Source organism: Arvicola amphibius, chromosome 13 (genome assembly GCF_903992535.2).
Source record: "Arvicola amphibius chromosome 13, mArvAmp1.2, whole genome shotgun sequence".
NCBI classification, from domain to species: Eukaryota; Metazoa; Chordata; class Mammalia; order Rodentia; family Cricetidae; genus Arvicola; species Arvicola amphibius.
In genome coordinates this window covers 47,571,559-47,686,358 of record NC_052059.1, presented here as the reverse complement: position 1 = coordinate 47,686,358, position 114,800 = coordinate 47,571,559, and the positions used below count along the sequence as shown (strand labels likewise).

The window sequence follows — 114,800 nt, the reverse complement described above, 5'->3', positions numbered from 1 at the left end:
CAGACATGCTGATCTTTCCTGGTAAGCCACCACCTTGTGGTGCTACACAGATTACTAAAATATGGGTTAATCAAGATGTGAGAGTTAGCCAGTAAGAACGCTAGAGCTAATGGGCCAAGCAGTGTTTAAATGAATACAGTTTTGTGTGTTGTTATTTCTGGGTGTAAAGCTAGCCGTTGCAGGAGCCGGGCAGGATGAAAAGCAGACCTGCTCGCCTCATCACCACACTTAGCTTCTGGGATCAGACAAGATCAGGCACATTAAGGGGTGGTAGAATCTTTTAACACACACAAATCAAAACATCACTCTATATTCATTGAATAGATATAATTAGCAATTGTCATTAAAAGAAATAAAGACTTTAAAAAGAAGGGTCAAAAGAAGGGGAAGGGAAGGAGGAGCCAGAGGAGAGGGGAAGGGAAGGACTAAAAAAAAATAGGTAATTTCAATGTGCAGCTGAGTACCAACAAGTAGGCCATCTTCTCCAGAAACAAGGCTTTCAGATTCTGCCCATGCCCCTCCCCATCGTGTCTTTAAAAGGGTCTGTACTGAACATTTGCAGGGGAAGGTGAGTGCCCTGGCTGAAGTTCTTACAAACACAGATATCAGTCTTGTAAGGGGGAGGGGGTATTCCCATTCCAATCTATCTCCAAATACCAGAGGGCAGTCATCTCACCCTACGGAAATAATGAACATAGCACTAAGGATGCAGCTCTTTGTTTTGTTTTATTTCTTCATTTGCTTAGTTTTTTTTTTGTGTGTGTGTGTTTTGTTTGTTTGTTTTGTTTTGTTTTTTCATGGCTGGGGCTGGCACTGGACTGGTTTGAGGAGCTCTTGGAACTTGCGCCCCAGGAATGTTCCTTCCACGTGGAAGACCTGAGAACTGCAGGCTGTAAAATACCGTTTACATTCATCTGCATGGCTCCTGGTGGTGAAGAAGATGGCAGTTGTCCAGCTCTGCTTTCCTGAGCAGGTGCTGGGGAAGGCTCGGCTGCTCAAGGGTGAGCTGGGAGCTCACTGCAGTCATTCAGTGTCTAAGAGAGCATTAGCCTGCAACGCTGTGCTACAAATCAAAAGTAAATTAAATATCCCCCAGTCAACGATAGTCCAGGGCTGATGACGATATCGTTGCAGACTATTAAGGGTGAATTTTTAAAATGGTAGTTACTACATCAGGCTTAAGAATAGGAAATCTTCACTGTCACCCCATCCTCTATAGCCTGCCTCAGGTTCTCATGTGTAAAAATGGCGCGGTTTTCCTTAAAATTCACACAGAGCCTGGAGGGTTTATTCTGAATTTTCTCAGTACATGAAGCATGGAATACAAATAGACTTTTTTTTTATTACTGACCTCGCTCCCGTTGTTGCATTTTCGTGAGATGTATTTGATTATGGTTGCATAGCTGACTAACTGTGGGAGCAGACAGTTTTTTTCTAGAAGGTGTCACGGCAATCCCTGGCTTGGTGATGTGGCTTCCTGCTATGATTTGCAGAAGGGCTCAATTCTTCTCTAGAATTTCTCCAGTGCCCCATCTGTCTGTCTGGGTCTCTTGGATTCCCAGCATGCTCTGCTCTGCTTAAGCTGTTTCCTGCTTGTGGCTCCACCCATTCCTTCACAGCAATGCCCAGACTGGTCTGTGGTCATGCTGCTTTCTTAGCAGGATCACCTCTCTCTCTCCTGTTCCTGGGGAAAAAAATGCAATCATTTTAAAGCTTCTGTGGTTCCTGAAGCCTCCTCCACCTGCTCTGGACCACAATGATCTTACCGGCATGAGATCAAGTCTCTTGGTTCTTGGGGCCTTGAATTCATATGAGAAAAACTGAGCAGCTTGCTTAGGGCAGATCCTAAGACCAAAGGAACCAGCTCATTATTACCAGTCATGTCTGTTCATCCCCTCATTGCCACCTACATCCATGGCTTTAAACAACCACAGGTTAAAAATGTCCTGAAAGAGACCACACCTGTACCAAACAATTCATGATCTTTTTGTTTCCCTAAATAATAAAATTATTTTATTCATTGAATTAGTATTTATTTATCCCCTAAACCATAACAGCTATTTATGTAATATAGTATTTGCTTGTTATTCGTAATCTAGAGTTAATTTAAGGTAGGCAGAAAGATGTGCATCTGTTAAGGTACCATTAGATTCATGAGATGAACACCTGTAGATTTGGTTATATCCTTCAGGAAATCTTAGAGTTAATTCTGGAGGTGACCATACACTTCCAACATACACTTCCAACTTATTGGTGCTATTTTCCTGGAAAATCCAGCTTCACATAGCCCTGTAGGGGCATCAGGTCTTGCCCCCAGGTGGAAGGAGATTCCTAAGCAGCTTTGTAAAGGCCTGAGATGTGCCTGGGTGGTCAGCTGGCCTTTCTGCGACCCTGCTCAATCATCAGAAATATATAACTTGGATTTACTGCTCCTTGAAGACTAATCTGTATTTAAGATTCTGTGATGGATTTTCTCATTACTCACTAGATAGACTTTTGCCTGTTGATTTAACTCCATGCCAGCATCATCAAATGCAATAAAAAAAAAACCCAGGTTAGCCCGTGCTCTGCCTCCCTTTCTTTACATGAGCCCATCCCTGAGTTCTATGATCTGTCCATAAATGGCATCCATGTTTACTTGAAGAATAGTCTACTGCGGACCGGAGCAAACAGACCAGGCAGTTTCTATCCCGGCCCGCGATGGGTCTGTTGGGCGGGGCATCCGGTGTGTGGGAGGGACCAATGTCACTCATCACCCTTTTCCCTCTCTGGATTGGAAGTGGCCTTAGACAGATGGGGCCGCCTTCTCCTGCTGAAGCAGCAACCTGTCAGGTCTGTCATGGTGCCATGAGGTCGGTAGGACCATAGCCATCATGCCTGTTATGACTGTTTCATGTCCAAACCAATCTGGTCTCTCAAGGTTACAGCCTAAAGACTGAGCATGTTTCCGTCTGCACTCTTCCATGCTGGACTCCATGCCACCAGGGCGGCTCAGCATGAAGGAAGAAAGAATTTGTCTTTCAAAAACAACATATTTTATTTTTTTGATTTCAAATTGTGTATGTGCTTATACAAGCGCATGCAGGTGCCCACAGAGGCCAGAGATCTGGGATCCCTTTGGAGCTAGAATTATAGGTGGTTGTGAGCCATCCAACGTGGGTGCTATAACAGATCGTAGGTCCTCTGCAAGAGCTACTGTAAGAAACCTTAGCTGCTGGGTTGTCTCTCCAGTTCTAGAAAGAAATTTTCAATTCTAGCTGAACATTAAAGTCACCCCGGGACCTTTATAAGAGCAACTTCTTCAACTATTGGTCATATACTGTGTCACCCACCACCTAAAGCATCCAGTTTCATGTTTGTAGTGTTTTCAGAGTCATGCAGCCATCACCCCAATTTTAGAATATGTTTGTAGCCACACACACACACACACACACACACACACACACACACACACAGTAGCCATTAGCCAGTACTCACTAACTCACTCTGCTCATACCTTCCACCCCTGGACCATCATCAGTCAGCTCTGACTCTACACATCCATCTGTTGGCTGTGCACATCTGTTCTGCTTCTTTCATGCAGATGGTCTTGTCTGATGAGCAGCTCACATAACTGACTCCCTTGGTCTAGGAAGATTTTTTCCAAAGTCCATCCATGTCTCAGTACTTCATTATTATAGCTGAGTAATATTCAGTGTATGGAGGGACCCTGTTGCATTAATCCACCAGTTGATGGCCGTATTGGGTTTATTCATTTTGCTATTGTAGCCTATGCTTTTTTGAACGTCCTTATATAACTTGTAGATAGACACCTGCACTCATTCCTGTGTCTATACCTTTAGTGGTATAAATCACTCTATGTGTACTTTCTTTAGCAGTGGCTACATTGTGTTGGTGATGGTAGTGGGCTTTATTTTGAGACAGTCTCATGCAGCCGAAGCCTGCATCTAACTCACCAGATAGCTGAGAATGACCTCAAACTTCTGATGTCCTGCCTTCACTTCCTAAGTGCTCGATTACATCTGTGCACCAGTACACATGGTTTCAAGCAATGCTAGAGGTCAAATCCAGTGTTCTGTGTCTGCTTGGGCAAGCACTCTACCAACTAAATCACACCCCCAACTCTAGATTTCTGTTACTGAAGGTTCTGATTTCTCTGTATTCTCACCCATGCTTAGTCTCTTACCCTTTATTTAAAAAATCAAATTTTAAAAATTAAAATTTTCACACAGGATATATTATAAATATATCATAACAACTATACAGGTAACAAAAAGAAAAAGGGTTGCACATTAAACCAAAGATATCTCCGTGCTCAACAATGACTGTCTACTGCATAAAATGTCAACTGGAAAGGGTTCCAAGTGGAACAGGGTAACAGAGAGCTCTCTGTGAGTATGCCTTCTGGGCTTCCTGCTGGCCTTGACTGGGAAGCTGTGAAGGTATGGAAAAGTGTCATAGACACACATTGGGGTGACATCTCTCAGGGTACAACCTCGATGGGGTTCCCATGTTCCAGGGTAGGGGTGTGTGGATTAGAAAAAGTAGGTAGGAGGGACAGAGATGAGAAAGAAATAGAGACATAGGATAGAACTGGGAGGGCTATCCAGTAAATACTTAATGCACCCAGGTTTATTTTCAATATGCTTATCTACCGCAATCCAAAAAGGGAGGAAGAATGCAAAAGATTGCTTTAACGTGACACAAAGGACAAACTGAACAATTACTTGCTTCAATACTTAAAATGTCAAGCTGCTATTTAAGCATTCTGATGTTTTAGGCAGAACATATCACAATTATACCTTAGACCAAGTATCCTGTAGGCAGCCATTCCCTGGCTCAAACCACATGTCCTATCCTTGAAGGAGCAGGAATAGGCTTGAATTCTCTAACCTTTTGTCAAGATGAAAAGCATCTACCTCTATGGGCCATCTTAATATCCAAAGCACCAGGTAATCACACCCTAGACCAGAATCTCTTACTTGTAGTGACACCTTAAGTCAGATTTCTTGTCAATGACTTTGAAAGAGCAAGAGTGGTAGGCTTAAGGTCTCTGACCTTCAGTCAAGGTGGAGTGGACCCACTTCTACGGGCCCCCAAAGAAAATGGCATGAATGGTGAGCCAGGAGTCCACTGTCACTTGAGATGTTTTATGTCTTGAATGAGCGGTTAATGATTTGTGGCACCAGGTGCTCAGATGTAGACTTTGGACAGAAATTGCTTCAAATACAAAACTGTTTGAACTTCATGATAAACTGAAGCTTCTAGCCACCCTGGCAAGTAGGAAGCTTCTCATTCTGTTTTGATCCACATTTTCTGAATGGGTTATGATGCCAGGATTTTGTTCTTGTTGTTGTTTAGCCATCCGAAGTGTTTATGTTACTGGTGTGCATGACTATGCCAGGCCAGGATGCATTCCTTCCTAAGGAAATGAATTACATATTTCACTTACATATCCTCTATCAGATTTATTATTTGAAACATTCTCTGTTATTCTAGAGGCATATGAGCTTTTTTAATTAAATTTTTTTCATACAATATAGTTTAATCATGTTTTCCCCTCCCCCATCTCCTCCCAGATCCTCCCCACCTCCCTACCCAGGCAACTTTATGTAATTCTGGGCCCAAGCCACTTGTGTTTCTCCAGTGTATAGCAGACAAGCACAGAACTGTTGGATTAGGACAGTTATTATTACCTGTGCATCCTAGATCTTTGGCCTCAGTGCAGTGCACCCACACACACACACCTGCAATGATGACCCCGATGGGCCACTCCTCATTTGTACATAGAAATCACTGAGTCCAGAAGGCCCTTTTGTTATATGACAAATGAGACCTCCCTCATCCTTCAGATACCCCACGCTTGCTCAGTCTCTTTCAGTCTGTAATTTTTCTGCTGTTTTAGTCCAGGTGATAGTGTGGCTTTGAGAGCTACCCCTCCCCCACTGATGCTTGGTTTTTAGTTGAGGTTACATGAGTGGAAGGGGCAGTGTTGTAAAAAGGCTGCTTGTTGGTTTCAGGCTGCTCAGCCTGAAATAATCACACAGAAACTGTATTATTTAAATCACTGCTTGGTCCATTAGCTCTAGCTTCTTATTGGCTAACTCTTACATCTTAATTTAACCCATCTCCATTAATCTGTGCATCACCACAAAGTCATGGCTTACCAGCAAAGTTTTAGAGCATCTGTCTCCTGCGGCAGCTCCATGGCTTCTTTCTGACTCCTCCTCCTTCCTCCCAGCATTCTGTTTAGTTTTCCCCACCCAGCTCTGTTCCCCTATAGCTCTGCTATAGGCCCAAAGCAGTTCCTTTATTAACCAATGATATTCACAGCATACAGAGGGGAATCCCACCACATCAGGACAGTAAACAACAATAACAAAAAAATCCACAGCGCTGCAAAAAGTCGTCTGTGCCATGAGGAAAAGTATAAGAAGGCAATGAGGTTGACAGCCCTAGACAGAGTGGAAGGGGTAGAAGGCTGTATGTCCTTCATACAGGAGTGTGGAGACCTAGAGTGTGAGATGCCTTGTGAAAGGCATTCAGTACCTAGAGAAGCAAAGAAATTCTTTGGATCTCAATTCCACTCTCTCCACACAAGCTACATCCCATCGGTCTACCTGCGTTAGGGTAAATAATGTACTTAGAGTTCAGGTATTTGAAGCCCTAACCCCCAATGGAACCTGTGAAGAGGTAGTTAAAAGAACCTAACATACTAGTGGAATTAGAGTCTTTGTAAGAAAAGGCTAGAGCCAGTGTCATGGCTCCATAGTTAAGGGAGCCTACTCTAAGCCTAGTGACCTGAGTTCCATCCCCAAGGACCTTTATAGTGGAAAGAGGGAACTAACTCCTGCAAGCTGCCCTCTGAACCTAACAAACACGCCATACACATATGCACCCCCAAACAAATAAACACTTTTGTCTTTCAGATAAGAGCAAGGAAAGCAGTCTGCCATTTTCAGGGAGCTGTCCTTCCTGAGGCCAGCCATTGTCAGTGGGCTCACATCCTCAGACACAGCCTTCACAGATGATGTCTTCAAGTAATTCACTGACTTAGCCTTGCCTCTCACAGCAGCTACCGGCATCCAAGCCTTGTAAACATCTCCGAAGAGATTTAAACAGCTCTCGACTGTTGTCTTGCTCTTTGGGCACAAGCAGAATATGATGGTGGGGGAGGGGTGACCAGGGAGACTGGCTGCTGTTCTCAGCTGCCTGGAATCTATCAGCTTCCCTGGGCAGCTCACTCTGTGCAGGAGCAGCGAAGTGTGGGCTTTATCCACAAAGCCGTACACCCATGCACATTAACCCAATTATTTTATTAAATGGATTGCAGAAAACTTCTCTTACCTGCTGCTCTAAGAATCCCTACCCCCAAAATATTGATATTTAAAGCATGGGCTTTGGGGGTAGGGAGATGGAGAAGATTGTATTAGAATTCAATGTATTCCCTGTTAGTAAAAGGTAACTGTCTTTCAATGTGCTGTTTAGGCCATGGGAAATGTGAGGAAGGATGTGTTCAGTTCTCTGCTAATTGCTGAGTGAGCTGCATGAGACCCTCAAAAAACATCCAAAGGCCATATGATTCCAAGAGGTACAGATGATATGAACACACACATACAGAGGAGAGGAAGGAAAAACCAGTGCCACACTCACATGCAAGTTTTCACACGTGTGAGGTAGTGATTAAGCACTGAACCATCCCTCCAGGCCCTGTTTAATGTAGTCTCAAAGTACACACACCGTACACTACGAGCTAAAAAGCCAACATTTGGCAAACCTTCTTTAGAGAGGACAAGCAGAAAGGCATTAAAATCACCGTGTTGTATAGCAAGAGGAGAAGATACCATGTTCCAATGCAGAGTTACCCAAAGCAGGGAATTTTTAAGGAAATTGTGTCATCTTTGTTAACAGTTTAAAGCAGCAATGTGGCTATGAGACATCGACTATAGAAGACGCGGTGTGTTGTTGACACTGAGCAGATGCCGTACACGATCTCACTCAACACAGATGAGAAACCCAGCAATAATCTACAAGCCAAAAGAAATGATTGGAACAAATAGATGAATTAAGATGTGAAAAAGCAGGCTAAAGCTGGGCAAGGCTGGCATGCCTGTGTTTCAGCATTAAGGACGTGGAGCAAGAGGGAAAAGATTTATATTATATTACATTATATTATATTATATTGCCTAAATATATAATTAAAATTTAAATGTCATTAGCACAAACTTCTCTGCATCAGAAACTTATACCAAAATAGGTACAGTGAAATCTGCTCCAAAGATGAAAGGAAAATAACAGAAATGACACCAGGAAGTCCTCAAATATGGCATGTCCCTGGTCCATGACAAACAGATGTACAGAATATGAATGACTTAATTATTATTTATGACACACTGCCATCTAACCATAAAATCATCTTCTTTTCCGAGCATATAAAAGTTATTGGCACACTTTCTAGCACCATGTTAGTGCATAATAACAAACTCCAAAAAGAATACAGTAGAAACTGTCCAAATGGTGGTCCCCTGACCAATGCAGTAAAATTAAACTTAGTAGCAAAAAATAGAGAGAAAAGTATCTTCAAACTCCTGGATAATGTCCCAAATGGCTCTGGGATCAAAACAAAGATCAACATATGGCCTACATAGATGGGCTCCTTGGTGATTAAGAGCTTGTACTGGTCTTGCAGAGGACCAGAGTTCGACTCCAAGCACCCACCTTGGGTGACTCACAGCCAACTGTTAGTCAAGTTCCAGGAAATCTGACCCCCTCTTCTGGCCTCCACAGACACTGCACTATTGTGCACATATAAATACACAAACACAAACACACATGTACAATTAAAAACAAAAAGAAATCTTAAAAAGCTAAGAGAGAGATAAATGCAATGTCAGAGACTGTTGGGATTAGAAGATACACATATTTATAAACTATTAAGTTTACATACAAATGCCTGTTCAGAACTTCACAGCACAAAATATTATTGTGGGATATAAACAACGACAGAGCATAACACAGGAATGCCTCAGTCTATGGCCTTTCCCTATTTGTCTTAGGAAGCTAACGGACTTTGATATCCAATCCTGAAAATGGTACCTTTAGAAAGACTACAGGAAACATGGTAAGGTGGCTTAAAGTATAGCAGATGATGATCAAGCAAAACCTATCTGAAGACAAGAAAACGGACTTTATATTTGGAAATCTATTCACAAGAATCACATCACCAAAGCAAAGAGAAAATATATGTGGTGATCTAAAAGTTTCAATAAACGTATTTAAATGGCGAAGCAATAGTTACTACAAAAAAAATATTTACAAACTAGTAATCAGTATCATCCTTTTATTAATGTACTGCAAAAAACACTTGGCATTTTTAAGAGATATAAAAAACAATTTAAATAATGAACTGTATAGCTTCTGAGATTGCTTTCTGTGTCTGACTTTATACAATAGCAGTGTAAGGGCAAGTTGTTCATTGCTGTGTCCTTATATTACTGTGAAGGGTTAAAGACTTCAGACTGTGCACGGTTGTTTTGTAAACACCTCACAGAATTCTCAGGGGTTATTGGTGCCTGTGTTGTACTTTGCCCTGTGTGTTCAACCAGCGAACTTACTGTCCCAACCTCATCATAGCTAATTCCTTGCATAGGTCCACATTTTGTTACCATAATGAAGTGCCTGGGGTTGGAGACCTTCAAAGAAGAGAGGTTGCATAGCTCGCTCTCTGGTAAGCTAAAAATTCAGTCAGTGTGGTGCTGGTTCTGGTGAGGACCCCCAGGGCTGCTCTACATCATGGTGAACTGTACCATGATGAGAGGTTTGGTGGCAGGGGAAGCCAGCACACAGCAGATAGGAAACCAAACAATATCATCAAAGAGGAGCACAGCCAGCTCACCACTCCTGGTGTTCTCTCAATCCCCTTCAAAGGAAGTGCACACCCATTGTGAGGGTTTGAACAAGAATGGCCTTCCTAGATCCAAATGCTTAAAGGCATAGTCACCAGGGAGTGGCACCATTTAAAAGCAGGAAAATTTGTGGCCTTATAGGAGGAAGTGTGTCACCATGACCCTGTTTTGAGATTTCAAAAGCCCACGCTTTCCCTGATGCCTTCAGATCTGGATGTAGAACTCTCAGCTACCATGGCTACCTGCATGCTGCCATGCATCCCACCATGAGGATAAAGGACTAAACCTCTGAAACTGTAAGCCAACCCCAATTAAATGCTTTCCTCTGTAAGAGTCAGCATGGTCATGGTGACTCTTCACAGCAATAGAACGCTGACCAAAACAAAAGATTACTTAATGTTTTTATTTTAAGAAGTAGCTAAATATTATTGCTAGAGATGACCATGACATAAAATGTATTAAATGAGACGCTTGAAGAGCCCAATTGTCCCTCTCAGTTCGCATAATGTCTGGAACAGACAAGATTGGTAAATAACACACCAAGTGGGAGACTTGGAATCTGAGATCATCACAGCATTGACTTACTTTTAGCCCCACTGTTAGAGAAGTCAGCATTTGCTAGACTGTGATGAACAGCACTGATAACATTAATCACTACCTACCAATTCCCTGTACTGATCCAAGGCAAGAGCTAAATTACATATCTGGTGAGCATAGAAATCCACATACAGAATATTAAAGGTTAAGAATGGTGAGGGGGTCAGCACAGGAAGAAAGAAGATGAGTCAGCAGGGAAAATGGGCACTAAAGATGAGGCTAGAGATTTAAAAATGGATGCTCAATGCAACACACTGCATAGGATTGGAATATAACACAGGGGTGTATAGCTTCACTATATGCTGTTCTGTAAAAGACAAACTATGAAGACAAAAGTCTAGTGGTTGCCAGGGTCTGGAGAGAAAGAGAAACCTGTAGGTGGAGCTTCAGGGATGCTTAGTCCTGGTAAAGTCCTCTATTGACCCTGCCATAATGAATGGTTGTCATTACACTTTGGCTCAGACCAATAGAGCACACAACACCAGACTTACCCCGATGGTAGCTCCAGACTTTAAGAGTGAGATATCTACAAGCTGGGAAGACAGCTCAGTCAATCCTATGTGAGCACAGGAACCTGAGTTCAACCCCCAACACTCATGTAGAAAAGCTAGGCACAGCGCACACATCTGTGGTCTTAGCACTAGGGAACAGAGACAGCAGGGTTCGTGGGGGGGGAGGGGCGCTGGCAAGCTAGTTTAGCTGAATCACTGATCCCTGGGTTAAATGAGAGACCCTGCTTCAAAAATACCATAAAGAATTTAAAAGACCCAATATATATACAAATGTGCATGGTCATGTGAATACATACACAAAAAATTATAAAAGTAAATAAAAATGTAAAAGAATGACAGATCTCACTAATTCAAACTATTAGAGGTACATGGGAAGCATGCCAGAAAGATGCACAGAGCATGAGAGAATCCCAAATGAGAGTTTAATGCAGATTTGATGGAGCTGAATTCAGGCACAGAGTCCAGGAAGGCACTGCAGTTCATGAAGAGTTAGGTATGAGACCCCAAGACGCTGACATGACACCCTAAGGCAAAGAGAGCTTTGCACAGCCTAGCGAGTGTCCTCTTCCTCCCACTGCTGTAAAGATAGCTATGCAGTCCTCTTCAATGTGCCTGGGATGTGAGAATTAGCGTTACCATGATCACAAAACATTTGAGGCCCTGGATTCTCTCTAGCATGGAAGACTGTCCCTCACTGATAGCAGATGCCAGTGCTGACCCACAGAGTCTTAGTGCAGACAAAGTTTGACTCCAGCAATGGTGTTCGTTGGTTTCTTCTTTGCTGTGACCACGTCTAACAAAGCAACTTAAGAGATAGACTTATTCTGTTTTGGAAGATTTCAGGCATGGTCTACTGGCCCTTTTATTATGGCAGAGTATCTTGCTGGAGTCAAATGTTCACCCCGTGGCTACTGGGAAGCAGGGAAGTTCTGGCAGGAAGGGGTGCAGACAAGACAAACCCTCCTGAGGTATACCCTATGCTCCTTGTCCTCTAGCCTGGTCTCACCTCTAAGTTTCTAACCCCTCCTAATAACAACATAAGCTTATAGCTCTATCAAGAGATTAATCCACCCTGGATTCAAAATCTAAATGGACCATGAGGAGAAAGGGGAACTGGGGACTGGGAAAGATGTGGCCTAGCTGGGGAGGAAGTCTCTAGGTGATGTGTCTTTGAGGGCTGTGCCTTCCCCCTGTTTCCTTTCCATCACTCCTCTTTGCTTTCCAATGCTACAGGGTGAGCATCTCCCCTCTACCACACCTTCCCATAGTGACATCTGTGTCTCCTGGAAGCAACTGAGCTGCTTTCTTGGATTGAAATCTCTGAAAGTGTGAGCTTAGATAAACCTTTCCCACCTTGTTTTGACCAGGTGTCTTGTCATAGCAATGACAGGAAGGAGAAATGGCTAAACAGGAGTGACCCGTACTTAGCTTTTGGCTTCTCAAAGTCTGCTCCCAGTGATATAGTTTTTCCAGCATGGCCATACCTCCTAAATCTACCAAAACAGAGTCACCAACTGGGGACCAAGTATTTGAATGCCTGAGAATGGGCGGCACCTCATTCAGACCAACACCTCTTTTGACAAAAAGAAGGGAACAAGAATCACACTCTCAAGCTAGTTAAAAATTCCAGCACCAGGGTTAAAGTGACAGCTCAGGGGCCAAGAGCACTCACTGCTCTGGTGGAGGACAGGAGCTCATTTCTCAGCACCCACACCAGCCCGTTCACAACTACCTGTAACTCCAGCTCCTGAGGGACCCATATCGTCTTCTGGAACACACACATACACACATACATGCACACACATGCGCACACCATATACACATACACACATGTGCGTACATACACACATGTACACACCACACACATACATAATTTTTAAAATTTCATCATGAGAGGCCCCCACTCTCAGCTAAGGAGCTATTGGTCTTTGAGAGAAAATACGGCCACTGACATGTTGCTCATGATCCAGTGAATAACCCCACATTTAAGCAGCTTATGAATAGCGCTCACATGGCGGCAAATGCCAGAATCTGAACACTTCACACTGCACTGTAAATAGCATTGGCATAGGGCACTCTGACGAGACATCCCAGAAGAAGCAGACGATTCCAAATGGTTTGATCAATGTTTAGATAAAGTCCCCCTCCCCAATCCTCAGCTTGTTCTTGTTCTTCAATAACATTAAAAAAAAGTCATAATCATTCTCTAAATTACCCTCAAGAAGTGAATTAAAAGTTATAGTTTTGTGATGGAAAAAGCATAGCTGGATGTTTTTAAGAATTCCCCTGGGATCGAAGGAACTAGAAGCCTGTATTTAATAAAATAGAAACTCCTTAAAATGATATTGCGGGTTTAATACTCCCATTAAATTCCTCCCCATTCTGCAAGGGAAACATTTTCTTTCTGTCTCCATGTGCATTTACCAGCCATGACCCTCTGCAGCCCCGTCTGGCTCTCTGACCAATTGTGACTCCCAAGCCTGGGGACAGGAGCTTGTTGCTTTGAGTCATCGTTGTCTGAGTCAAAGAGGTCGGTTCTGTTCTGTTTGCTTCTTACTTAGAGCAAAGTTACTGGAGACAGCACTCTGTAGTGTTTATAAACCAGTTGGATGCAGCCCGGCATTGTGCCTGTGAGGAGGAGGAGTTCAATGGTGTTTATAACCCAACCGGATGCAGCCCAGCCTTGCACCTGTACAGAGGACAAGGAGACAGGCTGACTGCTATGTGTCACCCAAATTATATTTTCTTCAATAAGTTAATGTTTTATTTTTTAAAAGGTGAAAATGTGTGTATGTGTGTATGCATGCCTGTGTGTGCAGGTGTATGTGTGATACACACATGTATAAGCGTGTGGAAGCCTGAGGTCAACCTTGGAACTTATTTCTCAAGAGCCATCCACCTTATATTTTTGAGACAAATCTGGAACTGGTCGCAAACCGGCCAAATAGGATGTGTGTGTGTGTGTGTGTGTGTGTGTTTGTGTGTGTGTGTTGTGTGTGTTTGTGTGTGTGTGTTTTGTGTGTGTTGTGTGTGTGTTGTGTGTGTTGTGTGTGTTGTGTGTGTTTTGTGTGTGTTTTGTGTGTGTGTTGTGTGTGTGTTGTGTGTGTTGTGTGTGTTTTTTATGTGTGTTTTGTGTGTTTTGTGTGTGTGTTTTGTGTGTGTTGTGTGTGTTTTGTGTGTGTTTTGTGTTTGTGTATGTGTTTTGTGTGTTTTGTGTGTGTGTTTTGTGTGTGTTGTGTGTGTTTTGTGTGTGTATGTGTTTTGTGTGTTGTGTGTGTATGTGTGTGTTGTGTGTGTTTTGTGTGTGTGTGTGTGTCCATGCATGCGCTGATAATCCACACCCAGACTTTTTATGAGGGTGTTGGTATCAAACTGTGTGTTTGTGTGTGTGTGTGTGTGTGTGTCCATGCATGCACTGATAATCCACACCCAGACTTTTTTATGAGGGTTCTGGGTATCAAACTCAGGTCCTCAAGCTTGCTCAGGAAGCACTTTAAGGCCCCGAATATTTCTCAAATGCAAGGCATTAATTTTTATTTTATTTAGTATTTTTTTGTGAACAAGTGCTTTGTCTGCTTGTATGTCTGTGTACTGTGTGCAGAGCTGATACTCTCAGAGGCTAGGAGAGGGCATTGGGTCCCCTGGAGCTGGAGTTACAGATGACTGTGAGACACCATGTAGGTGCTGGGACCCCGACCCAGGTCTTCTAGAAAAACAGTGGGTGCTCTTAACCACTGAGCCATCGCTCCAGCCCCAGGCCTAGTTTCTACTAAGAGAAAGCTTTAAAGCACAACCATCCAATGCAATGTGTGGGCATCAACAACTGTTTCAAGCTACAAGCTGGAAATATTTTTGTAGAGAACTAGGGAAATTCAACTACAGACTGGACATAGACCAATATAAAAGGGTTACTGTCGTATTTGTTGTGATAATGATACTGTGTTTATCTCAGCAAATGTAGCTACTTTCCAGAAGAGTGTGTTGTTGGGGGCTACTAGTTTATTCCCTGACTACCTTGACGCTAATTAATCACACAGAAACTATATTATTTGCAATACTGTTTGGCCAATAGCTTAAGCGTATTTCTAGCTAGCTCTTATATCCTAAACTAACCCATATCCATTAATCTGTGCATCACCACCAGGTTGTGGCCTACCGGCAAAGTTTCCAGCTGGCGACTTGCATCTTTCTCCTCTGGCAGCTACATGGCTTCTCTCTGACTCCGCCTTCTTTCTCCCAGCATTCAGTTTAGTCCATCCCCGCCCCCTTAGCTCAATTCTGCTAAGTCACTGGCCAAAACAGCTTTATTCATTAACCTATAGAAGCAACACATATGCAAAAGAACTCCCCACACCATTAGTGCTTTAAGGCATTTAGCAAGGTGAATGTCAAGACATGCATGTTTTTCTTTTAAATTAGTCAAAAATTAGACAATGCAGACAAAGCAAGATGTAAATTTGTATATTTACAGTACAGATGACAGATTTTGGGTTGATACATGGATGTCATTCTCCCAATTGTTTCTTTACTTCCTTTTTTCTTTTTATTTTTTTCTTTTTTTTTTCTTTTTTTTACAAAAGTCTCTCACTGAATCTGCAGTTCACCATTTTTGGCCTCCAGGATTCACCCGTTTCTTCTCCCTCACCTTCTACTCTGGGACTGTAAAGCACGCTATAGCACCTAGAGTGCTGAGCATCAAAGTCAGGTTCCCGTGCTTGCAAAGCAGCTACTTTCCCTATTTTCCCCTTTCCCCAGGAGCCAAAGAATAGGCATTCCAATAACGATGCAGAAATTGCCGTTTCCAGTCATAGGCACGTTCTCCAAGGATACATAATGGGTTGGTGGAAGAATTCAATGGAGCAGCAAGGCCTCCTCTCCTGACAGCTTTCATTCTCAGCTCTGCAGCTGCGGTCTACCACTTAGAATAGGCCCCGCCCACCACTGACTTGAGACTAACCTAACGTGGCTGCCCCCCCCCCCCCGCAGAGCTGTCAACTCCACTTCTTTCCTGCCACCTGCTGTAGTCTCAGGCATCCCCACCAGGGTTGCTCTTGCTGCTGCCACTGTACAGGGACGGAAGTACCACTATCTCTGCGTCCACCTTAGGTCCTGCCCCTAGTAGCAGCTCTCCAGCGGTACAGCTAGTTCAGCCCTCTCTTTCCTATAAACCCCGGACTGCTTCCTTCTTGGATCACCAAAGTTCTACCAGAGTCAAGGGAGTGTTCCTTGTCATTTTTAGTAAGGCAAAATTCCTCCAAAATTGCTTTATTCCCATGAGGATGTGAAAACTGAGCCAACTTTGCAATTCTCTAATAAGTGATCCTGCTATGTGGGGGGAGGGGATATGCATCTTCAAAATGCATTAGCCCTGAGCAGGAAGGAGATTCCCGAGATTAAATGTGTTGTTTCCTCAGCAGGAAGACCTTGCTAAGACAAGCTGGGGAATTTCAAAATATCTAAAATTGTAAAACAAAACCAAAAGTGGTCACAGAGGTGACACTGATGAAGACATTTTATTTGAGGGGGTGTATGCATCGGCCCACGCATGTGTGTGGAGGTTAGAGATCAACCGGTAAGCAGGAGTTCTTCCCTTTCCCCATGTGGGCTCTGGGGTGGGGGATTGTAGTGATGAGCTGCAGGCCTGCTTTTCATCCCACCCGGATCCCACACGGCTAGGTTTACACCCGAAATAACAACACACAAACTGTATTCATTTAAACACTGCCTGGCCCATTAGTTCCAGCCTCTTATTGTCTAATTCTCACATCTTGATTAACCCATTTCTAATAATCTATGTAGCACCACGCAGTGGTGTCTTACCGGGAAAGATTCAGCATGTCTGACCTGGTGGCTGGCTTCATGGCGACTGTCCCAGAGAGGAGAGGCATGGCGATTGTCTGAGCCATCTACCTCACTTCCTTCTTCCTGTTCTGTCTACTCCACCCACCTAAGGGCTGGCCTATTAAATGGGCCAAGGCAGTTTCTTTATTAACAAATGAAATCAACACAAACAGAAGACTCTCCCACATCATTTCCCCTTTTTCTGTTTAAACAAAAAAAGGCTTTAACTTTAACATAGCAAAAATACATATAACAAAACAGTTATCAAGAATTACAGTTACACTAGAAACTACAGGGAAACCCTGTCTCAAAAAACCAAAAAATAAAAAAAGAATTACAGTTACAGTATTTATATCTACTTTATCTTTTATCATAACTAAGGGAAACTATAACTATCTATCTATTCTTCAAACTCCATCAAAGACTCCAAAAGGACACAATATTACCTAGGTGAACAAGAAGTAAGCTACTTCCAAAACTCTAGAAATAACAGAGACATCTCACTGCTGGACAGTCACCCAAAGTTCTTTTGTACTGTTGGGGCATCCATCTTCGGCCTACAGGCCCATAGTTTCCAGCAGACATTTCCATGAAGCAGGAAATTTCAAAGGCAGTCCAGTCAGTATCTGCTGTGTCCTGCAGAATGTCTCGCAGACTCTTTCACGAATCAGGAACCCCGAAAGATCATCTTACCTTTAGGCAAGTTCAGCAGTCCTCTCTCTGAGGGTTCTCTGTGTCCAGTTTATGCTACAGTCCAGGCAAGAGCAGTTTCTTGCCCAAATGGCTATCAAACTCCATAAGGAGCCTCTTCGATGCCCATCTTCCTCTTGAAGTAGATTGGTGCTGCCAGGAGCAGATGTGTCTCATTGTCATGAAAAGCCCTAAGTTATTAAAACATTTGATGCTATATTTTGTAGTCTTTGGAAGATATGAAGAATGCCTATCTAACTGAAATATATCTCTATATATCTAGAAAATCTAACTAACATGACTACAGGTTTGACTATTATTGATGACTATCCATTAACAACCTATATTTCCTAATTATACATTACAATTTTAAATGAACTATACAGTCACAATACCTTAATCAATATCAGAAATATATATATACATATAACAAAATTGATCTTAAAATCCACACCAATGCAATTATTCATATCTATATCAGGGGATGAAACTCAGGGAGTTGGCTTGGCAGCAAGTGTTCCTCCCACCTGCAAATCGTCTCACTTGTCCAGGTAAAGAAAACTCAATTTTCGTATGCTACTCTAGATTTAATATATTATTATTAAAACCTTGATTCCACCCCCTCTTCCCTTCTTCCTTTTTTGTTTTTGGTTTAGCCCTGGTTTAGTTTATAACTGTGAAGTGAAAATAGTGTGTTCTGACACAGTCAGCAGTGAGAGGACTGCTCCAGTCAGGGAAATTAGCCCATTTACCATCTTGTGGAGTCGCGCGCTCTTTGCTTTCCTCGCTGCAAACTTTCAGCACATAATGTAAGATCGTGAACTACCGCTCAGTCTCAGACCCCAGCTTTTCCAACCTGTGCTACGAAAACTATTTCTGCTTTGACCTTTACCTCCCCTTTACACGTCTATGAGGAGCCTTGCTTTATCAAAAGATAAAGCAAAATGCTTTACTCCATGAAGGAGGGAGGTGGAAGGAAAGAGAGCAAAACCCCCTAAATCCCCATATGCCTACAAAGGACTTCCTGCTGCTGCTTTCACCTGCCTGTTTCATATTCTGTTAGGAAACTTTAGTTTCCTTGCCTTCACTGATAATTAGTTTCTGCTGTTAGAGAATCAAAGGGCTCATGAAAGCAAATGCAGAGCCAGCCTGAGCCTCCTGCAGAAGCCCAGGAGGAGCCAGGCCTGGGACAAATGATCTCTCCTATTGAGGGTCAGTAATACCAACTCAAAACTGCTGGGCACATTGATTTCTAGAGATTTTCTTTGAGATATGTCCTTCTATGTATATCACCTTCAGCATTGCAATGAAAACACTCCAGGAGAGTCTCCCTGCTGAAGATGTCAACCTACAAGAACATTTGCCATTTACCAGCAAGCAGGTGTCCTGTTCCTGTTGTCCCTGGTACCTGGTACTCTGGTAGACTGGAGTTCTGCAAAACAATCTAAAAAAGAACAAAAACACAATTATTTTAGCCTTTATGGCTTCCAAACATCTCAGTTGTGTATTCTTTGTTGGGCAAGTGTTGCTTGCTGGTTTTATAAACTTGAAAAATATATAAAACATCCTTAGTTGGAGGATCATAAAAATATCAGATGGTACGTGAGTCCAGGAAGAGACTCTGCACCCCACTTATGATCATCTCTGTACTGGTAACAGTAGCCATGGAGGGAACCAGCAGATGGCATCAACAAATACACAGGTAAGAAACTACAAAACCGTAGTAATCTAGACCCAGTGGATTTTAAATTGCTGGGAAGAAATACAGAACCATGGCATTTGCAGGAAAACGGGTGGTTACGTTAGGTGAAAGAAGGCAGATTCAAAATCACAAATTTTACATTTTTTCTCATTTTTTGACATAGAGTTCAAATGTGTGCTTGTTTCTACGTATGGGTGGGGGTCATGGCACTAGAAAAGGGATCCTGAGAGGGAGGAAGAGCTTTGAACCTGGGGAGAAGAGGATAATGGAACACAAAAGATATGAAAACCAAAGGGAGGTTATTGAGGGGAGGAAGGGAGTTGGGAGTGGGGGGGGGGGCTAGAGAGCATGGGAGAGGGCAGTGGGGGAGGGGAGTGCATTCCTGTAGAGTATGATGTCACATATGCCTGGAAACACTGTGGCGAAACTTGCCACTTTATATATAAAGAATTGGCAAGGAGGCTCAGGGGACAGAGGCGCTTACCAACAAACCTGACTACCTGAACATGGTCTCTGGCACCCATGGTAGAAGGAGAGAACTGATTTCAAACAAATTGTCTCCCAACTCCACACATGTGCAGTGGCACACACACACACACACACACATACACACACACACACGTACAAAATAAACGAACAAATCAATAGATGTAGACATTCAAAAATAATTAAAAGAACAAGCAGCAAGGGGGTCATATTTTGTCCATGAAAGATAGCTTACCGATTCCCAGGCAATGTCAAATCGGCTGCTAGAAAATGGCATTGTTCTCTCCATTTGATGATGCAGGCAACACAGCAAGAATTTCATCTTATTTTGGACATTTTCGTGTGGAAAAGAGTAAGTAGATTAGTCTCCAAAAATCTGTCTGTCTCTGAGTCACTGTGTGAGTCAGCCCTCAACTCATATGATTTCTCTAAGCTTTGGTTACCTTGTCTTAAAGATTTTTAAATTTATTTTTATCTTATATGTGTGAGTGTTCCGCCTGCAGGTATGTACGGGCAGCACCTGCATGCAGTGCCCTAGAGATCAGGAGAAGGCACTGGGTCTTTCGGAACTGGAGTTACAGTGGTTGTTAGCACTCATGTGGGTGCTGGGAATGAAACCCTGGCCCTCTGCAGGAGCAGCAGGTGCTCTTAATCACAGAGCCGGCTCTCCAGGTCCCAGTTATTTTGCCTTAAAAAAAAATTGAGGACTCCGAATGTGGTACACTCCTTTAATCCCAGCACTCAGGAGGCAGAGGCAGGTGGATCTCTGTGAGTTTAAGGCCAGTATGATCTACAGAGCAAGTTCCAGGACAGTCAGGGCTGTTGTACAAAGAAACCCCATCTCAAAAAAAAAGAGAAGCTTTATTATTTTTTAAAATGCAAATAAATAGAAATATCACACACCAAAATTAACCAGGCCTGCAGTCTATACACTCAGTGAACTTCTATGTAGTTAGAATTGTCTTTAAGCCTTGATCCATCGAGCCTTAGTGAAGGAATGTAAAAATCCTTTACCAACTCTGAACTGTACATAAACCCTTGCTTTGGGGACTGTGAATGTCACTGAACTCTAAGACGATATTAATTCTCAGAAGACATCATGGATTAGTCCATGTGGGTATGGTTCCAGTGATAGTGTGGGAAAATCCTAAAGAAATATTGGTTTGAATCATAAATTATTAGTAAGCTCCGAGCTTTTCTTAGAAACTGAGATTTTGTTTATATGGGAAACTACTTTGTCGGGTGGGGGGAGGGTTGTGGTTTCTTGATTTTTCTCATTCAATGGACTAAAAACCACAAAAGAAAAATTATTTTTCTAAAAGAATATTTTGAGAAGTCAATTAGAAATGCCAAAGATTTTGTCCTCCTAAAAATAAAATGACTGAAGACTCATTTCTTGAGAAAAATTTAGATCTTGCTGATAATTAGGATAGTATACCCCAGTAAAGAAAAAAGTTACATGCAAATGAATAAAAGCTGTAACTGTAACACTTCCCAGCCCAATGCATTTAAACAGTATTAAAAGCACTCAACTGCTGCCGCTGACAAAAACCGACTTTATAGTCCTCCTCCAACCCTCTAAAGGTGCACTGATGCCAGAGGAAAGCCATTTATAAAATATGCATTAGAAACCATCTCCAGCTCTACACTTGGTCTTTTTATCTTTAATATACTTCAGCATTATTTATATGTAGCATTTAATACCCATAGCTTTAAAAAAACAACAACTTGATATTTTGAAACTTGATTCTTCCAGTTTCTTTGCTCCCTGGTCCTCTGTGTGCCCCCAAAGGCATGAAAACTCTCCAGGCTGCTCTCTTGTCCCCAAACATTCTTCTCATTAAAAGTGAAAAATAGCTTACACACACACACAGCACAGCACTGTCTGATGACCAGAACTGCAGTGCCAACCTGCCAGGCAACATGGGTACATTGGTGCAATAGTGGCCTTAAAGGGAAGATAAGAGAAAGACTAGAAATGGTAATGGAAGAGGGGATATAGTCAAGACAATATATACATATATATATATATATATGCATATGAAATTGTGAAGAAATAATAATAAAAACAAGTGAAATAAATACAAGGGAAACTAAGAATGCAGTTTCAAGAAAATGGACGGGACTATTGATAACAAGATGCATCCTAACCAAGCAGATAGAGATCAAAGAGAAAATGCTAAAACCAGAACTGAAACACAATCTCCTGCCTCCAAGTGATGGACATTTGACAGACTCTCCCAGGACAACAGTGTCCAGAAAAACAAGAGAAGATACACATTCTTAAAAAAAAATACAATAGTTTGTTAAAAGATTTCTCTCCCAGTTAAAGTTGTAATTCAACACTGCCACTTTCTTCCTTTTATTATAATGAAATGTTGGCTATTAATGTGGCTCAAGTCACATTGATATTTTTTAAAAGTTCTGGGTTTTTAGTGTTTATTTACTGTGTGTGTGTGTGTGTGTGTGTGTGTGTGTGCGCGCGCGCGCGCACATGCCACAGCCTGTGTGTGGAGGGCAGAGGGCAACTTGCAGAAGCCAGTTTCTTCTTCCACCATGAGAGTTCTAGGGATCCAGCTCTGGTCACCAGACTTGGCAGCAAGCACCTGTGCTGCTGAACCACCTCACCAGTTCTGCTTTTGATGTCATGTTAAAAGCATCTCCCTAGTCCCAATTATCCAAAATCTCAAGTGCGGCCAATAGGCCTTTTACCACCTTCTCCCGGGAAGCCCTTCTGGGTCCAATCTACTCCCTGCAGCATCCAGATCCACATGAAGTAATAAACTGACTTAATTCACCTTTGCTTCTAATGACCAACAACCATTATTGGACACTTTAGACTCTCACGCACTGACTTATCATAATGAATAATTTGATTATCCATCCATCTTGCTATTCTCACTATAGACCACTGTTAGCTGCAGAATTTTTGGAGACGGGAACTAAGAAACAAATCTTATAGGAGAGCAGATTGATATCTAACCTTGAAGCTGGATAAAAAGATGAATACATTGTTTTAATTTAAACCTTATGTATTTGGTGTGGTCACCTCCAGAAGGTTTATGATCAACCCCCACCATGTTAATCTAAAATAGCATTTAACTTACGTCATTAGAAATTGACTGAAAAATTGCAAATAAATGCTGAGGAGTCCCTGTTTCCAAGACCTCATTTCATTTGTTTCTCTCAGCTGATTACGTAACCCTCCTCCTTGGTTACTTTTCTATAGTGATGGCAGGACACCCCTAAGGCCATTATAGAAGAAAAAGTATGCGTGGGGCCGACAGATCCAGTGGGTTTTTGGTGACTTCCTAGTTACTGTTGGTGTGATAATCAGATCAGCCAACTTTTAACCTTTCATTTTTTTTCCTTTTTCCCCTCTCTTAAGCGTATTAGAGTTCTCTCCGTTGGGGCCATTGATTGCTCCTATTGAGTGCAGTAATGATAAAGGCCATTTCAGAACTTTTTTTTTAAGTAGTACAATTTGTTGTTCCTTGATTTTTGCTGATATGAGGAACAAGACCATCTTACCAATTTATGTCTCGTGACTTCTAGAAGGGCTGCATCGTTGGCAGTTAAATTAACAAGACTGGATAGAGGTCTGGGTATTGATCCAGAGGGCAAGCTTAGCTTTCAATAAAAAGCACAAATCCTCTCCTGTTTCAAGTCTTCAGATGACGTCATCCTTTTGCTGAGCTGAAGTTAGCAGGAACTAAGAATCATCTCTGTCCCAGAGCTCTGCAGGGTCTTCATTTCAGAAAGACTTCCAAAAATATTTTAGGGACGTATATGTGTTCAACTGGGCAATGGTGGTGCACGCCTTTTACCCCAGCATTAGAGAAGCAGAAGTTGGCAGATCTTTGACTTTGAGGCCAGTCTGGTCTACAGAGCAAGTTCCAGGACAGCCAGGGCTATACAGAGAAGCCCTGTCTTGGGATGAAAAAAAAATGTGTGCATTCTTATATAAATGTGTGTGTGTGTGTGTGTGTAGGTTAGAGGTCCCTCAGTCACCATCCCCCTTGTTTGTTGGGAAGGGGGTTCCTCACTGTCCTGGAGTTCACTGGTTCTGCTAAGCTGTCTGTCTGTCAGTCTATCTCTAGGGATCCTCCAGTCGCTCCTCTCCTCTTCAGTGCTGGAATTACAAACATGTGTCACCACACCCAGTTCCTTCTGGCTCCGGGAATTGAACGCAGACCTTGGCTCTTGCGCAGCAAGCACTTCGCTGACTGGGCTATCTCTCCTATCCCCCAGAGAGTCTTCAAAATTAGTATTACTTCACATCTGGTTCACATGACTTAATACAGGTCCTAAAATAAGCCTTAAACATGGAAGGGAAGTTGAAAGAGTCAATAGGATGAGGGTGAGTTCTTCCATGAGATCGCCCTTCCTATCACAGAAGGAAAATCTCATAAACTCCTGTAACGTGCATGAAACACAGAGAGATGCAACTTTCTGGTGACCTAGGCGCACGCATGACACTTTGTGATGGCTACGGGATAACTAGCATGCAGAGTCTCTCCGTGTAAACAGATCTATGATATGTTTCTTTAAAGGCCTGTGACAAGAGGAACTATCGAATCTCACAAAAGCTCATTTTGTGCATTAATTTTCACTCCTCCAAGAAGCAGAGAAGAGAGCAGGATTCAGCGGAGACGTAACTCAGGAAATGATTGTGATGGGAAACGGGGGATGACAACGGAGAAGGCAGGGAGTTCCAAATCCAGCCACAGAGTGGAGAGGACTGAAGATGGGTGGTTAGTGGTGTGTCCGACATGCTCAGCGCTAGCAGGCTTGAGGCAGGGACCATTTGATCCAGGGACCAAGAGCCCTTGACTGACATGGCTCAAGTCAGATGCGCTCTACAAGAGCAAGGTTGCCTGGGCAGCAACGGGCTGACTGGACTCCATGTGCCCGCTGTGCGTTCTGCAAGACGAAGATGGCAGGCTGAGTAGGTTGTTTCCCCGGGGTTGCTGTGGTTTGGGGCAATGATGGCCAAGACAGAATTATGATCTCAGGAAGCTTCCTCCCACAGTGTCTGGGCGCTGTGTGGTTTGCATGGCTTGTCAGAGGACTGGAACATAACACTCATTTGGGGAATTGTGATTTGTTGCTTCGTCCACAGCCTTCTGAGCAATGCTTTTCATTTCCCTCCCGCTTTAACTTGCTAAGCCTTAAGGGAATTGATGGATAAGGCTGGGTCGCTATGGTGGTTGCTAAGGTGAAGCCATCTACTCCGTCATTTCAAAACATAAATCCCAGAAAATAGCCCTAATTCCATTGTGCATTGTTTTAAGGAGCAGGCTGATGGATCGCCTTTTTTTTTTTTTTAACCTCCAAACCTCACTTGTTGTTAACACAATCCTAGCAGCCAAAGGTGTCAGATATTGCTGATTGGCCAGTCCTTCTTTAATCAGAATGCTTCTTCTAATGCTACTGAATGTTTGAACACACACACATACACACACACACACACAAACACACACACACACACACGCCCCCCTTATGACTCAGCTCTGTTCAGCTGTTTTTCGCATCTCTGTCTATCAACCGAATCTGGCTTCTCCTGCAATCCTTGGGTCAAGTGGTATCACGCGGAAGCTTTCCCAGAATCTCTCCATCAATGGCATTCCTCCACCTCCGCCACACCTGCTCACGCATACTTCAGAATGAAGCCAGAGGAGCCTCTCCTCCAGCGGGGGTTTCTGGATTACAGGGCTCAGGTCTGACTCCCCGCGGTTCCAGACTTCTCCTTGATAGAAAGGGTCCAAGAAACTAAAGCCTTATGCCTTATTGGCACCCAGACCTGTCTCCATGCTCTCTGGACAGACACCACAGGTTTGTACTTGTCAAGATCCACTGCCAACAGGGGGGCTCTCAGAATGCCTGGGCTAAGGGGTTCCCATGCAGGAGAGAAGAAGAGCAGGTCCAAGTCTGACATCCCCATTTTCCCAAGTGAATTCTCAAGCTGAGCATCCATGTCCTATGTTAGGTTCAATGCATATTTCAAATGAAAGTAATCCAAAATGTACAGGAAAAATTCATAAGATAATTCATCATAAGATTAGTGATAAGAGTCAATCAGGACCACAAGCAACATTCTCCAGAGAACTAATTTCATTTGACGTCACCCTCAACCCTGCTGGGTTTCACTGTTCCCTTTAAAAATTAAGAAACCAAGACCCAGAAAATCCTCACAGGAGGTGGGGCTTGCTCCTTGGGTCTCCACGGCCACGATCTCTTCTACATAGCTTCCAGGAGTCTGTCATTGATGTTAGCCACACATTACACAGTGGCCAAAGAAACTGTGCAGTGTGTACACAATGGAGTTTGATTCATCCATGAAGAGCAAAATTATGTCATTTTCAAGGAATATATGGAGCTAGCAACCATCATGTTAAGCTAGACCCTGAAAGGCAAACACTGTATATTTTCTTTCATGTGTGGCAATTGTTCTATACATATATGAGTGTAATATATGTAAATATAATATATGACAGGAGCGTAGAATGGGAACTATTTGAGAAGATTTGGGGGAACTAGCGGGAGAAGGCAATGAGTGAATATCGTCAAAGTACATGACATATTTGAATAAAAATGTCATTTTAGAACTATCATTTGTATAATAAATATGAGTTGATTTTTAAAAAAAAAACTAGGAGTAAGTGGTTTCCCATTCACGAATTGGTGGCTAGCAACCAGAAGGCTTGTGCTCAGAGTCTGTTTTGTAAAGATTGACATTTAAAAGCTGCAACCTACTTGGTTGCAGGGAGTGGCTGTTGGGTTGGGCTATAGCTTGTGGCTGGAATGGGTGTGCTCCCATTTGTCGGGCTGAGAGGTTTAAGAATTCCCTAGATCTTCATTCATTTTTTTCCTTCAGAGCTTGTTTTCTTGCAGAAAAAATCATTTCCCTTCTTTACCACTGAACGAATATTAAAGAGAATGATGGCTCATGATGTAGGGCAAGAAGAATACAAAGCTCAACAATCTCCCTCTAGGGGGCGAGATTCCCAAAGAAGAACTCTTCCCCATTTATTTGATAGGGAGTGAGTCTCAGGGGTTGTAGAGCAGCCTCCTCCAAATGGGTGGGGATCTTAGAAAGCGTGTACCCTAGCTACTAATAGACAATAGTTAAAAGGGTCGAATTTCTGGTCTGCGCATCCACAAGACTTCTTCTAGACTCAAAGATTCAGTTTGTGAAGCAAGCCATTTTACACACACTTTAAATGCTATATGAAAGTCAAATCGAATCAAATGTGGTAGGCCGTGGGTAAATGTCTCTAGACATGAGCTTGGGGAGATTTTATGTACAAAGGGAAACAAAATCTAAGTACAGGTCTTCAGTATAGAGGACCTCAGAACTCAACCCATGGCTGTGTCTCTGCACACAGTGACATGCTGCTATTTTAAAAAGTCCTCAGCATCTCTGTTTTGGAACATGAACACAGTTTTTGCTCAGGAGAAGGGAGTAGAAGCACAGCGCTCTAGTGGTCTAACCCAGAGTTTCAAACAGGCTTGCAGAGACTAGCTGCTACACACAGCTGAGCCCTGCGTCCTCCTAAGGTCACTTCGGCATCCCCACACTGCAGGGATTCTAGTAAGCACTTCAAAAAAATTATGTCCTGTCGGAGTCAATAACAAAGAAAGAAGATGACATCGGAAACGGGTTCTAAACTGGGAAAACTCTTGTGGGTTCTTAATATTCTAAGTTCTAAGTTAAGCAGACCATGGAATTTGTCAGAATAGATTAAGTAAATAAGACTGTGTTGTGGCTTGCCACTCAAATAATTAAAAAAAAAGGAAGAGAGGAAGTTCTCCTCTGAGGATACATTTTCTTTTGAGAATTGGAAACAGATACTCTTAAAGATACTACATTGTAGCAGAAACTGCCTTGAGAACATTTAATTTTAAAAACTTTCTCCAACCAAATGAAAGTGGATCATATTTTAGTAGACTTTATTTTCCTGAAACTATTACAATCAAATCTAGGGAATCTTATCTGGTCTTGTGTACTTTTTAAACATCTGCAAATACTGCCATGCACTTACACATTCTTCACCCCCAGCCATGCACTTTCGGACTTAAACAAACCCGGGCCATCAGTTGGTCTAATTTTTAAAAGTAACCTTTGGGGAATTTCTGTAAACACATTATCTATTCAATAAAAACTTGGAAGGGTGTCTGTTTTTGTTTGTTTGTTTTTTAATATATATAATGAGTCCATTGGTGGGTGTAGACCCAGAGAAGGGAATGAGGGAGAGGAATTGAGACTGAAGAGAGGGAGGAGAGAAAATGAGAAGGGGGAGGGGGAAGAGAGACAGAGCGGGACAGAGAAATGGAGAGGGGCGAGATGAACCCACATCTAGCTAGGCAGGAAGGAGAAAAACGCTAACCGCTGAGTTTTATGAGATTGTGCGGGTTGCCGCAGAGGAATACTGGTAACAGCTGGAGATTACGGTACTCTCTGGGCTACCGCCTGTACTACGTCAACCAGAGCCGCAAAGTTTCCTCGGCCGCTCTTTTCTAGTGTCCAGGAACTGATATCAAACCGGGATCGTGGAGTTATTGGCTTGCTGTACCTGCCTTTTCTTTTCTTGATATTACTCTTCATTTTTAAAAAGATCTAGGAGAAGCAGAAGCGAGCCCGGAGGTTTGAGGTGCTTGGCAGTGGTGGGGTGAGTCAGCAGGGTGCTAAGGACTGGGACTCGGTCTTTGGAGACCGCCCCTCTCCTCGCTGCAGAGAAGCAGCCGGGGCTGCGAGGACTGAAGGTCCGCTCTTCCCCAGGCCAGGACCTCCGCAGCCGCGCAAGCAGGTGAGTAGCACGGCGGGTGCTGGGCGCAGGGATCCCGCAGGGCCGGTGGGGGTGAGCAAGGTGGTGCCCGGCCTCCAGCTGACGCTGGACCTCCTCTTAGCCCCGCGTCTCCGCTTTGGGACCCGCTTTGATACCAACGCCCCAAGCCACTGCGTTTTTCCCGATTTGCCACGAGAAAGTTACCTTCTAGTTAACAAGTGTCATTTTAACCCAGTTACAGACCCGGGTGTGAGGAAGCGGGTTCCGCAGTGGCCGTGATTTGGGTATAGCCTGTGAAGGCTTGAACTTATGATTTTCACAGTAGCCTTCACCTGAGATCCCTGCTTTGGGGCTTAACCCCAAAAGACAAAGTGTGCATGTCCCCAAGCTCCGCACTCCTGATACACGTTTCCTGGTGTGTGTCATTGTAAAAATCGAGTTATTTAGGTAGATCATAACCCCTAGCCCAGAAAACCTCAGGCATCCCGACTGCTGGCATACGGATTTGCTTTTCTTCTTTTTTAGACCCTTAGGGAATCCGCAGGTGACTGCCACTCACAAAGCCTGGTCCGAGGAGTGATTGCGCTCCTACCTAGCTCCCCAGAAGGCTCGGGTGTGGCTAGAGGTTGAAATCCCTAGGGCGGGGCACCCCTTCGAGATCCTGCATGAATCTATCAGGGCCCTGTTTCCGTCCTGGGGGATCGGTCTTTGCTGGGAACCTGGCTCTCTCTCGGAGGTGGCTTGACGGACTCGCGCGCTCTCGCTGCTCCCACGAGCGCCAATTCCGCGGGAGTGAGCGTGCGCGTTGGCCCTGCGGTTCCGTGCTCTCTGAGGTTCGCTCTCCCAGGCTGCCCTCTCCAGGTGACTGTGGTGCAACCTGTTCAGAAGGCGACTCGGAGGATCCCCCAGATTCCGCCGACTTGCCTCGGTGCGACAAACCCGCAACGGCAGTCGAGCATGCTGAGCTGGGGGTGGTGGTGCAGGGAGGGGGCGTTTGGGGAGTTTTATTTTCTCCGTTCTGGCTCTCGAAATCCAGCTTTCAGCTACTGTAGCTTGGGGTTTTGTTGCCATTATTGAGGTGGGAAGGTTGTTTTGATTTATTTAATTTATTATTATTGGGGTGGTGGTGTGGTTTTGTTTGGGGTATTGAAATTGGCCAGTGAGGGGAGGTGTAGCACTCGAAAGGCGGCTCCCAGAGGGGAGGACTGGGGAGGATTGTGGAGGGGGACAGAATACACGATCTTAAACCCTCCAGTGCTCCCCTCGCCGCCTGTGTCAAGGCCGCACAAAGCCACTCCCGGACTGCAGAGCAGCGGGCTCCCAGCAGGAGTCTGGTTACTGGGCGAGCTCAGCAGGGCCTGACTGTCTAGGGCGCCTGGCTCACTGTCCGCCTTTTTCTTTGTACTTTTGTATTTTTCAGTTGGATTCAGATAAACCGAAGTTCCAGGGCCACTTCGGTCTCAAGCAACATTTCAGACCCATGTCACCTCGCCAGAGGCAGGCGGCCAAGCTAAGAGTATCTACCGGCCAGTGGCAGCGCCCAGATGCCCAGGGTCCCTGCCTTTGAGCTTCCACGGCTGAACCACACTTAATTACTCTTTCGGCAAAGACTGGCAATAGACTTGTGAATTTCTAATTTACATTCGAATGCACAGGATGGATCAGACAGCGCAGAAAAGCGAACTCCTGTAGTCTCTGATACTGCAATCTCAGCATGTCCCCTTGAACCTGGTTGCAAGCCTCGGGTAGGGAAAGTGGTCCCCAGCAGCCCAGAGAGCTCTGGCCATGTCACCCGTTAATGCTCTGTGACTCAGTGTGGCCCTCTTGAGGGTTCCCAGGGCTGCCCAGGGTGGTTTCCAACAGGTGTGTTCTCTCGCTCCCCCAGCCCAACCCAGCTGGCAGGATTCCCCCAAGCTGAGGTTGTTTGACTTGCTTCCTCACTCCCACCTCCACCCCTCCCCCCACCAAGAGTGGCCCGTCCAGAGCCGGACCTTGCCCCCCTCCCTGGGACCATGGTGCTTCTCGCTGAAAATGTTTCCGAAGGCTCCAACTGCACCCACCCACCAGCACCAGTGAACATTTCTAAGGCCATTCTGCTCGGGGTGATCTTCGGGGGACTCATCATATTCGGGGGTGTTGGGGAAACATCTTAGTGATTCCTCTCAGTGGCCTGTCAATCGGCATCTGCACTCAGTGACTCACTACTACATTGTCAACTTGGCCGTGGCAGACCTTCTCCTCACCTCCACAGTGCTGCCCTTCTCGGCCATCTTTGAGATCCTGGGCTACTGGGGCCTTTGGCAGGGTCTTCTGCAACATCTGGGCGGCGGTGGACGTCCTATGTTGCACAGCGTCCATCATGGGCCTCTGCATCATCTCCATCGACCGATACATTGGTGTGAGCTACCCGCTGCGCTATCCCCACCATCGTCACCCAGAGGAGGGGCGTCAGGGCTCTGCTCTGTGTCTGGGCTCTTTCCCTGGTCATCTCCATCGGACCCTTGTTCGGCTGGAGGCAGCCTGCGCTGAGGATGAGACCATCTGTCAGATCAACGAGGAGCCCGGCTACGTGCTGTTCTCCGCGCTGGGCTCTTTCTACGTGCCGCTGGCCATCATCCTGGTTATGTAACTGTCGAGTCTACGTGGTGGCTAAGAGGGAAAGCCGAGGCCTCAAGTCCGGCCTCAAGACCGACAAAGTCGGACTCGGAGCAAGTGACGCTCCGCATCCACCGGAAAAAATGTCCCAGCAGGAGGCAGGCGGGGGTGCACCAGTGCCAAGAATAAGACTCACTTCTCAGTGAGGCTGCTCAAGTTTTTCCCGAGAAAAGAAAGCGGCCAAGACTCTGGGCATCGTGGTGGGCTGCTTCGTCCTCTGCTGGCTGCCTTTTCTTCCTAGTGATGCCCATCGGTGAGTGTTCTCAGCGCCACTGTTAAACACTTACGGGGGGGAGGGGCAGTCTCCGTGGGAGACTGGGGAGGAAGGGGCTGGTCTGCATCTCAAAGCGCACAGAAGGACTCCGTCCTGGGAATTACAGAGTTTTCCCCTCTTTCTACTCCAGTGTCCCTTTGCAATGGGTGCTAGGTCACTTTATCAGCTGCAGTAAAGAAGGCTCCTGGATGCTACAGATTCACTGGTCTCTTTAGCAAGAATGTCAACTTTTCTTAATGCCTTTAAGCCTGTTTAATTTAAATTCACTCATTCCTTTAGAGTCCCCAAAGCAGACTGCTTGTGCTCCGCTATGAGTGTGGGAGAAAGTCCTATTGGCTTGAAAATTACCACTGACTGTGCTTACTCTGGACAGATGTGTGGCAGCAGGATTCGGTTAGGTGGTTCATTCCACGGTGTTAGTTATAGTTAGTTATGGTGTCTGCTTAGGCTCTGGCTGCTCATTTTGTCTTCTGACTTCATTGTGGAAGAATATGGTGAGCCACCATGGCAACAGAATTGGTGGTCGTTATTGTTGTTTTATACCCAAACACAATTTAAAACCTTAAAGAACCCCCCCATAACACCTCAGTGAGCAAACACTCTTTCATTTTTACCAGCAAGTTTGAAAACAGATCTCCCTCTTCTCCAGAATCATCCCGGAAGTGGCGGATGGCAGCTTGAAAGCAGGATGATAATGCTGCAAATCCAATTTTTGCAGATGCAAAATTAACTGTTGTCGAAATTAATTAGCCCATCCTAAGTATCAATAACCCGACCCACTCGGAACAGTCCCCTGTCTCCGAAAGGCCTTCGATGCAATCCCAAAGCACTCCTTTGCTATTTTTAGTTCGTAAGCTAAAACACAGACTCACAGTCTGGTTACCATGAACTCTCACAAACACAAAATCATAGCGAATAATGATAATAACACAATCCCTCTGAAGTTCCTTGGAGGCCTGTATCAATTACAGCACCATATATTGCAACACTGTGGGAGAATACTAGGTCTAGTTTTTGAGTTTCAACTGTGCCCCAGATACTGATCAGACTTTTCAGCAACTATCACCTTGCCCCAACAAGTGGAAGAAAGATGCTTTTCAAGTTCTATCTAGTGATATAGCCACCAGCCATGTACAGCTGTTTGAATGTGGATTGATATTAAATTATCCCCAGTTTCTGTCTCTCAGTCCCACTAGCCACTTCTCAAGCGCTCAACAACCAGCCAGGACCAGTAGCTACAGTTTGAGACGGTGGGGATACTGGATTTCTGTTGTCGTGGGATTCAGTAGAACAGGGCTACAGGGGAGGCTAACTCACCATATGGCCTTTGTGCCTGCCTGTCACTGTTCCTGACTTTTCTCCTGGAAGGATGCTGGAGCTTTGAGTTTATTGGAGGACACTCTTTAGCTTCTCTGCTTACTTCTCTTCCCACGTGCCTCCTCCTTCAGTCTCCTTGAGAATACACTATTATAGCGGTACCTGCTTACTCTACAAATGCTTGCTGAATGCTTGTTTTAGCCGTTAAGGGTGAGCAAGGCAGAAAGTCCTTGCCCATGAAATAGATGTGTGCAAATATGCCCTAAGAAGTTAAGGATTAACAAGTGCTGTCAGAGAGTTAGCATAAGGAGGATGGAACAGGTAGTTTGGGAAGTTTTATGCAGTGTAGGGATATTGAAGCAGAGCGCTGACTCAGCTAAGCTTGTGAAATCAGAAAGGAAGAACGGGTTGGCAGAGGGAACAGTGGGTACAAAGATGAGAAAACCTCATCTGCTCAAGCAAGGGCAAGAGGCAAGCGCAAAAAGAGGCTGAGAACAGATGAGGTCACATCATGTGGGGTCTTTATGCTCAAGTAAAAGTTGCATGCTTGTGTGCTTGTGGTTGGAAGCCATTGGACAGGTTTTAGCAACTGAGTGGCTCATCTTTATCATTTGTAATGATTATGGTGGTGGCTGGCTGAAGAATGGCCGATTGCAAGGGAGTGTGGAAAAGAGGAGACCAGCTAGGAGGCTTTAGAAAGGTCTAGGAGAGAGGTGGTGAGGCCTGGGAGTCTGGGACTCTGGTGTACTGTACAAGTAGAGGAAGTGAGGTAGTGAGCACACTGGGCACTTCATTCAAAAGAGGAGCTGACAAATTTGAACATGTGGAAGAGGAAAAAAAAGAGAAATCAAGTGTGATTTCTAGGCTCAGAACCTGAATAGCTGGGTAAATGGTAATGTATTTGACAGAGACAGGAGAGAGAGAGAGAGAGAGAGAGAGAGAGAGAGAGAGAGAGAGAGAGAGAGAGAGAGAGAGAGAGAGCGCAGGGAGGGGCTAGAGAAAGGGGAATATCAGAACCTTGCTTTCCCGCTATGCTGGGGATGTCTATTAGACACCCGAGTCTCTGCCAGGTTGCCAGGTGGCTAGTGGACATGTGAACTTGGAGCTTTGAGGGGAGATGGGCTAAAAGTAAAAACTTGGACACATGCGTAGGTAAGAGGCACAGGGAGAGCTGCCAGAGATGAGGCATCCAGAGAAAAGACAGAGAAGAACTGAGCCTCAGAGGTGCCAGGCAGGGAGGAAAGCAGACAGAAGAGAGGTTGAGTATAGCATATGAGGTAGGAGGAAAATTAGGAGAATGTGGAACCCCCAAGGCAGAAGATGAATATTTAAAAACAAAAATAACCTGGTCTACAGAGTGAGTTCCAGGATGGCCGGGGCTGTTGCAGAGAAACTATCCCCCCCCAACAACAACAAGAAAAAACAAACAACAACAACAAAAGCAAGAAGAGTTGATTGTGTCACACATAGCTCCTGGTTAGAGGACACATATACACAAGTGGTAGCCTTGGTGATGAGGTGGTCCTAAATGAGGGACAGTGGTCAGGTGAGGCTGATAGCTTCTGTAAGGTGATGGGAACAAAAGCCCAGCTGTGCATCTTCGAGGAAGAATGGAAGTTGGAGTGGGACGAGGAAAAAATAGACAACTCTTAGTAAGAGCTTTGCTAGAGTGGAACTGGGGAAGGGTGTTGCTTGAGAGATCCAGAGGCAATTCTCAAAGGTGGAAAATAGGCTATGGTGTTGATATTCTGATGGGAACGATCGGATAGAGCAGGACACCAAAGGCATAGACAAGAGCAGAAAGTGTCCAAGAGAAGGAAATGACAAAGAAGCCCAGGGACATGAGCACCCTAGCAAGAAGGAGTGAAGGAGAGCATTAGAGATCTCTTTGGCACGCTTCCATGGCCCCAGTGAGCCTAAGCAGTGAGAAAAAGGAATAAGGAATGTGTCTGTTGAGAAGCAAAGAAGAGACATGAAATACCTCAGGGATGAGAGTCGGTATATTATAAAAATCTAGTCAAGACACTAAAGTCCCAAGGGCCTATTTGAAATTTATGATCATGAATATGAAACAGAGCAGGGAAGAAGGCTACACAATCTCTCCCAGAGCTAAGTGGCTGGAGGCTACAGGAGTGTGGCTGGGGATCGATATGAGTTCTAGAGAACAGGGTAAAAAGGGCGCATCTGCAAGGGATGAACATGGACTCCGTCAGATCACAGACCACACAGAGTGGATGGGGGAGAGAGTCAGCGATGATGGATACCTGGATCCTCAGGTTTGTGTTGGTAATCGGGGCTCTGAAGGAGATGGGGCGTAATGACCTGGGCTCCGGTGGATGCCTGGGACTTAGAAGAGTCTCCTCCTGGGCTCCGCGTTCTCAAGGAGTTGGGACTGCTTGGATAAAGATGTTAGGACAGAAGGACTCATGATTTTAAGAAAATGAAAAATGAAAAGACAGCAGAGTCAAGAGGAAAATTGAGAACCTATAGCTAACAGTGTGTCAGAAGGCAGCTCAGTGAGGTAGGAGACCTAAACTCACCAATATGTGATTGGCAATTTCCTCTTAACACCAAAGGATCGTGAGGATGTTTCTACCAGGAGATATGAACGCGTGATAAGTCCCAAATACCAAAGCAAAGAAAGCTGCATATAGCACGCCCTTGCTTTCCATAGCCTGGTAAGCTAGCTAAAGAAACGAACTGAGTAATTGACATGGGCCTGAGCAGCTGGTGCTCAAACAGTATTAGGACCCTGTGCTGAGGGATATAGCGTTGAATTCAGCTGGAAATCACTGCAGAAGCTTCTAGAATACCACCGCTGATGGAGCAGGTTCTTAAGACAGCGCCATTTCAGCTGGGCCATCAGTGAGATGTTATTTTTGTTTTCATTAGCAGCCTTAAGTGCATTTTTCACACAAGATGCGAACAGAAAAATAAATATGCCACTATGTTATCAAACCCCAAGAGAAGAGAGCACCCATCTGCACCAGGCAACTCGAGAGTGAAAAGACTAGAAACAAAACTGAAGCCCGGAGGGAAGGGGGCATGCCCATCTGAGAAGTGAAGCACCTGCGTGCAAACTGTCTAAAGAAAAACAAAAGAGCGGATTCTGTTTCACCACCAGAGGCTCCTTACCACTCAGGTGTGATGGCCCATACCTGTGGTCTTAGCACTTGGCAGGGGGTAGCCGGAAGACCAAGAGTTCAAGGTCATCCTCCACTCGACTCCACTCCAACTACAGTGACTTAGAGAACAGCCTGGACTATGTAGAGACCCTGTCTTTCCAAAGTCCCCCTAGAGACCAGGAGGAGGCTTTGTCACTCTGGCTTCTCCCCGCCCAGCCTGGGATGCATGCTGGAATAAATAGTGTAACGGCACATGAGAATCCAACTGAACTGCTTTCAAACATATTAAGTCTTTTTTGCCCTGTGTCTTTTTTTTTTTTTTTTTTTTTTTTTTTTTTTTTTTTTTTTTTTTTTTTTTTTTTTTTTTTTTTTTTGCAAATAAGTTGCTTGGTTGAAACTCGGCTGAGGGAGGTCACGCTGGAGGCTGCTATCAGCCATTCTGACACCGCAGCGGCAACTGGTAAAAAGTGAGTGTGTGAGTGTTGAAGAGAGATGAGTGGAGAGGCTAGGGAGGTGTCCGCCTTCAGCTGTGGAAAGGAAGGACGTCTGGAGCCTGTCCTCTAGGAAAGATCCAGCAGCTGCGTGATATCGTCTTCGGTACTTGACCCCTCCCCTGCTGCTTCCTGAGACCTGAGACTTAGCTCCCTTTTCCATAAAACAGTGGACGCCATACAAGCCAGCTTTCCCTGTAGTGCCTAGCACAGAGCAAATGGCAACAATTGCTGCTCTTATTAGGATTTGTACGAACTATCATCATGGATGTGTTGACATATGGCTGTTGCCATGGGGGTATGTCTGTTGCCATGGATGGTGGATGTCCCTGGAGCTATGAGAAGGAGAGAACACTGGAAAGCAAGAGGGGGCACCATTTATCAAACATATAGTTATCAAACATGTAGTTACATGTCTGGATTCTGTGTATAGCACCGTATTTCAATACAATGCCTGGCGTTGCCTTTGGACCGACACCGTTGCTTCTGCATTAAAGGGAACAATAAATGGGTTGGGTTTTGATTTCCATGGGCAGAGGGCATTTGAGAATTGTGCTCCCCAGAAGACAGAAATCATGCAGCGGCAGTGATGCAGATGTATGTTCTACGCTGGGATGCTGGGGTGAAGGAAGAGCTGGCAAAAACAATTTGTTTACTCGATAAAATTTCATAGACGATCTGCTATGTTTTAGGTGACTGGAGAATCGCTGGAGATAATGATAATAAATCCCTGGAAATCAGAACAATTAAATATGTAGCAAAAGCTTCAGACAGCTAAAAATACAGCAAAGAGAAAGCGCACTGATGCGTAGCAGGGCTCCTAATTGTCGCATAATGACTGGTTCCTCAACAGGTGCCCAGGGAAGAGGTGTCAATCATTGCTTCCCTGTAGGTAATGTGGGGCCAGGCCCCTGGTTATTACAGAAAAGGTTGAAGTCTTAGAGACAGCAGTATGAATCTTGTATCATAGAGCAATCTAATCCTGCTCTATGATACAAGAGCAGTATTTCAGGTATTCCTATTATATCACAAACCACCCCAGCGCACAGTGGCACAGGGCAGCAGTAACTGTATGTTACTGTACGTAACTGCATATGAGTCTGTGATGTGAGTCATAACCCGGCTTGGCTGGTGGTCAGAACTGGCTGACCTTCATGGTGGCCTCCCTTCCTCCAACATTCTAAATCGAGTGTCTCACAGTGGGACTGTCTGTCTCCATGATGGTACATTACCCACCAGGCCTCTGTGGAACACAAGATGCATCCACCTCGGGCCCAGCACCACTGGTCCTCTTTCTGGATCAAAGCAAGTGAGGAGACCCGACCCACCTTAGTCCAGAGGAGAGAGAAGCAGATGGGTGTCTTGGTATGGGAGTAGTGACTCCATACAGGGATGGAGGAGTATGGGGGTCTTCTGGCAAAGTACCGATCATGCGTGTGCCAAGTAGCCTCCCTCTTTTATCTATCACAAGAATTTCTCACGCGCTGTGCTTTGTATGACACTCAAGGTCCTCTTTGTTTCTTCCTGCAAGTTTCCAGCTTCCAGAATGAGACAGACACACGAACAACCCCAGACTGTATAGTGTGCTAGAAAGTGACTGTAGATGATACCTTCAGTACCCAGTGGACTAGGGTGCTCCTAAGCATCGAGGACTGAAATCCTCTCGCAGAATGACCCACCTTTGAGCCAAGATCCATATAATTGGCTGAGCATTCGTGGTTAAATGTGAGCGGGAGAGCTGGGTATGCGGCTCCAGTGGTAGCGTGCGTACATAGTGTGAATCAACCAGGCATGTGGGGCCCACCTGGAATCGCAGCACTCAGAGGTGCAGGCAGGATGTTCAGGAGGTTCAGCAGTTCAAGTCCCCTCTATAATGAGTTCAAGGGCCAGCCTGGGCCACGTGATACCTTATCTCAAACAAACAAACAGAACGTGCAAAGAATCTGGTAGGCCCAGCCCAATGCCTGCAGGGATTTTCTGGATGCTTGCTGTGGGTATCAGATGAAGCTGCAGAGAGAAGTACCAGACCAGGCAAAGTTCGAGAGCCATTTCACAAGTTGTTTTTAATCCAGTGACAGCCAGGGCACAAAGATGACAAGCTCACATTTCAGCATCTCACAGACTTGATGAAAGCAAGATTGTGGATAGACCAGTTGGGAGACCTTTGCATCAGACAGGCCGAGCTATCTCCTGCCAAGTAGGATGTGGATCACGTGTTCTTCCTGGGAGCCTTTGCGCGCGTGGCTCTTGGGTGCCTCTTTGGTCAGCGCCTTCTGAGCTCTGATTTACAAGAAAACCTGTCTCATCATCACAAATAGTATATCCACCGTTGGCTTTAAATTAACTTCGGCTCCCTCCAGAAGACAAATCTGTCTTGAAGATATATACCGTCATATTCAGAAGAATGTACTGCTGGCTCGGGAGCTATTGGCCGTGACTCCTGCAGGGCTTTGAACAATAGATGACTCTTTCAAAGCAGGCCCAAGCCTGACAAGGTCTTAGCCCAAGGAAGCCTGACTCTGTAGGCACCATGTAAAAAACACACATCTATGGCCTTACTTCAGAGTTTTAGGTGGGAAAGAAGACATTTTCAGAGGCATTTTCTTTGTCTAATGAGTTTCTCTTCTTTCCACCCTATTATTTAGCTTGCCAGTATGATGCTCACATAGTGGCCTTTCAGTTTTTAGTAGCGGATTTCTCTGCTATCTGAACATATCTTTTCACGTTTGTGTTGGTTGCTTATATATATTTTTTCTTTGATGAAATTGCTTGTCTGTGCTTAGACGGCCCTTTTCTGTTTCTTTATCATCTTCCATTCGTGGAAGATGGGAAGATGATAATCACTCATAGCTACTGACTTGTCTGCCTTCTGCAGATCTCATATGGGTTGAGGACATGGAGCTGCTTTATTTTCATTTCCACAGCAACGCACACACATGCACACACAGACACGCACACACATGCACACACATGCACACATATAGACACACACACATGCATGCACACACACGTACTCACGTGCACACACACATGCACACACAGATACATACACACATGCACACACACCTACACACACACACACACACACACACACACACAGAGCCACTCACACTTTCAATAGCATCCCAAATTAGGTCCTTCATCCTACCTGCCCTGTCTCCTTCACCTGACTTGGTGCCTTGGTCCACTCTGATGCCATTCTACACCAGGTAATTTTTAAATAACAGAAACTCACTTCCCAAAGCTCTGATGCTGGTAGAGTCAAGATCAAGGCACCAGCAGACTGGGTTTATAGCGAGCTCCTGTGTTCTGGTTCATATGTTGTTCTAGCAGTCATGGTGGAAGAAGCAAGCGTTGGGGGCCTCTTCCCACAACCCGTCGCAAAGCCCCTACCTCCTAACACCATTCCATTAAAGGCTGAGATGTCAACATGCACACTTGGGAGGACATGAGCCCTCAGAGCACAGGACTTGGCCTTACAGAACTTTTCTCAGATGCACTGATGATGCCAGGTTCTTGTAGAACTCCAGGGCTGTCAGGGACGCGAAATAAGAGCTTCTGTTGGACAGCTTCCCATCACTATAAGGCAGTGGTTCTCAACCTTCCTAACGTTGTGGTGCTTTAATACGGTTCCTCATGTTGTAACCCCCCAACCAAAAAATTAATCCATTGCTACTTCATAACTGTGATTTTGCTACTGTTTTGAATAACAATGTAAATAGCTGTGTTTTCTGATGGTCTTAGGCTACCCCTGTGAAGCCATCATTCAACCCCAAAGGGGTCTTGACCCACAGGTTGAGCCCCACTGATGTAATATATTCCCCAAGAAAATTAATTTACAAAGGGACATGTTTGGGTTCATGACTCAGCAGACTGCAGCCCAAGGTCCAGTGGCCTCATTGCTTTGGTCTTCTGGTAAAGACAGTGCACCATGATTGGAGACTACAGCAGAGCCAGTACTTAGCTCCATGAGCCAGAAAATCAACCAAGATAGGAGATAACAGAAATCCCCTATCCACCTTGGAGCTCACTCTCAGTGACATAAGGACGTCCTGCAAGTCCCCACCTCCTAAAGGTCCACGATGTCACCCAAAACTGCCAGGTGTGAGAGCAAGCCTTAATGGAACCCACTATAAGATGTTTAGTGTACAGACTATGACCCAAAGGCCATCTTATTAGTTTGTGGTTTTTTTAGTGTCCTGCAGAGAGAGGTCAGTTAGCCCAGTGGTTGGCCCTTGGACATCTAGTCTCGGACTCCCACACCGGAGGAAACTCAGACTGATTGATCCCTCACAAACCATTGCTCACCTGGTGAGCCAGCCACACCCTACCCTCCCTATAATTATAGACTTGCACATCTGACTGATCTCATAGGCCCTGTCTAGAGTCTACTTGCTCTATTGGCAAGGGGCAGGGAGTCACTCTGTCCCAAGCATCCCCTTGCCTACCTCTGATAACTCTCTAGCCAATCGTCAGTAGTCTTTCCATTCTGGTCCCAGCACGGAGAGGTCTCTGGGCCCCTTGCACATGTGTGCTGCCCCCGACTTGCTCTCAGTCTCTAATCAGCTGCATAGCCCTCGGCGCTAGACTGCCTTCCACACACGGGAAAGCAGAGTTTGAGAAACTTCCTCTGGCCTCTGACCAACCTTGTCTTCGGATCATTTTAATGGCTCCTCCAGCCCTGTTGAGGGAGCACAGAATAAGTGACTACGTGCCCCTTTCCACCATCTCCTTCCCTTCCCTTCCCTTCCCTTCATAGTGCCTCAGAAGAGACAGGGCTGAGGACTCTTCCTTTGGCAAATAATGGTCCTCTGCTTTGAATCTTGCCCCCCCCCACTTCCCAGGGTGGCACCTAGCTGCTGTAGAATACCCATAGCTAGTGGACTACTGAGAGACAAAAAGAGGTTTCTAAAGAAGAATGGCGATATAGTTATATAATCCATACACGGTGACCATTTTATTTGCATTTTTATGGGGCTTATTTTTTTTTCAGTCTTGTAGACACAGAAAATAGTTATGCCTTCAAACATTTCAATCCATTTCTTCATGGAATGTGTCCTCTGGGGATACTTGGAGGCACATCCCCAGTGTGAGTCAGATAGCCTGTTTCTTCCAAAGCATGGCGTATGTTCAATCTGGAAGTTTTTGTTTGTATCTTGGTAGAAGACTCATAACTATGTTAATTTAGAAATGGTTTTAGATCTGTCCCCATAGATGTATTGACTAATCTATCAGATCCTAGCATACTTTGAAAGTGCTGTTGGTCATATTAAAAGGGAGCTTTAATCTTTGATTTCTCTCCCGCTCATCTCTCTCTGTACTTCAGTGTTGGTGCACACTAACTGAATCGCTGGGCCTTTCTAACACTTTATTTGCATTTGTTCCTCCCCAGCTCCCTGCACATTTGCAAGGGACTGTGGTCAGTTTAAGGCCTTCTGGCTTAACACCCAAGTGAATATTCCTTTTCAAAATCATCCCATGCATTTTTGGCTGTCCACTTTTCCCAGAAACCTCCTGGCTCTTGGTGCTGCTGTGATTCTGGACCCACCTTTGAACTGTTGCAGTCCCTCTGCCTGGGTCACACGTCTCCCAAAACCTATTTGTAACAATGGCATTAAGAGATTCTGCCTTGACATTTTAAACACACACACACACACACCCCACACACACGCACGCACACACACGAACGTGACTCTGACTGTTGGTTATGGATCAGTACCCCTCATCAAATTGAGGGCGGACCTTTCCCTACTTTATAGAACTTATTCAGGTCCAGTTTAAAGTACATTTTAATTTATTTCCATTTTTGGTACACTGTTTCATCAAAGCTGGATGGATCTACAGTTTCGTCAAACACAGATTCTCTATTCAATCTTTTTGGTGATATTGACATAGTCCATTTTGTCCCATTCCGTTGTCCTATCTTACATCTTTGGGTTAGATGTTGACTGACTAGGAAGCTGCCCCGCTAAACATTTCCTTCAAGTTGTGTTCCTGCTTCCACACGGAGTCAGTCTGTCATCTTTGCCACTTTTGGGTACCAGATTTATAAAGCAAATTGTGACACTTTGCATTTTTTTTCCGACCACCAGTAACAGTTGAACTAGCGTAAGAATTATGTGTGCCCTGAAGCTTTGAAAACTTTGCTCCATAAAACACTTGGGCTCGGCTCCTTTTATGGATATAGTCCTTGAGACGCGTTTCTATTCCTTCCATGGATACTGATCTATGCTGATTGTCAGGTTTGATAAGTTTTATTTTATTTTCCATTTTCCTTCTCCTTACAGTTGAACGTTTCAGTTTGGATTTATGTATGACATTCTATAATTTTTAGTCTCTTGGACATCTTTTTTCCCTCCCTCTTTGGACACCAGCAGCCTCTTCCTGTAACACTGTTCCTGTTCACTGTGAGAAACTGGAAGACTGTCGGTTTTATTAGTTTTTTTTTCTAGTTATCTATCAACAAATTCAGGTCCAGGGTTTATTATCTTCATCTGTTTTCCAATTAATTAATTTAGTCTCTAGCAATTTCTCTCTTTCATTTCCTGGTTACAGTTTTGTTTTTCAATATTAGCTTGACCACAATGTTTGTGTGTTTGATCCTCTCTTACTGAAGGTTGAAAATAAACAAAGCTACTCATCTTCCTCTAAGCAAATTCTCATTTCTTCCCCTAATGTCTCACCCTCCACTTTTCTCATCTGCTTGGCATGTATTTCTAATTCTGCTTTTTCTTTTGTTCTGTGTAGACATCAAAGGAGTCCTTTGGTAGTGGTTAATTTGAAAATAATTGGTATTTTATTGCCTAGTTTCTTAAAATTAATTTCAATTTACCGCATTCTAGTCGGCAAATGTAAACTCGGTAATTTTTAGCTAGGGGAGTAATTGAGGCTTTTAGAATTAATAGATGATCAATAGTTCATATGCTTCAGAGATTTACTGTTTAATAGATGTATGTTGATGATTCATTTCTTGCGTTTGCACCGTTATCCATTTTCTAGTGTCTCAAATGTTCCGAGGGCTGGCGAACTCCCACTGCTCCTGAGCGGCGTGTGGGCACTTCCATATAGCATGATAGGAAGTTGTCTTTGTCAGCCTGGGGCTGCCGGAGCAGAGCGGAGCAGATTAGTGGCTTAAACAGCATCATTTGGTCCTCACAGCTCTGGAGGCTGTGATGAGTCCTGGCTCTGGCTCAGCCTCAGGGGGAGGGAGGCATGACCAGTTTCCAGACTCACAGACAGTCTTTCACCTTCCCTGTGACTTCACGTGGCAAAAGAATTTAACCCTCTTCTCCTTAAAAGGACACCAGTCCCCTCTCAAAAGTCTCCACCCTCAGGACCTCATTGAATTCTAATTACTTCCCATCTGCCCATATCCCACCATCCTGAAGACTGGATCGCCAACATACCAGTGGGGAGCATGCGCACTGTGTCCTTCTTCGCCACTGGTGTGTGTACGTCACTTACAGCATCAATTCAGTTCTTAGACTTCAGGATGGAAGCTGCAACACTGATGTAAAGCGAGGAAACTGAGGCCCAGCTGGGAGTCAGTGACTTCTTGCTGGCCCTGGGTGGCTGTCTACCCAGGAGCAGTGCAAAGGCCTCACTGTCCACCCCAAGCTCTCTGCTCTCACTCACAGGACGCTGACTGCGCTCTGCCTGCTTATCCAAGGGGCTGTTGCATTAGGCTGGCGGCTTTCAAACCAAGTTTCAGAATGCCGTGCAAAGTATGCTCAAGATCCAAACTGGATAAAAGAGGTGCCTTGCTGGTGACAGCAGACTGGAAAGCCCAAGTCCCAGGGCACTAAGTTCTACATGCCACCCGCCTCCCGCCCCCCTTCCTGCTGGCAGCCCTGCCAGAGGAGCAGGACACAGGCTGCTCTTCACCAAGGGTGTCAAATTCCAGACTCAGTAAACGGCCTGAGAGGATTGCTGCAAGGAGAGCAGCCTGCCTTTTCCCGAAGGAAGGGGACGAAGCCGACCTGGGCGCCCAGGCTGTCCTCATGCTGGAATGCCTGCAGAGCAGTAGTAGCCTTTGCCCAAAAAGGGTTTGAGACGGGAACAGATCGCACTCACTTTCTTTTTATGCGCTATTCGCATGGAGCTTCTTGCCAGGCATCTAGCTGTGGGTTAGAAACCTGCTCTTCATAAGCCTACTGTGTAGACCCGTCCCTCATTATGAAGTATCCCTGCGGTCTGCAGTGGTGCTGGCTTGTCTTCTCTCCCGATTTCACTACCACTGGCCAATTGCTAGTAGGCAGTCTTAGAAATAGAAAATTTTTGAGCCGTATTTCATGCATACCAGGCTGACCTCAACCTCCTTATGGAGTGGAGGATGACCTTGAACTTCTGATCCTCCTGTTTCCACGTCCCAAGGGCTAGGATGATGGGCATGGACTACCATAGCCTACTGGGCTTCCCATATCTTAAATAATTTTTTAGAACACCCAGATTCCTGAAGGTTTTTAAAAAGTCTTCCTATCACTCTGTGTCTGTCTGTCTGTCTGTCTATCTGTCTGACTGATTGACTGTCTGCTTAATTTTGGCTATTCACATGACATACAAATTTGCCATTTTAACGATTTTAAAGTGTCAGGTCAATGGCATTTGACAGCACACCGAGTATTGTGCATCCATCGCCACTAATTGGCTCTTTTCCATCACCCCACTTGAAACTGTATCCTGTAGCAGTGATTCCTCTCTTGCTCCTGGCAGTCATCCGTCCTTCTGTGTCTGTATGATTGCTCTGCCCTTAGTCCCAGATCCATAAGGAATCACACAATGTGTAGCCTTCTGTATGTCTTTCCTTTAGCCTGCTCTTCTGAGAAGTCACCCATGTTGTGACCGGCTAATATTTCATTGTGTGGCTATGCTCCATGTTACTTACCTGTCTGTCCCTGCCTTTGGGCTAGTTTTGAACATTTGCAGAGATGAATATTGGTGTTTCAGTCTTTGTTTGAGTGTCTGTTGCAGTTCCTTTGGATACATCCTCAGAAGTGGACTTGCTGAGTCATCTGAGACTTCTATGTTTCGTTTACAGAGGGTCTGCCAAACGTTTCCCACAGTGGCTGCCCCAGTTTCTGCCGACACCTAGCGCACCAGGGCCCCATTTGGTCACCACAGCCATCACTTCTTATTCCCTTGCCTGTAACCGTTGCAGCCGTGGACACTGAGCATGCAGCAGTTCTCAGCTGCTTGTCATTTCCTAATGACCCTGATGTCCTGGACCTTCTTGTGTGCTTATGGCACGTTTGTTTATCCTCTTCAGAGTAGTAGCTGCCTGCTTGAGTCTCTTGTCCACTTCTGTGTGCCACCCGTGGCTGAGCCTTAAGAGTGATTGGTCTCAGATACTAGATCTGTATCAGCTTTGTGAGTTCGCAGATATTTTTATTCTTTAGACTGTTCTTTCCCTTCCTCCTACCTTCTTCTCTTTGTTCCTTCTTCCTCACTTCATATATATATATATATATATATATACATATACATATATATGAATATTATATATATACATATATATAACCTATGCTGACATCAGATTCGCGATTGTTCTGCCTCAGCCTTCCGACTGCTAGAATTTCAGGGATCTATCAACTGCTATAATTTCAGGCACCTATCACATCTGTCTCGATTTTTTATGCAATCTCCTTTTCTCTTGTTGTTTGTGTTGGATTGCCATATATTGGAACCATTGCCTAATCCAAAGGAAGTTTTTTTTTTCCTATGTTGACTTCTAGGAATTTCATGGCGTTGGCTCTTAGAGTTAGCTGTGAATTAATTTTTGTATTTGGTGTGAGGCAAGGCTCCAGCCTTTTTCTTCAGCCTGGAGAGATTCAGCTGTTTCAGCACTATCTCTGAAGTGATGCTCTCTTCCCCACTGAACAGCCCTGGCTGCTGGACACATTGTTACTATGCACATAGGGAGGCCTGAGGGTAACTTTCGCTGTGTTCTCAACTGCTCTCCGCCACCTTCTCCTACTCGCAGGAAAAGCACAGCTCACCACTTTACTTGGCAGCTGTGTCTGCCTCTGCCCCACTAGTGCTGTTACAGCCATGAGACACGGCTCCCGGCTTTTTGTTGTTGTGGTTTTTTTGCTAACGTCAGTGCCTGAGATCAGAACTCGGATCCTCATGCTTGTTTGGCAGCAACTTTACTGACTGAGCCATCTCGTGGGCTCCCATCCAACTACGTGGAATCCATTGCGCATATGTTTTCTTTACGTTAACAACACACTGTTTTGACTACTGTAGCTTTGTGGTAAGTTGTTGAAATTGCTACCCACTTTTTTTTTTACATCTCTGGATGCTAATTGGAAACTTTCAAAATCGTTGCTTCTTACGGAAAATCGTGTAGTGTGGTACAGAAATACTTCTCTTTGGAATGTCTAGTTTCAAAACCTACCAAGACACAAGGTTCAATATTAATAAGCTGTGGTGCTGACAAACTATTTCCAAACTTTCCAAGAGATGAAAAAGCTAGCTTTCCTGATAGGATCACTCAGTGTCTCCACATCGTAAGCTATCAAGAGGCACCTCCCAAATAGCTACAATTAAAATAATAATAGAGACCATAGCCTGGCCTGATGAGCACTCTCTTGGCAGAGTGTGTAATCTGCATACATGAACCCATTTGCTGGCTTTAAACTCACGCAAGCATTGCTTCACAAATGCTCATGTTTTATTTGGGCACCAGAAACATTACACCATAATCACTATACAACTCCTTGCCTTTATGAAAATCTACATTCCAAACTACATTTAGCTCCAAAGATTCGGGGAAACAGTTACCTCACAGGGCTCAGAGCTCTGATGATTTCCAGTCTCGGCTTAGAAATACCCCGGGATGATTAACAGTCGCATTTGTTTTATGCAACTGGCATTGGTGGCACCACTGAGCCCTGCAGGCCAAAGCACCATGTACGTCTATGTTATCCGCTGTGCTTCCAGACAATTCTCCTCCTTCTGCTTCACTTACAGTCCTTCACATTTGTACCTTATTCGGTCTCTCTGATTGAGCTTCCCCCTTCTGGGTTATCCTTTCAGATGCCAATGCCCAGGCAATCCCTAAGGTGTGTATATTCTGCCTTGAGCATAACCATTCCAACATCGTAACTAATTTTATTCATCCTGTAGTTTGTCCGCAAGACTTTAAGACGGTATTTTTCATCACATTTTCTGCTCCCATAAATAGGATTATAAATTCTCCATTAATTCATAGAGAATTAATAATTTAGCTGATGCTACCAAGCATTATTGCGTGACAGAAGCTCTGCCGGTGTTTCTCTTCTGTGTCATGTTAATTTTCTTTGGCAAATGCAGCATTAACGGTGGCCATCCCTTCAGGAGAAAACAGACAACTCCACACTTTCTGCTCCACCCCCGATATTAACTGTTCTTCTTGTCCCCTGCATGAAGAGGAGAAAACAAAAGCCACTAGGAGCAAGCAGGGGGTCGGGCAAGCAGAGAGCAAATGATTAACTCTGTGGTCTAATGTCCACTGAGTTCTCTAGTGGGTTCATATCCAGCGCTAACCCTGAACCCGCTGGTTAATCAAGAAAGGTTTCTGGTGTTTCTGAAGCACTGGGGCATTTAGTGGATCCTCAGTCCTAAGCCGAGTCTCGTGGGGTACTTGGAAGAAGACTCACTGCCCACGTTGAGAGGAAAGGTTCCGCAAACCGAACAACAGTCATTGGGATGAAATTATGTGTATTAGGAATGGTCTAGAAGCTCAGAGATACGATGTAGCAGGGAGGGGGAACTTAGGTAGTCACAGGATCGTCCTTGAGAAAAGGAGGTTTCAATGGGATCTTGGAAGGAAGGATTGGAAAAGCTGGTTGGATGCCAAGGTCAGGACTGAGATAATCAGTGGTTTGTGTCTGTGCATGTGTGTGTGTGTGTGTGTGTGTGTGTGTGTGTGTGTGTGCATGTATAAGGGAGGTGTTGTATAGACTGTAAGAATTGTGGAGTAAACAATGATCAGAGACACTGTCCCTAAGGTCGTTTTGAAAACCAGATAAAAATTTGATTCTTGAACTAAGAGGAAGCGAGAAGCCACTGAGAGTTTGCAAACAGCTAACTAACATAGAGAAATGGGGCTAGAATAAGTTCAGATGCATGCGTGAGGATGAGATGTTCAGGCTGCTTCTCAGATTTTAAGGTCAGGAGTAGGGCAGGGGAGAGAGTAGAAACATTTCAAGGTGGGTCAGTGGGAGTGAGAGGCCACACAAGTGTGGGAGAATCAGAGTGGAGTTTCCGAGGGTTCAAGTGTGGAGGAGGGCCATGCGGAGGACTGCATAGGCAGAGGTGATGGGCAAGCAGGTGGCCCCAGAGGCCTAGAGTTTTGATAATATTCAGCCTGAAATTATGGCGTAGAAGTGAAAGTCTTTGCAATTGTGCTACCCTACAAGATGCCCCGAACACACAGTCACTGATTCAGAACTTCCCCAGAGTCGTGCAAGTTAAACTCGAATCAGATAAAGATAAAAATCAGAGTCCCCACACTTCAGGTGTTCCATCTGCACATGGAGCTGGTGGCACCCATATTGGACACAGCAGAGATGAATAGTCTGCCTCCTCAAGGTATTCTTTTGGAAGGATTTTTTTTTTCGGAAGGATACATTTTTGATGTAGAAGGGGCTAGTGCACTATGGGCAGCGCCAACCCTACAAGGGTGTAGTGGCATTTCAGTTGGTATTTCAATAAATAAAGCCTGCCTGAAGATCTGAAAAACGAAACAGCCAACCATTGGCTTTTAACCTCAACCTCAGTGCGAAATAGCGATCCTGCCTTCAGGAATCTCAGAATGAGACTGTGTTGAGAGCTTTTCCTCCCATTTTATAATCCTCCCTAGGGCTGAGATTAAAGGCGTGCATCACTGTGATGAAAGGCGTGCACGGGCTACTGATTTCTATGGCAACTAGCAAGGCTACTGGGATTAAAGGTGTGTGTTACCACTGCCTGGTTTATAAGTCTGACCAGTGGGGCTGTTTCACTCTCTGATCCTCAGGAAAGTTTTATTTATTATAATACAAGTAAAAGACCACTACGAAAGGTTCTTCGGTTGTATAAGAAAGCAGGGCTGAGCAAGCAATGAGGAGCAAGCCAGTAAGCAAAGTCCTTTCATGGCTTCTGTTTCTGTCCCTGCCCTGACTCTCCTCAGAAGACCTGTAACATCGTAGTTACAAGACGAAACAAACCTTTCCTTCCCCAAGTTGTTTTCGGTCCTGGTGTTTTGTCGCAGCAGTAGAAATGAACTAAGACAGCGTCTTAAGTAAGCAAGGGTTTTACTCTGGGTCACAGTTTGAGGTTACAGTCCCTCATCGTCGGGATGCCATGGTGGCAGGGACATGAGGCAGCTGGTCACTTTGTGCCTGCTGTCAGGAGGCAGAGAGAGAAGAATGTTCACATTTGTGCCCTCCTTTTCATTCATTCCACAACCCCATCCCTCGAAACGGTGCCCCCCACACATTCCGTGTGGGTCTTCTCACCTCAGTTATCCAAATCTAGAAACTTCCTATATGCACACAGAGTTTTGTCTCTTCCGTAGTGGCAAGGTGACACAATCAGTATTGGCCATCACAGCATCCACAGGAACGGCCGCCTTCTTATTTAGATAGATGAGAAAGGGAAGGAGGGGAGGGTTGAGCTTGGGATCTCCGGGGAAAGGAGCCACAGGTGGACCGGAAGACAACATCTCAGAGTGTCTAATCCCGTTCGTTTTCCTGTCTTCCCCGGGATTCTTCCCTTTAATTGGCTTCCTCGTAGACCTTAGTTGACTGCAGTAGATACACAATGGTTTATGCACATTCACTCATGTAATCCTGGAAGACATTTAGAGCAATAAGCATTATGGTTCTCATTTCGAAAAAGAAAGTGTGGCAGAGTGTGATGAAGTAACTTGCCCAGGGTCATGCAAGGAGCGTGTGGCGGAGCGAGCACTGGAGTGCATCTCCCTGGTGCCAAGTCTCATGCCCTTAATGTCCTCCGTGCCCTCCAGACAAGCACGCTGCAGAGGCCAGTCTACTCCTGCTATGGTGAGCGGCATGTCCACAGCTGTGCCCATGCCCACATAAGGATTCGTTTGCTCCCTTCAGCCGTAATTCTGCCTTGTTACTGAGAGGTGGAAAAATGGGTGTGGGAACTAACACAAATAACAGCTCCCCGTGTCAACCCGGCCTCCACCAGGGACAAAAGTGCTTTAGCGGCTCTTCCAAAGTAACTAAGGCCAAGCTTGACCTTTGAGCAGTTTCCCCATTTAGAGTTGAATTTGTCTTCAAACAAATATAGTTTGAGTAAATCAAGACCTCCTGCTTCAGCTATGTAACTGGGAAGGTGATATTTCCAATCCGATTTAAAACTCTTCCTTTGCCAAATTCCGCAGGACAACATATTTTAAAAAGAAAGAATGCCAATGTTCAAAATAAAACAGAAATACCCCAAGAAGTGCATTGTTACAAGCCATCTCTATAGTCATTATAAATATCCCTTATACTTTCCAAACCCGAGTCTGGGGTTTTCACGGTAACTGCCTTTTTCCTGGGTGGTATAAATCAGGCCATTGGCAAGAGTTGGTTGTGTGTCAAAGATCAGGTGTCAATATCAAGTGGATCTTCTGGGACAAACATCAGTCAGAAAGAAAAGTCCTGTGCACAATACCATCTCCCACCCAGTCACTGCCTCTCTACATTCTGCTACCGTGTGGACCACATCCTTAGTGCTACCCAGAATCCCTGCCTGCCTGTATCCCACTGAGAGCATCTCTACAGTCCAGTTGTGCTTCTTAGAAGGGAGTTTCAGCCACAGGCTCTTAGTTTACTAATGCCAACTTTATCTGAGTGTTCTTGAGTAATAGTGTTTCACAAGGGTCAGGATGGAGATTTGACATCACGAGCCAAGCACAGACTTGAGAAACTGCATATTGCCTTCCTGTAATTCACCAAGACAGGCAGATGGCGGTGAAGTCCAAGGTCAGTGTGCAGCTCCATGCAGAGGTGTCTCATATGGAGAACATATGGCAGGAGGTAGTGCCAAGGGCCTGCTCTCTCTTGACCTTGACCAACTTAGCGCCTGACCCTCCAGTCATGGGGGAGTCATGAAATTAATTTGTGTGTTTTCTCCCCTGACCTCAAGGCCTTCTCTTTCTTCTTTGAATTTCTAGTCTCTGGGAAGAACTGAGAAGATACCTGCCCTTTTCACCACATCAGTTCTCTCTCTTAAAGTGAACCTGAGTGTTCCTCTTCTGGAGAGCTAGCCCAGACTGGACTAGGGTCTCAGAATAGCTTTAAGAAACCCTAGTGAATGCCAGACTCCAAAAAAATCTCTGCCTTCACAGCTGGCCTGTGACCAAGCTCAGCACAGGGCTCTGACAGTCACACAGGTATTGTCAAAGGAGGTCAGGATGTCACTCTAGGCTCAGAATCTATCACCTTCTGAGACAATTAGCAGACATTTGTGTGTGTGTGTGTGTCCATGTGTATGAACACGCTTATGGAGACAAGAGGCAGATGTTGGGTGTCTTTCTTAATCACCATCTTATGTTTTGAGACAGGGTCCCTCACTGAACCTGGAGCTCACTGATGCAGCTAGCCTAGCTGACACACGAGCCCCATGGACCCTCTTGTCTTTGCCTCCCTAGTACTGAGATTACAGGCACATGCCACCGTGCCCAGCTTTCTATGTGGATACTGGGAATCCAGACTCAGGTCTTATTGCTTGTGTGGTAAGCCCTTTGTCAAATGAGCCCTCTCTCTGACCCACATCTTTGTTTTGTCTGCTTAGTGGGAGCTATGGGTGTGGCTGTGGGGGGAAGAGGGAGTTATGGAAGCCAGGCGTCAGTCTGGGGTGTTGTTACCGTGTTGTTCATCTTATGCTTTGAGACAAGGTTTTCCTCCGGCCCAATGCTCACCAAATGGGTTAAAGCTGGCTGGCCATGGAACCCTCGAGATCTGCCAGTCTCTGCCTCTCTAGTGCTGAGGTTATAAATGCTTACCCACACACCTGGCTTTGTTTAAAACAGATTCTGAGGCTCAAACTCAGGTCCTTGTCCTTAGATGTCAGGTTCTGTGTTGACTGGGCCATCTCCCCAGCCCTGTGTCACGTACTTCAGACCCCCCCCCCCGCATTCGTACATAACCAGACTCGCTCTGTCCTTTCCTAACCGACCTTGTGCAAGAAAAAGTCTTTACTAGTTTGAGTTCACTATCTAACCTACCCAGAATAGAATACAGTCGGGGCCATAGTGAACTTTACTCTGCTTCTAAATCTGAGGAGATCAGTTGGAGGAGAGAGAGGCAGCTTAGCTCTGAGAGGAAGTGGCCCTGTACCGTGTGGAGATGTGGTGTGCAGAGAAGGGATGGAAGATTCCCTGAGCCCTAGGGCTCCAGGGATGTGCCTTGGGCTTGTATTTTAGCTGTGGTTGCTTTTGTTAGTTTGTTTCCCTTGTAGTAATGCAATCCAAGGCGGTCCTGAGTTCAAACATTTAAATTGCCCAAGCTCTCCCTCCCTCTGTGCCCTGGGGAAGCTCCCTTATCTCCAGGCTGGCCTCTGCTCCATCAGCAGGACAGCTGGGTTGGCTTAGAGATCAGCACTTAAGCCACAGAGGATATTCTAGGGGCCTAGCCTGGATCTGTCTTAATCATATCTGAATTCTCAATACCTACTAGGCCTGCTGAGTAAATGCTGAATAAATATTTATTGAATTAAATTAAAGAGAATCAAAGTCTTGTGGTATTTTATTGGCGAGCACCTGGCCAGCTGTGGTTTGTTTAGCAGAAGGAGCTTCAGTTTTCTGCCTTGTCACCTAGACGCCAAAGGTGGCCTTAGCGATTTGATCTTTAAGTAGATCCAAGCCGGCTTCTTAAGATGTAGATTCAGACAAGTCCTGGGTTTGGGTCACATGATGTTGAATACATAAATACACACAGGGAAAACAATTTGGATATCCAAGGTGCTTAAATATGGTCTATACACTTAAAAATGTACGCTAGCAGCTGTTGATGTCTGTAGGGAGAGCATGGTGTGGAACATCTGTATGATTCACTGCCTGCCTGGTTTGTACTCAATTACTCAGCTTAACTTTACACAACTTGGAGAAGCAAGAGTCTTGTGATTGGTGTAGACAGCCAACTGGAACAACTCAAGCCAGGAACAACAAAAAAAAAAAGCTGAATTGTCCTGCTTGTGTGTCCCGCTTACAAGTTGATCAATCCTAATTCCTTGCCTTCTGCGGTACTTCTGAAAGACTAAAGTAATACAGAAGGACAGACATCAAGGTCATTAAAGGTCACTGGGGGTATGGCTCATTTGGCAAATGTGTGCCTTACAATTGTGAGGCCTTCAGCTCCGTCCCCAGAAGTCATGTGAAAAATCCCATCCCAGGGGAGGCAGAGACAGAAACATCCTTGGGCTTTCTGGTCAGACAGCGTAGACTACTTGGCAAGTTCCAGGCCAGTAAAAGAGCTGCCCTCTCCACCCCCCCCCAACCCACATAAAAAGGACAGTGCTGAAGAATAACACCTGAGGTTGTTCTCTGGCCTCCACATGCACACGTGCATGCATACATGCACCCCACACACATACACAGAGTGGGAGGAGCCACTAAAGCTGGGATCACATAGAATCACATGTCCAGCCACAGAGCCCTCTGCAAACAGGCCAGATCACGAGTTTAGGCATCTGAACAGCCCCCACAAAGCAGTCTCTTCCATCCACGCTGGTGTGGCTGGGCTGCACCACATCTCCAGGGCCTTCAGATTGCTGTTCCCTTGCCTATTAGAGACCTTGGTATTAATCTCCTTACTTCTCCTTTTATCACTTTGTGTATGAATTTTTAAATGTAAAATCTGTTCTCCTCCTGAAGCTGTTTCCATCGTACATGGGATGAAAACTCATAGAAAGAATAACTTGACGATCTCTTTGGATGGGGCAGAAGCAGTGTAAGCAGAAGAAGATGAAGTCCATGAGAATTAGAGTTCCCAAAGTCGGCTGTTTCTTGGTGCCTCTGTGTTAGTCAAGTTCCTTTCCTCATTGTTTACTACTAATAAGTCTTGGGCACAGCAGATACAGATTCATCAGTTAGGGAGTGGCTGGGCTGGGATCTACCCAGGACCTCCAGTATCTAGGGTAAGCGCCTTTCCCAGCTGTTTGGCTCCCCTGGTCTGCTATGGGCCTCTGTTCTCTCCTCTGCCCTTTGGAACCTCCTGTGCTTAGCCTAGTGTGACTTTAATTTAACCTTGACTCACCACCCACATGGTCCCTGGGACCGAACATAGGGAGAGCACACCTGCAGAACACAAGGGAGCACACCTGCAGAACACAAGGAAGCACACCCAAAGAACACGGGGAAGCACACCTGAAGAACACAGGGGAGCACACCTGCAGAACATGGGGAAAACACCTGCATAACATGGGAAGCACTCCTGCATAACACATGGGAACACCCCTTCTGAACAACCACCTGTGCTTTGCTTGAAAGTTCTGAAATCTGTTTGTGGTTTGCAATTTGGCATATGAGAGCTACTGGTTTTTCTCATACATGCTTATGCAGGCAGATACTAAATCCACAAAAATGCTTTGTTTATGGTTGTTACTGACCTCTCTCTCTCTCTCTCTCTCTCTCTCTCTCTCTCTCTCTCTCTCTCTCTCTCTCTCTCTGTCTCTCTCTCTCTCTCTCTCTCTCTCTCTCTCTCTCTTTCTCTCATTTTGTGTTTATTGAAAGGGGGTTCTTCTATAGCCCAGGCTGGCCTTAAACTCGTGATCCTCCTGTCTCAGCTTTCCAAGCCCTAGGATTGCAGGCAGGCACCACCATACCCAGCCACATCTGTGTTCTTAGTCTTTAGTAAGTCTTTAGTAACTTAGCAACAATGTGATATAGTCTACTGTTTCTGAAATACACCTGCTTTCTAACTGACAGGTTATTTGCCACTTCTTCTTACAAAGACTCCGTGTGAGCCTTGGCATTGGCCCCAGGAAAGGGGCTTTGGCACACTGGCACTTACGACCATGTATCCAGCCGGCAGCCAGTTCTGCTCACTGGGTGGTAGAGTAGAGACCCCAGTCCTTTGCCTCATACTTGACTCTATTAAAAACCCAGGATCATGAAGGAGAACACTACGGAACACATTCTATCTTAGAATACGTGGTGAAGTATCTCTCTAAGCACCCACAAAAAGGGCTTTGTAACAAGTTCCTCATGGAGCTCAGAGTTGGATTCTTGGTGACTCAAAAAGAGAAGTGATTTGTATACCATAGACAATGAAGCATTATGGATATATAAGACAGTATTGCAGAGATCACGACGCATGAAGGTCTGCCCACTCCAAAGAAAGTCAGGTTCTTTCTGATGAGTCAGTGAGGGCCGCCTAAGAAAGCTAAGTGTTTGGAGACATTGATGGCAACAATAAGACCAACTTTCTGTCTGCTGCTGAACATAAGAATCAGCAGCTGCTTTTCTTGTTTCTCTCCTTCACTTCGTTTTTTTGCCATGATTTCTCTTTCATTGTAACGAGCACCTGATGGGTTTGAAAATGCTGGCTGTCCACACAAAGGAGGTGGCCATTACCACCACGTGAGGCCTCAGAAGTCTGGCAGACACATTAAAAATTAAAACGGGGATCTATGCCTTTCACCCATGAGGCACGAGGCCCACAGGAAGTGGGAAGCATCCAGTGTTCCAGCTGGATGGGCCCCTTCTCTGCCAGATGTTTGTTGTCATGGAGACCCAGCCACAGGATGTGCTCTGAGCTACAGGCTTTCTCCATGACACTAACAGACACAGGTCCAAATTGTAGGCCTGCGCTACTCTGTCTAAGATAATGCCTGGGGAGTTCAGGGACGGGGGCTCTCCTGGGCTGGTGGACTGGGGTAGAGAAAGCCCCTGTGTAATATAATACCTATAAGAACACACAGTTGCCTGAGGAGACAATGCTGATTCCTGTGCCTAGACATGTTAGCTGGGTAATTGAGAGAATGCTTGATAGGGTTTTTATTACAAGTGTTTATAAATGTGCACAACTTTATTTTCATTTAGTGTGTGTGTGTGTGTGTGTGAACTGTGCATGCCATGGTGCATATATGAAGGTCAGGTGAAAACTTTGTGGCTCTTGCTCTCTCCTTTTACCTTTAAGGCTGCTCTGGAACTAAACACATTATCTAGCTTCATAGCTGACACTTGTACCCACTGCACCATCTTGCCCACCTGTGTGCAACTGTAAAATACATTTAAAATCTAACTAGTCAACATTCATTCCCTGCTCAGTCTCATTTTGTCTTTTTATCCACACTGACTCCTCCAGGCGAAATTAAGAACGCTTTTGTCCAATGTCCATGATCTGGAATTCTGTTCACTAATATATTCAAATGGATAAAATGATATATTCACAGTATAACGTGTCCCTCTGAAGAAAGTGACAGTTTCCTATAAGTCAATCCATTTGTGCCCCTTTCCTTGTTAGTCATGCTGAACCTCTTTGCTCAGTGTATCCCTAGGTGTTTCACGTTTTTTTTTTTTCTACTAACATGAATGGAATTTGGTTGTGTCATTACTAAATAAAGTCACAGGTTTTTAGGCCTTTATTGGTTAGCCAGTATATGCCTTCTTTCTTACTATTCTGCCAATTACTTCCAGCTAATCCCCATGGGTTATAAATGCAATCCTAACTTACCAGCTGCCTCTTCTTCTTACCAGCACTCATAATTGGGCTTTCTTTTGGCTGGCTGCGTTGGCTATTATTTCTAGAACAGCCCTGTCTTAATCTCTTTCCCTGTTGCTCTAATAAAATTCCCCCGACAGAAGCAACTTAAGGAAGATCGGACTTATTCTGGCTCATGGTTCAAGGAGCACCCTACCACAGTGGGGAAATCAAGGCAGCAGGAGCTTGAAGCTCACTGGTTGGTCATCTCACATCCACAGCCAAGAAACTGCGTGGAGCAAGGGATGCTTGTTAGTGCTCAGCTTGCTTTCTCTATTTTATGTGGTCTAGGATCCCCTGCCCGGAGAATGGTGCCACCCACAATGGGTGGGTCTTTCCACCTATTAAGGCAATCAAAATAATCTCTCATATGCATGCCTTGAAGCTTGTCTCCTGGGGGGCTCTAGATTCTCTCAAGGTGTCAATATCACAAGCAAGTAGATGAAAATACCCAGTTAGAATATAACAATCTTCTGAACTATTCCTTCCATGTCAGAAGCAACAGATTACTCTGAGGTTGTGGGAGAGCCTCCTCTTCACCTTCATCCTCCCTCCAACACTTGCTAATAAAAGCAGCCTCGCACTGAACAGCAATCTTGGGAGGAACTAATGTTGAATACATCATGTCTACTTGCTTTGGTGATGCAGTTGGGGGGAAAGTGTCTAGCGATGCGGCCCTTCCATTTTTACAGCATCTTAATGAGTCTCAAGAGGAGAGAGCCTGAGTCACACTGGGCTGCTTGTTCAGGGCAGAAGCAGAGCAAGAACCTTCAGTTTTTTCAGTACTCTGAGTCACTCCCTGCCTAAGGCAGACAGTGGGGTGTCTCCTTAGGGTCTTTACTCTGTGTTTTATTCTCGGCGCCAGTATGAATCCATATTCAAGGTACTCCAGACAAGTCAAAGGGAGATAAAAATTTATCCCTTGGTTCTATTTTCATCCCTTTCAAAAATAGAAAGCAGTGAGTTCTCAGGAACTGGTATGCACTCAAACAGGAGGGCGAGCACCTGCTGCCACTGTGACAGGGTCAGAGGGAACCATCAGTCCTGAGACAGAACCAGAGCAGCAGTACCCAGGGCCTTGTCTGTCTCTCTTTGAAAAAAGAGTCCTGCTGGCCTTAGAATGATTTGGCATATTTTACAAATCCAGAATTAAAGAGCTTTCTTCTGCTTACTTTTTCTTAGAGTCGCACAGATCTACACAGCCTGTACCCATGCCCCAAGCGCTGTGATGAGCCATCGGCCTGGCCACATCCACTCCAATGTGTGTGGATGATTGACAACAGGTAGCTGAGTGTCTGCCCTAATGGCTGCCCTCTGTGGGTGGGAGCTACCTCCTTCCTTGGAGGAGAAATCCCAGTGGTTAATCCATGTCCTCATTGGATACCCATGTCCAGAGGGATGCTGCCTTTCTTATAGCTGCTATGATGAAACACCAGAACCAAAAGCAAACTGGGGAGGAGAGGGTTTATTTCACCCCCAGATCCATGTACACTTCATTATCAAAAACAGTGAGGGCAGGAACCCAAGCAAGACAGGGATCTGGGGAGAGGCAGGGGCTGATGCAAAGGCCGTGGAGGAGTGCTGCTTACTGCCTTGCTCATCGTCACTTGCTCAGCCTGCTTTCTTATAAAACCCAGGACCAACAGTCCAGAAACAGCCGACCGTGGGCTGGGCCCTCTCCCATTAATCACTAATTAAGAAAATGACTTACAGCTGGATCATCTGGAGGCCTTTTCTCAATTTAGGTTCCCTCCTTTTCCAGATAATTCTAGCTGTGTCAAGATGACTTAAAACTAGCCCAAACTGTCCATTCTCCAGAGATGGGCTAAGGCCTCTGTCCTGGCTTTGCTGTAGCCCCATTCTTCTTTATACTTCATTCTGCTTGCCTTGCTCCCCACAGGAATAATACTGGGGACAGGTTCAATAAGCTGAGTGAAGGGCCGTGTCCAACTCAGCCTCCTCCCTTAACCTACACAGTCTGTTTGGCATCGTTTTGTGCATACATGTGTATATTCATGCACATTCCCCTGTGTGTGTGTGTGTGTGTGTGTGTGTGTGTGTGTGCAGGTGTGTATGCACAAGTGTATGAAGGCCAGAAGTCACCCTCTGTTGTCTTTCTTCAAATGACATATATCTTGGTCTTTTTAAAGACAGTGTCTGGAACTTACCAAGTAGGCTAGGCTACCATGCCAGTGAGCTCAAGGGTATGTGTCACTCTGACTCCCCAGTGCTGGATTCCCAAGCTCATGCCACCACAACCGGCTCTTCTTGTGTGCCTTGAACTTGTAAAACAATTACTCTACCAGCTGAACCATCTCTCCAACTCCCCCACACCTTTTATTTCTCCCAATCTCTTGTCCCACACACAGCCTAGCCTGTACCTAATCTATGCATCTTTTTTTTCTCTCTATGTTTTCAATGAAAGCTATCCAGAGTGTCTTGAAGATTTTGCTTCCTCTGTAACTGCCACCTACATTGCCCCGGCCTCCACTAATAGCACCTCATTGGTCATAGGAGCTTTCACGAGTGTGAGGCAAACTTCTAACTAGAGACTACCAGATGAAGGGCTTGTCGTAGAACAAAAACGTCCCCAGCTCCCTTTCTAGGAGCTGGAGCTTGCTTCTCTAGCCACGAAGGAGAGCGCCCTGCTGTTTCTTGGCCCTGTAAGCATCCCACCTGCAAACCAGCAGGCAAGCGGGACCACTCTGTTCCCCAGCTGCGTTGCTGCACACTGCGCTGCTCTGGTGTTGATGAAGGGGGAATCTGGCAGGAGAAAGGGCGTGTTGGTGGTCTCAAAGGAGGCAAAGTGTCTAGGTTCTTGGTGGCTCTTCCTCTAAGCAGATGAGAAACCAGCAGGGCATCCTCCCCTCCAGCCTCTCCAGCCTGCAAACCAGGGACAAAGATGAGCCAGCCTGGAGTATGGACTATCCAAGACAGAGAACACACACAGTCCATGGGCTGCTATTACTGCTGACAGCCTCTAGAAAGGTGTGGGGGGCACTGGAGGGCCGAAATTGAGGATGAGGAAAGGCTAGGCAGAGAGCTTCACGTAGAAGCTCCCAAAGGGTCCTTAGCTGCCTGCGAGTATGACACTATGTTTTTGTCCTCTGGGGGGAGGAGAGGACGGGAAAAGAACTTAGATGTTGCTCCTCTGCCCAGGCCCAGGATGGGGACAATCAGAATGACTATTCTTGGATTTAGAAAAACTCACTTGGACTACTGAGGCACAATGCACTTCCTCCATTGTCTAAGCCACTGTCACTTGGATTTTCATGACCTCTTCTCTCTCTGTGTGTGTGTGCGCGCGCGCGCACGCATTAATACACGATCTCACACTGCACCTGGAACTGAGTTGGTGGCCAACAAGTCCTGTCGATCCTCCTCGGACATCCCCACACACCCTGGTGCTGGACTTACAAATGTCCAGGACCACAGCTTTTTGTTTGTTTGTTTGTTTTATTTTTTTGTTTTTCATGAGTTCAAACTCAGATCCTCACACCTGCCTTCCCAGTAAGTGCTCTGACCTGCTAAACGGTCACCTGACTCCCGCCTAACCGTTGTCAGTGAAGATGTGTTGTTGGGGGCTGGCCCCCAGGCAAGTTCAGCGGTGCTCGGTGCCAGCATATCTGCCTGAGCCCTGGGTACAGCATCACCCCCGAGTTCCTGCCTTCGCTTTGCATTGTTGACATCTTCTCTCCCCTCATCAGTGTGTGAAATGAAGCTGACCCTATAGGCCGATTTGTGGCGGAGTCATTATCTGTAACAAGCATTTCATAACTCCATCTATTTTTACCAGTGGTTTTGGAGCCTCCTCATCAGCTCTGTTAGGCATGCTGTTATCTTAATCTTCAGAAGGTCCCTGTGAGGGGCTCTCTGTGTGACTGCCAAGGAAATGTGATGAGGTTATAACCCCACAATCTGGGGCTCCTGAACTTCCCTCTCCCCCACCATCTGCACCCCAGATTCATCTCTCAAGCACAGTTCTTTAACTGTGAGAAACAATAAAATCTGAGAATGACCGTGTTTCAGGGTAAACAAAGGCACTTTATATGCAACAATATCTAGTGCTTTCACCAAGTCATTCAATCTTGTAGAAATCAGCAAATATCAGAAGGTCAGAGAGAGACCCCCCCCCCCACTAACCTTGGTCCCCTCTCAGAAGCTGCTATGGCAATGCAAGCCTGCTCTGGTAGGTAGCAAAGGATGTTTGTACAACATTCTGGGGGTAGAACTAGCTCTGTAGGTTTGGATGGTTCTTCTAGGATCGGTTAGAGTAGGAAACTCATCTGGGTGTTGTCTGCTAAAATGACTGTGCACAGAATGGCTCATTTCTTAGTGAATTCCTTAAATAAACCGTCCCATGTATCTCTGGATTCTTGTTGCAACCCCATCTGGTGACAAGGTCCAACTGTGCTGTCTGTCCCTCCAGCCAAATCGTCTTCGGTCTTCTTTTGTATTAATGCTTCCTTTTCTGTGTTAAAGGAATGTCATCTGACTCCAGGTATCATCTGTGAGTATGAGTGTGTACATATGTGCACATGCTTGCACATCTGCATGCGTGTATGCATGTACGTGTGTGCATTTGTGTGCATTGTGCAAATGTGTGTTTGTTTGTGTGTGTATATGTATGTACGGTGTGCACATGTTTATGTAGGTCAATGAACAACCTTGGTACCATTCCTTGTTTCTTTGAGGCAGCCTCTTAGTAAACCTGGAGCTAGGTGATCTGGCTATTAAGTCTTAGCCATCCACCATTTCTGCTTCCCCTGCCCTCAGATAACACACTACCATATTCAGGGTTTTGTTGCTGCTTTTGTTTCTGTTTTTTAGTGTGGGTTCTAGGTTTCCAACTCTAGTCTCATGCTTTCCCAGCAAGCAATTTTTTCCCAGCAGAGCCATCTCCCCCAGCTCCCGTGGTATCATCTTTTATGGTCACTTCTCAGGGGTCCAGAGGTGTGGTATCCTAACACAAGGAAACTTTAGGGACTACGTTTGGAGTTCTAGGAATAGCAGAGAACACCGTTTCAAGCCAGTCATTGGAACTAGCTTAACAGACACCCTCATCCACATCATGTTCTCCCTTTTCTTTGAAGCAAGGACCCTAGGTCTCCTTCAGCGTCGATGGCAGGTGCAAGAGGAACGTGCCCACCAGGTCTGTTTCTAGTGTTGTTCTAGTATCTGTGCAGCCTTCTGCTTTCTTCCGGAAACTGACTGACACTCCTGGCAGGAGGTGATGACTCTCAAACTGTGATGGGCATAAATAAGGATCACCTGTAAAGTGAATTGCATGCACTGAGTCCCAATTCTTTCACTCTCTCTGCCTGGGTGGGTCCTCAGTGGCTCTTCCACATGTCACATACTTGAGTGTATTAGAGACTCAAGGTAATGGCCATCCTCACACACTGTTCCAGCACTTGGCACTCCTTCACCCTAAAATACTCCAATCTACTTCTAATACACACACACACACACACACACACACACACACACACACACATACACACACAGACAGAGAGAGAGAGAGCATTTACAAATAAGGAGCCATGATTCTTCCCCAAATGAATAAGCTTCTGCTTTGGCGTATCTTCACCTTCCCTCAGGTCTTCCTTTTCTGTTAGGCTGCTCTGCATCTCATCACCATCTCTGCTCATCTTGATCATGAGCCCAAATGGAAGAAGGGCACCTTGTTTTCAGAAGTGCAATCAAGGATTGTGTGATGTCGGGCTGCATCCCTTTGATGTCTTATTGAGCATCGTATCATGTTGCTGGTTGTTCTCTTGCTGCTGATACTCTCCTTTCCCCATTTGTGCCAAGGAATATTTCAATAGAATTACATGTTGTACTATTTTATTATATAATGTTTATACATTTAAATACAAATTGTGTATATTGTGTATTGTAACAACATATTGCTAATGATAAGACATAACTGGAAACTTGCAATACTGTGAACAGATACTGGTATTCATGTTTGTGTATGTGTGTGTGAGAGAAGGGGGGAGGGAGGGAGGGAGAGAGGGAGGGAGGGAGAGAGGGAGGGAGGGAAAGAGGGAGGGAGGGAGAGAGAGAGAGAGAGAGAGAGAGAGAGAGGAGAGAGAGAGAGAGAGAGTTAGAAGTATGCACACTCGCATGTGGGGACCAGAGGCTTGCATTGAATGTCTTTCTGGGTAACTCTCAACCCTATTTTTTGAAACATGCTCTCTGACTGAATCCAGTGCCCACTGATTCAGTTAGGTGGGCCAACTGTCCAGGGAATCCCAGTGATTCTCTCGTCCCCAGCTCCTCCCCACTCCCACCCATGCCCAGCACTGGAGTTACACATAGGCCACTATGTCCAGCTTTAAAGCGGGTCCTGGGGATTCAAGCTCAGGTGTTTGTGCTTGTGCACAAGGAAGTGCTGCTTCCCCCGGTACCTTGCTATCTTGTTTAAGGAATACATATATCTCTATGTTCCTGCTTTTTAGGAAGACTGTCAGTGAGCAGGGGGCAGTTCCACGTGATTGATAATGTCAATATGAATCTGAAATTTGCTTTGGCTGTGGTCTTGCTTTCATCATTCCCTATTCACACCATCTTGTGTGGATCGGGATTTATCCGAAGTCTGATGTTAACAGTGGGTAAGTCAAGCAGGCTGCCTATGCTTTATTAATCACTATGGATAATGACCCAAAGCCAATTCAGGTGACAGGTTGAAGCCACCACTGCTAATTGTGTCTGAGATCCTAGTGTGACCACAGCACCGAGACATGGCACTGTGGCCAAGCTACATACACATCTCATACATAGGATAGTTGTCAAGCACTACTTTGAAAAGGCAGCCTCGTAAGGTGGGCACGGTAAAGGAAGAGGCATAGGGATCCTAACACAGTGTGAGCTGGCATCTGAGAAGGGCAGGATTTGAGCCAGGTCCTGGGCTCCTACCCAGAGCACATTTGTCTGATGATCATATGCCCCTGACAAATGGCCATAGGCATCGCTTTGTGATCTTGTTTTCATTGCTCAGCTCAGCTAAATATCAGACCAGGAAGCGCAAGAACTTTAAAGAACTGGGATGCCAAGCCAAGGCTTCATAGGTAAGGGTGTTTCAGGGCATTAGGGTCTCTTAAAAACAAGAGGATTTTGTCATATTGTGTAAATGCCAGTGTCTCTGGGGGGAAAAGTCAGTCCTCAGTGTCTTGATTCTCTTGTACCAATACATCTTCACATCCCTCACATCCTCAGCCGGTATCTTCACATCCTTACCTACCTCCAGTCTAGACCCTCAACCACACCCCCACCTATCCCAGCCTACATCACCAAATCCTCCACCAGTCCCTGGCTTGTCTGGGAAATGAGAAGCACATACGAGAGACATGTACATGACCTCTTCCAGGAAGATGGCTTTTATTTAACAGAAATGGAAACAAGGAAAGGAAGCTAGCATACCTGAGCTTAGTACCAAATCTGGTCCCCAGTGAGGACTTGGGGATAAAGTGCCACAGGTAAGTCAGAAGGTGCTGTGGAATAATGCTCTTGTACCCTGTAAAGATTTGTCACTTGTACTGGTTTAATAAAATACTAGTTGGTCAGTAGCCAGGCAAGAAATGTAGTCAGGGGACCAGACTAGGAAGATTCTGGAAAGATGAAAGGCTCAATCTGCAGTCATCACCCAGACACAGAGGAAGCAAGATGAGAATGCCTCACTGATAAAAGGTTCCAAGCCATGTGGCTAACACAGATAAGGATTACTGGTTAATTTAAGTTGTAAGAGCTTTTTAATAATGAGCCTGAGCTAATAGGCCAACCAGTTTATAATTAATGTAGTTCCTCATCTTTGGAACTGAATAGCTGCAGGAACAGCCAGGCCAGAAACTTTTATTTACGGGAAGGATTTGTTTAGACGCCAATATTCCTTAATATGGGGAGTGGTGTATGGGATACCTGGGCCAGGGTTTTGATCCTTGTGTGGAGGACCATGTTAGTATCACACAGTTTCATAGATGAGAAGGTGGGGTCTCAGTGGTATGGTCTGAATATTTGAACCCCAAAATCCATATGAGGAAACCTTGTCACTAGTGTGGTAGTAGCCAGGGCTGAGAACTTTAGGAGGTGATGAGGTCATGAGAACATAGCCCTGATAGTTAAGATCACCGTCATTATGAAAGAACCCTGCAGAGATGTTTTCTTCTTCCACCTGGGGAGACACAACAACAACAAGATGGCACCTGTGAATCAGGAAATCAGATCTCATTAGACATGGAATCTACCAACACCTTGATCTTGAACTTCCCAGTCTCTGGGACTATGAAGGATGAATCTCAATTGCTCATAAGCCACACAATGTGGGCTATTCTGTTATAGAAGACCGAGCGAACCAAGACATAAATGAAATGGGGCCTGCACACCACGTTGCTGATGGGTTACAGAACCGAGATCTCAACCCACGTCTGTTTACCCCAAAACATTTCTACAAAACATCAACACTCTATCCAAAAACTGTTGATTGCGGTGAGACCAAGAAATTATAGCCTGGTGTCTGTTGTCCTGCGGCAGTTCTTACAAAGGCTAAGTAGCCCATAATTACAAGTTTTGCCACTGTGCTGAATCACAGGGGTATGGCAGTCGCAGTTAACGCTACCCTGAAAGAATTACATTCTTGTACTCCATTTTATAGATGAAAACACTGAGTCACAAACGTGTTCAACCATGCGTGGCCATGTTATTCGCCCATATGCACAACACCCTGGCTCTAGACAAAGCACAGTACAGTGTGCTAAAAAGCCAGCAAGAGGCCCACTCCTTGCTGTCTGTCTGGGAGGTGACACCCATGAAGGCGGCATGAGATGATGCTAAGGATGCAGAGCTGAGTGAGACCAGAGGTGATGATAAGCATCAGTTGGATGAGCATATGTTTACATACCACAGTGCACTCTCTCTCTCTCTTTTCTCTCTCTCTCTCTCTCTCTCTCTCTCTCTCTCTCTCTCTCTCTCTCTCTCTCTCTGTGTGTGTGTGTGTGTGTGTGTGTGTGCTTACCATGGCCAGAAGACGATCTCATGTGTCCTTCTCTATCACTTTCTGCCCTGTTCACTTGAGACAGAGTCTCTCACTGAAGCTAGAGCTGAGCTGGCCATCAGTGAGCTCCAGCAATCCTCCTGTCTCCATCCCTCAGAGTTTGGGGGGGTAAATATATGAATATGTGCCATCCTCTGGCTTCTGACATGGGTGGTGAGATACAAATCCAGGTCTTTGCACTCTTACCCACCGAGCTCTCGCTTCAGCTCTACCCCACACATTCAAAGGCCTTAGAGAGAGGCTCGATTCCTTTAAAAATCAGAATAAAAATAAACCCTGTGTCACATAAGGGGTACTGATGCGCAATGAAGGCATCTTTGTACCACTAAGAGCTATAACACATAATTGTTGGTATTCTGCATGGCCAAAGGGGACCATGAAGGCAAAAGTAGCTGGAGCTGTAGTAGTCACAAAGCCACATGCCATCTTCCTATAGTCCCCTTGATGCTAACCAGTCAAAGCCATTTAGGAGTCTGGATCCCTCCTATAGCACATGTACCTGTCAGTCACAAAGGCCCAACTACCAGTTAGAAGTAGATTCAAGAGATCATGCATGACCTTCATCTATTGCCTTAGCATCCCTTATGCCTTTTTTCTGGACAAAATGAGTGGGTCAGAGTTATACATTCTGAGGAAAGCCACAGAAAGAAACTTGATCTGCTCTGAGCCACGACAGGCAGAAAGTGGTAGCCCGGCTGGAGACCTGCCCGTGGTCACTGTCTCCACTAGGAGAATGAGGTCAACTGGTGGGGGTGTTGGCCTCAACCACAGGAAGGGAAGGGAAGTGCTCACAGAGCAGAATGCGAGGCTGGCAGGGCCAGAACCAGGCTCCGTATCTGGAACACTGGAAGAATTCAAGAAATGGAGCTCGCTTCCTCATGCAAACAAAGCGAGCACACTCAGACCTGTTTCCTTCTGTACCTAGCCATTCCATAGATAATCCACATTACCCGGCACTGTGCTAACACACCCTTTGCAGAACACTGGATGGGTGGCAGGCATGGTGCTTAATATTGCTTGTCAACTCTACAGGACCAAGAGTCGCCTCGGAAACAAATCTCTGGGCGTGTCTGGGAGAGATTTTCTAGATTAGGTTAAATGAGATGGGAAGACCCACCCTGACTGTGGGCAATACCACCCCATGGACTTGGGTCCCAGGTTACTTAAAAAGGAGGAGGAGCATTCCCGTCTCCCTGCTTCTGCAGATCCAATGTAACCTGCAGTATAAGCTTCTTCAGTCCTGCCTTCCTCACTGTGATGGATTGTACACTTGAACTGTGAGCCAGAATCAACCCTTCCATCCTCAAGATGACTGTTAGCTATTTGATTACAGCAGAAAGGCAAGCAGCTACCACAGAAGGCTGAGCCCTTCTTGTAAGACCATCACATCAGGACTGATGCACATAATAGATACAATTCAGATAAAGTTATGAGCTGATTTCAGATCTATCACAAAGCAGTGACAGAAGTCCGAGGGATATAAGCAGGAGGAACTGGGATATTTTTGACAAGGATGCTTGACAGGTCAATATGGCTTTGGGGAACAAGAGGCCCTAGGATGACCAACACGGAATGTCCATGAGCACTTCTGAAGTGAGGAAATGAAGTCCATCTGCCCACCCTTGCCACTTCTTGAAACAACCCAAACTCTTGGTATGGATGGGAGAACAGCTACAGTTGCCTTTCCACCATGGAGCGTCCATTTTAACACAGTAACTTGAAAATGAGGAGAAGTCTATTTTATCCTTCAGTTTCATATATGCCAGTCCATGGACCACATGTCCCTTTTGCCTTTGGGAGCTATAGCCAAGCAATGCCTCATGAGTGACGTGGATCTTATGTTAGGAGAGATGGCTTCTAAGAAGCCATGAGGAGAGAAAGGGACCATAGCTCCAATATCCCATTCAAGGTCATGATTCCAAACATCTCCTATGGCAGTTAGGCCCCACCTTCTAAACTTCCCATTCTCTTCCAGTAGCAGCCAAGCCTTTGGCCTGTGGCCCCTCAGGGGCATTGAAGATTTGAAGCATAATGAACAGGGAGCTAGGAAGACAACAGGCTAGGGATCGATGGCCCACAGAAGCCATTAGTAAATAAGTCCCCCATCTGAAAACATTCCAGAAAGAGCCTACAGAAATAGACCAGTGGGTGATGTGCTTGATTCCTGAGATGGTTCCCAGAACGCACATAAAAATCCAGGCCTGCTGTGCCTACTTGTAATCTCAGCACCAGGAAGGCGGAGACAGAAGGATTCCTGAGGCTCACAGACCAGTCAGCGTAGCCAATCAGTGAGCTTTAAGTCCCAGTGAGAGTGGGACCCGTCTCTAAAAAAAGAATGGGCAGCAACTAAGGCATGGCATCCAGTTGACCTCTAACCTCCAATTGCGCCTACACACGCATGTGCAGGTATTTGTGCGCTTGTACGCATGGGTGTGTGCAGGCACATGAATACACTCACAAATCCTGGGAGATGAAACTCTCTCCTGTCTCTCAGTACAGATGTGTGGATCAAGACCTTGAAAGCACAGCCAAGAGAGGGGGAGATGAGTGGACTTCCCTGGCTTCCTTGCAACATGCAGCCACATTGTTTTTATACAGTTCTTGAATTTAAAGAAACCCAAAGCAGAGAGCATGGGGCTGTCTCGCTGTTAGAATGGTGGTTGGGTTCCACACTGCAGATGTTTAAATCTATTCTTGAGAAAACCTCCTCATGCAACGGAGATCCGGCATCTGGTCAGAAGTGGAACCCGCCCTCTCCTCTGTGCCCGTGATTAAGGAGTAAGCACGCTCATGGATCAGAGAGCATCGCTGATTTTTTTTTCGCTTTCAGAAATAAAGATGGGCTCATTTAACATAATTTCTACCTGTTCTCCTGTGATTAGCGTTTAAGTGACTGTCTCTGGGTATTAGTCACTCCGAGGAAATGAAATGATGGCACGGTAATTGGCCATGTGGTTTTCTTTGCTTCCCCGGGGATTTCATTGGGCTCAGAAATCATTTTTTAACACGGGTCCTGTCTGCACTCTTTATTTAGCTAATTAGAGGGCTTAAGGGAGCAGTTGGCATGGGAGGGGGACGTGGGAGGCAAGAGGAGAGAGACAGCGTGTCAGAAGAATTGAACGGACTGAGTTCTCGTCCAAACTAATAAGCCTTCTCCCCTATTACGTTCTTACTGTAGACGGCTGCAGTGTGCACTCATCTCACTTACCCCACACCCTGCAATGCTGGCATCATGCCCTCCTTTACACTGATGAGCCCATCGAGTTCAGAAAGGCTGCCTTGGTCAAGGCTTCCTAGCTGGGAAGCAACAAGAGTGGGATCAGAGTTCTCCTTGGCCTTGATTCCTCGATGCCTCCATCCATCATTGGCTCACCTCTTAAGTACACCTGGGCTTTCTGGAACCACCACTCTGCCTCTCCATCCCTGCTCGCTCTGATGGTGGCAATGTGCAGACACTGCTGGCTCTGCTGGGTGTCTGAGCGCTTTTTCCGCTGAGCAGTGGAAGCTATTAAGCATCTTCTCTGGCTTGCCCTTTCCTTATTCCCCCTCCCTCTTTTGTGCTATTCTTCTTCTCTTTCCTCCTACCTCCAGATGAGAGCTGGTGAAGCAGGTACAGAAGTTGGTGGGGGGGGCTGGGAAGAAGAGAGAGAGGCAGTTCTGTTCATCACATGGTCTTCCAGAGCTCGACAATACTTGCTTCTAAATGAGCTCAGAGCCGCATGGGATGAGATGTAAAATTTGTCTCTTTCTTCACTATCCAATATGGTTACCGTGCCTCTAGCTCCTTGTCACTTTTCCGGCTTTCATTATGATCTGCAGGAGGTGTTGTCTTGATTAGATTTCTTTTGTCAGCTTGACAGAAGCCACCTAGTAAAAGGCAAGTTCAACTGGGAAAGTGCCTCCATCAGACTGGCCCTTAAGCAAGACTATGGTATGTTCTCTTGGTTTATCATGCAGAAGGGCCAAGACCACTGTGAGCAATGCCACCCCTGGGCAGGTGGCCCTGAGTTGTGTAAAAATCTATCTAAGCAAGCCAAGGAAAGCAGGCCAGTCAGCAGCATCCTTCCATGGCTTCTGCTTCCGTTCCTGCCTCCAGATCCTGCCTTGCATTCCTGCTCTGGCTTCCCTTCACAAGAGACTATAAGCTATCCAATAAAGTAAATCCTTTTCTCCACAAGTTGATTTTGGTCATGGTGCTTATCATAGCAATAAAAACCAGATAACAGCAGGGACCGATCCCTCCAAGTCACAAAACCCTACAAATAGAAGGTGTAAATGATGGGATTCTAGTCCCACAACTCTTAGGCCTTCCAGTCCCAGACTTCTACTGAACAGAAAGCAGGGGTGCATTTCCTGGTGTTGCATAGATGTTGGTGACCTCATGCCTGGAAAACTCTGCCAGCCCATTTGTTCCCATTTGTCCCCATTTTTAAGAATGTAGAAAGGGTTCTTTTCTCTTCACGGAAACCACACTTTTTGGAGAGGATTTGTGAGCTCTTTCCCGTAAAACTCTAACTTCCCTTGGCTCCAGTCAAGGTTCTAGAGACAGGGCTCCCCAGGGAAATATTTTCATTGATCACTTGTCCCCCAAATCAAATCAATTATCCGCAGTGAGTAAAACTCACTGCCAGTACCCAGCCCCCCATCACCCATGCTACTACGTAAGGCAAAACCCAGCAGTTGAGAAAATGTGGGGGGTGGTCGCTACAGAATAAGGCCTCGGGGGTGTGCATCACAGGCATAGGCACACAGAGAAGAAAGACTAGCCCTATCGTTAACCTCTGCCACCTCCCCTTGGTTTTCATTTCTTGTGTTTATATATCCGTGCTTGTAACAAAGAACTTCAATTTACAGTTGCAGATGAGGTCATCCTGTGCTCAAAATATCCTTGAGCTATTATACAGAGTGCAAAATCACTTTAGTCTCTACGTGGCAATGTTTACAAAGCACGTGCCCGTCTTTGTTGATGCTTTGGATTATTGGAACCTTGCTTCATAGAAATGTGAGCCTGTCTGTCCAATAGAAGAGCCACTAGCCACACATGACAATTTAATTTCAAATGACTCCAAAACTGAGTCAATGAAAATTTTCACTTCTTCACATACTAGTCATATCTCAAGTCTCCGTAGCCCCGTGCAATAGTAAGCACATACATGTAATCATGTCTAGACCTCACACGACTTAGCAAAATGATCCGTGACGTAAGTACAGCTTTATAGAGGAAGATTCTGGGCTTTGGAGAAAGAGCATACAATAAAAGCATGGTGGATATCGGCTCACCGGGCTCCTGAGTCCCCTTTCTGAAGAATCATATCAAGAAATAGCCATGAGGATGCTTGCTGAATGCTTTGGGTAAATTCTGCTTCTGGGAGGTGGGGCATGAGGTCTTTCACCTGCCTTCTCGCTATGAGCGCAACGGTAAACCCTAGGCACTGTTTATACGGCAGAAATGAGAAGATCCTGAGAGTTGGGCAGAGGTGACTGGCTGTAGATCTTGGGACCTGAGAAGTGATCTGGTGACAAATCCCCTGAGATTTCTTTTTCCTTTTGCATCAGTCAGTTCACGGGAGGTAAAGAAGCCAGCAATGCAGAAACACAGGTTCAATAAAGCACACTGTGAGCCAAGGCTGCTTTCTTCAGCCAGATGTCCTTGGTAGGAGCAGATAGGGTGTGACACTTTTTATACAATTATTTAAAAAAAAAACAGCTAAGGAAAAAAAAACATAGACCAGGTATGTAGCCGAGACTTCCACCCTTGCCAGGCTTGGAGGAGGTGCCTGACCCTGATCTAGGAAGCTGGGACGTTCACTCCATCAACTGACAAAATGTTCTTCACCATGTGTACCATGACCTTAATGGAGACAGCTGAGAATCTGAGACCCCCCCTGGATATCAGGGGTCCTCTCCTCTCCCAGCCAGTGAGGGGGATTGCTGCTGATGTGTGCTGGGTATTTAGACTAGGGTGCTGTGTTTGTAGCTTATAGAACATGTACACAGTTAGAGACCTACTATTTTTTCTTATGATTATTTTTTAAGATTTATTTTATTTATCTAGTGTGTGTGTGTGTGTGTGTGTGTGAGAGAGAGAGAGAGAGAGAGAGAGAGAGAGAGAGAGAGAGAGAGAGAGAGACTGAGAGTGCCCAGGTGCCCAGAAAAACAGAGGCATTCAATCCCCTGGACCTAGAATTATGAGTGGTTGTGGGCTGTCCAACATAGATACATAGATGCTGGAAATGGAACTCAAGTTCTCTGTTCTCTGCCAGAGCAGTACAAGCTCTTAATCACTAAGTTGTCTCTCTAGCCCCATGATTATTCTTTAAATAACACGGTAGAAACACTCCTACTTGTTTTAGGTTCTTGTTTGCCTACATGTATGTATGTGCACCACGTGGGTGCATAGTGCCTCAGAGGCTAGATGAGAGCATTTGAAGGCCCTAAAACTGGGGTTGTAGTAGTTGTGAGCCATCATGTGGGTTTGGGAACTGAACCCAGATCCTCTGCAAAAACAGCAAAGCTATCTCTCCAGCCCTGGTGTAACAGCATTTACATCCTGCGTTATAAATCCTCTCAAAATGCTGTGGAGGAAATGGATGCATGTTCACAGCTTATATCCAAAACACGGCACCTTTTTATACAAGGAGTTCCAGCATTCCCAGACATTAGTATCCTGGTAACCAATGGATTTAAGTTCTAGAACAAATCCTCCATGGATACCATAAGACTTTCTAAACAAACAAACAAACAAACAAATAAAATGTTAGACTAGATTACTAGAGAAATAGCTTGTTATGAGCACGGGCTGCTTTCACAGAAGACCCAGGTGCAGCTCCCAACTCCCACATGGACGCTCCTGGCCATCTCTGACTCGAATTCTAGGTCTTCACACTTGACTAGCAAGCGTTTTAACCACTGAGCCATCTCTCCAGGCCCAGAGCAAACATCTTAAATCTGTATGGTTATTTCTTTTGCTAAATTTGGGTAAATTTCTGCCATTGTTTTCTATGCATGGTTTCTTGACTTGGTTTTATTTCTCTTCTCTTTCCAAGGCTCTAGTGACACAATGTTAGACCCTTCTTCTATGGTTGTGCTTTTCCCTGAAGCTAGGTTCTGCTCCTAAAAAGAAACCCATTGTTTCCTCCGTTTCAGTTGTTTCGCTACTATTGCTCTGTCTTCCAATTCAATTCTGATTCTTTACTACTCCTTTGTATTTCTCCATATTATCGTGGATGTGTCTATTGCTTGTTCCAGTCCCAAAGACTCCGATGCCCTCTTCTGGCATCTATGGGTATTACACACACATGGTGCACATACTCATGAGGCAAATGTTCATACACACACAAAAAAAATTGAAAAAGAAAGTAGGAGATGAAGAACAAACTAGAACTAAATTAAAAAGAAAAGAAAGAAAAAGTAGGCAAAAATCACTGAAATTGAAAAAGAGAAAAAAAACAGGAAGGACTAATTCTTTGAGAAGATTGATAAAATTGACAAACTTTCAACAGGTCTTAGGAAGAAACCAAGAATGAAGAAATACACTACAAATATAAGTGAGATGAGATATTCCCTCAGACTCTGAAAATATCAAAGCATCTAGAACTAATGCCAGAAACTCAGCACATGTCAGCTTGAGAACTGTCTTAGATGAAGTAGACTGGTGTCTTGGGAATACCATAACTCCCTCAAATAGATGAACTAATCAGCCCTGTGATTAACTACTTGGAAACTTGAATTCATAATTTCAAAACTGCCAGTAAAGAAATAGACAGTGTCAGATAATCTCACTAAAGAATTCAATCAAAAGAAGAGTTAAGAACAATTGTAGACATTTTCTTCCAGGACTTAGAAGGTAAAATCATTCACAACTTCCCATGAAGCTTATATTGCCCTGATACTAAAACCATTAAAAATAAATACCAATCTTTAAATACCAATCTTAGAGCCTGTTGTTAAAGACCCAAAAGTCTTTAACAAAATAATAGGAAGTAGAAAAGTCCTGAGAATGGTGATAGGTGCCTGTCATCCAAGCACTTAAGAGGGTTGAGGCAGGAAAATCAGGAGTTCAGAGCAATTCTCAGCTACACAAGTTCAAATCCAGCTTCAGCTACACGAGACCTGATCTCAAAATACCATAAAAGATGGCTTAAAAGTCAGGCATTGGTGGTGCATGTCTTTAATCCCAACACTCGTAAGGCAACTCTCTTTGAGTTCAAGGCTAGCCTGGTCTACAAGAACTAGTTCCAGGACAGCTAGGACTATTGCACAGAGAAACCCTGTCTCATAAAACAAACAAAAAGGCTCAAACAGGCGAAGGTACTTGCCACCCAAGCCTGATGACCTGTATCCGATACCCAGACCCCACGTAATGGAAGGGAGGAGAGAACCAACCCCTACAAGTTGTCTCCTGACTTCCACATGTGTACTGTGACATGCCCACACACATACACACAGAAAACAAATAAATAAAAATGTAAAAATAGTAAAATCAATTCAACCATACATCAAAGAATTTATGAGTTGGAGATGTATCTAGGTTGGGGCAGGGCCTCGCTGTGTGCCTGAGGCTGCCCAGAGCTGGGGTTTGGAGGGTTCTCTGCTTCAGTCTTCCAGCACCAGGATGGCAGGGTATTCCCACCACACCCGGCACTGGGATGGCGGGGTATTCCCACCACACCCGGCACTGGGATGGCGGGGTATTCCCACCACACCCGGCACTGGGATGGCGGGGTATTCCCACCACACCCGGCACTGGGATGGCGGGGTATTCCCACCACACCCGGCACTGGGATGGCGGGGTATTCCCACCACACCTGGCACTGGGATGGCAGGGCATTCGCCACCACCACCGGCTTTTCTTTAAACCCTTTAAAATGGTATAGTCCCTAAGCTAAGATGGCTGTCGTCATTTGAAAGCATGTGTTTTGAGCTTCTGAACTAGGGGAAAGGGCATTACATACTGCCTTCAGAGCGTTCTCAATTTCAACACACATGGATTTTTAAAAGTTTTACCATTTGTCATGCCTTTTCCTGTTTTCAATTCACGCCCTTTCATCTCAACTTGAAGGGCTCCCTCACGTTTCTCATGAGGCAGGTGTGGTGGGACAAACTCTCAGCTTCTGCTCACCTGTTTCTGTTTCTCAATTCTGAAGAACAACCTGGTGAGGCATAGAGTTCCTGCTTGGCAGGGAGTTTCCTTTCTTTTCTCTTCCTTCCTTCCTTCCTCCCTCCCTCCCTCCCTCTCTCCCTCCTGCACTTTGTGTCTATAATAGCGTTCTTACCTGTCTTTCAATGTATCTACTGAGCAAGCCACTAGCGGCCTGAATGGCATCTGCCTTCTACGTAATGAGCAGCCTTCAAAATTCTTGATTATATGTGTTTCCATCATCATTTTTGGCCGATCCTTTGGGGACCTCTGGAGTTCTCAATGAACCTGCTTTTCCCTCTCGGGTCAGTGCTCTGGTGTGCTTCAGTTTGGGTGCCTCCTCTGTAGTCCCCGTTAGGATAGAGGACCGCGCGTGTGACTGCCAACTATGTGGGAAGAAGCACTGAGCACTGGGGGCGAGGGGGGACTATAAGGGGATGGGGATGTATGATGTGTGGGTAAGGCTCTTTGTGACCCTCACAGGACCCTGTAGAACATGAGGTAGGATCTGCATTCCAGCTGCTGTAAATCCCTACCTATTTTTTCCCCTCGTTCCTTTCTGCCCCCAGACTGTTTCTTCAGCTGCACAGATCCCTTCTGTGTGGGGAAGTGAGCAATTCTGCTCTGTGTGAACAAAGTCTTGTGGGTGACAGAGCATTTCTATTCCTTGATGTGGCGGCAGGTACATGACTATATGCCTTTGTCAAAAACACCCATCGAATTCTGGAACTTAATACATTTTGTTGGCTATAAATTATACCTCCATATAATGCCTAGTGGGAATTTTCTATGTGGAAATTCCTAACCATTATTAATCTCTTTTTACCTGGTGAGCATTGGTTAGCATGTCTACATACGTCCTCTCATTTAATATTGGGACTGTCTTAGGAAATGGATGTAATTATTCTTTGAGTGAGAGGTTCAAAGAGAGTGTTCATTCACATGTCATTTCCTCAGGTTGTTTTAAAAACTTTTAAATGGAATCAGGAAGTGGGTAGAATATGGGGTAGGCAGTTCCCTGTTTCACCTCATCCTCGCCATGACTGACTTTAATTCCTCTGTAAAGCTAGCTTTCTAAGAATGCTGTAGGAGTGCAGTCATGAACGCATCCACATTCGGCTTCCCTCAGCACCCACATTTTATTTTATTTTATTTTATTTTATTTTTTCCATCCACATTTCAGATCCCTCAGTGCTGTGTGGGCAATACTTCTTATTAAAACTAAGATATATTCTAGTGTGCAGATAGGCCACATTTCCTATCTCCCAGCTAAAGTACTCTTGGGATATTCTCAGCTTTTGACCACTACCAATAAAACTGCCGTTGGCATTCACATATGGATCTTTGAATGAACACTCATTTCATTTGAGTGAACGAACGCCTACAAACAAATTGCTGGGTTGTTTTTGTAACTGTATACTTAGCATCCTAGGACACTGTCAAACTACTTTCCAACATGACAGCAATGTCTTGTGTTATCATGAGCAATTCAGATAGGATCGTCAAGGAGGTTTCTGTGGGAAGGGCTGTGTTAGTCCAATGCCTCACGTGGTGATGAGATGCCCTTCCCATGAAGGAAGGGGTTTGTATATCTTCCGTCTCAGAGATGTCAGCCCTCTGTCCTTAGCCCCACCGACACTTGGCCCTTGCTGTGACAGCACATCATGGCTGCATGTGAGGTCAGGCTGTTCATTCCACAGCCAGAAAGCAGAGAGATGACCAGAGAGGAGGAGACCAGGACAAGGTCCCAGTCCCCAAGGACACGCCCATAGTCCCCACTCCCTCCAGCTATGTCCCATCTAAATAAAGTTTCCAGAACCTCCCAAATTAGCATCATCCAGCTGGAGACCAAACCTACAACATCTGAACACTCATTCAAACCACGTGAGGAGGACTGGTTGTCTCGTTCTGTTTCTAACTACTCTAATGCATGCATAATGGCATTTCATTGTTTTAATCTCCAGTTTCCTAAAGACCGCTGATGGAGCTGGCTATTTATTTGTGGTTGTCATTTATTGGGCTAAAATCCTTTGCTCCTGTTTTTATTGAGTTGTTACCTTACTGTTTGGTTTTTAAGGGTTTTTTTGTGTATCTATACAAGCCATGTACTAGCATGTCACTTGCAAGTGTGTTCTCCCGGTCTGGAGCTTGCTCCCGTTCTCCTAGTGCACACATAAAAGCAGCAGGTTCTGTTTTCTTTTCCTTGACTTGAGAGCACAGGTTGTTCATGTATGAACATACACATATGTACATGTACAGATACACATGTGTGTGTTGATATGTACATACATTTGGGCACTTGTCTGTGGAGGCCCAATGCTGCTGTCAGGAATCATCCTTGATTGCTTTGGCACCTTTTTTTTTTTTTGCCTTTGTTTTTTGAAACAGAGTTTCTCACTCCTGGCTGTCCTAGAACTTACTTTGTAGACCAGGCTGGCCTCAGACTCACAGAGCTCAGACTGTCTCTGCCTCCTGAGGTTGGTATTAAAGGCATGTGCCATCACTGCCCAGCTGCTTTGGCACCTCATTCATTGAGGCAGGAGCTCTCAAACAAACACAGAGCTCACTGACATGGCCAGTCTAGCTAGCTAGCTTGTTCTGAGAATCCCCTCCTGTCTTTGCTTTCCAAGATTGGAATTACAGGCTGCTGCTATTCCCAGTCAGAATATACAAGGCTTCCTGGAATCCTAACTCTGGCCCTTCACACTTGCATGGCAATCATTAACCCCTGGGCCATCCCTGAGCTTGCTGGATTTATGCTTGTCTCTTCGGCTTAGGTCTTCCCTTGGTGAACGAACCACACCCAGTCTTCTCTTCTCATTCCTTCCCTTCCCCTAGCTCTAAGCCATAGTTTAGTTTAATGTCTCCCCACAAAGCAAGCAAGTCAAACTGTGGAGATGTGTGAGCAGATAAGGTGCGGATGATTGGATCCCGAGGCGTTTTCCCCTTTTCAAAGTATTGATGTCGTTATCAAAGCATCTTGAGCCCTGTCTCTGGCCCCCTCATGTTGACACCCCGTCTTCCAGGCACCCATGGGGTGATACTGCATGAAGACAGCCTTTAACAGTAATGGCCCTTTGACCTTGGACCTTGCAGCCCCAGAATGATTTTACACTAGTTCATGCTCTCAGTAAATTAGTCTTAAGTATTATATTTTGGCAGCACAAGACAAATTAAGAAACCCACAGTTACTTGCTACTCAGTGTTTGTGGGACAGAGCCAGGGGAACAGGACAGCCAGGGGAGCAGGACAGCCAGGGGAGCAGGACAGCCAGGGGAGCAGGACAGCCAGGGGAGCAGGACAGCCAGGGGAGCAGGACAGCCAGGGGAGCAGGATAGCCAGGGAAGCAGGACAGCCAGGGGAGCAGGACAGCAGGGAGCAGGACAGCCAGGGGAGCAGGGCAGGGTATTCCCTGGAGTTCTGAGTAGGCCTCCCTCCTTGGACTCGAACTTTTCACTGATCCCCCATCCTCTAAGTCTGAGCTAGAAAGAATGCCCCTCCCTCAGAAGAGAGGTTTTCTCCGCTCTCTACCCTACTTTCCGTGGTTTTTCCAGATTCCTTCAAAGTGACAGGGTCTGTGGATGAAGGCTCTTCCATTGGAGACCAAGGCCTGATGGGGATCAGGTACAAAGGCAGCTCTCCCCAGGACCCTGACTGAGCACTATTCTCTGCTTAGCCTTTCTATTGCTACAGAGGAGTGATTGAATGATCGAGGCTGGTCCAATCAGGGCTCACACACAGAACAGCAAGTAGCAGGCGCCGGAACCCATCACTTTTAGTGAACACATCCCCTACCTCCCTGAACATTTTGCCCCTGCTTCAGCTCATCCAGCCCTAGGGTGGACCTCTCAGAGGATGCCTTTAGCCTTCCCCCCTTGCCTCAGCCTCCATTTTTATAGGGATCAGAAACAAATAAAGGGACTTAGTCCCTAGTCAAGAGTCTCTCCTTCATCAGCACTACCAAGTCCTCCTCAAACTGGCTTAGGGCGTGTTTCATCTATTTCTTATTCTTTCTCTCCTCTTGGTCCTTGGACAATTATTTGTCTCTTTCCAATTTAACCATGTGCTCCAAAGGGAGCTTGTCAAAGTTTATCTATCAGTTAAATGCTCTGCCACAGGAGAGTTTTTTAAACTTCTAGAATGTTCTCTTTCCAAACCTGGAAATCTAAAATATGACCTTTAAGTGCCAAAGGAAGACTCCCCTTTCCTTGTGTTCTCCCATGCGATTTAATTCAGTATGGCTGGGTGAGAATCGTTTAATGGAGATTTTTGACATTTTGGCCCATGTCTTTAAATCATTTTGATGGATGAAAAGTCAGATACTGTGCCATTCTAAAATATCAAAATGGTCTGAGAGCAGCAGAGTTTATGTTAAGGAATGACGCCTCCTGACAGAGAAGTTCAGGTTCCAACTCCTCTTAGAATCGGGAAAATGAAACTCACCATCTACTCGGCTTTCATCTCGTCACCCCCGCTGAACGTGCTATAATAAAAAAGTGAATTAAGAATCTTTCAACACCCTCTTCTTGTTAAGATAAGCCTGTCTCATAGTTTATGTAAAATAGTCTAACTCTAAAATTTGACAAGTACAGGGCATGGTGGCTCACGCATTTACTCCCAGCACTCAGGAGGCAGAGGCATCGGATCTCTGAGTTCGAGACCAGCCTGGTCTACAGAGTGAGTGCCAACACAGCCAGAGCTACACAGAGAAACCTGTGTCAAAAAAGAAGAAAGAGAGAGGGAGAGAAAGAGACAGAGAGAGACAGAGAGAGAGAGAGAGAGAGAGAGAGAGAGAGAGAGAGAGAGAGAGAGAGAGAGAGAGAGAGAGAAGAAAAGAAAAGGAAAGGAAAAGAAAAGAAAAAGAAAAAGAAAAAGAAAAAATTGACATGGAGTAAATTCATAAAATGTTTGTGCCGGCCAAACAACAAAACACATCCGTGGTACCCACGGATCACCACATCACCCTCTCAGGGCCATGCCACTGAGAATCTTCCTCCATCCCCAGATGAGGTGCTCCAAGTTACACCACAAACCTAAAGAATGGAAGCTGCGAAACGCTTGTAAGGGAGAATGTGTGGCATCTGTCTTTCCTGACCAGGCTGCCTCACTCAGTGTAATTTTCCCGGTTCCGTCTATTTCCTGAAAATTCCATAGTTTCATTTCTTTCTCCTTTACAGCTGAACAAAATCTCATTTCCACTGTCTGTCCCTCGGTTGATGGGCATCTAGGCTGTCTCCGCTTCCTAGCTCTTGTCAATGAAGCAGCAATGAACGTGCATGGGCTAGTGTCTCTGTGGCGGGACCGAGAGCCCTTTGGGTGCATGCCTCAGGGTGCTGTAGCCAGATCATACTTCAAGCTCGATTTCTGACTTCTTAAGGAAGCCCCCATGCTGATTTCCAAGCACCAGTTCCTCTCACCAAAGAGCTGAGAATCATTTTAAGAGTGGCCTCTGAATGGATGGATATTCAGTGGCCATAAATGATGGGAAACTGGAAACCAGTGCCAGGAATGACTTGTCTTTACACAGACAGAGAGTGAGCTGCTTCCCAGGCAGGACCCAGCAGCCTTCCATGTTATCGTTTCTCTCCTAAGAGCCCATTAAAATAATGATGGCCACAGCCAGTTTGCCAATCAACTCAGAGCTATAGAATGTGCCATGTGGGTTCCAAACAGTCCTCTAAATTCATGATTGCGTGTCAGTGAAGCCCTGAACACGATCTCCATACGTGGCTGAGAAAGAATGAAAAATTAAAATGCCACAACTAGCAAATCTTGATTTTTCTTTGGGGAGAGGGTGTTAGAGGTTTTTGCAAGGAATTGCTTGATAGCAGCTGAAATCAAAGCAATTTTCTTCATCTCACTTCAATACGGCATGCGCTTAAAAAAAAGTAGTTGCAAAACCTGCCATTCGATGAAGAAAATCATGAAAGCATATGTGATCATGCGGGGGTGGGCATGCTAGGGTAGGAGGATGGACCTCAAAGAGTGACTTCTGGGATCTTCTAGGGTAGTGGTTCTCAACCTTCCTAGTGCCGCGACCTTTTAATAAAGTTTCTCATGCTGTGGTGACCCCCAACCATAAAGTTATTTCATTGCTACTTCATAACTGTAATTTTGCTATTGTTATGAATGGTAATGTAACTGTGTTTTCCGATGGTCTTTAGGCGACCCCTGTGAGAGGGTCATTCAACCCCCAAAGGGGTCATGACCCACAGGTTGAGAACGGCTGCCCGAGAGTCACTGTGCTATTTTATTATGGGCATTTGAATATGGGTATATTATGAGTAGTTGATTTCCTACAAGCAGGATCACAGAGCAAGCTAGAAATCCATCACCAAATGCCAGAACACCATCACCAAAGCACCGTGGTATTTGTACATTATGAAGACCTTCCCTTTTTTTTCCACATTTTCCTTATTTATTGGGAGGAGAGGAGGCATCCCAAGGTACACAAGTGGAGATTAGAGGACAGCCTGCGGAAGCTGGTTCTCTCCCTCCAACATTCGAGTCCTGGAGAGCAACACAGGTCGTGGGCCTTGGCAGCAAGTGCCTTTGCCCCCTGAGCCATCTAGCTGCCCCCAAGTGTCCCTTCTCACGTGAGTGTTTTAGAACATTATGAGAGTAATTAGGACCAATTAGTTGCCTTTCATCGAGCTTCTTGAAAGCACTCCCCACTACTTCATCTCTGTGCCCATGACTGGAAGATTCCAGCAGATGGCTGCATTCAGGAAACACGTGCGGCTTTTCTCCCCAGTGAGGCAGAGCCGCTGCTTCAGGCTTGTTGCCTGTCACCAAGTCTTCAGATGGAGCAAAGAAAACAAAAATCCTGCCGTCTTGATCGACTCAGTGGGAATTCAGACATGCAGCACGAAATTAGGCTGAAGTAAAGTTTGTCTGAATTAATAAAAATCACACGGTGGCCCCTTTATAGGGCTTCTGAGCATACTGAAGTATTAATAGTTGGCCATAAGAAAAGACTTGTTCGGGCCAGCGGGCCTCCGTTCAGGGAAAGGCAGGAAGTAACAGTACAGCCAGAAGGTCCCTCCTCAGAACCAAACTTCCACAGCTGTGACAAAAGGCAGGGGCTCCTTACTGAAGAAGGAACTGCAGTCTAAGGGACTTTCCATTAACCCTCTGTGAAACGGAAGGCCCAAATTTATTGTGAACTTTGCCAAATCAAACAGCAAGTAGACTGGAGATACAAGCCATGTCTAGGATTCTCATTTTGCTACCATGGTGTGGGTAGCTGGCTTTAGTCTGTATGTACTGAGACTAAATCAGTAGCCGGAATTCATTTTCAGTCTCTCTCTCTCTCTCTCTCTCTCTCTCTCTCTCTCTCTCTCTCTCTCTCTCTCTCTCTCTCTCTCTCTCTGTGTGTGTGTGTGTGTGTGTGTGTGTGTGTGTGTGTGTGTGTGTGTGTGTGTGTTTGTGTGTGTTTTCCCCCGCTGTTTTAGGATTTATATTGCTTTGAAGAGACATGACCACAACAACTCTTATAAAGGAAAACATTTCATTGTGGCGGCTCAATTACATTTCAGAAGTTTAGTGCATTATTGTCATGGCACAACATGGCAGCATGCATGCAGACATGTCTGGAGAAATAGCTGAGAGTCTTGATAGGCAGGCAGCAGGGAGTGGCATGACTTGGGCATAGGTAAGTCTACAGTGACACACTTCCTCCAACAAGGCACTATCAACTCCAACAACACCACACCTTCTAATAGTGCCACTCCCTATGAGATTAAGGAGGCCAGTTCCATTCAAACTACCACATCCTCCTTCTCGCCTCCTCTCCTTCCCTCTTTCCCTTCCTCCTCCCTTCAACAGAAGATGACATTCCATATCTAGCACATTTCTCCGTCTAAAATAAAAGTTAATATATTTCCGTTTAATTGATTGCTCATGTACTATATGCTTGACAGATGTATATAAGACTTTCTGGTTTTATAAACTGTTACTATACTGATTGTCCCGCTGCCTCCACATTCCCTAATCTGCTTATAAAGTACTTACCTTTCTGCCTCCAAAGACAAGACGGCAGGCTCGTCGGGAGGCAGGAGAGTAGCTCCCTGCTGATTCCAGGCAGTATCCTGGTTCTAGTTCCTCTCCTAAAACGATTTCTTTTGGGCTTTGGTGATTTTAGGATAATTAAGTAAGACTTTCAGAAATGCTGGGCATTGGCATCTGATACGTTTTAGGTTAGAGTCAAGAAGAAAAGTCCTCTAGGCAGAGAAAATGACATCGTCCAAGCAGTGGGAGCTAAGAGGCATCTTTGGGTAGTAGTTCAAATGAGCCGTGATATAAAATTCAGTCTGGGGTTACGGCAGGCAGTGAGACTGGAAGTGCACCTTAAAGTCACACGGCAGAGGCCAGGTCAGCAAATGTCCTGGCAGGCAATGCATTGTTTGTTCTGCATTGCAGCAGATTCCAAGGGGACCATGGTGAATGGTGGCAAAGCTCATCATTACCAAGGATAGCCCTGGACTCTGGTGACAAACAGCTTCCTGCATCCCCAGCAAGAACTACATTCCCAATGAGGGACACAATGACCCTCTAAGAGGGTGGGAGTTTTCTTCCCTAACCTTTTTACGTCATTGTAGTAGAGACATAGAGGGAGGTGAAAAAATCAATTCTTGTTTGTTACTGTTTTTAGGTTGATGTGTGTGTGCGCATGTGTGTGTATATATACTATATATATTTTATTCCCCCATATTAGGACATTTCTCATAGCATGTTGTCTTCTGAGGATGCCTCCTGCCTTTTTATGACCACTGTGTATTAAGTACACAGGATGCGAAGTTTCCTCATGACATTTTTTGCACCATGTGGCATACTTTAATAAACATTTTCCCTCTTTACCTTCACTTACCTCTCTCCTCCTGGCCCCTCCTCTCACTACTGCCTTTTCTACGTTCCCATCAACTTTTGTCCTGAGTTCCACCTAGAGAGAAAACATGTAATGTCTGTCTTCTTATATTTGGCTTAGTCCAGGTGCCACAATGCCTCTAGTTCCGGCACTGCCCTGAATATAACACTTTTGTAACTGAGTAAAATACTCCGTTATATATATCCAGCACATCTTCCTCTAATAACTATAACTATATATATATATATATGCATATATGTATACACGTTTTCTCTACCCATTCATGTGCTGACAAGCACCTAGACTGATTCTGTATCTTGCTGTAGTAATGCCTCAATAAAAACAGTAAGCAGACACCTGTACCGTGTGCTTTACTTAGGTTCCTTAGATATAAACTCAAGAACAATATGGCTTGATCATACAATAACTCTGGTTTCAGTTCTTTGAAGAACTTCTATATTGATTTCCGTAATGACTGGGCTAATTCACATTCCTACCTTGGATGCAGAACGGTTTGTTTTCCCCAGATCCCCACCAGCATCTGTGGTTTTTGTGTTTTCTGGGTGATGGCTATTCTAACTTGAGACAAAATCTCAGGGTGGTTTTCATATGCATTTTCATCCTGGCTAAGGGTGTTGAGAGTTTTTGTTTTGTTGTTGTTATTGTTTGGTTTGGTTTGGTTTGGTTTTTTGAGCCAAAGTTTCTCTGTGTAGCCCTGGCCATTCAGGAACTGAGAGATCCACCTGCCTCTGCATCCTGAGTGTGGGGATTAAGGGTGTGTGCCACCACCCCAGGCTCAGAATGTTGGCTTTTTTCATGTGCTCACTGGCCATTTGTATGTTTTCGTTGGGGATCTGTCCGATCAGTTTATTTGCCCATTTGATGAATAGCTGACTTAATCTCTTGGTATTCTGGTTTTATTTTTTTCATCCTCTGTATGTTTTAGGTATTAGTCTGTTGAATATGCAGCTAGGAAAGAGATTTTTGTGACTCTATGGTCTTGTCTCCTCACTTGGTTGATTGTTTACTTTGCTGTGAAATGTTTTCTAATTTCACCCAATCTTATTTGTCAATTTTGGATGTGGATTCTAAGCTACTGGAGTATGCTTCAGAAAGTCTCGCCTATGCCCCTGTCTTTTTTCCCCATGTTTTCCTCCAGAAGTTTCAAGTCCCTTGGATCCATTTTGAGTTGATTTCTGCACATGGGGAGAAATGGGGGTCTAGTTTCTGCGTGCAGATACACTGTTTTCTTTGGTCTACATGTCAGGCACTGTGTTTTCTTCCAGGAATGTGCTTGGTACCCTCCTGAGAATCAGAGGGATTTGTGTTGCTTTATTTCTGGGTGCCTACCTCCATCCCCTGCTGCAACGGCTGTCTTTGTGGACTAAGTTTTGAGTACTAACTTGTTCTCCACACAGTTTGGTAGCGCTTGCTTTCTGTGTGGTATGGTGTGGTGATGGCTGTGTCGTGTGGTGATGGTTGTGTTGTGTGGTGATGGTTGTGTCGTGTGGTCATAGTTGTGTTGTGTGTTGTGTAATGATGGTTGTGTTGTCTGGTGATGGTTTGGATAACTCTTTGTTCTCCTCACAGTTATTTTGGCTATTAGGGACTTTTAAGGTTATTTTTCTAGAGCTGTGAGAAATGTATTCTGATGGGAACTGCATTGAGTTTATAGATTCTTTCCAGTGATATTCTCATTTTAACAGCCTTGACCTGCTGATCCATTGACATGAGCTATCCTTTTATCTTCTTCTTTCCTCAGTGATTTATGGTCTTTAATGAATAAGTTTTTGCCACCTTGGCTAGGCTTGTGCCTAAGTAATTTTTTCTTTGTGAGATGCTTGCAGTTAGGATTGTATTATTGATTTCTTTCTCAGAAACTTCATTATTGGTTAATTATTCATTGTTTTATGAATATCTAAGTATAGTCAAGCATGGTAGTATACCCTGTAATCACAGCACTCAGAAGTAAAGGCAGGGGGATTGTTGCAAGTCTGTAAGGCAGCCCAGTCTACATAGAAAGTTTCAAATCAGACAGGAATACACAGTGAGACCAAGAAGTTCAATGGTATTAACAAAGAAGAATGAAAAGCCCTGTGCAGGAAACAAGACCAAGTTTAATGCTCTGCCTGATATCGACAACTGAGGTTGCTCAGCTCAGTGAGAACAGCGAGTGCTGGCATGCTGGTGTAGCCCCTTCACTGGGAGGAGACAACAGAAAAGAAATACGAAAGAAATAATCAATGTGAGTTTCGAGGCAGCTGAGATGCGAGTGGGATACCAACACCAGAATATCAGGCAGGCATCCAGAAGCAGGCAGAGAGACAAATATGAGCAGGAGAGCTTCATCACTGCCACAGATGTGAACTGCAGAGTCCCGAGAATAGCCAAGTTACCATGGAAACTCAGAAAACAAGTATGTAAAGAACCAGAACAACAAGCTCTTCATGGTTAGTCACTGTTTCCGCAGTGTATATAATGTGAAAAATAGGCAACCTAGCTACACAACAATAGGAATGGGTTGAATAAACACACACACACACACACACAAATACATACAGCAGCCTTATGGGCTGAAGATCTTCATGCATGATCAGAAATGAGAGGGCTAGGTGGCATGAAGTCTTTTAAAAAACCACGTAGAATCATATAGTATGCCACCTTTTTGATAGAAAATGTCAGAAATATGAATCTATCAACATATTTTCTTGTATTCCCATAAAATAAAACAGTAGACGAATAAGCAAGAAACTAATAAAAAATGATCATGTGCAGGACTGGAGGGGAACAGGAGAGACGGGGTCAAGACTAAAACAGCTCATTGTGTATCGTGCACTTTGTTCTAACTGTTAAGCAAGGAACTATTAGATACTCAGGGCATGAACTTAGGAAAAGAGAGCAGAGCAGAATGCACAGCCCTGTGTCTGGGGTGAGGGACTTGAGAAGGGTGTGTTTACAGGGAGGAACAGGTGATGGCAGAGAAAGCTGTCCATCAAGAGCTTGAAAAGGAAGAGGTGGGGTCAGAATTTATAGATGAGGGGCAAAGATGGATGCACCTTGGCTCCTTTGTCACATTCATCTCTTCCTCAGTCCCCCACAGTCCTTACTCTGTCCTCTTCTGAACCTCGGGTGCACGTTCCCACTTTGGGCCCTACTACTATCCTACCAAAGTGGGCGTCCTTCCTGCTCTTTTCTGCCCATGGGACTCTTCATTCAACCAGGTCCCCACCTGCCCAAGACATCACAGAAGCCCCAGAGCTGAGCAGCCCTCAGTCCTGCCCTCAAAAGGTTAGGGTTGATGGGCAGGAAGTGAATTGTGAAGCCCAGTCTTCTAGAGCAACTCCCCAGATAGGTGATATTTACTCGAATTAGCAACAACTCACCAGGGAAGAAATTCCTTCCCATCAAGTCAGAAGGAAGCAGAGGGGCAGAGCGAGACCACTCCTCTGAGCCTCAAGGTGCTAGTCACGTGCATCCGTTTGATTTCTTCAATCCGTGTCTCCTCTTCCATAGGCTTAGTTGCCCTCCTTTATTCTTGTACCTCTATTAGTACACAACTGTCCAAATAAGATCTGGGAATATAGCATGATCATCCACATTGCATGGATAAAGAAGAGGAAGAAAGTTCTAGAAGTCTTTGACTCATAAAAGTTCTAGTCCTACCTATAGGAAAGATGTGGAGAGTTGACTGATATGCCCAATGCTAGACACCCTTTTCTTTTCTTTTCAAATTATCCAGGCAAGTCTTGAACTGGGGCTCTTCCCTGTCTTCCTGAGTAGCTGGGATTATAGGTGTGCACCACCAGGCTCCCAAGCTGATGTTTTTAGGAAGCCCTGCTTAGTGAGTAAGATATCAGAGTTCAAACCCACCCCTGCCTACTTGGTTTGGGGCAGGTAATTTTGGTGTAGGAGGTTCTTCTGTCTATGTGTTACTTTCATTGGTTAAATAAAAAAACTGCCCTGGCCTTTTGATAGGGCAGAAAATTAGGTGGATGGAGTAGACAGAACAGGATGCTGGAAAGAAGGCAGGCAGGGAGAGCTGCCATGGAGCTGCCAGAGTCAGACATGCTGAATCTTTCCTGGTAAGCCACGACCTTGTGGTGACGTACAGATTATTAGAAATGGGTTAAATCAAGATATGAGAGTTAGCCAATAAGAGGCTAGAACTAATGGGCCAGGCAGTAATTTAATTAATACAATTTCTGTGCTGTTATTTCTGGGGTTAAGCTAGCTGGGTGGTGGGACACAGCTCATGGCTCATCCTACTACAGAGCAGCGCTCAACGTGGTCAACTAACTCCACGTAAAACCTGTAGACAATCCCTCATAGAGTTTCTTCCTTAATGAGTCTAGGCTATATCAAGTTGACAAGGCCAACCATGACAATGACAGGACTATATTGAGACTGCCTAGGGAAATCTAAGAAGAGAGAATGAGGGGACAAACTGGTGTCGACATGCCTGAGATCTCCTCGTCAGTGACCACAAAAAACTTGATCTGTTAGGATTCGATTCCTAACCTGCAGCGCTGATCACAACCACCAAAGGCACTGGAAGAAAAATTGAGGCCTTGTCTCAGAGGTCAGAATCAGAATCTGTGGAATATAACTGTGTGTGTGTGTGTGTGTGTGTGTGTGTGTGTGTATGTGTGTGTGTCTTCAAAGCTAATTTCAACACAAAGCCATCGCTGTGCTCACTGATGAGCTATGAAATTCCAATTTTGTGGCTTCTCTCAGCTGTTAATGTCAAACAATAAGAATAAATTAAATTTCCATCAGCCCTTATCATTGCAATTATTTTCATAACTCGTTTCATTTGGACTCTCCCACAGCTGTCCTCTGTTCTGCCAAGTAGTCACACAGAGGTGGTCTGTGTCATTGGGAGCTAGACCCAAACTTTCAGTGTACTGATTTCTACTTTGTATGGTCATTCGCTCACTAAGCCTCGATTCGTGTCAAGGTGATTCTAAACAAAACCAGATGCCCATGCCACCCATGGCGATGGGATTTCAGGCTCCAGACAGATGCTATTATCTCTTTATCACATCTGCTCTCCACTTCTCAAGTTGTACAATATCATCACAGTGATATTGAGATGCATCCATGTGAGGCTTGCAGCTTGTTCTTGCTTTATTTTGGAAATATTTACATGTATACAGAGAATAATTTTTAATGAGCATGTGTGTTTGTTTCCAATTTGTTTTTACAAATAATGTTTGCATATGCAAGTGCAAGTCCTAGTGTGGCTATATACTTTGTGTTTCCCTTAACTATCAAGGAGAGAAACAATTGGATCAGGTAAAAAGCACATGGCCTGAGTTTAGCCTTCTGAGAAGAAACCACATTTTTTTATTCTCTTGCAAAGTGATAGCAGTGTTAGTAGTATCATATTGGGATTGGAACGTCTATGTTCCTGGTGACTAAAGATGCCACTATTGTGTGGAACTGAAAGGGTTCATGGAGTCTGTGCATTAAAGGCTTGGTTCCCAGTTTGGAGTGCTATAGGAATCTGGCAGAAACCTTTAAGACGTGGGCCTAATGAGAGGTTTTAGGTCGTGGGAGGTTGTGGCCTTAAAGGGAATTGTGGGACACAGGCCTCTTCTTCTTTCCCTGTGACTAGCATCTTCTGTGAGGTAAACAGGCTTCCTCCACCACACACTTCCTCAATGATATGCTTTGCTACCATGAAGCAAGAGCCATGAGGCCAGTTTGTCACATACTACTTATTATTAGCTAATTTTCTGTCGATATGATAACATGCCATGATGAAGGCAATTTAAGGAAGAACTTGTTTTGGTTTATAATCCCAGAGGATTAAGGGTCCCTCATGGCAAGGAACACAGTGGCAAGATCAGGAAGCTGAGGGCTCACATCTTGAATCACAAACAGGAAGCAGAGACAACAAAGCAGAAGTAGCTTGAATCTTTCAACTTTCAAAGCCCACTTCCAGTGACACACTGCCTCCAATAAGGCCACTCCTCCTAAACTTTCCCAAACAGCACCACCAACAGGACCAAGTTGGTGTCAAACCTAAGCCTATGAGGGACATTCTCATTCAAACCATTCCACAAACCAAACCTTCCAAAACCATGAGCCAAGACACACTTATCTTCTTTTTAAGTTGACTGGATAGTATCTCAGATGTTCTGTTATAGTAACAGAAAGCTGACTAGCAGATGCTAAGTATATTTTCATGCCCCTTTAAACCAGCTGTGCATCTTCCTGTTCTGAGTATCTATTCAGTTTTTTTCTATCCTTTGGATTGGCACTTTATTATTGAGTAGTCACCTTCATGCAAGCCTTCTAGACACAAGTGCCTGTAAGATGCTGATAACGCCTGCCTTCTTTCCCATGTTTTATTTTATCTGCTCATTTTTAATGCTCTTTTATCAAGCTGGTTGATCTACTTCAGTGGTTATTGAGTTCTACGTCCTGTGAAAAATTCTCCTGATCTAAGACCACAAAGAGATGTCCCTATCTTCTTGTAAACAGCTTTGTAGTCAGGGGCCTGGAGTGGCAGTCCAGCAGTTATGAGCACTTGCTGCTCTTGAAGAGGACCCAAGTTCGGTTCCCAGTGTCTAGTTGGAAGTTCACAACCATTTGTAACCTCAAGTACAGGAAACCTACAGCTTTTTCTGGCTCCGAGGGCACCAGACATGCACATGGTACCTAGACACACATTCTGGCAAACACTCATATACATAAAATAAAAACAAATCTTTACAATGAAGAAAGCTTGTGTAGCCTAATTCTTTAAGTTTACAAATCCGTATAGCATTAAGGTTTGTTGTGCAATATAAAGAACAAATAAATGATCGCCGCTTTATTATGATACTCAGTTTCTCTTTTTCACTCATGGAAAACACTTTCCTTCCCCCATTGCAATGCTTTTAAACATTGGTTGAAAACCCAGTTTGACTACACTTGTACAGTCTGTCTCTTGAGTCTGTTCTCTACTGTCCATCCATTCCCGTATCCTCTCATTAGCACAATACAGCTTTAATGACTACATCATCTTCATAAGCCATGAAGTTGTGTAACATTGCCAACATTATCCTCCTTTCACTGGCAATCCTAAATTCTTTACATAAATTGGCCAGTTGTTTTTTATCTTCCTGAGTAGGTTTTGAAGGCTTGTCTACTCAAAGTATGTACCCATCTACATTATTGAATTTATTAGAAAAATCATCCAAAATATTCAGTTACCGTCTATGTCTTAAAGAGCAATTCAAGAGGTTACACTATGTGTGGACACATTAAAAGTGACACAGGGCAGAGTGGAAACTTCACCTCATAATCCAGGTTTAGCTGAGACCTCAGAAAAGTATCTCTCAGGGGCCCAAGAGCAGTAGTAAAGCTTAAAGTCGAGTCTCAACAAATTCCTCGGTTCCCATGGAGTTATCACCTCTTGCTTGCAGAGCTCAGTGTTTAGCCCGGTTCAGGAGGACCCATCTTCAGCTTGCTGACACATCCCGCATGCTCATCTCCTTCCAACCCTTCCCTTGTGTGCTTCATCCATCTCTGCATCCCTTAATAACAATCAGCACTTCTTCCACCCAAGGTATGCTTCTGTGCAATCTCCTCCCTTCCTATGCGACAGGGGCAAAATGCAAGAGGGGGGACGGGGGAGGCTCATTCCAAGCTGCGTTTTTTTTCTCCTCTGGAGCCCCAAACCCTAAAAGCTGAAACCAGCGGCAAGTTTGTGCAGTGCCCAGTTCTATCAGCTATTTTTTTTTTTTACATCAGGAAGGTATGTCACCACTCATGACTGTACCACGGCTGGAGCCCAGCACTGAACTTTTGAGCAGCTTCCTACATCACGCAGATAACTCTCAGAAACTTCCGGCTAATTAAATTTGAGCTCCATTGTGGAAATTTGTACATAGAAGGCTCTGTGTAAGAGTTGGAAAGCAATAGTCACAGCATCTCCTGGGAAGCTCTCTCTGGATGTGGGGGGAGCAGAAAGGGCAGCAAACTAGCCATGCGCTGATACACACAAAATAGGAAGCCCAAAGGACCTCTGGGAGCACGGACAGAGGGTGCAGTTTGGGCATGGGTTGATGTGGGTATGTTTTAGAAAGTTCCTACAAAATGTCTCCCCTCCCCATCTGAAGAACGGTAACCTACATAATCTCCCAAACATCCTTTTTGAACTTTAACGTATCTTATAAATTGCATTTTCTCCGGATAGCATGCCTGCTCCATTTTTCATTAGGTTCCAGAGACTCAAACAAGCCTGCTTTCACAGCACATGCATTAAATGGCATGTCAAGATAATGGAATTATTATCTCTGCCTGGGAAAGCAGTCTGAAGATGAAAAATGTCCTAAGAATAAAAGTAAATGAGAGTGAGCAGGAGGAGGGTAAGAGCCTCAGCGGCTCCCCACTTCCGGAAACAGAGAAACGCGCATGCGAACCTGCCAGCTGTGCTCTCAGCCCTTCTCATACTGTGTTCATTCCACCTTGGGGAAGAAAACTGCTTTTTATGAATGGGAGAAGTTCATTCTCCCGAACTGACCCCACAAGGTGGCTCAGGAGGAAAAGGTACTGGCTGCTAAACCTGAAGACCTACCTGGGTTTGATCCCTGGGACAGACGGGTTAAAAGGCTAGAACCAATTTCCAATAGTCATTCTCTGATCTCCACACTTGAGCTGTGACAGCCAGACCCACAAACATGCACGCACATACACTATATACATAAATACAAATAATTTGAAAACTAAAATTTGCTCATCCATCCAGCTGGACACTTGGGGTATTGTCAGAACGTCCACTGTTTAGAGAGATTGCGGGGTTCAGAGAGAGAGGAAGGCAGACACGAGAGGCTCATGGGCTGAGAATGAGCAAAGCAGGATCATATACATGCATGAAAAGCTCATGATGAAGCCCATTATTTGGTACACTGACTAGAAATTTTAATTTTAAACAGAAGCTGTTTAAGACTCGTCTGTCTGATGGGACAAGCAGCAGCAATCTGATTCAGAATCAAACAGTCAGGCTGATAACTTGAAGAGGTCTTTTTCTCTCCTGCTTCAGCACCAGGATTCCAGGAAATGCTCAAGGATCATCCATTGACTTATTTATTATTTCTGTCTTGACTTCTTTTCTTTTGAAATTTCCCTGGAAGTCTTCTCAACAAATGGACAATGGTTTTCAGACGTTACTGGGCCCCGGATGCAAGCCTAGGACCACACAGGTCCTCCAGGAGGCCTTTGTCTTTGCAGATTGTATCTTCCAATATCTACCGCATCAGACAGTAAAACTGAGAAAAGCTTTAAAATTACAAACACAACAAACCCAACAGCAACAATAGCAACATTAATAATAAGCCTATGAGTGAGAAGATGGCAAATATATTTTTGTGAAAAGAAAGTACTTTCCAAATTCAAAAGCAAACAAGCAAACAGACCTGGAGGAGAAGTTCAGAGGTTAAGCGCACCTGTTGCTCTTCCAGAGGACACAAGTTTAGTTCCCAGCGCTCACACCTGGATGCTCACAACCTCCAGGGCCTGACTCCTGTTTCTGGCCTCCAAAGGTACCTGCACACATCATAGACAGACAGACAGACATAAAATATTTAAATTTTTTTTAATTAAAAAGATGTTAATAATGGTTACCAAAAGTGGTAAAATTCTATCTAGCTCTGCATTCTGTCTTCATTTCTTTTTTTTTTTTTTTCTTTTTTCTTTTTTTGGTTTTTCGAGACAGGGTTTCTCTGCAGCTTTTTTAGAGCCTGTCCTGGAACTAGCTCTTGTAGACCAGGCTGGCCTCGAACTCACAGAGATCCGCCTGCCTCTGCCTCCCGAGTGCTGGGATTAAAGGCGTGCGCCACCACCGCCCGGCTCCTGTCTTCATTTCTTAACTGGAAGAATCTCTAAGAAGAGGCATTGCTCACTGGCTCTTCGAGGCGTAGATGCTGCACACAGGACAGTATTCATGTTGAACCCTCACTTATTTGTCTGATCTCTCAATAATTAGTGTCATTAAATATTAATAATTAAGGTGGTTAATTAACATCCTTCAAAGACTATCAGTAAGAGTTTCATTTTTCTCAGAATCACTACTAACTTACGGAATTAGACACATTGTGCTAATTTATTGCTGCTATCTGGCCTCTGTAAAGCCTTGTTGCTTCTCACTTTGCCTCACTTTTGGCCAAGGGTGACTTTATGGGTGAGTTCTAAGGCCTGGTGACATAGCTATGCAGTTTCTCACGGCTGCCTTCCCTGTGGCCAGGCTAGCCTCAGGTGTCCACACAGACAGCTATTTCCTCAAAGGGAGTGGTGTACCATTGGATGGCATGCTCATTGCAACTGCACTGATAACTGCTTCTAGGTACTTAAAGAAGCCAAATTTAGGAAATGAGATGTTTTTAATATAAAATATATCATTGGGAGTAGGGGTAGCAAGACGGCACAGGAGGCAGAGGCACTTATATGCTGGTCTGATGACCTGAGTTCAATCCTGGATCCTACAAGTTTGTTGTCCTCTGCTCCCCACATGCTTGCCTTGGCACACCTGTCCCTGAATGCACATGTGCACACACAAACACACACAATATTATTAAATTTCAATACACTGTGTTTCCAGGTAACAAATCACCAGTATATAGCTAAGAAAGAACATTTTTATGTGTTTCCATTTTTCTCCTCTTGCTGCATTGATTTAATCTTGTAAAATATTAATTGGCTATAAGTTAAAAGACCTCTTTTCTGTTTGTAACAATGGAGACAAGAGTCCCCGTTAAAACAAGAGACAATTCCTGCTGAACTGTTAAGGGTTTTTTTTTGTTTTGTTTTGTTTTTGTTGTTGTTGTTGTTTTGTTTTTTGAGATAGGGTTTTTCTGTGGCTTTGGAGCCTGTCCTGGCACTACCTCTTGTAGACCAGGCTGGCCTCGAACTCACAGAGATCCACCACCTGCCTCTGCCTCCCAAGTGCCAGGACTAAAGGCCACCACCACCCGGCTGAACTGTTAGTTAACTGTTGCCTCTGGATTAGTTCTGGGCCAGTCCAACTCCCCGTTTTACGTATCCCATGAGTTGAGAATGATTTTTGCATTTTGTAAATGACTGGTAGAAAATCAAAAGAATATATTTCATGAAAACTTGTTTAAAGTTAGAATTTCTGTGTCTACAGATAAAGTTTTATTGGATCACACATTCATTTGAATCCCTACAACTGCTTTGCACTTGCAACGGCAGAACTAAGCTGTCAGAGTTCTGAGGTTTACAAAACCAGAAATAGTCACTGTCTGAACCTTCACACAAAAACGTTTGCCAGGTTCTGCCCCCCTCAGTCATGCTGTGTTTCAGCAAAAAGACAAACACAGTCAATGACTTTAAGTTTATTATATAACTAAGTATTATATAATGCTATATTGTATAACCTTACCTTCTACCTAATGCTGTTGGGGATATTTGTCTTTGGTGGTTAAAGATAGTTGATATTTCTCATTTTCTTTGCTTTGATTTAGAAATGTTTCTGACTTTGGGCATCAGAGTTCTGCTATCTTTAATAGTAATGATTTTTAATTTGCTTTATTCAATATAACAAAGAACTGGAATCAACCTAGCTGTCCATCAACAGATGAATGGATAATAATGTCTCTCTCTCTCTCTCTCTCTCTCTCTCTCTCTCTCTCTCTCTCTCTCTCTCTCTTTCTGTGTGTGTGTGTACATATATGAATGAATACCATTATCTAAAGAAACATGTAATCACAAAATTTGTAGGAAAGGAACAGACTTAAAATGTAAAACATTAGTGATATCACACAATCTCAGAAGGAAAACTACCCTGCATTTTTCTTCATATCTAGCTGCAGAATCTAGCTGCTAATGTACATACAGATTCAGTATAACATATAGAAAAAAGACCAGTAAAGGCAAAGAACTGTGGCTTCTTACATGGGGCTGCCATTGTCAATGTCTGCAAGCTGCCTGTCATTGCAATTTTACTTTTAAATGCTCCACTGAAAGGTTCTTAATTTTTAATTTGTGTGTGCATTACATATGTGTGTGTGAATGTGTATATTGGTGTGCACATGCCTGTAAAGATCAAAAGACAACCTTCAAGGGTCAGTTCTCTCCTTTCTCCATGTGGGTCCTGGACTTGAACTCAAGCTCTCAGGCTTGGTGGCAGGGACCTTTATCCACTGAGCCATCTTGCCTGGCCCATATCATTGTGGCTTTTATTTTTCAGCTGAAAAAAATTTATTAGTGAGTATTTTGTTTTATGTGTATTTTAGACAATGACTTCTGAGTGCAGATTTCAATTTGCTAATTATTTTAATCATACATACATTATTTTCTATCACAGTGCATAAAATTTGACAACTTTAGCTCCTATTTTGCAAGTGTGACACTTCTTAATTTTGAAAACTCAGCTGTTGCTGTGAGGACTAGGAACCTGGTACCGAGTACATACGCACCACACCCCGCTGTGGCTGCAGCCATTCTTCATCCTGGCACACATGTATATAGGTGTACTCTGTCCAAAGGAAAATTTAGGAGTGTGGGTTCAAACACTTAGAAAAATACATATCATATGATTTATAAGTCCTTTTTTAAGAATCTATTTTGAGAAAATACACAAAAAGAATGCCATATATATATATATATAAATTTTTTACATATATATTTGCTTCTTGTTTATTTATAATGTACAGAATCTGGAAAGAAGCAAAACATTCAGATTAGCAAAGTAGGCAAATGAATTTCATTTGACTCATACAATGAAAAGCTATGATGTCGTGAAAAATTGTTCTCTGAAGTAAAAATAAAATAGAAGAATGCTGGTGGTTTTAAAATGAAGAAAGGCTTGTCACAAAAGCATGTGCTAGAAATACAATCGCAGTGGTTTACGATGCGTTCTTGTAACCAGAGCTAAAGCCGCGGAGCCACACGGGGGCCAGTGCTGACAGGAAAAAGAGTGTTTGTGTCTTGAGAAGATGGGGGGGGGGCTGTCACCTCAAAACTCTACCCCAAGAGCTCAGAGGCACAGAAGGAAAAGAAGCAGGCTGTAATGTGCCAATCCGTGTCTTCCTTATTCAGGGTGTGTGTATCCTTTTGGGCAATGGACTCAACCGCCACCCCCTCAAAGGCAGGGTGGCTAATTCTTTTACTTCTTTTCAAAAAAAACTTCGCACTTTTTCTGTAAGTTAAACCTGACATCAAGTCCCACAAGCGGCCCAGAAAGGCTATTTCAAAAGTTTTCAGATATTCTGGGTGAAAGTAAATAAAGATTTAGCTGTTAACACCTTAGCCCTCTTAGGCGAGACTTTTCTTTAGAAATTCTAATTCTTGACAAAGGGAATAGGGAGAGGCAGACAAGGTGTGGAAGGACTAAAGGAAGGGAAGGGAAAGACAGCTCTGGAGAGGATCCATCACATCCATATTTCTAGACTATAGCATCTTATTTGGCTTTGGTTTGTAATGTGCATGTCTACACACACACAGTCACACACGTGTGAGCGCACCCCTTGCACAAAACAGGCACACAGTGGGGAACACACCGATTATGGAAACATTTAACAGATTATACATATTTGGCATTTGCAACTCAAACACAACCATTTTTAAGCAGAGCTACAGTAATCCCTTTCAGATGGTTTTGGTGCCTGGATACAGGCAAAGTGATTCTCAAAGGAAAGCCACTACACACATCTATATGAGAAGTTTCTACAAGTATCTTAATCACTGATTCAACCTGCTTTGCTTTTGCTGTCTAAGTCAAGACCTGATTTTTACTGATAAAGATTCAGCCACAAGCACTGAGCAGCACACAGCAGGGAGAGAGAGTGGGCTGCAGCCAGGAGGACCTCAGCAAGTGTGCTGTTAGGGCTACAGAGCAGGGATGAAACCAGGTGGCATAGCCCTGAACTCAATGGTTGTTCTCTGGAGAATTACAAAATACCTCTGTCTCATTTTCGTCACCTGTAAAATGGGGATTAAACAGGATGCAGCTTCTACGGTTGAGTTGAGGCAACTCAGTAACACAGAGCAAGCAGCTGGCACAAATGTGTGAACATATCCAATGAACTGCTCTGCTGTTATAGCTATTGTCAGTAGACGGCACCACCAACCAATGCGCTATGTGTTTGCAAACTTCATAACCCTAAAATCGATTATTTCTAATTCTTAGAAGCCTTTTCACCTAAAGAAATAAAATATTCTGGGTGGCATAGTGGAACGTCTGTCATCCTAGTTCAGGAGGCTAAAGCAGGAAGATTGCAAGTTCAAGGCCAGTCTGAGCTACCCAGCATGACCCTCAAAATAGATAATTTTATCAAATCATATAATATTTATCAAAAAGATAAATAAATAGATAAAACAATGGATTCATCGATGATAGTTTGGTGGAGCTAAGTAGATGGGAGGCAGACATTAGGTTCATAAAGAGAGCTAAATAGATGATAGGCTAATGGATAGATAGATGATAGATAGATAGATAGATAGATAGATAGATAGATAGATAGAGATGAGATGGGTAGATAGATAGATAGATAGATAGATAGAAAAATAGAAAGATAGATATAGATGACAGATAGTTCTCTGTATAATATAGTCTTTAACTTCACCCAATGATTTATTTGAAACTATAGAACATACTTTCTGACCCAATTCTGCTTGTTTTATAAGTATATTTTACTAATAAAATTTTATAAGAGGTTTTTGATGGAACATGGTGTTCACAGTTGACCCCATGTCCAAACATGTCTATCCCGAACACATAATTCTTCACATCCAATCATTTTATTTTACTCTTAATGTTCTGAATTGCATAAAATTCTGCTTTCTGAAAAAAATAGGACTAAGGTGTGTATGATTAATTTTCTTGTCCTGTTGATTATTTTGTTTTTAAACTCATATTACTGTAATACTGTGTACCAGTTACACCATAAAGCCAGAAAAATCAGAGGCAGAGTACATAGATTAAGTTAAACATAATTTAAACACCAAGTTGGATTTGCATCTTCGTCCAGCCAGATATTTTAGTTCAGTTTCCTCACCTGTAAAATAGATATATTGTGTGTTCACATAGAGTTTTCAGTGAAATTTAATGGGATATGGTTCACAAAATATTTTACATGATGTCCCATATTAAAAGTTCCAGCCGGGGGGTGGTGGCGCACGCCTTTAATCCCAGCACTCGGGAGGCAGGCAGATCTCTGAGTTCGAGGCCAGCCTGGTCTACAAGAGCTAGTTCCAAGACAGGCTCTAGAAACTACAGGGAAACCCCGTCTCGAAAAACCAAAAAACAAACCAAAAAAAAGTTCCAGTAAAGGGCCAGGGAGATGCCTTAGTTGGTAAGGTATTTTCCAGGAAAGCAGGAGGACCTAGCTTCAGATCCCAACACCCAACCTAGCTAAATCGGAGAGGTCCAGGTTCAGTGTGAGACCTGAGCTCAAAAGATAAGACAGAGAGTAGTAGAAAAAGTTGAGCCATACCCACCTCTGACTTACACACACAAGCACACACAGAGACACATATGGGCATGCACCCACTCATCCACTCACACACACACACCTCAGTACATTTTATTTATGGACAAACATTTATTAAATATCTATAATGTATCAAGTACAATTTCTTTCTTAGTAAAATTTATATAAAGAGAGAAAGACACCGAAGAAGTCATCACACATATTTTCAGAGGAGAACAATTGTGTTAAATGCTGTAATGGAAGAGCCTAGCCTGGTTTTTAATAAGACAACTCCTTCTAGGGCATGTGAGTGGGTACGGGGGAACAGAGGTCCTTTCCCAAGGAAGTGGAATTTAAGCTAAGACCTCAGCAGCAAATAAGGGCTTACATCACAAAGGAGATGGAGATGCAGAGAATGTTCCATATAGTATCCTAACAGGAGGTCCTAAGGAAAAGAAGAATTCTATGAATCAGTGGCCAGAGCAAGGTCAGAGCAACCTTGGAAAGAGAGAGAAACAACAGAAGATCATGTGTCCTGCTAAACCATGTTAAAGGAGTCTAGATTTCACCTCAAAGTCCAAGAAGATATTTATGGCAAATTAGCAGAGATGTACCAATTTAGAATTACAATTTTTAAAAATGATCCCTGGGAAAGGGGACTGTGATTAAAAACACGCAGAAGTCCTATGAGAAGGCTTTTGCAGGTGACAGGCGTTAGGACTTGGCTTAGATAATGGATGGATGTTGAGTACTTGGGCAGTGTTAAGCTTGTCATCTACTGGGGATGAGCAGAGGATGATGGCAGAATTGGTTCTGTGGCCCTTTCCATTCTTGTGACAAAGACCCGAGATAAACAATCTCAACAGAGGAAGATTTGCTTTGGCTCAGATTTTTAGGGGTGTTAGTCCATCTTGTCAGGAAGAGACAGAGTGTTCACTAACAGCATCCAAGAAAGAGGGCTAACTAGCCTTCTCTCTCTTCTCTTACTCCGTCTGGACCCCCAGCTCTCGGCTGTTCCGCCCACACTCAGGGCAGGTCTTTCCTTTTTAACTAATCTCTAGAAACATCCTCACAGGCATAAGTGAAGATGTGACTTACCCATCTCTCAGGCACTTCAAAATCTAGTCAAGTTGCCGGGCGGTGGTGGTGCACGCCTTTAATCCCAGCACTCGGGAGGCAGAGGCAGGCGGATCTCTGTGAGTTCGAGACCAGCCTGGTCTACAAGAGCTAGTTCCAGGACAGGCTCCAAAGCTACAGAGAAACCCTGTCTCGAAAAACCAAAAAAAAAAAAAAAAATCTAGTCAAGTTGAAGACCAAGATCAATCATCACTCTGCCCGACTTTTTATGATAAATGAGCCCGTTGCTGTCTATTACTTACAAGGGAGAAGCCCTGGAAGATAAGAAGAGCCGCGTGTTTCACTTTGGACTTAGCCACCATTCAGGGTCCTAGGGCATCTAAGTAGAAATGTGCACAAAGCCGTGAGCTCAAACAAAAAGGACAGACCACATACTTGATGGTTAGATGCCAGCTAAAGATATTCATCGCAAAAGTGCCCATGGTTCCTCAAGTAGAGTTCCTGGGCGATTCCAACTAATTAGAGGAATTTCTACCACAGCAAGTGAAAGTTTTAGTATACTAAGTAACAGGAAGCATTATATATAAACCAGGAATTTGAAAATTAAAGCACCTCACCTGGGTCCTACTTAGCTGGATGGTCACATCGTTGCCTATTTGTAGCCAAGTCAACTTGACTCTTCACGCCATAAGGGTTTGCAGGCAGTGAGAGTAAATAATTTCAGTATTACTTAGATGAATATATTTATCTGTGAAGAAAATCTGTAAAATCTTGAACCATTTCCGCTCTACCCTCTCTCAAAAGCAAGTAAATCAAACTAAGTAACTTATTGTAGCAAACAAGATACCCATATTCTTTCATATGGACATTTAAAAGTAGTCCAGTGGACAATTTGTTACAATATTAAAAGAAAGCAAGACATTCAAAACAATTAGTTTGCTTTCCCTCAGTACTGTTTGCTTCTCAAGAAGTTCTGAGGTTTCAGGGTTAAGAGTCTCCCAAAGGAGTGTTTTTATGTCATTAATTTATTTTTATTAGTTCTTTGCGAGTTTCATAAAACACATTTTTATGATATTTACCACCCTCTCCTTAACCCTTCTCAAATCCACCCCTCCCTTACCTACCCAACGTCGTGACCTTTGTTTTTAACCCTTCAAAATCAATTTGTGCTGCCAAAATATTCTTGAATATGTAGCCTTCCATTGTAGAATGATCAGCTTAGCAGGGGCTATGCTCTCATGGATTGTTAATTTATATTTTAAATTTTTTATTTTTTTCTTTGAAAATGTCATGCATTTATACTATGTATTTTTATCATGTCTACCCATCATCATCACTGCCCTCCAGGCTCTCCAGCTCCCCCTAATGCCTTCCTCCCAACTTCATGTCCTCCTCTCTTTTTTTCAGCAAGATGCTCTATAAAGAGTAAGATTCTGGTCATGTGATTTCAAGCAATCCCCTAGTGGGAATGGGTATCAGATGGCATGTCAGGCAGGAACCACAACATTGGAGAACAACCTTCCGTGACAAACATGGCTGCCCTTGATAACAGAAAAAAATGACACCCAGGGGCTGGAAAGATGGCTCAGTGGTTAAGAGCACCGCCTGCTCTTCCAAAGGTCCTGAGTTCAATTCCCAGCAACCACATGGTAGCTCACAACCATCTGTAATGAGATCTGGCGCCGTCTTCTGGCGGGCGGGCATACATGGAGGCAGAATGTTGTATAATAAATAATAAATAAATAAATAAATAAATAAATAAATATGACACCCGGCACCCAGGATTGGATCATTCTTCTTAAATTTTTACTTATTTCTATTTGTGTGTGTGTGTGTGTGTGTGTGTGCCTGCTTGTCTGTATGTATACCACATGTATGCAGGCACACACGGAGGCCAAAAGGGGATACTAGATCCTTTGGGCCTAGAGTTATAGGTGATTGTGAGCTGCCTGATGTAGGTGAAAGGATTAGAATCTGGGTCCTCAGCCAGAAGAGCCCTAAGGGCTCTTAACCATTGTGTCATCTCTCTGGCTCCAAGATTAAGTCTTTCAAACAGCCTTGAATGCCATGCTTCCTGGCTTAGATTCGTCTTTACCACTTTACCCATGAATCTTCATTTCTGTCTCCTGTCTTCTGAGCTTTATCAAACTTTCTGAGGCATTGTCAAAACTTCTGGTGGAGCCACTGGAAATTCTGCATGGTTTCTTTTCTTTGGTTTTAAGAAGACTTTTAGTGCATATGTTACTGCCTAGAAAACACACTTTTAGTCTAGAAGTAAGCACATCAGCCACTGTATACATCATCCCGTCTAGCCTTACATCAGCCATAGTGAATGAAAGACACTATATCGCTCCATTGACTTAACAAGCACACTTGTACTCAAATCCTGTAGATTCAATTCCCTATTTCTTCTTGGATACTTGTGAGATACTTGGGTGGGCATTAGAAAAAAATATGTAACTAACTTGTTACCAAACCAAGTTACTGTTCAGTCTCCTAATATCTGCACCTCACCAGGGAAGGGTCACTGAACTTAATTAATCAAGGGAGGGATATAATCAGGATTGGTTTTCTCTCGCTCTTTCTCTGAATTTCTCAGGCTATAGTGTGAAAATAGCTTGGAAGGTATATAAGTCAGGGTTCTTAAGTGTAATAGAATGTATATATGATTTATTGGGATTGCTTACAGGCTATGGTCCAGCTAATCCAATGGCTACCTATGATCAGAATGTCCAAGAATCCAGTAGTTGTTGTAGACAATGGGTGTCTTACCTGGTCTTCAGTATACGCCAGAATCCTGAAGACTGGGGTCTAATGCCAGTGAAGGAATGCAGTTGCTAAGGAAGAGAGAGCAAGCAAGCAAAGAGCAAAAGCTTCCTTCTTCCATGTCTTTATGGAAAGCATGGCCCAGATTAGAGGTGGGTTTTCCCACCTCAAGATTCATATTAAAGGTACGTATTCCAGTCTCAAAGATTCAGATTAGAAGTGCATCTTCCCACTTCAAATTAAATTTCTCCCAGGAGTGCCCCTTCATTTTTTGGGTTTTAGTTAATTCCAGATGTAGTCAAATTTAACAATCAAGAATAGCCATCACAGAAGGGGTAAGACCAACAACAGGAAGCCAGTTGGAGAACTGGCACAGGGTCCTAGCAAAAGGAGATGGTGACCTGAATGAAGATGGGAAGTGGCAGGACATTGAAAGCTCTGTGGTCAGGACCCATCGCTTAGCTGTCATGGAGGAGTTAGGAGAGTGGGTGGCTGAAGATGCCAACAGGATTTTGGCTTGAGCAACTGAGGGAAAAGGTTGCCCTTGCCTGCATGTGGAGCAAGAAGGAAGAGTAGGTTCCATGGGAGACAATGAGTTAGATTTGGTTATTAAGGATGAACGAGTTTGTGAGCATCAGGAGGAAGGTCTGATGTTTGTGCACTGGAAACAGGGGCTTGGGATTCAGATGGAATCTAGGGAAGAGGATCTGAGAGTCTTGGGTGAAAGAAGAAACTCAAAGTGGAGAAGTCACTGAGCTACCCCAAGCTTAGTCTTCTCCCTGGAAGGACCACAGTTCCCAGGAGAGACTGCAGAAGACTTCATTAAATTTGAAGAATGAAAAAAAAAATGGCTCCTTCAAGCAAAGTGGAAATACCTAAATGTTGCAAAATTTATGAGGAAAGACAGTTCATAACCAATTCTCATTTACATTGATGCCTGTCATCAACACACTATTACTGTTTTAAAAATTTATTGCTGAAATCCCTTATAGTAAAACTGCCTAGCCTCACTGTGCTCAGAAGCCATATTATAGATTCTAAAAGACATCCTGTACATTTTAAATGAGCTGTTAATACTCTTGGCTGTATCTACTCTGACAGTTAAAATACCCAAACCCAGTAGAGATCAGGGACTATGGTAGTTAGTACAACATGAGCCCAGGCTAGTTTTCTCTATGACCTGAGAGAAGAAGAAGGGAACCAGACAACCCCATCCATGGCTCATCTTGGGCTGTTGTTGGCAGCAGAGGGAGGTTGACATGTAGGAACCAGGAATGGAAAACAAGTAGTTATCCAGATTCCTACATACTGCTGGAGGTGGCTCTAGAATTAGTGGGCATGCCTATGGGGACCGGTAACCATCAAGAGTACATAGTACATAGTTTCCAAGGAGGGAAAATTTCCAGAAAGCATTAAACAGCACCCAGAACCAAAGCCCTTTCGTGAGCTCCCCTGTTCACTTCTTACTACCCCAACATCTACTGGCTCACCCAAGACCTTACTGTAGAAAACTAGAACTCGGACTTCACTGCACCTTTCAACTCAATGCAAAGGTGCACAGTCCTGAAAAAGTCCCACATTTCCCCCTAGGAAGACCGATTTTGGTTATTTATGTCACAGCTTTGGATTGATGGTGTTTGGCTCCGGACTCACATCCACAAATATGGGTAGAGATGATGGCTATCACAGCTGAGTTACAGACTTTAGCTCTTCCTTCAAGACCCTATAAAATGTTTTTATAAGTACTGGAAGTAATAATTTTATGAAGTGCCTGCAACTTAGCCATATAAAATTGCTTGGAGAATGTTCTTTTTTTCATGTAAATATGAGCATCTAGAGGATCAGGAAGATAGAGTTTTGGAATTGAGTTAAGATCTCTCTCTTTCTAACAGTGTATTTATAGCTGTGAGTTAATGAAGCAGGAATTTTATTCAAAATACAATTTTCTTCCATCAACAGAGGCCATCCATGGACTCCACAAACATTCATTGAGCGCTATGCCCATCACCAAGACAGAAACGAAGGGTCACAAGTAGCATGCATCTTTAAAAAGACTAGAGTCATAAAAAGGTAAAGGACACCATCCCGCTGTGTTGGCAGGAACCTACATATCCTAAAAACTGTTGCCAGTGTTGGGAGTACAACAGCAAAGCTGAAAATGAAATGCTCTGTCCTCTGGTTTAGGGAAAACAAATAAATAAATAAATAAATCACGGAAAATAGAAGTAGTTGCTAGAGAAAAAACTAACATCTGTGAAATAGTGTAAAGGGGAAGAAGCAGGTTAGACTGAGTTTATAGATGAGTCGAACTTTGACCAGAGTATTAAAAACAAACAAAAGGAATTTGAATAGATTTATTTTTAAGTATCTATAGGAGACAGATCACTGAGAAGGAGAGTCTCTGAGTGGCAGTAGTGGCAGTAGTGGCCTCAGTGGATCAGCGAAGAGACAGGAGTCTACCGTGACAAGAAGGCTTTGCATTGAAAACCCTCAGGTCATTGCACAGGCATTGACTGGGTATGTGTGTAGATTCTGAATTCCACAGGCAGGAACTATGTGCCTGCTCCTGACCACCCCCTCTTCAGTCCCCACTGCACTGCCTGACCCGGAGAAGTATTTGTTAAGCAAATAAAGTAATGGAAGAGAAGCTTGTATAGAGAGAGAGCAGGGTCTTGATGAAAGATCTTGAATGACAGCATGTTATTTGATGATCTTGGACCCAGTCTTATGAGCAACAGAAAGATGGTGTGTGACCCATGTCATTCAGCAGATGCTTCCCTTTTTGAAGGAGAGGAGTAATGCTCTGGGCATTCTTGACTAGGGAGATAGGACTTTTGAAGCACTCTGGTTTGGGCAATTTGGATGTATTTGGGGGAAATCTCTGGTTCTGCAGAGCTGTGTTTGGATAACCAGAGAAGGCTATAAAGTGCCTTTCATCTACAATGTGATGGCTTCTTGCCCTTCCTAATCTGAGAGTGATGGTGGCTGCATCTCTTGGGGGAATCCATAGGCATCCCACCCTGCACTGGGCAGACACCCAGGGGATCCAAGCTTGCCCTTTCACTCACTTTGACTTGCCCTCCCATGACTCCATGCTTTCTCACCTTCTGCCAGAAAGTCCAGCAAAGATCCAATATTCTTACTCTCTCAAGGGAAGAGTCACATGTCTACATTCAAGCATATGATGAGAACCAAGCAGTTTCCAGATAGACGGGAGAGATACTTCCAGAAAGGCCCTCAAGTCACATCTGCTAGCCCTGATTATAAGCTGGGCACTGTCTTAGGACACAGGTTGGAGGAGGCAAAGGCCCAACTGGTCCTCACTAGCTCTCCAGGCTTAGCCATCACCATCACCACAGACCACTATAAGATGCTAATAGAAACTAAAGGCTTTTCCCAGGAAAATGTAAACTGTATATACAAAGACTTGAATTGAGGTTCACAGGGAATTTGCCTATAGGTCTTGAGTTGTGAACCTAGGGCTCCTCTATAGGCTAACCCAGGCAGCATTCCTAGTGATTCCCTGGCCGCCACTCCATGTGGATACTCTGAAGATTTCTGGTAATTGAGAACTCTCTAACTGTGGCCTGAATGAAGCCCAGGAGGAACTCAGTCAGGTCACTGTGACACCGCCAAACAAGGAGTCCAACACAGGTCATCTGGTAGACCCCAAGAGACTAAGAAATTTGAGTCTCTTCTTACGCTGTCATAAGAAGACATTTCTTATGAATACCACATTTCTCTGGGACTTGAGTGGATGAGGCAATTTTCTCCCTGGTATTAAGGTGCCAACTTGTTTGGCCTGAATGTTACTTGGCACTGGAGCTCTTTGGCATGGCAAACTGGCCAATTGTTTCTCTTCTATGTTCATTGGATATGGACCAGGCCTACTACTGAGACCATTGGTTAGACAATAATCAACAATTAAGGGTAATTTTCTCCCGTGGTCACATAACATCAGATTCTCCTTTCCTTAGAGTCGGCCTTTTATTTTAAATCTAAAGTCATTTAAACTCTAATTTTCAAAATACAATAATAAGGATGTTCTGGGAAGCTTTCTGAACAGTACATCCTAATTTTTGAAATAATGTAGATATCAGTTATACCAACTAGCTCATGCTTCCTTATTATATGTGCCATACAACAGAAGCTGCCTGAATTGCCTTTAACAGTACCCATGCCATCATTGGATAACTAAAACAGTATATGAAGGTTGGGAGTCAGCATGGGTAAAATGGAAAAGGATCTGGGTCTAGTCTTGACCCAGTGACAGAAGAGTCATCCAATTTAGGGAAGTCTCTGGCCTGTTCAGCTTAATTGTCTTGATCTCTACAAGACACAGGGAGGCTGCTGTCTCTAGAGTCCTGCCAGTCCTTGAAGCCTAGAAAGTCTATGGCAGCAATTACCTGGGACTCATCCCAACTTAGGGTCTCTTAAAGTTACCTCCAGGATCTCAAGCTTTCAGATAGGTGACAAGAAGCACACAGGCTGGGAGGCTAACAGCTTTCTGCTCCCATACTCAGCCCCCCCGATCCAGGAAGAAGTAGTTGAGCTAGAAAAGGGAGCCTCCTAAGGACCACTGCTGGGTTGGAATTGAGGCATGAGGACCTCCATTTCTGCTCTCCCTGAGTTTGGGAGTAAACAGTAGTGCTGTGGGGCAAACTTGGGTAAGGGGATCAATGCTGGCTGATCTTCTCCTGAGAGCACTGAGAAAAAAGGGTTGTGTCACCTCATAGCTGAAGCAAAACTGTAACAGCCAAGCCTTTTAGTGTCTCGTTACCAAGGCTCCAATGGAGACCTGGGTCAACAACAAGAAGTCAGATGTTGCTGATGGTGAAGACTTCAGATGTAACATTAGGAGGCTTCGTTTTAATTCACCAGTGTCTGTTTCTCCTTGAGATCTAGAAGCTTCCACAGTGGGAGGATTCTTACTCTCTAAAGGTGAGAAGATTGTTGTCATTGGCATTTGGCCCTGAGCACCTGCTCTCGGTGTCTCTAGCCAGCTGGTGTTAAGGTGGTCACAATATTTTTGTTGGAAAAGAGTCCCAAAACCTGCAGCAACTAATAGTGGATGAACATTCAATTGTCCCAAGTCAAGGAGATGGCTCAGCAGGCAAAAGTACTCACTATAAACCTCTGACAAACAAGTTCAATCCCTGGATCCCACCCTTTGCCAGTTGTAGTGGTACACATCTATAACCCTAGCACTCCTACAGTGAGAGGGGAGGTGGAAACAAACTGGCCAAAATTCAAAATCTACAGGTTAGTTGGCTTGAAGTACACAGAACAGGGGCAAAATTAATGATAATAATAATAATAATAATAATAATAATAATAATAAAATAAATCCTGCTTCAACAAGTCAGAAGGGGAAAAAATATGTCTTGGAAAGTTTTTCCTCTGACCTTTGAAGCATGTTGCAACATGGTTTCACACACACACACACACACACACACACACACACACACACACACACTGAAAAATGAATGAATAATAAAATAATTTTTAAAGAAGAAGCTCCAAATACCTGAAAATTTTCTAAAATCTCAGAATTAAATTAGGTGGCTGGAGAGGTGGCTCAGGTTAAGAGCACTGACTGCTCTTTCAGAGGTCCTGAGTTCAATTCCCAGCACCCACATGGTGGCTCCCAACTGTCTCTAGTGGGAGCTGATGCCCTCTTCTGGCATAAAGTCATACATGCAGACAGACCACTTGCATACATAAAATAAATAAATAGATACATAATACATACATCTTTTTAAAAATAAAAGAAAGAAATTAGACAAATTCACATGTGAAAGGTGTCCTGGCCTATAGGGCAAGACGTTCCAGCAGCTAAGCTGATTGCTGTTGGATCCCTGGTGGCAAAGTCGGGACAGAGGTCACTGGGGGATAAAACACAGCAAGGGTGAGAAAAGGAGCAGGAGTTTCTCGCCTGAGGGTTTCAGAAGACTTGTTCTTCCTACAGCAAGTGGCAAGAAACACAGGGCGCTTGACAAATGCTACAGAATGGGGGAGAAACTAGAGAGAAATGCCAACCCAGAAAACACCAGAGCATTGAAAAGAATGTGCACAGAGAGTGGAGACAACAGAAAACAGGTGGCTCAAGAAGAAAAGCAAGGTGCTATGGTGATTAGAAATAAAAGCCCCAAGCCACAGGGTAGCCACAGCATGGGAAAAAACAGAAACACTCAGCCATTCAGTGAGCTGCAGCCATTGTCAACCAGGTCAGTCACTTAGCAGGGATGGCACTTGGCCTTCCAGGGCATTGTGCCGGAGTCTGGAACTATGTGGGTGATCACAAAAGAGTTCCTGGTAGAGTGGGGGTGCATAGCCTACTGTCTGGGTCAGAGAAAGCCGTTTTGTATTAGCTGCCTGTCTGTTGCTGAGACAGAAGACTAGGCAAGAACAACTTAAAGAAGAAAGGGTTTTGCTCGTGGTTTAAGAGGATGCCATCTGTCATGGTGGATAAGTCATAAGCTCGTGGTTTAAGAGGATACGGTCTATCATGGTGGGTAAGTGGTAAGCTCATGGTTTAAGGGGATACGGTCTATCATGGTGGGTAAGTCGTAAGCTCGTGGTTTAAGGAGATAGGGTCTATCATGGTGGGTAAGTCATGGTAGCAGGAGTATGAAACAGATAGTCACACAGCATCCACACCCAGGAAACACAGAAGGATGAACATTAGTTCTCAGCTCCCTTTTCGTCCGGTCCAAGATCCCAACCCATGCAATGGCGCCACCCACCTTGCAAAGTGGGTCTTCCCAACCAAGTTGGCTTAACTTAGAAAATCTCTGGCAGACATGACCAGCTATTTGTCCCCATGATGATTCTCGATCCTGTTAATACTGACAAGCAGTATTAACCATCACACGTCCTCAACATGACTGGTTCTACTCTGGTGCTCCTGATAGATGGAGGACCAGGGACAGCATCCTCCATCTGTGTTCACACTCTCAAAAGCATCACCAGGAACCTGGGAGAAGGGGGTCTGAGTTTAGGGAGAGAAGTTCAGGGAGTTCAAAAAGGACTAGGTCTGTGTGGTAAGGGCAAGGGAGGAGATAGTGGGGTGAGGAATGATGCTAGGAACTGGGGGATATGATGGTAATTCTTTTCCAAGCCTAATGCCCCCTCCGGGCTCTCTTCCTAAGGCAGGAAAATGAAGTGAAGAAGGAGAGCTGAGGATATGGTTAATAATCAAAGGAGAACACAGCCCCTTGCTATATCTTTTCTCATCCAGTGGGAAGTTGCTGGTAGAGGCACTATTCTGAATCCTTCCCCTGAGCGCAATCCATCAGCAGCTACTCAGAGAGATTCTCATGCATCCCGTCTAAAGTGAGACCAATGCTCTGTGCAAGGAAGGAGATCCAGCCATAGGCCTCTAGGGGAGTCATCGGATTAAGAGTGGGCAAGGACGTACTAAGCTTAGACACATCCTGGTACTAGTACGCAATTAATGGAATAAACCGAGCGCGCTGTTTATGGAAAGGTCTTTGGCCCGGAAGTATCTCCCACTCACTGAACAGTCAATATCCAGAGATGTTCTTGGATTAAAAAGAAAATACTCCTGAAGAATTAAGGCTGGACACTGTCTTACATCCAAATCTTAATGTGCTGGTTTTTAACTAAATCCTTTTCTTGCTTTGCATCTCAGCTGCAGGAAAACCAAATGGGATGTGCTGAGTGGTGGGTGTAGAAATAAGAACCGCGTCTCCTGCCGACGCCGTGGACACAGCATAGAGACCCCAGGAAGAGAGCACAGGATCTTAACCCATGGGTCAGCTAGACCCGAGGTTAAGGAAGTGGGGTTGGGGGGAACACAGAGGCTCAGAAATTGAGGAGTAAAAGGGACGAGTAAGAATTACGAATGCAAGCCGGGCGGTGGTGGCGCACGCCTTTAATCCCAGCACTCGGGAGGCAGAGGCAGGCGGATCTCTGTGAGTTCGAGGCCAGCCTGGTCTACAAGAGCTAGTTCCAGGACAGGCTCTAAAAAAGCTACAGAGAAACCCTGTCTCGAAAACCAAAAAAAAAAAAAAAAAGAATTACGAATGCAAACCTGGACTCTAAACAGAAATAGCATCCTTGAGGGGACTGGGGCTCTCAAATCACTTTAATAGCTTCATGTTCAGAGGGCAGATGGGTTGCGTGGTTGCTGCTGTTGGCTAAAAAAATTCTTCAAATAAGGAAAATACCTCCCCCTGTCTAGCTGATTTGTAGTAATGAAATCTCCAGATGAGGTGGATTTTGCTATGCCCCGCTCATCTCTGCTTGCCTTCAGTCATTTCGCCCAGGAAAAGGCCGAGGTTTGTAAAATGGCTTGCCTTAATCACATTGCTGTCACCATGAGAGAGAAATATGGAACAATATATAGTCATTGGAATGCAAAATGAATTTTTCCCTAGAATTGACCATATTTGCACAAAGCCAGTCATCTGGTTAGCATAGACTTTCTCTGCTCCTACGTGAAGTTGGAAAAGCTTGACTCATTCAGCCTTCCCCGACTACCCATCTCACTCTTCATCTATGCCGTCTTCTTTCCAAGGTATTAGTCTAGGAGATTCTGAGAGTCCCTGAAATTAGACCGTCTAGTGCCAAGTCTTAGCGCTGCCGGAGACTACCTGAGTGTCCTTGGTTGAGTTACTCGACCTCATTCAAAATTTGTTTGTTGGCAAAATAGGAACATTAATATTAAGTATGTAATTTGGCATGGGAGCATGTGTTTATACACACAAATGTGTGTGTGGATGCATATAGATGCACACATGCTTGCATGTGTATGTGCACGAGTATGAATGTCAGGAATCAACCTCGGGTCTTGTTTCTTAGGCACTATCCACGTTGGGTGTGCGGGAGTGGAAAACAAGTTGTCTCCCTGGCTAGAACCCAATAAACAGGCTAGGCTGGTTGACCAGAAGGCTTCAAGGATCCACCTGTCTCCACCTCTTTAGGGCTGGGATAAGTATATGCCTCCACATCTGTATTTTTTTAAATATGAGTTCAGGGCACCAAAGTCAGGTCTTCATGCTTGCAAGGCAAACACTTTGCTGACTGAGTCATCTCCCCAGTCCAGAAGTCAAACCACTCACAATATTACTAATAATAGTTAAATTATATGCAAAAAGTTAAGCGCACTGCCTGACTCAAGACAGATAATTGATGACTCTAGACTTTGATTTAATAATGAGACATTGCTGAAAACTTGGAACCTTAAGAATAAAACTTCCTCAGCTGTATGGTTTTCCAAAGTAAACACCTGTCAGTTCATGTGTGTCTGTGATTGCTTTGAGACATGTTGAACTTGACAAGATTTGTGCTTTGGTGATAAATGCTCCCATCACCTGCTGCACCCTTCTGTGTGTTTTGACTTCCATGGTATGTAAGTTGTGTCTCTGAGCTCAGGATGCTGTTGGCTGGGGCATCCAGCATGCTTGCCGTGTGTCCCAAACTCTGATGGGTCTGCAGCTCAGAGAGAAAAAAAAGATAAAAAAAAAAATCAAGGCCATGGTCTTCCCGCATGGATAGAGAAGGCGGCCCATGAGATCCCACCCTCACCTGAGGACCTTCCAGCCGCCATGGTTGCTGGAGGAGGCAGAGTATTGGGTTTCTTCAGGAATGCATCCCCTGCTGGACTGCTCCTGCGGCACTGAGTGGGCTCACTGAGTTCTAGGAGGAGTACATGAAACTGGGAGGGAAAAGAAGTGAGTTGTGGGAGAAGTTGGAGGGGAGGATGTAAGAGTGGTTTTGATCAAAACATGTTATATTCATGTGCCAGCCTCTCAAATGATAGATTAAAATAATAATAAAGGTCATCAGCAGAAGAAGAATAAAGGATAAAGGCGGTGTGGGGCCATGAGAAAAACTTTTACTCAACATCCTGCTTTGTTCAGAAGGAAAAACGGAAGCCCGCGGGTGTCATAAGACTTCCCCAAAAACTACTCACCTAAGTGGACATCAAACTGTTACTGGTAGCAAGGGAAGAAAGGAGAGCAGCTCAGGAGTGAAACGGGGGAAGGCAGAAAGTACTGTGAAGCTATTCTTACAAACCCCTCAGAAAGGAATGAAGAACATTTGGGGGTACTGAAAACCATACAATGCCTTTTCAGGGAGCTAATAAATGCCTGGGGTGGAAAAATAAGGGGTGCTGGGCTGGTCCTTCTGTTCACAGAGGATAGGATCAGGTAATCACAGTTTTTTCTCTCTGTGTGACAGTCCTGGCTGCCCCGGAACTCACTCTATAGACCAGGCTGGTCTTGAACTCACAGAGATCCACCTGCCTCTGCCTCCCAAGTACTGGGATGAAAGGCCTGAGCCACCGGCTCAGCAAGGGTAATCACATTTTAATGTGGATGTGGGTTTGAATGTACTCCTACCTTATTTTATAACTCAGGCGAAACCGTATGTCTAGACTCTACCAAAAATGGGATGCTGTGCTCTCTAAGGCTTGAGGAAACCAACACATGATTTTCTATCACTGAGAGAGGGAGCTGGTACAACCCTAGTGGTCTGAAATGGTCTTTGAAATCATAACAAAGGGGTTACCAGCAAATATGAGACACTTGCGTACATTGGGAAGCTTTTGAAACTTTTTAAAAGTAGAAAAAGATGTGTATTGGTTTGTGGTTTTAACTGATTGGCCCCTTGACCTGCCAATCATCTGTGTAATCCTTTCCGTTCTCTTTCAGGTTCCTTCTTCCCTGATTTCAAGCCCTCGGAAACCGTTTTCAAAATAGTATTTTGGCTTGGCTACCTAAACAGCTGCATCAACCCCATCATATACCCATGCTCCAGTCAGGAGTTCAAGAAAGCCTTTCAGAATGTGCTGAGAATCCAGTGCCTCCGAAGACGGCAGTCTTCAAAGCATGCCCTGGGTTACACCCTGCACCCGCCCAGCCAGGCTGTGGAAGGACAGCAGAGAGACATGGTTCGGATCCCCGTGGGCTCGGGAGAGACTTTCTACAAGATCTCCAAGACAGACGGAGTCTGTGAATGGAAGTTTTTCTCTTCCATGCACCAGGGATCGGCAAGGATTACAATGCCGAAGGACCAATCTGCCTGTACCACAGCCAGGGTGAGAAGTAAAAGCTTTTTGCAGGTCTGCTGCTGTGTGGGGTCCTCGACCCCCAGCCTCGAAGAAAATCACCAAGTCCCAACCATTAAGATCCATACCATCTCCCTCGGTGAAAATGGGGAGGAAGTCTAGAGAACGGGAAAGGTCACAGGAAGAGGGGTGAGGCTAGGTACCACTGATTCCCACTCAGAAGGCCAGTGAATTCTTGAAGGACAATCCAGGACCGTTCAAGGAGGTCCCCATCTGGGAAAGGAGAGAGGGAGGGCACCAGTTCCCGGGGAAAGTGGGGAGGGCACAGGGTAAGAGGCAGGGTATCTGGTAACTAATTGGTTCTGAATGATGGGAGGC

The 114,800-nt window shown here is 44.6% G+C and overlaps 1 protein-coding gene across 1 annotated transcript; it reads left to right on the top strand.

The window, feature by feature from the left end:
• The first annotated feature begins 30,534 nt into the window (after positions 1-30,534).
• On the top strand, positions 30,535-114,584 carry Adra1a (adrenoceptor alpha 1A). The gene is given in 11 exon segments (XM_038310391.1): positions 30,535-30,696; positions 30,698-30,814; positions 30,816-30,941; positions 30,943-31,045; positions 31,048-31,148; positions 31,150-31,215; positions 31,217-31,255; positions 31,257-31,334; positions 31,336-31,407; positions 31,409-31,430; positions 114,067-114,584. Coding segments are annotated over 11 exon segments (1,404 nt in total).
• The last annotated feature ends 216 nt before the right edge of the window (positions 114,585-114,800 follow it).